The 121896-nt window shown below is 46.9% G+C and overlaps 2 protein-coding genes across 3 annotated transcripts; both read right to left on the bottom strand.

Annotated features, from left to right (window-relative positions):
- Positions 1-532: 532 nt before the first annotated feature.
- On the bottom strand, positions 533-56685 carry DHRS7C (dehydrogenase/reductase 7C). The gene is made up of 7 exons (XM_050919839.1): positions 56559-56685; positions 55896-56055; positions 48397-48509; positions 39310-39520; positions 25390-25482; positions 12901-13056; positions 533-796 (listed from the first exon to the last, which is right to left on the bottom strand). Exons 2-7 carry the CDS (start codon positions 56047-56049, stop codon positions 591-593), a joined length of 933 nt encoding a protein of 310 aa, XP_050775796.1. The 5' UTR covers positions 56050-56055; positions 56559-56685; the 3' UTR covers positions 533-590.
- A 10561-nt stretch (positions 56686-67246) lies between these two features.
- Positions 67247-86313, bottom strand: LOC127032448 (zinc finger protein RFP-like). 2 transcript variants are annotated; one of them, XM_050919719.1, is made up of 9 exons: positions 85835-86313; positions 83705-84152; positions 76869-76964; positions 74636-74827; positions 73997-74035; positions 73643-73665; positions 72798-72913; positions 70023-70082; positions 67247-68840 (listed from the first exon to the last, which is right to left on the bottom strand). In XM_050919719.1, exons 1-9 carry the CDS (start codon positions 85954-85956, stop codon positions 68323-68325), a joined length of 1614 nt encoding a protein of 537 aa, XP_050775676.1. In that variant the 5' UTR covers positions 85957-86313; the 3' UTR covers positions 67247-68322. The 2 variants fall into 2 exon arrangements, with proteins under 2 accessions (XP_050775676.1, XP_050775677.1); XM_050919720.1 differs by having other exon boundaries at positions 67249-68840; positions 83705-85924.
- Between the last annotated feature and the right edge of the window lie 35583 nt (positions 86314-121896).

The raw sequence follows: 121896 nt of genomic DNA, 5'->3' as shown, positions 1-121896 counted from the left end.
AAGTAACCAAGCCAATCCAAAAACATGTCATGCAATGTATAGTAAATGCAATGAGATGTATAATGAATATAAAGTGAAAGGGTTTCTGTGTAACTTTGGAACTGTGATATACCCTGCATCCATCCCTCTGGGTCTGAGTCTGATCAACTCAGCCTAGCATGCTGGATGCCAAATAAAAATACCTGAGTGACAATGCCTGGAGTTGAACTGAGTACTTGGGGAAATGATTGGAAGAGGTCTCGGGGAGCCCCAGCAGGGGTTAGCACTCTTCCCTCCACCCTGTCTGTCTTGTCCAGTTATAGACTGTCCACTCTCTGGAGCAGGGCCTGTCTCTCACTTTGGGTCCATGCATATCCCAGCATAGTGGGGCCTTAGGTGCTACTTTAATATAAATAACAGAACACTTTATCTTAGCCATGGGCTCTGAGAGAGGTGCAATCTTTAAAGGCATTTGTGCTATTCCTTGCTGTAGTCTGGCAGCAACCTGGCTTTACTGGCAGCTTTACTGTTCACTGAAAGGGAAGTTAAATGCTCACTCTTGAAACATGGGCTTTATTCAGGTCACAAACAGAAAAAAGAGCTGAACAAAATCATTTCTCTTCTACCTTCTGCTTTTCCTTAACACCAGACGCAATGATGGCAAAAAACAATTCCGGAAAGAAAGTACGAATGTAAAGAGCTGCCTTGGGGATGGCGTTGGCCATAAACACCTCCTGTTTCTTTCTGCTCACTGTCTGCAGAACTTCCTCAGCAACCTCCACTGGATGCACCCCATATGCCAGCTTTCTGAAAAAGACTGTAAATCAGACCAGAGAGGAGTGAGCAGCAGCCAGATGGTGTGGAGTAGAACAGAAGTGTAGCCACGCTGAAGCAGACGTAGGGAGCGATGGAGCAACAGACAGACCAGCTGTGAATTAGTGCTAAGAAGACCCCAACCTGCTTCCTGAATCCTTAGTTCCTCCCACTCCTACCGTCCATCTGCCCCATCCCCTCCTCTCTCCCTCCATCCCCAGCTCATTTAATCGTTTTACAGCTTTCCTCTAAAAATCTCCTTCTGTTCCCTCTTTCTCCTGGCTTCCTTTTCCCCATACACACAATCCTTGTGTGAGTTGGAAAGTCTACAGGCCTTTCCGACATTGAGCCCATCTTTAATGTTTTTAAAACTGTGAAGAAATTTCCAGACAAGAAGCTTTGTTTAAGAAGAAGGTTAAAAGCATATTTCAATGGAGATCAGGTAGCATTACCAGTTGCCACGACCAGCACCACCACCTAAAAATATTACACTTACAGCTACAGAATTTCTGTAAATTAAGGAAAAACCCCTTAGAAACTGTTAGAAAGTCTGGAAATGCAATTAAGGTATCCAGGTAACTCCTCACTGCCATATAATAATCACTGAGCATTCACTCGCATCTCAGGAGACACGCACACCCTACACAACCCTACACGTTTGTTTTCATTTTTTTGTTAGGAATAAAAGGCTGGTTCTGAATGTCCTTGCACCTTTTGTACAGAGCTCTGTGATGTCAATGGAATTACTTCTGATTCCAAGAGAGAGTGATCAGAATCGGGCCTTTGGTGTTTTATGCATAGTTCTGAATATACATTTTATGTGATATATTGTCAATATCAAAAGAAGCCGGCAATTGGGGGATATTATTGTGGAGGGATACTTGTGGGAGGAGAATATGTTTATGAATTAGGGATGTTAAATGATTTAAAAAAAATCACAGTTAATTGAGAGATTAAAAAAATAATCACAATTAATTGCAGTTTTTATCGCACTGTTAATAATAGAATATCATTTATTTAAATATTTTGGATGTTTTCTACATGTTCAAATATATTGATTTCAATTATAACACAGAATACAAAATATGCAGTGCTTACTTTGTATTATTTTATTACAAAAATTTGCACTGTAAAAAAGATAAACAAAAGAAAAAGTATTTTACAATTCACCTTATCCAAGCACTGTAGTGCAATCTCGTTATCGTAAAAGTGTAACGTACAAATGTTGAATTATTTTTTTTTACATAACTGCATTCAAAAATAAAACAATGTAAAATTTTAGAGCCTACAAGTTCACTCAGTTCTACTTCTTGTTCACCCAGTCACTCAGACAAAAACATTTATTTACATTTATGGGAGATAATGCTGCCGGCTTCTTATTTACAATGTCACTGGAAAATGAGAACAAGTGTTTGCATGGCACTGTTGTAGCTAGCGTTGCAAGGTATTTATGTGTCAGATATGATAAACATTTGTATGCTCATTCATGCTTTGACCACCATTCCAGAGGACATGCTTCCATGCTGAGGGGCGGTGTTCTGCTAAAAAATGATCCAAAGCAGTGCAGACCAATACGCATTCATTTTCATCATCTGAGTCAGATGCCACCAACAGAAGGCTGATTTTCCTTTTTGGTGGTTTGGGTTCTGTAGTTTCTGCATCAAAATGTTGCTCTTTTAAGACTTCTGACGGCATGTTCCACAGATTTTTTGAAGGCACTTCAGATTCAAAAACCTTGGGTTGAGTGCTGTAGCTATCTTTAGAGGGTAAAACACAGAGCAGGAGGCATACATTTCTCCCCCAAGGAGTTCAGTCACAAATGTAATTAACACTTTTTTGTTTTAATGAGCATCATCAGCATGGAAGCATGCCCTCCGGAATGGGAGGCATATGGATGTTTAGCATATGAATGTTTGTCTTGAAGGGCATTTGAATGTTTAGCATATCTGGCACATAAATACCTTGCAATGCTGGCTACAAACTTTATCTCCTGTAAATGTGAACAAACGTGTTTGTCTTAGCGACTGGGTAAACAGTAAGTAGGACTGAGTGGACTTGTAGGTGCTAAAGTTTTCCATTGTTTTGTTTTGGGTTGCAGTTATGTAAAAAAAAAACAGTAATTCAACATTTATAAGTTGCACTTTCATGACAGAGATTGCACTACAGTACTTATATGAGGTGAATTGAAAAATACTATTTATTTTATTTATCTTTTTTACAGTGCAAATATTTGTAATAAAACAATATAAAGTGAGCACTGTACACTTTGTATGGTGTTGTAATGGAAATCAATATCTTTGAACATGTAGAAAAACATCCAAAAATATTTATAATACATTTCATTTGGTACTCTATTATTGTTTAACAGTGGAATTAAAACAGTGATTACCTTTTTAAATCAAGTTAATTTGTTTTCATTATTTGCTTGAGTTAACTGGGATTAATTGACAGCTCTAGTATGCATTGAAATAGAATAACTCCTATGGGCTAGATTCTCACAGGGGATGATCAGACATGCAGGAGCATAAGGTGGAGTACAATCACCTCACCCTACATATATCCGAATCTCCTTGCAGGCACCCTGATATTGATCTGAGCTGTGCAAGCAGGTGCAGTGAGTTCACTGCTTACATCTCTACTCTGGAGTGGGTAGGTGAAGAGTGGGGAGAGCCTTGCACTGTCCAGCTTAGTTAAACTGGTGTGTGTGTGTGTGGGGGGGTTCCTGATTCAATAGGTGTAGGGCAACAGAAATTATTACACCCCTGGGAACAATGGGGAAGCAGGAAAGGAATTGTTCTCTTTGGAGGCAGAACTCCTCTCCTGCACTGCTCCTGCTGCAGCACAGATACCAGCCAGCCCATGCACAGGGCTTGTGGCAAAACCACCATTCAATTCTTTTATTTTTCTGTTTTAGATTAATAGATTTAAGGCCAGAAGGGGGTATTCTGATCATGCTACAGAACACAGGGCAGAGAACCTCACCCAGAGATTCTTGCATCAAGCCTATAACGTCGAGTTGAGCTAGAGCGGATCTCTTACAACAAGATATCCATTCTCAGTTTAAAGACCTTCAGGTGACGAAGAACATGCCACATTCCCAGGCAAGTTATTCCAGTGGTTACATATCCTCATTGTTACATAAATTTGACACACATTTTCAGTCTGAATTTGTTTGGCTGCGGCTTACACACTTGCTTCTTGTTCAGCCTTTGATTGCTAAATTAAGGAGTCCTGTACTATCAGAAATTTCTACCTCTGTAGGTACTTACAGACTGTAACCGTCTCTTGGATAAACTAAATTGACCGTGCTTCCTAAGTCTTTCACTGTAAGTCAGCTTTTCCAAACCTCGACTCACTCTTGTAGCTCCTTTCTGAACTCTTTCCCATTTTTAAACATTTTTTTCAGTGTTGCCCACAGAACTGAACCGAGTATCCAGTAATGATCTCACCAATGTCATATACAGCAGTAATGCCACCTCCCTACTCCTACTAGATATCTCACTGGTTATACATCCAAGGATCACATTAGTGGTCTTAGTCACAGCATGGCCTGGGGAGCTCAGGTTCAGTTGGTTTCTACAACTCTTAAGTCCTTTTCAGTGTAATTGCTTTCCAGGATGCAGTACCACATTCCGTAAGTGTGACTTGCATTCTTGGTTCCTAGTTCCTTATGTTTGCCTGTATCAATGTGTATGCGCATATGTGTGTTATCAACGTATTTCTAACTAGATAATGGCAAGGGCCCCTAAACCATTGCCCTGAGAAACCTGGTCAAAGGGAAAACACAAACACAAAAATTGCTGGGGGAAAGGTGTCTTTTTTTTTTTCTATTCTCTCTCAAATGTGGTTGAACCATTTTTTCTCAAACGTTCAACCAGAAATTATGGGCTGGATGCAAGAACCACTTGGTGGAATTCCCTGGCCTGTGCTAGGCAGGAGGTCAGACTAAATTATCAGAATGGTTCCTTCTGGCTTTGATCTAGTGGTGGTTTAGAAGCCAGCCACAGAAGCAGTGTGTCTGTAACTAGACTTTACATGATGTGTATATTTAGTACATCCGGGTTCCACTGTCCCCATGTGATTTCTTCTACTGTTATTGTGTAAAGGGCAAAAGACACAGCACCACAGAGGAGGGCCTAATACAAGAAATAGCATGTTTAATTTGGAGCTAGCAACAGAGCCCAAGCTCTGCTCTGTCCTATCTTTTGAATGACCATTTGAAACAAAGCTATTGGGGAGGTGCCTGTCTCAAGCAGCAACAAATGGATTTTGTGAATTTTAGATCATGAATTATCTACAGCCAGAGATCACCTTTTATGAATTTCTTTGCTATTAGTAAACTGTTCAATGCATTTTCTGCATGACCAAATTCAAATTCATTGCACATGAACTCCACCCTATACTTGTTCATTTGGGTATTCACCATCTGAGCTGTGACTGGCCGCTTGAGGCCCCCAAACACCGCAGTGGTGGAAACCATCTACACACCTAGAGAAGACCTGTCATATGGCTTTTTTCTTGTTCCCTGCCTGGATGACCCATGTTTTATTAACAGGAGCTGAGACTGAGCACATTGTTGGAACTTCAACTCTCAGGAGCGAATGGTGGAGCACTATAGGGATAAACAGGAGAAGAGAAGCAGGCTTAGGACAGTTAATACTGAGGCAACCCTTGCAGCATGATAGCTTAGGTTGAGCAGAGTCATCTGTTCAGAGTTGATTTTTCGAAGTGCTCTACAATCCACATGAATAGTCTGATTGGCCTGAAGACTGCTGTCAGTTGAAAGCCTGGTGTAGAATTATTGGGGTTTAGCCTGGTTGAAAGCCTGATGTAGAATTATTTACAAATACAGGGATACAGAATCAGGGATACAGCAATATAGCCCCGCCCTGTTTTTTAAATATTGGCTGAGTATATGCTACTAACACACAGAGACCAGGCTGGCAAGCTGAGAATGGGCAGGCTCAGTGCATGGCACAGGCACATGGTGCTGTTATGGGTACATTTGAGGAGTCAGAGTTGTTGCACACCATAAGCACTCAGCGCTGACACCACTGGTGAAGGAGAACACCCCATAGAGTTGAAGGGGTGGGTCACACCGCTGCAAGCTTGCAGGGGTGTACAACTGCCACTGTGAACCTCCTGGAATTGCTGACAGGTGTTTAGGTGCTTTTGAAAATCCCTCTAGGCACCTATTTGCATTTTTAGACATCTAAATACCATTGACAACCCAGCCCAAAGTCACACCATCATCATGGTTTTAATCCAACCCCTCCATCTGCCCTACAGTGGAAGCTGGGGAGTGGGAGCTGCTCTTGAAGAGTATCTTCCCCATGCCTGGGAACCGTTGCACCAATGCAACTCCCTATGGCTTTGATGCTTGCCAGCAGCCACAACAGTTTCCAGCAGGGAAGATCTTACTAGAGCACCAGCCCTGCTTTCTGGGACAGACAGAACATTGACACAAGGGGTGGGTTCGGACAGAGGAAAAGTACCATTGGATTTTGTGCATTCACAGAATCACAACCCTTTGGGGAAGGGCCCCATGCATCAGCCATGCCCAGATCAGGGCAGTCAAATGCCGTGCATCACACTTGATACTTGCATATCTCGCTGCCCCATCACTCTCCAGCACCCAGCAGAATCCATGCAGCCAGCTGGACCATGGGGACGAAGCAGGCATTTGCCTGTAAATGCTGCTTTCTGCCACATGCAGATACTGTGGCACCTGCAGAGAGGGTTTCTGTTCCTATAGTCCTGCCCTTTGTTTATCTATAGGGCAGCATTAGAGAAAGCTTCCCCACACACTGCCCTGGCAGCATGGCTCAGCCCTGAGTTAGGGGAGAACTTCCTCTAGGGCAGCAGTTCTCGACCTTTGCAGACTACTGTACCCTTTCAGGGGCCTGATTTGTCTTGAGTACCCCAAGTTTCACTTCACTTAAATACTGCTTGCTTACAAAATCAGACATAAAAATATAAAAGTGTGAAAAAATTACTTTTTCATTTACCATGTAATTATAAGATAAATGGCAACTTCCCTGCTTGAGAAACACTGGTATAGAATATAGAGCAGTATAAAGACGTCCTTGTCTGTATGAAATTTTTATTTGTACTGACTTCACTAGTGCTTTTCATGTAGTCTATTGCAGTGGTTCTCAAACTGGGGTCGCCGCTTGTTCAGGGAAAGCCCCACGTGGGCAGGATCGGTTTGTTTACCTGTCATGTCTACAGGATCAGCTGATTGCGGTTCCCACTAGCCATGGTTTGCCGCTCCAGGCCAACGGGGGCTTCAGGAAGCGGCACGGGCCGAGGGATGTGCTGGCTGCCTTTCTTGCAGCCCCCATTGGCCTGGAGCGACGAACCACGGCCAGTGGGAGCCGCGATCAGTGAACCTGCAGACACAACAGGTAAACAAACTGGTCCTGCCTGCCAGGGGCTTTCCCTGAACAAGCGGTAGCCCTAGTTTGAAAACCATTGGTCTCGTAAAACTAGGCAATTAGTCTACATAATCCCTAGAAGAGCTCTGTGTACCCCCAGGGGTGCACATACCCAATTGAGAACAACTGTTCTAGGGGCCTGTGGCAGTGTATGTACACTTTGTCCCCCTTTGGAGTGGATCATGGGTGTGGTGACACCATGGTTACAGTCTACCAGACCATCCTGGGCCTCACGATAGTGCGGCCCAATGGCAAGAGTCAATACAGTGGCTGCCCTTGGGTTCAGGGCTGCACGGCCTAATGACCAGAAACAATACAGCGGCTCCCAAGTACAGGGCAGTATGGCCTAGTGGGCAAAGTCAATACAGCAGCCCTCGAGTGCAGGGTAGCATGGCCTACTGGCCAGAGTCAGTACAATGGCCCTAAAGTGCAGGGCAAAGTAGCCTAATGGCCAGACTCAATATAGTGGCCCTCAAGTGCAGGGTAGCATGGCCTAGTGGCCAGAGTCAATACTGCGGCCCTCACATGCAGGGCAGTGTGGTCTAGTGGCCAGATCTGGGAGGCCACCACCAAAGGGCAGTGGGAGCTAGGGTAGGGGGACCTGGGCCCACCCAACTCCACCAGGTCCCAGCCCAGGGCCCTAACAGTGGCAGAGTTATCCACAACTAGGTCAGCAGGGAATCCAACCACAACACACTGAGCTTACATGGGTGAGAGATACCACTCACTCCACCTCCATGGGCTACTTCCTACCATGTATCCTGAAGCTGTAGTCCTGAAGCTGTTGGGGTCTCCGGCCTCCTTGGCACAGGTAACTCCCTGGGACTCCGACTCCTGCCAGTCAGCTATAAGCAACAGGTCTCTAATCTGGGTATCAGGATTTCTGGCTCCTGTAGGCAAGGGCTATAACAGTTCCTGGGCTGGAGCCTACCCAAGCATCCTTCCTCCTTGGCTGTCAGCCCAGACTGAGCTGGGCTGCTCTCCTTTATACTAGAACAGTAGTTGGAGCATGACCAGCAGGTTCTGGGAAGGGGGGACTTCCTCACCCACACTGTGGGATTAACCCTTTCTTGCCTAGTGCAGGGTTTGCACACCCCATACAGGGCCCCAGGGATAGCTCAGTCCCCACAGCCCAGCAGTTCTTGGCATCTCGGCTGAGTTGTCTCATTGGTGCAGTGGGGGATGGTAGCAAATCGTGACTTATTTAGTGGTAACTGGAGTTCATGAGTCTTATGTTGATGCCTATTGGGAAGTCTTAAAGACATTGCAAGTGTTTGGTCTTGATGGTAATTCCCACTCCAGGGATTCTGTGTTTTTTTTTTCCTTTCCAAAAGAAGGTGCAATGCCCAGCTGGTTCTCTAATAATGCCCGTGTCTGCCAATCTAGTTTCACTGAGTGCTACAATCTCAATGACATGTTTTGAAAGGAGAGCTGTTCTTCTTTCAAATTGAGAGGTGTTGTCATTGTCTACCATGGTCTTGATGTTCCTATCCACAATCTTTAGTGCCTTTTTAGTTATCTTTGGTTTTCGACAGCACTGAGGCTGATCCACCACCTGCAGTAAGCTGGCCAGATATGATTTGGACAGGCAAATTTTGAGGCATCTTTTCTAGCCCCTTCCCTTACAAAGGAAGAGCAGTGTAATCCTAAAAAGGACTGCTCAGTTGCCTGGGGAGTTGCTGAGCTTCCCTGCTGCCCATGGGTCAGGGATGGGTGACCAATGTCCCAGGCTGCCTACGTACAGGCTTGTGGCTATGACTGCCAGTAATCAACTTCACCTGTTGCTTTGCAACTCTTCCATCGCCACAGGACTTTTGAAGAGAGATGTGCACGAATGACGTGTGCGTGAGGTTGATTAAAATGGGAGTCGTTGCACTGGAACAATCCCATTCTCTCAACTGCTGAAGCTTGGTCCAGTGGCACAAAGGCTGTTACAACTGGAAGCTTCTTTAGCTGAAGTGGATAGCCAGGACTTCTATAGTGCCCCATCATGCCTTTCACCTTCCACAATGCGTCGCTGCGCTGCTTTTCAAGCCGTTGGAATAGCACATGGTCTCTTTCACCTTGGCTACCAGAACAGTCTTCATATGCTTGGAAGGGCAATCCCTAAATCACCATCAGTTTCCACACTTCCAGTTACCCTCACCTGGTTTAGCCCGTCCGCTGAGTGAGGCAGTTTACTGGGGTGTGGCAACCACAAGTGAGACTGGGTGTTCAGTGTAGACCAGAGAGGAAAAGAACCACCCAGAGTGCAGCAGTTCAAATTGCTCAAAGATATTACTTCTCCCATACACCGCATACATCCTCAATTGAAACAAGTGCTACCAACCAGATACCTCAAAAGCCTATTCAGCACCACCATGACTCACTACTCTCACTTGAAGAAACAGAAAAGGCAATCCATATGTTGAGCTCAGGAAAGTCCACAGGCAGGGATGGAATACTGGCAGAAATATATAAATCTGCTGGTCCAAAGATGGCAACAACACTCCAGAAGATCCTTACTGACAGCTGGGAGAATGAAGAAATGCCACAAGATTTCAAAGATGCCATAATTATTCCTTTATTTAAAAATAAAGGTAGCAAAATAATCTGTGAAAACTACCGCGGCATATCTCTCCTGTCTGTTGCTGAAAAATATCTTTGCTCGTGTCCTCCTGAACAGACAGATCTCATCTGTCTCAGAAGCCAATCTATCTGAGGCTCAGTGCAGATTCAGACCTGGCTGTAGCACCATAGACATGATTTTTAGTATCAGGCAAATATAAGAAAAATATATCGAACAAAACATGGATCTGTTCAGTATCTTCATTGATCTGACAAAAACATTTGATACTGTCAACAGAGGAGGATTATGGATGATCCGTGGCAAATTTGGTTGCCCTCCAAAACTAGTAAAGATCATACATTCATTCCATGAGGGGATGCAAAGTCAGGTACTTTTTAATGGAGATCTGACTGTCTCCTTTCCCATTTCAAATGGAGTCAAACAAGGCTGTGTCCTTGCCCTTGTATTGTTCAATCTCTTCTTCACCCAAGTTCTCAACCATGCTACAAACAGGCTCAACAGATGCATATACATCAGATACAGACATGACGGTTCAATCTTCTAATAAGAGAAGCACTCTTTGGGGATGATTGTGTTCTCCAAGCACACACAAAGGGAGATCTCTAGTGCATCATAGATCGCTTCACTGAAGCATCAAAATTGTTTGGCCTCACAATCAGCCTGGGGAAAACTGTGGTGTTGCATCAGTCATCTTCCTCACTCCATGCCATATCCCACAGCATCTCCAATAGTGGAACCCAACTAAAACAAGTTGACAATCTTACCTATATCAGCAGCAACATCTCCAATGATGGATCTCTTGATAAACAGATCATGAACAGGATACATAAAGTTTCTCAGTCATTAGGAAAGCTATGCAACAAAGTCCTGAAATCCCACAACAGAACCCTCTCAACAAAAATAAAACTTTACAACACTTTTGTGCTCACATCTCTCCTCTACGGCTCTGAGACCTGGACACCATACAAATGTCATATCAAACAGCTAGATGCCTTCCATATGTAGTCTCTGCTCACCATTATGGGGATCTGCTGGCAAGACAAAATTACCAACCAGAGGTTCTCCAAAAATCAAATGCCACAAGCATTGAGGCCATGCTGATAAAAGCCCAACTATACTGGGTTGGACACATCATTAGGATGCCTGAACATCGAATCCCCAGAAAAAATGTCTATGGATAATTGGCACAAAGACTTCAGAATCAAGGCCACCTCAGAAAGTGCTACAAGGATAGCATCAAGAATAGCACACACTTTGGTGCAATAAAATCAGATGATTTTGAGGAGGTTGATCAAATAGATCAGTCTGGTGACACACAACACTCAGAGCTTTCCAAGCTTTTGAAGAAGACAGAAATAATTGACTGTCAGCTGCAAGGAAAAGCTTCATACCACTTCTATAGTCAGGGCTGCCCAGAGGATTCCGGGGGCCTGGGGTTTTCGGCAGCGGAGGGCCCTTCCATTCTGGGACCCGGCGCTGAAGTGCCCCAAAGACTCGCGACGGGAGCCTCTCACCTCCGAATTACCGCCAAAGAGGGATCCACCACCGAAGTGCAGCTGGGTTTTGGTGGTAGTTCGGCAGTGGGGGGCTCCCGCCGCGGGTCTTCGGGGCACTTTCGGCAGCGGGTACCGGAGTGGAAGGACCCCCCGCCGGCGAAGAGCGGGTGCAGAAGAAGCTCCAGGGGCCCGGGCCCCATGAGATTTTTCCAGGGCCCCCGGAGCGAGTGAAGGATCCCTCTTCAGGGGCCCCGAAAAACTCTCATGGGGGCCCCTGTGGGGCCTGGGGCAAATTGCCCCTCTTGTCCCACCCTCTAGGCAGCCCTGTCTATAGCTACCAAGACACTCACCAATGACTTTGTCTGCCCGATCTGCTCACGAGCATGCGCGTCACCCTTTGGACTTCAGAATCCACAAAAAGAAATAGCATGAAAACATCATTCTCAAACCAACAGACTACACAAGACAGTGCATGTGAAGACACACTGTGCGGAGAATGCCATTTTGCTCTTCAAAATGGCATCTTCCTTGCTGTCTGTGGTCTCAGGGGGATAAATCACTAAAATGAGGTCACATTGGCAAAGAGTTTGAGAGCTCCTGCATTAATGCAAAGTACAGTGGGGAGCTTGTGCTATCAGAGCTCAGACGCAGCAAATTCATCTCACACACGAACCACCAAACACCCAGTTTTTAGCCCACCTGGCATGAGGAAAAGCCTGAAAAGGTGAACTAAATGAAAACTAAAGACTGAGACCAGTTAGTAAAGAAACAGACACAATATTTAGTACTTTAAAAAAAAACATGATTTTTAAGTCATTCTTATGATTCCTAGGGGCCTGACACGGTGCTTTGGGTTGACAATACAGGATCAAATCAACTGGCTGCAAAAGCTTTCCCAGTCGAATACTCCTCTGGCAGAATGGTGAGTAAAGTTGCATGGTTTTTTCTCTCACCCAAGCTGAACTCATTTACTGTTTCTTCTCAATACCCCAGTGATACTCCTTCTTCACTGTCCTTCCCTTCCTCACCTGCCCTTTTGCTGGCCTCTCTTCCATACTCCCAGCACACCTTTCCCCATCTCCACTTCCTTTCCTCATCACAGCCCCCTCCCCTGCCTAGTGCCTTTCTTTTCACACACTCCATTACACTTTCCCCTGTTTTCCTCCTCTCCCTACACTGCTCACATGATTATGCAATCTATCTTTTATTCTGCCCGCCATCATCTGTTCTCTCTGGGGGCTCGTCTCAATGAACATTTATGGTTTGTCTAAGGATGGGAGTGGGCTTCAGAGCCCAGACTCCAGCCCAAACTGCAACTTCAAAGAGCTGTCAATACATCTGTTTTTAGAGCTGTCCACCTAGGCTGAGAAGCTCACTTCCACAGGCTGGGTAGACATACCCTTAGTTCACAGCAAGCTGGGATGCAAATCTGCCTGCACTAAGGTGTGGACTCTGCTGCCATGCACTAACATTTCTCTAGAACATTTTGATCAGCTCTGATCCACTTTGAAACATAGTCCTCTTATCTCTCTTCTATCCACCCACCCCCTATCTCACTATCCACTTCTACTGCTCCTTTGGCTCTCATTTGTTCTTTGAACCTTACATTTCCATATGGAGGCCTCCCAGTTGCCAGGATCTGGTTGAACATGGTATGAACGGATGAATGTTGGACTCACGGTGCTGATACAAACATCAAATTCTTCCACTTCAGCTCTAAGACAATCAAAAAATCCTTGTGCAGCGTGCTTAGAAGCAGCATCTAAGAGAAAAGCAACAGGAGAAACAGCCTTATAACATGCAGAAACAGTGACTTACGCATACCTTGACTTTTCTGCTTCATAACTGTGCCTGCACATGGTAACAATTTTCCAGAGAGAGGAGAGGAAACCAAAGTCAATGATTGGATAGATTCATTCTGCAACTGAGGGCAGGTGAAATGGACACCCAGTAGTACATCATACAGACATAGTTATGAAAGCGCTGATCATCACTCCATAGCTAAGTTGAGCATAGCTGAGTTGAATGTAAGGTTTAAACCAGGGATTTAACCACTTTGCTTAAATAGATTGTATCTCCCCAAACTTACAGCGCTTATTCTTTGCATGCAGGATAATTTTTATGAGAATTTACAAGGAAATCTGTTAATTGGTGTCTGAGTTAAAAATAATTGCCAGCTCTGGCCATATCATCGAATAACCCAATTTTGAGCCCTGCTGGAGCCAGGCTAGCATTATTGAGAAACACCAGCCAACACACATTTCCAGTCCAGCCTGTACCTCCGATTGGCTTCTCTGCTCAGGAAGTAGGGGCAGGGGGCAGGCAGAACTCTCCCCTCTGCCATGGGAGCCAGAGAATACTTTTGTATAGGAGACCAGGGAGAAGGAGCAGAAAGATCCCAGCAGTTCAGGGCAGCTCCCTATGTAATGGGTCACTCTGCTCCTTGCTCTTCTGTCCCCGTATCCTGCAAGACCAGGCCTGGGAAAAGGAAGAGGGGGAGTGAAGAGGGGCCAACTGCAGCTGACCCTCCAAGGCCTGCAAACAGGTTGTGGAGATCCCCCAAGAGCTGCAGCAGAAGCAGAAGTGAAGGCTAGAGGGGACACAGGGCTGATATTGGGCCTGGGTGACTGTCAGATATGGGAACAGAATTGATTTGAAGTCTGAGGAGCAAAATTAATTGCTAAGTGGGGTGGGGCCGGGGGTGCAGATATTGGACAAGCATTGACATGCAGTGGAGGAATATAATTAGTGGCAGGGCTGGAGATTAGGTAGGTGTCAGGGTGGGAGAGACAGAATTAATTCATGGGATTTGGGGGACTGAAGAAAAGATGAATATTCTGCACCATCAGACAGCAGCGAGAGCACCTGCTGCTGGGAACAGAATCACCTCCCTCAATAAATCTGGGAGAGCTGGTGTCACTGAATACACCCCTGTATTTACATCCTACACACTATTCTAATAATCTTTATACAAAGCATGCCTTTTATTGAGATTCCCGCTGAGACCTTTTCCACTTGGCTTAACAAGAACCCCTTTTCCAGTTCTAGGAGAACATTTCATCCAGTTCTCTGGGATCCAAAACACTCAGTTCTATTCTGGATTTTATCATTCAAGTTCCTTTATTTGACATAGAGCAAAGCTACTCTGTGTTTATCAGACTTGAAGGTAGGGGTTGGTATAGGGCATACCACACAACCAAAGTTACACAGAAAACCTCTTCCTTTATATCTATTAACACATTGTATTTGCTTTATATTAAATCACACATTTTTTATTGGATTGGCTACTTTGCAGGAACCAATCCCTGCACAGCATGCTCTGTCCATGTGCTGTTCACAGGGCACCTGATCTTTACATTCCAGTTTTATCTCATCCATTGTCTCTAGCACCAGGGTATTACTGCTTATCTTAGTTAGCACTAGCCTGACTCTAGCATACAGTTTGTCAAGCCCCCATTTATAACTTAACCTTCCATTCACCTTCCCAGTCATGCCCACTAAGAATTTAGGCAAGTCACTTATGTTAAGCCAGGCCTACACCTTGTATGGTATCATTTGAAAAATCATAATTTGCTGGTCAGTATTGTCCTGGTAAAATATGTACGGCAACATTGCATGTGAAGTTATAGGATTGCTCTGTCTGGTGTTAGTAACACACGTTCCAAACCTCACAGACCTGCCCAGGCAGAAGTCAGGTCTGTCCTAAAAAAAGGAAGGAATGTGCGCTTGCCTCAATTTGCATTAAGCAGGAAACAGAGGCATCAAGCAGAAAGGAAAACAAAGGAAGTTCAAACAGGTGAAAATAAAACAGTAGAGACTGTCCTTCCACATAGACTCTTTGACTCCTGGTTCTCAGCTGGAAATGTTTTTGTAGAGGGGGACTGAAACTATAAAAAGGAAATGCAAACACCCCAAGGCACCCCTGTCTCTCCCACACTGCCCATCACACTCACTGCACCTGAATAGACAAAGGAAGAGGCGGTTGGACTCTGGGGATGGAAAGGAGTCCTGACCTAATGATTTTGGTCAGTAAGACTGCTGAAAGCATGTAGTGAGAAAACTTTGTTCTGAATCTAACATAGTTTATTAAGTTGGGCACCTGGTATGTGTTTTATCTTTATTTTCCTTGTAGCCACTTCCGACTTGAATGCCTCATTATTTATACTTACTTATAATCTAGCTCTTTGTACTTAATGAGCTTGTTTTACTATTTTATCTAATCCAGTGTGTTCAAGTTGAAGCATCTGGGTACCTTCATTTGGGGTAACAAATTGTGTGTGTATTATTCTGTTAAACGAATAAGGGACTTAACATATTTGTACTGTTCAGTAGAGGGCTGAGCAGTATAGAACATACATTTCTGGAGGAAAACCCAAGACTGGGAGTGTGTTGGGATCACCCTGCAGCATAACGTAGGCTGGGAAGAGTCAAGGTGTGACTGGCTGGCTGCAGCACACACAGATGTAGCTGGGAGTGACTTACATGCTGGAGGCTGTTTGTGAGCAGTCCAGGTTGGAGGCTACAGCAGCAAAGCAGAGTAAAGGGCACCCCAGATTACAGGGTGGGATGACACAGCTACTCATTGATCTGGATTGTACCCTGGTATATCACAGCTGGCAACTCTAATTATCACATACACATACTGGGGGTGGGATGGGGGGAGAAATCAACAAGGAAAAGACAGATCCCAAAATCTGATATTTTTTTAAAGTTTCATGATTTTTTGGGATCTGACCTATAATTTTTTAACCTTTGGATCTCATGATACTTCAGCAATGTGTATTAGTAGGACAGTTGAAGAAAGACAGAAACGGAGCCAAACAGAGCTGTTCAGAGAGGAGGTATCTTCACTGCAGAGTTAGTTGATCAGCACTTGGGCCTGAGCACCCCAATCAGCCTTGTCAGGGTGAGAGCAGCCACACTGCAACCCATACCCAAATTACTGTGTCCTCACTGATGCTGCACTTCTCTGTGTGTTTCTGGAGAGAGAATGGTCTTTAATGCTTAAGTCAGCTGGATCACTTTAAGTGAATTATGGGGAAACTTGTGTGATGTTCTGGGCACACAGGGACTTATGAGAAGACATTGGAAGACTATCAACACTAGAGTAGTAGCCTGCATCCTCACTGCAAGGTGAAAGCGTTACCCAGGCTCTAGCCTATAGCCTGCTCTGAACCAGGTTGGCCCAGATTGAAAACACTACCATACTCATGAGAGAGTTTGTGTGTGAATGGGGGAAACATTCACATAAATTAACTCTGCATAAACTTAATGTGTAAATATGTTAATATGAAAATAGATACCTCTCCAGTCTGACCAACTGATTGCACATCCTGCTTCTTTGTATATTGCTATAAATGAATGTATTGGTTCAGCTGGTACCAAGGAATGGAGACTGTCTCTTCCAAGCCTGGAAAGAGACCACAACTCTTTGTTGAAGAAAGCAAGGTTCTAGGAAGAACACTGCTCCTATATCCAACCCTGCCTGTACTAGAACCCCATCCACTTGTAACGTAATCCCAACCGGCACGTAGGAATTTACTGAGTTCAGAGTGAAGAAGTCAGCGAGGGCTTTCTGCCCCTCTGGTCCACAGGATCTCCTTCCTATGAGGTATCTGGTGCCAAAGGGTGGCTTCTTCCTTTGCCATTGCACGGATCCCTGCTTGTGGAGAATGTCCCTTGGTGAAGCATATTGGAGTATGATGCCTCCATTTTCTAAAGGTCCATTACACAGCTTCCTCCAAATGGCAAGGATCTGATTCCAGTGGTTTGTTACTCCAGAAGCAAATGCCCTCATGTTTTGGTTCCCCACATGATGTCATTCCTTTAGCCATCACAACTCCCTTTACAGTGCCTAAACTCCTTCCTGTCCCCGGCTCTGGGTGAATATAAAAGACCATGATGCCTGTGACTTATGAGGATGCTTGTTAGGATGCTCATCACCATAGATTAATGAAATTTAAGGCCAGATGAGTCCGTTGTGATAAGCTAGTCTGATCTCCTGCATAGCACAGGCCATGGAATCCTGTGACTCCTACACTGAGCCCAATAACTTCTGGTTGGACTACAGTGTATCTTTTAGAAACAAATCCAGGCTTGATGTAAAGACTGTTAGTAAATGGGAATCTGCCACATCTCTTGGGAAGCTGTTTCAATGTTCCAGTTACTGTCACTGTTAACAGGTTTCAGAGTAGCAGCCGTGTTAGTCTGTATCCGCAAAAAGAACAGGAGTACTTGTGGCACCTTAGAGACTAACAAATTTATTTCAGCATGAGCTTTCGTGAGCTACAGCTCACTTCTTCGGATGCATAGAATGGAACACACAGATAGGAGATATTTATACATACAGAGAACATGAAAAGGTGGAAGTATGCATACCAACAGGAAGAGTCTAATCAATAGAGATGAGCTATCATCAGCAGGAGAAAAAAAACTTTTGAAGTGATAAGTAAGATGACCCATAGGAGGTGTGAGGAGAACTTAACATAGGGAAATAGATTGAAATAGTGTAATGACCCAACCATTCCCAGTCTCTGTTTAGGCCTGAGTTAATTGTATCTAATTTGCATATTAATTCGAGTTCAGCAGTCTCTCTTTGGAGTCTGTTTTTGAAATTTTTTTGTTGCAAAATTGCCACCTTCAAGTCTGTCACTGAGTGGCTAGAGAGGTTGAAGTGTTCTCCCACTGGTTTTTTAATGTTATGATTCCTGATGTCAGATTTGTGTCTATTTATTCTTTTGCATAGAGACAGTCCGGTTTGGCCAAGAATAAATGGACACAAATCTGACATCAGGAATCACAACATTCAAAAACCAGTGGGAGAACACTTCAACCTTTCTAACCACTCAGTGACAGACTTGAAGGTGGCAATTTTGCAACAAAAAAATTTCAAAAACAGACTCCAAAGAGAGACTGCTGAACTTGAATTAATATGCAAATTAGATACAATTAATTCAGGCCTAAACAGAGACTGGGAATGGTTGGGTCATTACACTAACTGAATCTATTTCCCTATGTTAAGTTCTCCTCATACTTTCTATGGGTCATCTTACTTATCACTTCAAAAGTTTTTTTTTCTCCTGCTGATGATAGCTCATCTCTATTGATTAGACTCTTCCTGTTGGTATGCATACTTCCACCTTTTCATGTCCTCTGTATGTATAAATATCTCCTGTCTGTGTGTTCCATTCTATGCATCCGAAGAAGTGAGCGGTAGCTCACGAAAGCTCATGCTGAAATAAATTTGTTAGTCTCTAAGGTGCCACAAGTACTCTTGTTCTTCTCACTGTTAACTATTTGTACCTTAATTCCAGCGTGAATTTGTTTAGCTTCAATTCCCAGCTGTTGGCTCTGGTTCTGGTTTTGTTGGGTAGTTTAAAGAATCATAGACTTTAAGGCCAGAAAGGACCTCCAGGTAATCTAATATGGCCTCCTGTATATAACAGTACACCAACCCTTTGCACACTCAACCCAACAACTGAAATTAAACCAAAGTATTATAGCCAACAGGAAACTAAACCATTGTGATCCACGGGGAAAGAATTGGCGGAACCAAGGTACACCAGTGCCCGACCCTCCTGAAACGATAGGGAAATGATTTAGTGAGATATCCAGATGATCCTGGCAAGAGACCAGTGCCCCACACAAGATCACTGTCATCCTGACTTGGAGGAAAAATCCTTCATGATCCACTTGAACCCTTAGAATGTGAGCGAGAATCAGCCAGGCAGAGAGAGAAAATTCTGAGAGAGAAATTCTGAGAGAGAAAATTCTCAGTGCCACTTCAGGGCTCTGGTCTTCTCCATCCAATGTCCCATCTCCAGACATGGCCATCCTGAAGCTTCAGAGCAAGGAGAAAAATAAACAAAAAAGCCCTCCAAAGCCAGAATACACTGAGGGAAAAAAATCCCTTTCTGGTCCCTTCAAGTGACTAGCTTAAGCCCTGAAGCATGAGATTTTAGGACATAAGATGTGAACCAAAAGGGACCCCCAGAGCTGCTGAAAAACTGTCCCCTCTCCCCTCAACATACAGCTGCACTCATAAATTTATCCCATGTAGTGCATTAAACCCTCCTGCCAGATATATTTCTGAGATTCGGGAGGGGGGGGGAAAGGGGGGTAATGCACTACATGGGACACCTGGAAATTCATAAGCACTAAAAATACCTTCTCACTTATGGTTCTAATACTCAAGGCATGTCTATGCTACAGGCACAGCTGCAACTACTCTACTGTTGCACTGTAGAGTGGACACTTGCTACAGTGAAGGCAGGGTTTTTTTCCATTGCTGTAGTAAATCCACCCCTCTAGAGGTGGTAGCTGGGTCAATGAAGAAATTCTTCTGTCAACCAATCAGTGTATATGTGACGAACTGGGAAAGTTCTTAATGTTTTCTCTGAGTACTGTGTTGGTGCCTCAGTGTCCCCATGGCAGTTCTTAAGTATCTGGCAGAGCAAAGGGCCAGTGCACCTAAATGCCTGGCACTCTGTCTCCTGGCAACTGATGGCCTGGGCCCCTCCTCTGCAAAGGTGCCAGCTGAAGGTGTTGGAGACAAAGGGATCAGGTGACCTCCTGGCCCGGGAAAGGGGCTGAGGAGAGAGCAGGGGCTGGGAGAGGTTGTTAGTCTGGGGCTGGCTGGAGTCAAGGGTGGAGGGCAGACCTGGGGGTCTGGCTCACTGCCCCCCAGAATGGACCCAGCCGAGGGGTCCGGTTCGCTGTATCTACAAGCTCTGTTTTAGACCCTGTTCCTGTCATTGAATAAACCTCTTGTTTTACTGGCTGGCTGCGAGTCACGTCTGACTGCAAAGTGAGGGTGCAGAACCCAGTGGCTTCCCCAGGACCCCACTGGGGTGGACTCGCTGTGGGAAGCGCACGGAAGGGCAGAGGATGCTGAATGCTCCAAGGAGAGACCCAGGAGGTGAAGACGTGTGAGCTTCTTGCCCTGAACAAGTCTGCTCCAAGGGAGAGGAGGCTCCCCAAAGTCCTGCCTGGCTTGGTGGGGAGCAGTTCCAGAGCATCGCCTGGTGACTCCGTGACAACTGGTGGCAGCGGTGGGATGTACTGCACCCCGTGAATGGCGCTGCTTGCAGTAAGTGACTGGGGAGCAGTAAAACAAAGGAGGGATAATGAGGACCAGGCATGCCGAAGGCTCAGAGTGGGACGGTTTCAGGGGGCAGTTAACCTCTGGGAGTGTGTGACCAGCGAGAAGGACTGTTGGAGTAACAGGGTCCCCCTGAGGACTGCAGCGAGCAGTCTCAGGGGCGGAGGAGCTTGCCGCTCGACCCTGGGAGAGAGAAGGATTTTTGCAGTAGCAGCGTTCCCCGGGGGATTGCAGGAGCAGTCCCAGGGGCGGAGGAGTCTGCAGCTCGACCCTGGCAAAGAGGTGGTGATCACGAGAAGGGCTGGCACACCAGGGGTTCTTCCTGGAAACCGTGGGGGAGCCAAGAGCACACAGGCCTGTGAGTCCAGAGCCACTTGGGAACGGTGAAGTGATGGCCTATCACCATCTCCTTGAGAAGGACATTGTGATCCTGTGCACAAACAGAGGGTTACGCATGGGGAAATTCACCAAGGCACAGTTAATCGTGCAGTTGGAGGAGAAGGACCGCTCTGAGGAGCAGATTCCTTGCCCAGATGGGGCTACAAGAGGATCTGACAGCAGCTGGAGCATCAGCCAGGCATCCCCGGGAGTCTGGTCCCCAATCAGACGAGGGTCTTCACGATTGGGTTCCCTATCAGGAGATTGGAGACGGATGGGATGGGAGCAGAGCCCGAGAGAGCGAGAGGACCGTGAGAGAGAGCAAGAGCCCGAGGAAAAGCTGCAGGAGAAGCAGCAGCAGCGTGGACTGGTGATGGTGGATCAGAGAGACATAGGGGGCTGCCCAGGGGTTAGTGGGGAAACACGCCTGCGGGGGCGAGACCCTGGGACAGAGAGAACTGTGGTGGTGCAGCCCCAGATGCTGAGGGACTGTGGGACCTGGGTGAAGTTCCCTGGGGTGAAGCCCCTCACCCTGCCTAGGGCCCAGATCCCTGTGCAGACCCAGGAGGGGTTGGGCTGGCTGGTCGTTGGGGTTCTCCAGGATATCGGCTGGGAGGCCCTGTTGGGGGGTGACTGTCTCCCCATGGGACAGGATCCAGGCCCTGCTCCTGTAACGGCCGAGGGTTTGAATTCAAATCCAGGGAACCAATTGGCTAGGATGGAAATGGTCAGTGAAAATGCAAATGACCTGGCTGGCAGGGGGGAGGGGCTGCTGGGCTCAGGATACCTGCCTACCTGTAACCAGCCCCCTGGGGCTGAGTGGGAGGGAGAGATGCTCCCTGCCCCCCTGCACAGCGGAGAGGGGGCTCACACTGGCTCTGATGCTGTGACCAGAGCAGAGAGCTCGCTGCCTGCCCCCACTGGGACAGCAAGAGCAGCGTTGAGCATGGGGGGAGCTGAGACCCCAGCAGAGTGGGGGGACACCCGGGCAGGGCAGGTCGGCTGCCAAACAGGTTTGCCTGGTCCAGACGTGCTGCTGGGAAGTGATTGCACAGCAGAGAGGGAGCTACCAGGGACAGGGCTCAGGGGGGCTGTGACCCCAGGCCCAACAAGCAAGAGGGAACAGGACACACTCCCTGCCCCAGCTGCTGAATCCCAGACCGAGCTGCAGAAGGATCCCTCCTTGGAGAAGCTGAGGGAACTTGCTGGCCACAGCGCTGCAAATCCCCTTGGGGAAGGCTGCAGGGACAGAGTCCTGCAGGAGGAGGGATTCCTGTACCGGGAGTGGGCTCCCCAAGGGGAAGTAGAACTGGGGGGAACCAGGAGGCAGCTGGTGGTGCCCCAGGAATCCACAGGGTTCTTCCCGTTCGAGCTGCTGGATGGGAGGAGAGTGAGGGGACTCCTGGACCTGAAGGGGGAGGATTGGATGGAGAAGGGGGAAGACCCCCTGGGGGATCTCTTCCCTGAGGTGGGAGCCAATCTCCCCATCAGGTGTTCCCCGTTCAGAGTCACTGGGAAAGCAGCCCAGAACCTGGAGAGAGAGGTCAGGGACATGCTGGCTTTAGATGAGATCCAGCCGTTTTACAGCCCATGGGCCTCACCCGTGGGGCTGATCCCCAAGCGAGACAGGATGATCTGGTTTTATGGGGGCTATCAGAAGCTTAAAGCCATCACAGTGTCCGATGCCGACCCCATGCCTAGGCCTGGGGAGATTCTAGACAAGCAGAGGGGGATGGACAACTTGGCCCTGGCAGACACTGATAACATGTGCATCTTTAGCCAGACCTGGGAGAAACAGGTGTCCCAGGTGAAGAGGGGGCTGGGCTGCCTCAAGGAGGTGGGACTGACGGTAAAAGCTGGAAAGTGCAAGGAGGGACGGCAGAGGTGTTGTGTCTGGGCCACAAAGTGGGAAGCGGCTGCCCAAGCCCAGAGCTGGCAAAGGCCAAGATGGGGGCTCTTAACCAAGAGAGCCCGAATCACAGACCAGAGGGCTGGGAAAAGACCCAATCCCAGCTTGAACCCCAGGGGTACTGGGGTGGCAAAGGGTGTGGGCTGCATAAACCTTCCCACATGCGGCCTGCAAGTGCAATCAAGCACACCCGACCTAAGGGAGGGCGTGAGACTGGACTGTCCTGGTGTAACTCACACCAAGGAATGGGAGAGATGCTGGGGCATCCATGGGAACCTTGGTGGGTTCGAACTTCCCCAGGTCACTGGCTGAAGTGACCTCGCTCAGTTCCGTCTCGAAGGGGGGAGAGATGTGACGAACTGGGAAAGTTCTTAATGTTTTCTCTGAGTACTGTGTTGGTGCCTCAGTGTCCCCATGGCAGTTCTTAAGTATCTGGCAGAGCAAAGGGCCAGTGCACCTAAATGCCTGGCACTCTGTCTCCTGGCAACTGATGGCCTGGGCCCCTCCTCTGCAAAGGTGCCAGCTGAAGGTGTTGGAGACAAAGGGATCAGGTGACCTCCTGGCCCGGGAAAGGGGCTGAGGAGAGAGCAGGGGCTGGGAGAGGTTGTTAGTCTGGGGCTGGCTGGAGTCAAGGGTGGAGGGCAGACCTGGGGGTCTGGCTCACTGCCCCCCAGAATGGACCCAGCCGAGGGGTCCGGTTCGCTGTATCTACAAGCTCTGTTTTAGACCCTGTTCCTGTCATTGAATAAACCTCTTGTTTTACTGGCTGGCTGCGAGTCACGTCTGACTGCAAAGTGAGGGTGCAGAACCCAGTGGCTTCCCCAGGACCCCACTGGGGTGGACTCGCTGTGGGAAGCGCACGGAAGGGAAGAGGATGCTGAATGCTCCAAGGAGAAACCCAGGAGGTGAAGACGTGTGAGCTTCTTGCCCTGAACAAGTCTGCTCCAAGGGAGAGGAGGCTCCCCAAAGTCCTGCCTGGCTTGGTGGGGAGCAGTTCCAGAGCATCGCCCGGTGACTCCGTGACAGTATACACTGGGGTTAGATAAGCTTAACTACATCTCTCAGGCGTGTAAGAAATTTAGAGCTCTGAGTGCTGCTGCTAAAGCAATCTACCTTTTAGGTGTAGACCAGGCCTCAGAGTGGCGATGACTGTGTCTACTTTTTGGCAGCTGAAAGGAAGTGCTTATAGAGTGAGGAGGCAGGCTCAGATAAAGGTCATAGAGATCAGACTCCTCAAACAGTATAGCACCTGATACTCCTCCTTAACTACTCAGTATCTATGTAGTAACTTCTCAGCTCCTCTCCTACACAATATCACCATGACCTGGTCTTCCCACATCAAAGACATCCCTTCAATACCATCAACACCCACCTCTCTATCTGCGGCCCCCTCACCAGTTTTAGCCTTCACTTCCAGATTCTTTGAATGCGTCTCTTGGAGTCTCTCTCCTCTAACTCCAGCCAGGATAACACCAGTCTGGCTTCAGCCCTCTCCTCTCCCCTGAAACTGCTCTTGCCAAAGTTTCTGAGAACAGCTTCCTGGGGACCTTTAAGAGCATCTCTTCATTCCTCATCCTCCCTGACCTCTCAGCTGCTTTCCACACTGCTGATCACACTCTCCTTCTTCACACCTTGTTTGCTCTTGCCTTTTGTGACCCTTTCCTTTTCTGGTTCCTGTCCTTCTCTTTCCCAGACACAAGTACTTAGGGCCCAACCCTGGGTATTCAGATTACTAAAGAGTTAACATTATTTTAACCTGATACTTGTCCAGGCTTCCTACCTGCCGCACCATGCTAGGGCAGACAAAAAAGCAGTCACCAAAGGTTTGAGTATCTTAATCTGCCAGTCATACCTGAGCTACAAACATTGCACCCTGCAGGATACTCTTGGATCCACTAGATTCTGAAGAAACATATGGCTAATATAATGTAAGTGATTTTTGTAAAATCTATTTGAGTAGCAAATATGGAGTATAATTATGTATTGGAAGGAAAGAAGAGAATTATGAAAAGCTGATTTAGAAGAAATATAATTAATTTTTGGCAGCAGCCCCAACCCCCCCCCCAACAGTGGGCCAGCTTTTCAGTAGGTGTAAATCAGTGTAGCTTTATTGGCTTCTGTGGAACTACACCAATTTATACCAGCTGGGAATCTGGCCCATTACTTCTGTCCCCTCACTGCCTCTTGAGAATGAATCCTGAAATGTATAGAATAAATATGCAACTAAAATGCGGTTTTGGTAAATGTTGTATTATTATCTCAGATCTATACATTGCTGTTCTTTCCAGAAGCATATAGATTCTGGGGTACTTTTATGTAACCTATCAATAACACTAGTGGGGCCATCAGCCCCTGTCCTGCAATCTGATGCAGGCATGTGCACCCATGGGAAGCCTCATTCATTTCCGTGCACACCCACTGCAGGATCTGGGCCTGATTTGATATTTCCCAGTTGGCCAAGGCCATGGTTGTTGTGAATTAAAAAACTATATTAACAACTGCATAGAACATAATGACAAACTAAAAAAAATAAAATAAAGCCCAATACCACACTAGCCACTTTTTTGCAATTTATTCATCCCAGAAGTCAGAGATGATTTGCTGAACCCTACTCCAAATTAGCATATTTAATGAGCTAATATCATAATTTTCATGTCATAAGTATAGTTCACACTTTACAATGCAAATTTTGTCTTGTAATGACTTACAAGCAGCACGAAATGGGACTCCTAATTTTCCTTGGATATTATTTACTAGGACAACTTGGCCAGTTCTTCTTGAAATCATGCTGGGAAGAAGGGCTGAAAAAACAAACACAACAAGGAAAAAGTGAAAAAAAAATGAATTTGAACTAAGCAGAGATACAGAAAGTCTGTTGTAGCCATGTTGGTCCCAGGATATTAGAGAGACAGGTAATATATTTTATTTGACCAACTTCAGCTGCTGAAGGAGACAAGCTTTCAAGCTTTACAGAACTCTTCAGGCCTGGGAAATGTACTCAGAATGTCACAGCTAAATACAACCTGGAACAGATTGTTTATTACAAATAGTTAACACATATTTCAAAGTACCATTCAAGGGAAAGTGGCAAGTTAACATCCCTCCAGTCATAGGGGGGAGTGATTAAAAAGGCTGGGAGGGGGTTAGTTGGTTATAGATTGTTGTAATAAAAATAAGGCATACATTTAGTATCTCTATTCAGTCCATGATTTTTAGTGTCTATCAAAGTTATGAATTTAGTCTCCCAGGCTCATCTTTTGAAGGTGTTGTGTAGGGTTTTTTTGAGTAGGAGGACGGAGAGGTCAGATATGGAGTTATCGTTTTGTGAAAAGCATTTGCCCATGGGTGGTAGGGTGTTTTAATCTTTTATTATTTTTTTCTGTGAGAGTTCATTTGAGAACATGGTGATTATCTGATTTCACACACATAGTTGTTATTGGGGCATCTAGTGCACTGCATGAGGTACACCACATGTTGTGATACGCATGTGTAAGACCCAAAGATTTTGAAAGGTGTGTTGTGGAGGGTGTTGATCATTGTAGCAATGGAGATATATCTACACATCTTGCATCTGTTGTTCTGGCAAGGTCTGGTGCTACTTTGAGTTGGTATTTCCTGGTCTGTGGGGACTGGCTTCTGATGATGAGCTTGGAGAGGTTGGGCAGTTTTTTGAAGGCCAGAAAAGTGGGTTAAGGAAGGATTAATTCAGGATGTGGTCTCTATCAAGTATGGGTTGTAATTAGGGCTGTCAATTAATCACAGTTAATGCCTGCAATTAACTGAAAACAAAATTAACATGTTAATTTCTAATATGTTAATCACATACCTCTGGGCAGGGAGGGAGGTGTTAGAGGCATGGGGAGGGGGTTGAAACTGCAGCCCACAGCTCCTCAGGCAGTGGGAGAGGCTGAAGCCCCAGCCTTGAGCTCTGGTGGTAGCAGGGTGATAGAAGCCCCAGCCCAGCAGTCCAGAGGTGGTGGCAGGGGGGGCTGAAGCCCCGAGCTCTGCATCCAGCAGCAGGGTTGAAGCCCCCACCCTGAGCCCCCTAACCCCCTCTGGCTGAAAACAGGGGGATCACAATTTTTTTGGAGGGGGTGGGTAATCACAATTTTTTTTGAAGTCCAAATGGGGTCACCAGCACAAAAAAATTAAGAAACACTGCTATAGAGAACAGAGACCTGGCAAGCTCAGCCTCCCTGCACCAGCCTCTCTGCCTCGCCGCCTAAGGTAAAATCCACCCTCCTTTGCAAACAAGGGCTCACTCAGCTGAAGAGAGTTATGTAATAAATAAATAATAATCATAATAATTCTACATTTCTAAGTTCAACTTTAATGATAAAGAGATTGCACTACAGTACTTGTATGATGTGAATTGAAATACTATTTCTTTTGTTTATCTTTTTACAATGCAAATATTTGTAATAAAAATAATTATATAAAGTGAGATCTGTACACTTTATATTCTATGTTGTAATTGAAACAATATATTTGAAAATATAGAAAACAGCCAAAATATTAAAATAACTGGTATTCTATTATTGTTTAACAGTGCATTAAAACTGCAATTAATTGTGATTAATTTTTTTAATCTCACAATTAATTGTGAATACTTTTAAAACATTTGACAGCCCTAGTTGTAACTGTTTAATGATACTCTGTATGAGTTCCAGTGTGGGGTGGCAGGTGACTAATAGGAGTGTGTGATTGAAGGGGGTTTGGTTCCTGTGGGTATTTGGGTGACCCATTCCATGATGAAATCTACTTCTCTGGTGGGGTGTCCTTTTTGGTGAAGGTGATTTTGAATTTGTTAAGGTGACTTTCTCCTCAGTGCATATTTTGTTGTAGCTGAGTGCCTGGCTATAGATAACAGATTGTGACATCTGCTAGTGTGATAGTGTTTGGCTGGGATCTGGAGCTGTCTGGCTTGCTTTGCTCTTTCCTGTGACCTGAATGTGAGTGTTTTAGGTGCTAATCTTGAATCTGGAGCATTTTGTGTTGGGATGATTTCTGCCCTAAGTCTGGGAGTTAGAGTTGTTGAGTCCAGGGAGTGATAATATGCAGAGGGGCACTGTATTCATCTATTTGGATTCAGTTTCTGGAGGGATCGGTGGCATTTCTGGAGTCAGCAGAGGAGGAGACAGACAGATGCAGAGGGAGATGATGGACACACAGCTATGGGATATGGTGACTTTATTATTCTGGCTGCAAAACTGAAACTAATACAAAAGTGAGGCTTTGCACTGGGGAAAGGTGGACAGCACAGGTTTCCCTGAACATTTAAAGGGACAGGACATCACATTCCTTCACTCTACTTTAAAAAACTTTCCAAACACACATACATTATCGTTTACAAGGCTAATAGACAACATTATATAACCTAAGAGTTACAGGTGGACTACCACAGACTCGTAAATTGCAAGGGTTTATTCTGCCCTGGAATAATAGCAACTCACTAACTAAATAATTTATACATTCAGGTGCACAACTGGTTTTCACACTCTGTTGAGATAACATGGTGATGATGGTGAGACAGTGTCCTTGAAATGGGGTGGCACCCACCTCTCATGAGTGCCCTCTGGTCACGTGTGTCCATCTGTAGTTTCTCAATTTATCGACTCCCAGTGCCCCACATCAGCCGCTCCACATGTCAGGCGGGTCTTTGGTGACTCAGCCCTCTGGTTGAGTCACACTCTGTCCATGTGTGAAAACTAAACAAAATAACCCCCTTCTGGAGTACACTGTCCAACTGGGCCTATATCAAAGCCCTCAGTGATGTACTGTAGCCTTCCCTGGGCCAAGTCCCTTCACAGTCCAACTGGGTCCATCATGGTACCCCTCTGTTGCCCTCCACAGGTGCCAGTCCTCAGTCTGACAACAGCACATGTCTCAGTGCCATAGTTTGTCAGCTTACATGCAAAGGTTCCTGCTCTGGGATGGAGCAGCACCCCTCCCCACCCATCCAGGGTTTTGTCTCTCAGTTCTCTTCACCTGCCCTTTGGTCCTCTGACCCTGGATCTCCAGCTGCGTCAGTCTCAGCTCCCCGCTCCCTGCCAAAAGCATGACACCTGACTAGACTTTGGGTGCTGATCTCCTCACTGGAAGCAAGAAGCCCCAGGCAGATTCCCCTCACTCCTGGCTGAGAGCTTGGAGGCAAGAAGCTGCAGGGCTAGCTAGGTTTTTAGTGGGGAGGGGGAGCTGTAGAGAGCTGAGAGCTGAGAGCTGAGAGCTGAGAGCTGAGAGCTGAGAGCTGAGAGCTCTGGCTCTGGCTCTGGCTCTGGCTCTGGCTCTGGCTCTCAATCCCCTACATTGCCCCTCTTCAGTCAGTGGAAGTGCTTCTGGTGAGGACACGTATCACCAACAGAAATAGGGTAGTGTGGACATCAGCCACCACAGTATTTAATGCAGTGGCTGTACGTCAACCTAACATAGGTTGACTTATCTGTGTAGTGTAGACTTTGCCTAAGAGTAGCAAACTAATCTGCAATATGAGATAGTGGCTACTGGTCTGCTCATAAAACTGGATTTGCTGCCACTTCAAAATCTCCACAAATCTGGATTGAGCCATCCTTCTTGATCACTAGCATGATGGGTATAGCCCACTCACTGTGTGAAACCAGTGACAAGATTCCAGTGTTCACTGAACGGTCCAAATCAGCTTCCTCCAAAGGCTTCAGAGCATAAGGCACAACTCTGGGCTTGCAATATTTCATCTGAGTGTCAGACTTAACAATGAGCTTCCGTGATCTTCTGCTCATCTGCCCAGGTTCTTTTTTACAATTTTTGGAATGTCTGTCCAGTATTGCTTGAAGATTTTGAGGTGCTTTTGTGATCATCTTCATCTTGGTCCAATTCACCTTGAGCATCACAAGCCAAGGTCTGCCAGATTATGGGGGACACTTCCCTTCGATCATATACAAGAGTAAATGACTGATTGTCCATCTAGCTGAATTTTTGCCTCAAGTGTTCCTTCTAGGACTAAATTTTCTCCAGTATAAATCCTCAAAACTGAGGAGGTTTCTTCCAGGGGAACTTGTGAAAAAATCTGGTGATAGGTAGATGCTGAAATCAGTGAAACAGCAGCTCCAGTATCAAGCTCCATTCTTGTAGGAACTCCTTCAATCAAGGGTGTAACCTAGACACCATCTCAGAAACCAGCTTCTGATAACACATGCAGTGTTAGGTCTTGGTCAATGTCACTACAGCTCTTGTCTTTTTCCACATTATGAATTTCTGATTTCAATCCTTTCTTAAGTTCAGTCTTCATGAGTGTCTTCTTAGATGTACTCTGTGTCGCTGGTCGCTGAATTGTGTGACAGGTTGCGGTAAGGTGTCCTTTCTTCTAGCACTTTCTGCCAATAACCTAAGGTCCCCAGCAATCCTTCTCAGAGTATGTAGTTTGTGCATAATGGCCCTCACAGAAATTCTTTGTGTTCTTTTGGTTTTCTGTCGCATCAATGCAGGAGGAAAACTTGGTTCACACACCTTCTCTGAGGTCTTCACTGCAACTTCTACCTCAACAGCCTTCTTGAATGTAAACATTGATACAATCAGTACCTTCCTCCAGACCCAGTAATTGCATAATCCAGAGTCTAACTGGTCACACGGGGCATCGCTTAATGTTAGTCCAAACTGACAATGCTCTGATAACTTCCTTGAAGCAGCAACAAACTGTGCTACTCATTCTCCACTTCCCTCATGTTGCTGATGGAACTGATATCATCCTGCTATCATCAACAGGGTAGGACAAAACTGTTCCTGCCATGCTGGAGTAATTGCAGTGCCTGTGGCAGTTCCAGGTACAGCTGGAGATAATAGATCATGCAGCAGTTCATTTGCCTTTGGACTTGTCACTGTCAGCAAGGCTGAAACTCTGTCCTTCCGGAACGGGGTTGCACGTTACAGATTGCTCAAGTTATGCCACCCATCATTTGAGGTTTTCATCAAACTCGCTAACATTGCTGACAAAAGATGCCAGTTCTCTGGTCTCTTGTTGGACGTCACCCCTTTTCCATAGGGATTTTTTTTTCCTGGACTGTGTGAGCTGGATCACCCTCTACTTGGCTGTGTGCTTGCATGCTCCTTTGGCTATACTTGGGCTCCCTCTGCTGGCTACAGACCCTCAGTGCAAGCTAAGCTGTTTGCCTGCTTGCTTCCACTTTACTATCTTGTTTGAACAGCCCCAGCACTAACTGCAGTACTTTTATGTTATGTTCGATCTTGATTTTCCTACTTCCTCCCTCTGACTGGCTGGTTCATGCTGTCCAGGAGCAAAAAAAGCAGTCTGTCACCCTACACCTCTAGGGGAACTTAACCTCATTTTTCATAGCATCAGGTCAGGCAGAGGCAGCACTGAACACAATTGGGATATAAATTCCTTGTTGCTATGGTTGCCAGGTGTCCAGTTTTCAATCAGAACTCCCAGTCGAAAAGGGATCCTGGTGGCTCTGGTTAGCACTGCTGACTGGCCCATTAAAAGTCAAGTGGGCGGTGCAGCGGGGCTAAGGCAGGCTCCCTGACTGCCATGGCTCTGCACAACTCCCAGAAGCAGCGGCGTGTCCCCCATCTGGCTCCTATGTGTGCAGGAAGCTGGGGGCTCCGCACACTGCCCCTACCCCAAGCACCTGCTCTGCAGCTCCCATTGGCTGGGAACCATGGCCAATGGGAGCTGCAGGGCAGCACCTGCTGATGGGGCAGGATGCATAGCTGTCTGGCCACGCCTCTGCGTAGGAGCCCGGAGGTAAGCGCTGCCCAGAGCCTGCAACTCTTACCCCCTCCTGTGCCCCAAGCCAGACATGCCAAACCAGTGGAAAAAATGCAGAAATTGGGCTTGTTTTTGGCTTAATTGGCTTGTGAGTTGCCTGTTGGCTAGTTTTTGGCTTCCAACTTGTTGCTTGTTTGGCCTGTAGCTCGTTGCTTCTTTTTTTTTTTATCAGCTCCCAGCAAGTAGGGGCAAGGGACAAGCAGGGGCTCGAGGAGAGAGTCAGGGGAACACAGGGGGCCCACCACAGTCCCAGACTGCGCACCAGGGGATCTAGTCACATAGAATCTTGGGATTCTTAGAGATTGGCTTGGTTTGGCCTTGATTTGAAATGAGATTAGCTTGATTTTTGGCTTATTATGAAAGTCTGGGTGCTTATTTGCTGCATGAAAGTTGGCAGCTTTGCCCCAACCCCCTGACCCAGGAGCCCCCTTCCATCTTTCGAACCCCTCAATCCTACCCTGGAGCACCCTTCTTCACCCCAAACCTCACATTACCAGCCCAACCGCCCAGCTGGAGTCCTCACCCCACCCCCCCGTGCCCAACTCCCCCTGCGCCAGGCCTGATTCCCCTCCCACCCACCAAACTCCTTGGTCCCAGCTTGGATCACCCTCCTGCACCCCAAACCCCTCATCTCCAACCCCACCCCAGAGTCTGCACCCCTAGCCAGAGCTCTCACACGCACCCCAGCCCCAACTCCCTGCCCCAGCCCACAGCCCCCTCCTGCATCCCAAATCCCTCAACCCTGGCCTCACACCAGAGCCCGCACTCCCAGCTGGAGCCCTCACCACTCCACACCCCAACCCCCTACCCCAGACCAGAGCCCCTTCCTGCACTATGAAGTCCTCATTTCTGGCCCCACTCCAGAACCCACACCCCCAACCCCCTGAGCCCGCGCACTGAAAATGAGCGAGTGAGTGAGAGCAGTGACATAGGGAGGGGGGATGGAGAGAGCGGGCCAGGGCCTCAGAGGATGGGCAGGGCTTCAGAGGAGGGGCAGAGTAGGGGCAGGGCAAGGCTGTTCTGTTTTGTGCAAGTAGAAAGTTGGCAACCCTACTACTTGCCAATGTTATATTTCTAGATCCAGCAGAGAAAGAAATAGACAGTCAGATGCAGGGGGAGCTGATGGACACACAGCTGTGGGCTTTATGGTTCTGGCTGCAAAATTGAAACTAATGCTAAAGTGAGTCTTTGCCCTGTGGAGGAGGGAAGCACAGAGCCCCTGAACATTTAAAGGGACAGGCTATCACAGGATCCCTTGCTGCTTAGGATGAGATAGCACCAGAATTTGTATGTTCTTTTCTGTATGTTGATTAGCATCGATCATTGGTGGAATTCCTGTACACTTGACATATTTGTTTACAGAATTTCAGATGTAGGATTTTTATCTGTCTTAGGTTCTTATCTGGCCTCCACTATCATAGTTACTGAGCACCTCACTGTGACATTCTATACCTTGGGGGACCATCCTGGAACTCCCATATTCCTCATTTTTATATAATTGTGATATTATATATAAAGCATGCCTTGTAACGGATCAGGGGAAAGGTTATGATCTGCTGAAAGTCATTTTTCTATCCATATATGTATATCATTAATGAATATGAAGTTATGAGAATTGTGTTGTATGGTTGTCACTAAAACATGCTGTAAATCCGGGAATCAGCCAGATATTAGCTCCCCAGAGGGAACAGCTAGGAAAGTAACCCACATCTGGGTGGAGTGTGAAACAACACATCAACAGCCATTGTCCAGCAAGGGAGCTACAATTCAATGACTTACCTGCATGAGGCCATATCAGGGGAATTGATCAACCTTGCCTGGAGACTCAGGCCTTGTTTACATTGGCAAGTTTCTGCACAGTAAAGCAGCTTTCTGTGCTGTAACTCCCAAGGTGCACACACTGCCAAGCCACTTAGTGCACAGAAACTGCACAGTTGCAGTGCTGTAAAAAGCCACCCCAACAAGAGGGGTTCAGCTTTCTGCACCAGGTCTTCAGCACTGCAGTGCCAGTATAGACACCCTGGTCGATTACAGCACTGCAATTGGCCTCCGGGCGGTTTCCCACAATTCCTGTTCTTGCCTCTCTGGTCATCGGTTTAATTCTACTGCCCTGCCCTCAGGTGACCAACTGTGAGCCCCACCCCTTAAATTCTTTGGGAGTTTTGGAAGTCCCCTTCCTGTTTGCTTGGTGACGCATTAAGTGGCCTCAGCACATCTTTCCAGGTGACATGCCTGCTCCACGCACCAGGCAATCCCCCATTTGGAGCAATGCCGAGCTACTGGACCTCATCAGCATTTGGGGAGAGGAGGCTGTCCAGTCTCAGCTGCACTCCAGCCATAGGAATTATGATATCTATGGACAGGTTTCACATTGCATGACAGAAAGGGGCCATGACCAGGACACGCTGCAGTGTAGGTTCAAAGTGAAGGAGCTGCAGAATGCCTGCCACAAGGCATGGGAGGCAAACTGCCGCTCCAGTGCTTTGCCCATGAGCTGCTGGTTCCACAAAGAACTAGACACAATAGTTGGTGGTGACCCCACCTCCACTGTGAACGCTCGGTGGCTTGCGTGCCAATCGAGAGTGGACCAAGCCAGGGGGAGAAAATCTTGGATGAGGATGTGGAGAGGGAGGCGGACCCAGAGGCAGAGGATCACGCAGAGGTCAGAGATGCATGCAGCCAGGAGCTCATCTCTATCTCAGAGGAGGCTAGCCAGTCACAGTGCTCGGAGCTTGGTGAAGCGCAAACAAGAGAAGGCGGCCCTGGTAAGTGGCTTTGATTTTGGGAATCACTGAAGTGAGTTGTTGGGAGCAGGAGGGTTGCAGAAAGCAACCTTGTGTCTGTATGATGCGTGTACCTCCACATGCCTTGTCTGAGCGGTGGAACAGGGTATTGTTTGACTCCCTCACTTCACGGGAATCTACCTCATGGAAATTGTCATGGAGATACTGGGCAATCTGCTGCCGCATTAAGGGTAACTTTTTTGTGCCACTCTGCTGTCACTGGAGAGGGACCATTGCACACAGGCGAGCCGCATAAGGGCCAGGGCAGAAGCTGCAGTCTTGGAGAAGACTCTCCCTTGATTCCCTGCTCACCCTCAGCAGCGAGATATCTTCTGCAATGAACACAGCCTGTGGAAAATGTGGGGACACTAATGATTATGAGGCCCCTCTACAGTGCTGGCTCTCCCCTAGAGCCACGTGCCCAGTGTACAGCAGGATCTCGGAAGAGCGATTTCCCCTGCCCCTGAGGTTACTCACCATTTTGGGGGCCGTGTGGCTCATATGTGCTTGCCTGGGGTTAGCCAGTTTGTGACAGGTATGTGAATAGTAGCTGTGTTTTAAATCACTGAATCAGTGGTCTGTGTGTTGCAAACAATAATGCTTCTGTAAACTGTTTCATTTTGACTTCACAGATATGACCTTGGGAGTCCAGCTCCCCTCTTTGTTATCATCAGCTGAATGGCTGCTCAGAATTAAAAAGCAGCTTAGAAAGGAGGACTTTCTAAGTGATGTCATGATGCACTCTGCCGCCAAAAACCAAGAACTGAAGGAGTGGCTGGACAGCTAGAAGACGGACCGAAAGGAGAACACAGTGTGCCAGAATGAAGCCACAAAGTGGCTCTTAAATATTATGGAGCACCAAGCAGACATACTCCAGGTGCTACTAGCTCTGCAAACCGAGCGCCCACCCTCCCCTGCAGCCTCTGTCGCAAAACTCTTTACCATGCACCCCCCAGACACCACCAACACACTCTTGTCAACCTCCTGGCTTCAGTCTGTAACCACTGCATTCCACTCCTGCCCCATCACAGTCCAGCCCTGTGGACTCCCAGTACCCACTGCACTCAGCACGTCCCTCTGCAGTTTAGCCCTGCTGAAGAACAGTACCCACTGCACTGTACTCCAAAGGCAAGGTTGCATATGATACCTGGACATACACAAATCTTTAACTGTCCCAGGCCCCCACCCCTTCCTGGGACCCTCCCTCTCCCCATCCCCCACAGTGCTGATGTGTTTTTTGTTTGTCTCTTTCCTCTGGTTGTTGTTTTTTAATAAAAGAATTGTTTTGGTTTGAAAGCAATCTTCATTCCATTAACTGAAAGCAAACAGAGCCCTGAAAAGCAACAGGCAATTTTATTAAACCATCACAGGGCATCATCCGCCTCAGTCCCAATCACCCCTAGCATTACAAACACAGCGCTTCTGAGCATAGCAAGAAATATTAGTGGCTTTCAGCTTCAAATTGCTGCCTCAAGGCATCCCTGATCCTTATGGCCCCGTGCTGCACCCCTCTAATAGCCCTGGTCTCTGGCTGTTCAAATTCAGCCTCCAGGCACTGAGCCTCAGCGGTCCAGCCCTGAGTGAAGCTTTCACCCTTCCCTTCACAAATGTTATAGAGTGTACAGCACGCAGCTATAAGCATAGGAATATTGTCATCAGCCAGGTCCAGCCTCCCATATAGGCAGTGCCAGTGGGCCTTTAAAAAGCTAAACGCACACTCAACAGTCATTCTGCACTTGCTCAGCCTTTTGAAGTGCTCCTTGCTGCTGTCAAGGTTACCCGTGTATGGTTTCACAAGCCCCAGCATTAAGGGGTAAGCAGGGTCTCCCAGGATCACAGTGGGATTTCGACTTCCCCTACGGTGATCTTCAGGTCCAGGAAGAAAGTCCCTGCTTGCAACTTCCTGAACAGGCCAGTGTTCCGAAAAATGCATGTGTCGTGCACCTTTCTGGACCCATCTGCATTAATGTCTGTGAAACACTGATGTTGATCCACGATTGCCTGGAGAGCCATAGAGAAATACTCCTTCTGATTAATGTACTTGGTGGCTAGGTAGTTTGGCGCCAGAATTGGAATATGTGTACTACCTATCGCCCCTCGGCAGTTAGGGAAGCCCGTTTGTGCAAAGCCATCCACAATGTCACGCACATTGTGCAGAGTCAGTCTTATGGAGCAGGATCTGATTAATGACCCTGCACACCTCCATCAACACGAGTCCAACAGTCAACTTTACCACTCCAAGCTGATTAGCAACTGATCAGTAGCTGTCTGGAGTAGCCAGCTCTCACTGTGCAATTGCTACACACTTCTCCAGTGACAGGGCAGCTCTCATTCTCATGTCCACAGGGCTAGGGTGAGCTCATCACATAGTCCCATGAATGTGGCTTTCCTCATCCGAAAGTTCTGCAGCCATTGCTCGTCACCTGAGATGTGCATTAAGATGTGATCCCATCACTCAGTGCTTGTTGTGTCAATGCCACAAGCAATCTCATGTCATAGTGTGGTGAGATCAATGTCGAACTCCTCTTGCCTTTGTAGTTTAAGGAATAACTCCACTGCCACTCGTGACATGTTGGTCAGACTGAGCAGCATATTGGTCAACAGTGCGGGATCCATTCCTGCAGCCCAAAGACGCAGAGTGTGCAGTACAAAAACTGTTGAAAGATGGCGCCAAATGCGGATGGAAGCACAGGGATTGCTGCAATGTGAAACAATGCATCATGGGGCATTGGGACAGGACCCAGGATGCCCTACAACCCCCTCTGCTTTCCCCCAACTCTTAGCGGCAGAAGAGGAAGAGATGCTTTCTGGGATAGCTGCCCAGAGTGCATTGTTCCGAATATCGATGCAAGTTCCGCAAGTGTGAACACGCTATTGCACAGGCAAATGACAGTGTGAACACACAACGGTGGTTTCCTTTCAGCACTCTCTGAGTGAGATGTAAGCACATAGGACTGAGGGTATAAAACAGAACAGAGCAGGCCCATGCTTCGCTTTTCTCCTGCCCCCACCTATGTTGCAAGCAACAAAGACACTCAGAAGAAGACAAGACTCCAACAGAGGTTTAATGGACAAACTTGTATATTAAGGACTGCAATATCCAGTGGAGTGAGAAAAAACTGCTTAATCTAGATGGTGCCCAGTCTAATAGGGTTGAGAATTTAAGTGTGTGTGATTATATTTTATTTTATTTTGGTAACTAACTCTGACTTTTTGCCTATCACTTAATATCACTTAAAACTATCTTTTGTAGTCAATAAATTGGTTTTCTCTGTGTGATTCATGAGTGGCTCTGGGAGCATTCATGCAATATAGCTGGGTGTGGGGCTCTACATGCTGTTGTGCTGAGTGATAGCAGCTCCTGGAGGGGTTTGCTGCTGGTCACTAGCAAGGCATTGTGAGAGAGAGCCCAGGCTGGAGAGAGTTAAGGGGGCACAGTGGTCCCACAGTCTCAGCGTGCACCTGGGGATCCTGTCACACTTCTAATTTTTAGTATATTTATTCTCACAATGCCCCGCAAGGCAGGAAAGTGGGGAACCAAAGTGCACAGAAGCTAAGGACTAGATTCACAAAGAGGATTTAGGTGTTGCAAAGCCTAAATCCTAGGCACTCTAGTGCCCAGTGGCATTCACAGCCCTGAGTTAGTTGCCCAAGCTCCCTATGCCTTGTATGGAGAGAGTTAGTTGCCTAAGAAAGGGATCCTTAGAACCCAGAAAGCTGAGCAGGGTGCTAGTTAAGCTAGCCCTGAGTGAAATGTAGAAGAAAGAGATATGGATCTGGGCCCTAAACCCTATCTCTCCTGTTTAAGCTGTTCCACTTTGTATAAAATAATTCAATATTCATTGGGTCAGACAGAGAGCAAGGAAGTGAGAGGTTGACTCTATAGCGCCCTTGGGAGGGTCATGTTCAAGTCCCCACTCCAATGGCTCTCTGCCATGGCTGGATTGCCCGAGGGTCTGCCTCTGGCACTGATTCCTGTGGCGTAGCTGGAATCTTCTTGTCCATCTGTCTATTTAGTGTAATTTTGAGACCCAGTACTTTCCTCCCATCTCTTTTTCATGAAGAGATCTGGCAACTGAGAGATCCTTCTGCAGCCTCTGCCAGAGCCTGACTCCAGCTCTCAGCCTTCCCAGGAGCGTATACAACAGCTTAGTGTTTTGGGGAACACACTTTCAAGTATACATTGTCTGATGGCTGGAGCTGAGACTGTTTTTTCCTTAAGAGTGAAAAATGTTAAAAAGTTACAAATGAACATGAGCAAGTGACTAGCAGTTCTAGAGGTGTCCTCCCTGCAACAGAGCTGACAGCAGTCTTGAGATGCTTTGCCTGGGATGATGAGAAAGAGGAACAGAGTAGAACTAAGAGCATCTGAATGATACTTTGGTTGCTCTTGGGATAGCAGACAAAAAACGAGGGAGGGAAGGGGGAGAAAGGTGGGAGAAACAGAAAACACCTCACTTTGAGGTACCGTTACAAAATCCCTCTGCTCTAAGGGCTAGATCCTGTATGGTGCTCTCACCTCAGTCCACTAAAACACTTAAACATGTGCTTAACTTTAACCATATGGGGAGCCCCAATAAAGTCAATGGGACAACTCACATGCTAAAAGTTAAGGATGTGCATAAGTGCTTTGCTGCATCAGGACCAGAGTACTCAGCACCTTGCATGATCGAGCCCTAAGTGCACCCCAAATTTGTACACAATTATGTGCTGGATGCGTCTTGTCATGGCTAAGTTTTAGCCTGGCTGCATGCACTCCTTACTGATTTGTGACAGTTGATGTCTTCACAGCAGAGCAGAAGCACATGCCTACAGGGGTCACTGCAAACATACAACTGGGTGTTTTGAAAATGGGGCCATGATATCACCTATTGTTGATAAACACTCTTCTCTTCACACTCAGGGGGCCTGATTCTGTTCTCACTTGCTCCAATTTCACACCACTGATTTTCAGTAGAGATTCTTCTGATTTACACTGATGGAGTTGAAAGCAAAATTTAACCCAAGCCATGCCACAACATGACACAATGACTTGGCATCCAATCTTTAAATAGCACTTTCAAAAGAAGAAAAAATCAGAATACCTTTTGTTAGTGTTATAGGTCCAAAATAGTTGGCATCCATAATCTTTTTATCGAGTTCCAATGAAATACTCTGCACTGGTCCTTTCACCTTCATACTAGCATTGTTGATCAGTATATCCACACATCCATAGCAATCCAATATTTCTTTAGCTACATCTTGAATGCAGTTTATGTCTGAGAGATCCAGAAGTACGAGCTTTGGTGTAAATGTCTTTAAAAAAAAAGGAAATAACATTTTGTTATTTCATGCATACAAGGTTATACGAAAGGAGACTGTGTCTGCTCTCTGTTTTAAAGTGTATTTACTGTCACATGCGAAGAAAGTGCTCTCACCATCAGTTTGAGAATATTGTTTTTCCTTTTTACCCACACTCAGAGGAATCTGACTCCTTGTTGCCATCTCATGTGATTTTATCATGACTCTAACAATATTTGATGTAGTTCTTAAAAGTCCAGTTCCTTGAGCCCAGAAATTATGGGAGAATCTCAACTTACATTTTTAAAACTAGTCAATTCCTAGCCCTTGTGCTTATGAAAAAAAGCTGGGAAACTGAGCCAAGTGCACTGTAAAGGCTCAGAAGCCAGAATAGTGTGACACTCTAAGGACCTTTCCAAGACCCGAGGAAAAGTTCGGTATAGCTTGAAAGCATGTCTCTCTCACCAACAGAAGTTGGTCCAATCAAGGATATTACCTCACCCACCTTCTCTCTAAAAAGAACTGAAGTTATTATTCTTTAAAATCTCATGGTAGCTGATGGCCCAACTCATGACTTCTGAAAATTTGGCTTTTGCTGAAAGAAACCCCTCTGTTAGGCAATTTGGGAGCTCCACAACTGGGGTAAATCCCACCTACCTTCTTTTCACTAGTGGCTAGTGTTGTGCCCAAAATACAGCAGGCCGGTAATACATTTTAACATTTTTAGAAGGTCTCTTTCTATAAGTCTATAATATATAACTAAACTATTGTTGTATGTAAAGTAAATAAGGTTTTTAAAATGTTTAAGAAGCTTAATTTAAAATTAAATTAAAATGCAGAGCCCCCTGGACTGGTGGCCAGGACCCAGGCAGCGTAAGTGCCACTGAAAATCAGCTCATGTGCCGCCTTCGGCACCCGTGCCATAGGTTGCCTACCCCTGCCCTAACCTATGTCTGAGTTACTGAAGTCCTTAAATTGTGCTTTGAAGACCTCAGGCTGCAGAGAATCCTCCAGCAAGTGACCCGTGCCCCATGCTGCAGAGGAAGGCAAAAAACCTCCAGGGCCTCTGCCAATTTGCCCTGGAGGAAAATTCCTTCCCGACCCCAAATATGGTGATCAGTTAAACTCTGAGCATGTGGGCAAGACTCACCAGCCAGCACCCAGGAAAGAATTGTCTGTAGTAATTCAGATCCCACCCCATCTAATATCCCATCACAGACCACTGGGCATACTTACCTGCTGATAATGGCACACATTAAATGGATTAAAAATTGGCCAAGTGGCAGTTCTCAAAATGTAACTGTAAATGGGGAACCCTCACTGAATGAGTGTTTCTAGCAGGGCCCCACAAGGATCAGTTCTTGGCCCCACACTAGTTGAGATTTTATCAGTGACTTGGAAGAAAACATAAAATCATCATTTTTAAAGTTTTCAGATGACATGAAGATTGGGGGAATAGTAAATAATGGAGAGGACAGGCTACTGATTTGGTAAGCTGAGCACAAGCAAACAATACGCATTTTAACATTGCCAGTTGTACTGTTAAATATCTAGGAACAAAAAATGAAGGTCACACTTATGCAATGGGGAACTGTCTCCTGGGAAGCAGTGACTCTGAAAAAGATTTGGGAGTCATGGGGGTAATCAACTGAACATGAGCTCCAGGTGACACTATGGCCAAAAACCTAATGTGATCCTTGGATGCATAAACAGGGAAATCTTGAGTGGGTGTAGGAAGGTTATATTTCTCTGTATTTGGAACTGGTGCAACCACTTCTGGAATACTGTGTCCAGTTCTAGTGCCCATAATCCAACAGTGGCCAATGCCAGGTGCCCCAGAGGGAATGAACAGAACAGGTAATCATCAAGTATCCATCCCCCGTTGCCCATTCCCAGCTTCTTTTACTTTGTTGTTTAGGCATGGTGGAACTTTTTGGGGGTATACATTTAATTTGAGCCTCTATTATGGTGTTTTTAAAAAGTTTTCATGCAGATTGCAGGTATTTCACTTTTGTGACTATACCTTTTAATTTGCATTTCACTAGCTTCCTCCTCTTTGTGTGGTTCCCCTTTCTGAAGTTAAAGGCTACTTTGGTGGGCTTCTTTGGTATTCCTCCCCATGAAAGATGTTAAATTTAATTACACTATGCTTGCTAATACTGAAAAGTTCAGCTATATTCATCTCTTGGACCAGAGCCCAGGGGTGCTGGGACAATTTTTATAGGGGGGATGCTGAGAGCTATTGAACCAAACTGCAAACTCTTTATATAGTGGAAACTACTTAAAACCAGGAGTTGCAGCAGCATCCCTAGTTCCAGCACCTGTGGCAGAGCCTGTGCTTCACTTATGATTAAATCAATAATTGTCTCATCCCCTACCCCACTGACCCTAATTATTTATCCATAGGGCAACAGCTTTCCCAAAGAGACTAGGTAATTCCAGATCAGAGTATCTCTCAGCCCAATGGCTAGAGCACTCCTTAAGAGGCAGGAGATCCCTTTTCAAATCTATTCCTCCCCTCAGGCAGAAGGGGAAATTGAACTCAGAGTCTTCTGCATCCCAGGTGAGTACCTGACCACAAGACTAAAAGTCATGAGGCAGATCCTTCTTCCCCTGTCCAGCTATTAGGTGTGAACTCACCCGAGGGACCTATGTGGCCAAATGTCTGTCTTGTAAATCAATCCACCTGGACTGATTTACAAGACAGGCATTTGGCCACATAAGTTCCTTTTCAGGCGAGAAGTATCTGGATGCCCACAGGGAAGCAGCAGGGTGCATGCGCAGAGACAGCAGCACAAGCCCCGAGGGAGGTTTTATTGCAAAACTTAGGTGCCAAGCAAGTTTAGGCACTTGCAGGGTTCAGCAGGAGTTCTGCACATTGCAGTGGTCTCAAAACTGGAACTTTAGGCACTTAACTCCTTTTGTGCATTCAGATCTAAATTCATTGGCAACCTGTTACCTGAGACTTGTTCGTCCAGCTCCATCAGACACATTTGGAAGAGTTGCTGCAATGCAGATAATTGTCTAAAAAGTATGTTTTTTCCTTGATGAAACCAGCACAAACCAACATCACCGTGCTGTTGTATTGTTATCTATATAGTGCCAAAGGTGCACAAAGCAATAATTAAAAAAAGGGTAGATGCAGCAATTCCTTATTCACATCAATGCAGGATTTGCCCCTCAAAAGACACAGTCCAGTACCCAGAGGAGCTTATAGTGTAGGAGTGCTGTCCTGCAACCCTTACTCCTGCAAGTAGCTACCTCTTACTCAAGGGATTACTTGTGAGACAACTCAGGTGAGTAAGGGCTGAAGGACTGACACTAAATTTGATAAACTGTGACATAGCCATCAGCACAAGGCAGGATGGGAATGAAAGCAGGAATTGTCCACTGGAGGGCCATGATCTTATAGGTTTGAGATCACAGTCCCTACCATAGGTTTCATCAGGGTCATCCTTAGACATACGCTACATATGCAGCTGCATAGGGCACCCAAAAATTTGGGGTTTCATGGTTTCTGCCAGAAAATTAGATCCTGAATCTGTAAGGATGTCTGAGGGCCAACCTACCCTGGCAAAAATGTCTGTTAGGGCCTGGCACACAGTGTTAGCCCTGGTGTTGCCTAGAGCTACTGCTTCCGGCCATCGGGTAGCAAAGTCCACGAAAGTCAGTACGTACTGCTTTCCTCTGGGTGTCTTTTTTGGGAAAGGACCCAGAATATCCACAGCTACTCGCTGAAATGGGACCTCAATTATGGGGAGTGGCTGGAGAGGGGCCTTGACCTGGTCTTGGGGTTTTCCCACTCTTTGGCACACCTCACAAGACCGGACATACTTGGCAATGTCCTTGCCCATCCCCTCCCAGTGGAAGGACTTCCTCAACCGGTCTTTGGTTCTGTTCACCCCAGCATGGCCACTAGGATGATCATGGGCTGAGCTTAAGAGCTTTTCCCGGTACTTAGCTGGAACCACTAACTGTTTTTGCGGATGCCAGTCTTCCTGGTGTCCACCAGAAAGAGTCTCCTTGTATAAAAGTCCTTGTTCTACAACAAACTGGGATCGATTAGAAGAGCTGAGAGGCGGTGGGGTGCTCCATGCCGCCACCCAAGCTTTCTGAAGGCTGTCCTCTGCTTCCTGCTCAGTCTGGAACTGTTCCCTTGAAGCTGGAGACACCAGTTCTTCCTTAGACTGTGGACTTGGGCTTGGTCCCTCTGGAAGCGATGTAGGTGATGGGGTTGTTTCCGTTGCTGGTGAACCGCTCTCCGCTGGTGCACCAGGGGGTATTTCAGGCTCTGGCTGAGCCTCTTGGGTGTGGTTGTCTGCTGCTTCTGCCAGTTCAGGCTCGCTGGCGCCCTCTGGCGTTGGGGTTGAAGAAGGATTTGCAAGCACTGTCGTCAGTGCTGGCAATGGTTCTCGTGCTGGCTGCTTTTCCAGTTCCTGGTCTGGGACTGGAAGCACTGTGGCTGTTTCCGTTGTTAGCATGGGATCCGGGTCCACTACCTCTGTCTGGGTCTCTTGTAACACAGACGGGGCCTCTGTGGACGGCTCAGGAACAGGAATGGGTCTGGAAGCTTGCCTGGTTTGGCTGCGGGTAACCATTCCCACTCTCTTGGCCCGCTTCACCTGGTTGGCCAAGTCTTCCCCCAGTAGCATGGGGATGGAATAATTGTCATAGACTGCAAAAGTCCACATTCCTGACTGGCCTTTGTACTGGACAGGCAGTTCAGCTGTAGGCAAGTCTACAGCTTGTGACATGAAGGGGTGAATTGTCACTTGGGCCTTTGGGTTGATGAATTTGGGGTCAACGAAGGATTGGTGGATAGCTGACACTTGTGCCCCCGTGTCTCTCCACGCGGTAACCTTCTTTCCACCCACTCTCAAAATTTCCCTTCACTCCAAGGGTATTTGAGAGGCATCTGGGCCTGGGGATCTTTGGTGTGATGGTGGTGTAATGAACTACACTCAGTTGGGGTTCTTTGGGCAGTTGGCCTTCATGTGTCCCAGTTCATTACACTTAAAGCATCTTCCAGGTGACTGGTCACTGGGTTGAGCTGGGTTACTGGAGACTGGTGAGGTGGAAGAATAGGGCGTTTGTGGCTTTCCTTGGGTTGTAGGTGAGGTCTTTGGCTGCCCTCGGTTGTAGGGTTTATTGTCGGTGTGCCCTCTGGGGTATTCGTTCCCCTTGACAGTAGCTTTTTTCTTTTCTGCCACTTCCATCCATTTGGCTCCAATCTCCCTCATCTCGATGACCGTTTTGGGTTTCCCATCTAGGATGTAACTCTCTATTTCCTCAGGAATACCATCTAAGAACTGCTCCATTTGTATCAGGAGATGCAGCTCGTCCATATTGTTAACCTTTGTTCCTGATATTCAGGCTTCATAATTCTTTGCAATGTGGTAGGCGTGTCGGGGGAATGACACATCTGGTTTCCATTTTTGGTTTCTGAACCGCCGACGGGCATGTTCAGGTGTTATCCCCATTCTGTGTCTGGCCTTGGTTTGAAAAAGTTTATAATCGTTCATTTTCTCCTTAGGCATTTCAGCCGCAACCTCTGCTAAGGGTCCACTGAGCAGTGGCCTCAATTCTACCATGTACTGGTCTTCAGAGATGCTGTACTCAAGGCAGGCTCTTTCAAAATTTTCTAAGAAGGCCTCAGTGTCATCACCTGCCTTGTAGGTGGGAAATTTCTTGTGCTGTGGAACAATTATTGGCAAAGGGTTGTTAGGATTGGCTGTGTTCTGTTACCTAGCCTGTTCTAATTCCAGGGCCTGTCGGTGGGCCTCCCTCTGGAGTTCTATCTGTCTTCTGTGGGCAGGATCTTCTTCTTCTTGTTTCCTTCTGTGGGCCACCACTTCTTCTTGTTGTTTTCTTTTGTGGGCTGTCTCTTCCTTGGCTAGTTCTGCATTAATTAGTTCCATCCATCTCCTATGTTCACTTTCTTTGTCTATGGCTTGTTGCCGTGCTCGTTCCTGTCTCAGGCTTTCCTTGGAACTCATGGTTCCTGCTTTCTTGTGCTGAGGCGCCGTCTGGTGTTTACTGCCTGAAATGCTGGTTCTCTGTTGGCTTCCTGGGGTTGCTTAGCAACAGAGTCCTTTTTAACTTACTAGCCTCTCCTGAAAGAGTTAAAAAGCAAAAGAAAACTCTCTTTCATTTACAAATGTATCCTGGCTGGAGTGCGTTGCTGACCACTTAAGGCTGCTTTGTTTAACAAACGACCATCATTAAACCTTAATAGCCCGCCCTATGCCCAGCTAGAATGGAGCAAGGGAAAATAAATTCCTCTGGCTGCAGTTTAAAAAAAATAAACCCCTTCCCTCTGCTTATAACCAGCTAGCAGAGAAGCAAATTAATAATCTTACTGGCTTTTGGATTCTTATCTATCCCACCTCTGCCACCATGTCATAGCATTCCATCTCAGATCTGAACCTTAGAGTTCAGAAAATGAGATACTAGCACCTGAATCTTCTAAGCTTAATTACCAGCTTAGATCTGATAGCACTGCCACCACCCAAAATATAGTGTTTTGGGGCACTCTGACCTCCCCAACTTTCCCTGGGGACCCCAAGAACCCAGATCCCTTGGGTTCTTAAAACAAGGAGAAATAAACCATTTCCCCACCTTTCCCCCTCCCAGAATTTCCCTCCCTGGGCTATCCTGAGAGATACTGATCCAACTTCTTAAATCACCATACAGAGAAGCATCTCCCTTCCCTTCCACAAAGAGGCAAACAGATTCAAGAAAAACAGAGAGAGATTCTCTCTCTCCCCTCTCCCGTCTCCCCCACTCGTCCTGGTGAGTTATCCCAATCCCCTGGAATAAAACAAGGGAAACAAGAAAAAAAATCAATCAGGTTCTCTAAAAAGAAATCTTTTAATAAAAGAAAGGAAAAAGTAAAGAATTATCTCTGTAACTTCAAGATGTAAATATTACAGGGTCCTATAGCTTACAGACACCAGAAAGAGACTTTCCCCCCAGTACCAATACAAATCAAAATATTCCCAGCAACAACACATATAAACGTTAACCAGCCAGATCCATAATTGCAAATAGAGTAAAACAATCAAAAAGCCTAAACCGCCTGTTTTTACTTACTATTTGAAAAGAAACTTAGAGAGCCTGTAGTAATGTCTGGTCTCTCTCAGACCCTCCGAGAGAAGAACACACAACAGACAAAGAACACACACAAAAGCTTCCCTCCACCCAAATTTAAAGGTATCTTGTCTTCTGATTGGTCTTCTGGTCAGGTGTCCAGTTCCCTGCTTGTAACCCTTTACAGGTAGAAGAGACATTAACCCTTAACACTGGGTCTTAGTGTACCCCTTCTGCCTCTTCCTATCCCTGTTCTGACCCTTCCTGCAGGCACCTACCGCAGCTGGCTGCAGCAGCCTGGTGAGTCTTCCTCTGGAGAGGAGCTAGTACTTAAAAGCTTCCTGCCTGCCAGCCCTATTAGCACAACACTGAAACTGTTAAAGAGCCATTCAAGTAGTAATGAAGCCATTTAACAGGCATTTGCCAACCCCCTGGTATATACTGTCAGTTTCTGAATTTACTCACCAAAACTGTTGTGCATGACCCTAATATTTACTCAGAACATGTCAGTCTACAGGACCTTAGTTTAAAATTTGCTTTACAAATATTTCATTAGTGAGTTGATGAAGGTTATAAAATCACATCTCTAAAAAATCCTTGCATAGATTTTTAGATGCACAATCTGAGTATTCATCTTTAGCTTTAAATGCTTGGATCTTCAGACATATCGTTTTTTAAATAAATCCTTCAAAAGCCTTCAAAAGTGATCTAACATACGCATGCGAACCTGGGCTGCCATCGGGCATAAGGGCACCAGTTTAATAATACTGCATGGGGCCCCATCAATCCTTAGGACAGCCCTGGGTTTCATTCCTCATGACAGAACAGGGAGTAATGGTCTCAAGTTGCAGTAGGGGAGGTTTAGGTTGGATATTAGGAAAAACTTTTTCACTTGGAGGGTGGTGAAGCACTGGAATGGGTTACTTAGGAGGTGGTGGAATCTCCTTCCTTAGAGGTTTTTAAGATCAGGCTTGACAAAGCCCTGGCTGGGATGATTTAGTTGGGAATTGGTCCTGCTTTGAGCAGGGGGTTAGACTAAATGACCTCCTGAGATCCCTTTCAACCTTGATATTCTGTGATTCTCCCTGCTGGCACAAAGCTGATGTATAGTGCTTAGGTGCCCACAGCACAAAGGGTGTGCTTGAGTGCCAGCGTGACTCATCTTTCCCCTTTCCAGCCACTCGATACTGGGGGCAGGTGACCCTGAGACTAAAGGGACGTGGCCAGGCTGTCCTTACAACTTGGCATATCCCAAACTCTATGACGCTGTGAGCAGCGGAGAAGTTAGAGCTGCTGTGGCTAAGCTATGCCTTGGCCAGTGCCAGGGTCAGGAAATCTCTGAGTTAGCATAATGCTCAGCATGAGCAGAAAACCTGGGCTAGTCTGTGTAATTGATATACATTTTGATTTTTGTTAAATTGGGGTAGAATTGGGAGTTGACACACTGGGGCCAAGCATTTCAAAACCAGATGCCTAAAACTAGGGCCCATGTGCTATTTTTAGGGACCTAAATAAAAGTAGCCTGAGTGCCCACAGCTCCCTTTGGTCTCAGCAGAGCTTGTGGACTTTTGGCACTTCTGGAAATCAGCCTGTATATATTTAAGTATCTAAATATGACTTTAGCAGCCTACATGTGGGCACTAGGATTGAAAATGGACTTTGTACAAGACATAAATGTTCTAACAACCACTATCCTAGATTAATTTGTATGTAAAAACTGCACCAAGCACCAGATCATTAATATTTTCCCTCCAGATCTGTACACTTTGACAAGGCACAAAGGAAGGAGAGGACATACTTACCACACTGGGGTCTGCCACACTGATTAAAGCATTATACAAGGCTTCTAACTTCTCCCATGTCTTTCCACACAACACTAACCTCGCTCCTCCAGAGTGAAAGACTCGAGAGCATTCTGGAAAATAAATATATTAATAAGGAACAGTAACAAGTCAAGTATCAGAGGGGTAGCCGTGTTAGTCTGGATCTGTAAAAGCAGCAAAGAGTCCTGTGGCACCTTGTAGACTAACAGATGTATTGGAGCATGAGCTTTCCTGGGTGAATACTCACTTCATCAGATGCATATGATCCAATGCATCCGATGAATTGGGTATTCACCCATGAAAGCTCATGTTCCAATACGTCTGTTAGTCTGTAAGGTGGCACAGGACTTTCTGCTGCAGTAACAAGTCAGTTTTCTGCTATTGATGAAATTGAATGTGTTTTTCAAACTTCATTATTTTTGAAAAAAGCAAACAATAAAAAATAACGAAGAAACATAAAACCCCTGCATGGCACAGGAAATGTATACATGAACAGTAAATACAAAACAGATTAACATCTTTTTCAATATTAAAAGCATACAGAATGGTGCACTCTAGCCCCATGATCTAACCAAAGTCTAAATAGCCAAGGAGCTTGCAGGTCACGGCTCTGAGGCTACATTTACACTGCAATGAGGATATAATTTGCAGTTCATGGAGCTGTACCAGCACTATCTTTAAACTAGCTAGCTCAATGTGACACAGAGGCCCACTGGTTGTTCTCTACCCTGTGTCAGCAACTCTTGTCAGGCCTGACTGACGACTGTACCTGACACACTGTTGTCAGAATATGTATGTAAAAGGTGTCATGTAAGGCATCATATGCAAACTGGTAACACGCTAGTCTCAAAACTCATTGTGTGGTGCATGCACAGGGTGTGTACAAAGAGGTATGGCTATGTATTGGAATTATGTCCTTAAGAAGTGTTTAGCAAGCAATGTCTAAGACGAGTCTGCTTTAGACAAAGGAATGTGGATTTCCTTGTCTGACCTGCCTGCCCATCAGGCAGAGACAATGAAAATACATTTACAAACAAGATAAAGAAAGGTATCAAGCTAACATGCAGGGGAGAACACAGCATGACATCTATATTCCAGCAGAAGAGATAAACTTTGTTGGGGCTTACTTTTCAAAGAATAGATTTCAAAGAGTTATTGAACTACTAAAGAGAGGGAGAAAGAACCCCTAGGTTATCATTCATGTAAAGAGTCAAAACCCAAGCATTTTGAGTTATACCTTATATTTGGTATCACGTAACCCTAAGTCCTTTTGTGAATAAACTAAGTTAATAAGCTCCTGTGAACTGTCTTGTTGAAGGCACAACAAATTTGATAAGGTTTGTGGATGCTAAAGTAAGAAGAGCTGAACACTGCAGAGAGAGGCATCAATGAGGAACTTGGGAGTTGAGGTTCACTGACTATTACATGCTAGGCAAGGTTATGAGTGGCAGAGCCCTGAAGAGTTTGCTGGCAAGGCAGACAGGCTAGAGAGCCAGGAACCTGACAATACATAGAGCTTAGCAGCAGCAAAGGTCTCACTTGCTGAAGCAGGGGGAGTAACACAGTTATGGGAACTGACAAATCATCACACTGACTAAAAATTGCAGTGAGATTCCAGTGCCACAGGCTTCAGCCTGGGCTACACAAGCCCACCAGCACCATTGACACCAGTATAGGCCCAACCATTAGGACTGACCATCCCTACCATGGTTTCTGACATTTCCAGAAGTTCAGGTTGCTTGCTAGTGCACTGGAAAAAGACTACAGTCGTGCCCGTCCTTTGCTCTACCTGCATCTGGAGCGTTAACACCTGCTGGGAATTATAACTAAAACAAAATCTGATGACTGAGCAGAGATCTGGTGATAAATAACACACAAACTTTCTTTTGGGTGACAATCCAAATCAATCAGCTGGCCACTTCCTGAAACTGGGTACCTAATTAGTAAGGAAGTGTACATGCTTTAAAGATTGTCACAGATTAAACTCTGTGGCCTTCTTTTGTAACAGGTTCCAATTTTATTGTAAAGTAGCTTTGAAATTGAACAAGTTAATGTTAACTAAAACTGAAACACTGTACACGTGGCTACCATAGTTACTGGTTTCATATTGCCTTCCAAGTTCTAGTATCCAGATATAAAATGAGACCAAGTGTGCAAACTTGTTGAACAGCACTCACTCTATATAGGCTGTCATAAATGCAGGAATTCATCTTAGGTAACTAGGAGTCAGATGCTGGGAAATAGATTAAAAGGTTTCACTGCTATAAATCCATGGGAAGGAGATGGTGGTGAATTAACAAGTAAGTAATTGGCCAAATTGTCTTGTGGTCCAGCTTTGGATTGTTTTTCCTCTGTTGTGTTAGCAACACCAGAGTTAATAAGCGACTGACACAACTAAATCCCTATTTGACTCTTAGTCAAAAATCTAAACAAAGTCACCTTCCCAACACAGTAACTGAATATAGCTGTTATTGTCTAGTGTGATTTGAGTCTGAAAAACCTAAATGGATATATCGACCAATTTTCTACTTTATGTTAGAAAAATCATAGTCCAATACTATTTTTGTCTTCTTATATCCTTTATAAGCTGCCGTTAAGGATATTTAATATAACTCTATAAAGCTGAATTAAATTCTCACGTCCTTAGGTATTAAAATTAAAAGAACCTCAGGAAAAGTGGTATGGGAAATCAGCTAAGCAGTTGCTTAACTAAAGTTTGTTTTATGCCCTGTTTTTCTTGCAACTGGACGGCAGGGTAGCTGAAAGTTAGGTGCTGCAATGCTGAGCACTGAAACACCTAAATCCCTTATAGAGCTGGCCCTATCTTCCTGTACACTTACACACATGTGGCAGCATGATGGCTGAGGACAATATCCATTCATAGACTCATAGACTCTAGGACTGGAAGGGACCTCGAGAGGTCATCGAGTCCAGTCCCCTGCCCTCATGGCAGGACCAAATACTGTCTAGACCATCCCTAATAGACTTTTATCTAACCTACTCTTAAATATCTCCAGAGATGGAGATTCCACAACTTCCCTAGGCAATCTATTCCAGTGTTTAACTACCCTGACAGTTAGGAACTTTTTCCTAATGTCCAACCTAAATCTCCCTTGCTGCAGTTTAAGCCCATTGCTTCTTGTTCTATCATTGGAGGCTAAGGTGAACAAGTTTTCTCCCTCCTCCTGATGAGACCCTTTTAGATACCTGAAAACTGCTATCATGTCCCCTCTCAGTCTTCTCTTTTCCAAACTAAACAAACCCAATTCCTTCAGCCTTCCTTCATAGGTCATGTTCTCAAGACCTTTAATCATTCTCGTTGCTCTTCTCTGGACCCTCTCCAATTTCTCCACATCTTTCTTGAAATGTGGTGCCCAGAACTGGGCACAATACTCCAGCTGAGGCCTAACCGGCGCAGAGTAAAGCGGAAGAATAACTTCTCGTGTCTTGTTTACAACACACCTGTTAATGCATCCCAGAATCATGTTTGCTTTTTTTGCAACAGCATCACGCTGTTGACTCATATTAAGCTTGTGGTCCACTATGACCCCTAGATCTCTTTCTGCCATACTCCTTCCTAGACAGCCTCTTCCCGTTCTGTATGTGTGAAACTGATTGTTTCTTCCTAAGTGGAGCACTTTGCATTTATCTTTATTGAACTTCATCCTGTTTACCTCAGACCATTTCTCCAATTTGTCCAGATCATTTTGAATTTTGACCCTGTCCTCCAAAGCAGTTGCAATCCCTCCCAGTTTGGTATCGTCCACAAACTTAATAAGCGTACTTTCTATGCCAACATCTAAATCGTTGATGAAGATATTGAACAGAACCGGTCCCAAAACAGACCCCTGCGGAACCCCACTTGTTATACCTTTCCAGCAGGATTGGGAGCCATTAACAACTACTCTCTGAGTACGGTTATCCAGCCAGTTATGCACCCACCTTATAGTAGCCCCATCTAAATTGTACTTTCCTAGTTTATCTATAAGAATATCATGCGAGACTGTATCAAATGCCTTACTAAAATCTAGGTATATCACATCCACCGCTTCTCTCTTATCCACAAGGCTCGTTATCCTATCAAAGAACGCTATCAGATTAGTTTGACACGATTTGTTCTTTACAAATCCATGCTGGCTATTCCCTATCACCTTACCACCTTCCAAGTGTTTGCAGATGATTTCTTTGATTACCTGGTCCACTATCTTCCTTGGCACAGAAGTTAAACTAACTGGTCTGTAGTTTCCTGGGTTGTTTTTATTTCCCTTTTTATAGATGGGCACTATATTTGCCCCCTTCCAGTCTTCTGGAATCTCCCCCGTCTCCCATGATTTCCCAAAGATAATAGCTAGAGGCTCAGATACCTCTTCTATTAACTCCTTGAGTATTCTAGGATGCATTTCATCAGGCCCTGGTGACTTGCAGGCATCTAACTTTTCTAAGTGATTTTTTACTTGCTCTTTCCTTATTTTCTCTTCTAAACCTACCCTCTTCCCGTAAGCATTCACTATACTAGACATTCCTTCAGACTTCTCAGTGAAGACCGAAACAAAGAAGTCATTAAGCATCTCTGCCATTTCCAAGTCTCGCGTTACTGTTTCCCCCTCCTCATTGAGCAGTGGGCCTACCCTGTCCTTAGTCTTCCTCTTGCTTCTAATGTATTGATAAAAAGTCTTCTTGTTTCTCTTTATTCCCATAGCTAGTTTGAGTTCATTTTGTGCCTTTGCTTTTCTAATCTTGCCTCTGCATTCCTGTGTTATTTGCCTATATTCATCCTTCGTGATCTGACCTAGTTTCCATTTTTTATATGACGCCTTTTTATTTTGTAGGTCACGCAAGATCTCAAGGGTAAGCCAAGGTGGTCTTTTGCCACATTTTCTATCTTTCCTAACCATCGGAATAACTTGCTTTTGGGCCCTTAATAGCGTCCCTTTGAAAAACTGCCAACTTTCCTCAGTTGTTTTTCCCCTCAGTCTTAATTCCCATGATGAGCTGCATCCCTGGTGCGGGATTCTTGCAATAGCAGTAAATATGGCATAGATTGTCCTATGTTCCTTTTCAACTGAGATTCCATGGAACAGCTATTAATAAACTATTTTGTTTTTCAGGGCAGATGTTGCTGCAAGGTAGTCCCATGCCAAGTGAAGGATTAGAACCAGTGTACTGTACTGCAAGCTCAGCATACTGTCTCATTCAGCTTTCTGCCTCAGACTTGGCTCTGTAAAATGGACTTGTTCCTCCCCTCATATACAGTGACAATTTCAAATACTGTATAGGATAGCGCACTGCTGGAATGACCTGGTGTCATTGGCCTGTAAAGATGCAAGCCACATCAGTAATGCAGAAAGACAGATTTGATATTTGAAACAGGATTCTCTAAGGAAGAGCTCACCACACCTAGTCATAAATAATTGTATTCTTTCTCTCTGGCTTTGCAGGAAAGCCATATTGAATTACAGTTGTGCCTACTAGATTCTGTTTCATAGAGCTGTGTATTTGCAGAGGATGCAGACCTGCTCTCTGTATTACTGCCTTGTGTTAAGAAACCAACTGTATAAATAGCATTAATGGTGGGTCTTCCAGTTTATGTACCATGCAGTGTGAGCAGTGGCTTTGGGATATGGAAACTGCTGAGGGAGCAGGGGTAGCAGTGGAGATGTTGATCTTCCAGCAGACTGGGCACACAGAAGAAAGATGTTTGCAGCTATTTGTCTGAAGGAGTCAGTTGTTCTGCGTATGTGCTTGCTTGGCTGGTTTTGCATGGGATGCTAGCCTAAGTCTATGAAAGGGGTTCTCTGAATGCTTTTCAATGCACGTTCTTATGTTTTGTGTGGCAGGACTGTAGGGTAGTGCAGACACCTGGCTAAGATGCTAGATATCAGAGAGTTCAGGAGGGAGGTAATGTTGCTCCCAACTCCATTCTCTTTCTCATGGCAACTGTATTCCCCGTTTATTTACACATAAAATAGCCTGGTTTCCTTTTCTACCACACAGATAATTCCCTGAAGAAAACTTCTCTGAAAACAAAAATCCATTCCAAACATCTCCCATTTAGTGTAGGAAAAAACTGGAAAGAAAAAACAAAGCGTAAAGGCTGTGGTTCTTTTAAACCAAACCAAACCAAATCACAAAGGCACAATTTTAAATATGAAAACATTCCTTTAGAATGCATGTTCTACATGCAATATGAGAATGTCTGTGCAAAGAGCAGCAGCTGTCCTGTCCCCGGAGAGGATGGAAATGACTCAGCCCTTCTATGCTGAAGGGAGTGGTGAGGCCCCAGAAAACACAACCCGGTGAAGTTGTTTTTTAAAAATGAAATGAAATAAAGATCTAATATAGTACTAATAACCAACAAACCATTAAAAAGGAATATAAATGAATATTTATAGATTTTTCAATTAATAGAGATTAAAATATAAATAAAATAATGCGGAAGGGCAATGCGATACGTCTAGAGCAAGTAACCAAGACAGATATGCATCTCAATGAACCGCTATGCTAGCTTTATGTGACTATATAGCATGAACTGAGATAGCCGCGCCACTTGGTCACTGTGATACTTACTGTCTGCTGCAGCACACACACATGTGCCTGCAGGAGCGGCGCCAAGGTTTTTGGCGCCCTAGGCGCAGGGCCAGCTCGCCGGTCCTGTGGCTCCGGTGGATCTCCCGCAGGCGTTCCTGCGGACAGTCTGCTGCTCCCGTGGCTCCAGTGGACCTGCCGCAGGCGTCCCTGCAGACGGTCCACTGGTCCCGCGGCTCCAGTGGACCTGCCGCAGGCGTGCCTGCAGATGCTCCACCGGAGCCCCGGGACCAGCGGACCGTCCGCAGGCACGCCTGTGGGAGGTCCACCGGAGCAGTCTGGTGCCCTCCCAAATCCTGGTGCCCTAGGTGACTGCCTAGGTCACCTAAACGGAAGCACCGGCCCTGTGTGCCTGTGCCATTGCAAAGCCACTCAGGCCCATATCCCGCAAATCTTACTATTGTATTGAAGCCCATGGGACTCCTCATGCTTAAAGTTAAGCATGCATATAAATATTTGCATGATCAAGGCCTAATGGAGTTGGAGTGGTAAAGACCTTATGGGTTATATTGGTTATATGAATCATCTATTTATAATGATATGCTGCCACCTGATAGTGACTGTACATGTAATTAGATCTGACAGTGACAGAATGCTAAAAATAACTCAATCTTAATTTTACTCTCAAACTTCTTATTCAGCTGAGATAGATATATAAATTAAAAATGTAGTCCGTTTAAATCAGCTGCAGTTCCTCTAAAGGGGAACAAAGAGTGCACATTCCAAAATTGTAGTACGTGTTTCTATTTATATTTGCTTTCTCTCCATTTTGCAGGTGAACATATCCTATATAAGGTAACAGGCATATAAGGTCATCTGACAATGCCCATGCTAGATACAATGATTCTTTCACTTTATGAAACAGTAAAAAATCCCCAAACCTAACAGCTTACCCTTGCCCAGTCCAGAGATGGCATCGGTAATCACTACCACTTTGTTTTGCACAGCTGACTTTGACATTAGCCGACCAACTGCTCGGTAAATATATATAATTCCACTGATTCCAAAAAGGAGCAAAGGAAAAATAAGCACAGCAAGGACACCCATTTTTACCTGAAAGAAAATAGACCAGGTTAGAGTCACAATAGAAATGAGCCATTCTTCATATTTTTCAAGATATCTTTTCAAATGAATCCTTGTCTCCATTCATGGAAAAGATAAGCAGAATGCATGGATTATATTAGACAGCAGCAGCCACAGCATGTCACCAGTTTTTCAGTTTCAAGAGAAAACTTAGCTTGAAAATCAATGGTATAAATTGGCCCTATTTTTATCAGATAGGCTTCATTTTCCTTCTCACTATTACACATTATAGTCACAGCCTTTTGTCATTTTATTCATGACAGTTCTCTTCTAGAAACAGAATTGCACAGTTGCAAGTGTTAATTCAGTTTAACCAAAGGGATGCAAAACTATGTTACATTAATCTCTGATACATTTTCCTATTCGTATTGGAACTACATAGATAAAAGCTTATCATTGTTATCACCAGACAAAGAATAAGAGAACATACACATTTCACATATTACAGAAGTACTGAGAAGAGAATAACTTACTATGAATATGAAGCAGTCAAGGAGCAGATAAGTAACTAATTTATTCTAAGATTTTAATCAAATTTGTTCAGCATTTCTGGAAAGCAGGCTATGTACTGAGGCCACTTGTCTTGAAAGAGAACAGCTATGTATAGTTCTCAGCTGCATAAGAGATTTTTTTAAAAGTAAATATAGTATCTACAGCACGATCCACATGCCTGACCTATTTAGTTTCACAGGGCTCGGAAGTCTTTTTAGAGCTCTTTGCACTGTCCTAATCCAACTGCACAAGGAAGCTTCAATGTTTTTGTGACTTGCCTTTATGATAAAGTGAGAATATGTTCCTTGGATCACCTTGTTGTTTGGTTTAGGCCTTCAACTGATATTATGCACGAAAACAATTTGTACAAGCCCAATAACACTAGAAAGCTTCTGGTGTCTTTTTCTTTTTCAAAAGTTGCAGCGGAAATAGTTTGTGTTTCTTCAGTCTGAATATTCACTTCTCCATCTACGATCTAATCACCCAGCTAGCTGTTAGGAGAGAGTTTGTTCAGAGCCAGGCCCTTGGCTTCAAACAAAAGTTCTCAATGCAACATCCATCTCACCACCAATTGAAGATCTACAGTCAGGGCCGGTGCAACCACTAGGCAAAGTAGGCGGCCGCCTAAGGCGCCAAGATTGGAAGGCACCAAAAAGCGGTGCCCAAAATGTCCTGGATGCTCACCCGGCGCCGGCTAAACCTGTAACCCTCTTCCCGCTGCTGTGAGAGGGGGCGCTGTGACTTTGATCAGCTCCAGCTGGCTGGGAAGTGATGTCATTCCTCCTCCAGCCACCGGGGGTGCTGTACTGCTCCCTGCTGCACCCCAAACCACTCATCCATGACCTGCCCCCAGAGCCCCTGCTCTGGATCTGCCCCAGGGCCCCCCCTCTGCACAGCCCCTCCCCGCCCCTGAGCTCTGCAGCAGGGCCGGGCCTGCACTCACCAGCGGGAGGAAGTGCAGAGACCCAGCCCCAGCTGCGCCACTGGGGAGTGCTGGGGGGTTGTTCCCCCCTGCCCCCCAAGCCAGCCCCCCCCCACAAGCCTGGTGCTCCCATGTAGTCCTGGGGTCCCCTACTCCCCCCCCCGAGGAAGCCTGGAGCACCCCCCCACGGGGGGGGCTGTGTAGGGCCCCAGAATATCTAGGGACCGCCCTGGTACCTGCCACCCTGCCCGCAGCCAGTCCCTGCTGCACTCCGTGCCCTGCCTCCAGACAGCTCCACACCCCCTGCCCAAAGCCAGCCCCACACCCTGTCTCCAGCCAACACCTGCTGCACCCCCTGCTCGAAGCCAGCCATCCCGCCCCACATCCCCCACGCTGCCCACAGCCTGCCCCACAGCTCCTGCCCTGCCTGCAGCCAACCCCACACCCCTTGTCTCCAGCCAACCCCTGCCGCATTCCCCGGCTTGAAGCCAGCAGTCCACCCCACACCCCCTGCCTGCAGCCAGTCCCCACACCTCCTGCCCTACCCGCAGCCAGCCCCAAACCCCCTTGTCTCCAGCCAATCCCTGCTGCACCCCCCTGCCGGAAGTCAGCTAGTCCCACACTCCGTTTCTCCAGCCAGCTAGCCCTGCACTCCCATCTCCAGTCAGCCCCTGCCACATCTCCCTGCCTGAAGCCAGCTAGCCCCACCCCCCTGTCTCCAGCCAACTCCTGCAGCACCCCCTTGCCCAAAGCCAGCCTGCTCCACACCCTGCCAGGTTATTCATTTATTTTCATTAAATATGTAGACTAAATAATGAAATTAATAAAATTTCAAGCCAAATGTGTATTAATTCTAATGAACAATGCCACATTATGCAGTATTCATTTTTGAAAGTTTATAAAGTGGAGGTGGCGGTGCAAGGTGGAAGTTTCTCCTAAGGCACAAAATATCCTTGCACTGGCCCTGTCTACAGTGCAGTGGTTCTAACATCTCTCCTGTATGGATCTGAGATGTGGACTCTTTAAAGATGTCACAAAACAATCCTGAGAAGGGAAAAGCTCAGGGGGCACTGATAGGAGAGGGGATAAATTCAGCAGAGAGAACTGAGCACCTGAGCTGGAATGAGCTGTGACCTGGATTAGAGAAGAGTTAGAGAAACTCAGAGAACTAAACCAATGGAAAACAAGTGATGGGAGCCATGGGAAGCCACCAGGACCCCACACCCCGAACCCCCTCCAGCACCTCAGCTTCCTGCCCCAGCCCAGAATCCGCTCCCACACCCAAACTCTCTCCATGAGCCCACCTCGCAACACCCTGCCCCAGCCCAAACCCCCCTCCTGCACCCCAAACTACTCATCCATGACCTGCCCCCAGAGCCCATACCCCTAGCCAGAGCCCTCACCCTCCTCCCATATCACACCCCCTAGCCCCAGCATGGTGAAAATGAGTGAGGGTTGGGGAAAGTAAGTGACAGAGGGAGGGGGGATGGAGCAAGTGGAGGCTGGGTGAGCAGGGTGGAGCAAGGGTGGGATCTCGGTGAAGGGGCAAGGCAGGGGGGTCCCCAAAATTTTTTAAATCAAAATAGAGGTCCTCAGATTGCTAAAATTTGAGAACTGCTGGCTTAGACTAAAAATATCTGTGAGAAAAATCTTGGAGGGGAGCGAGGGCATCACTGGAGGTGTGTGAGGGGACCACTGTGTGTGGGGGGACACCTGGGGTCAGTGGCACCAGCTGCCAGGGGCCACGGATCATGGCTGATCTGGCAGGCCAGCCGGGGACTGCTGCCCAGGGCCTCAGACCATGGCTGCTCTGGCTGGCTGATTGGGAATTGCTGTTAGAAGGCTGTTAGAAGGCCTTTGGCCCTTAAGTTTTAATGAAGCATCTTGGTTTGTTTTTAAGGAGTTATATGTCTTTTTAAAATAAATAAAATAGTTTGTGAGAATTAGCTTTTGTGTTTTTGTGTGTGTGGTTGGTTAAAGCTGTTCATTTTAACAAACAGGATAGCTCAGTGGTTTGAGTAATGGCTTGGTAAACCCAGGGTTGGGAGTTCAATCCTTGAGGGAGCCACTTAGGGATCAGGGGCAAAAAACAATAGTTGGTCCTGCTGCTAAAGGCAGCTCTATGAGATAAGTATGTCTCCATAATGACTGTATTATACTCTAACATGTTTGAACTATCCTGTTTTTTTTTCTTATTGTAAGCACATTTTTTTTATTTTTTTTTTTAGGATTTTTTCCCCTTCCACAACATGCATTTCAGCTTTTTGCTATAAATGGATCTCTTTTTACACGCACACACACACACACACACACACGCGCGCGCGCGCACACACACACACACACACTAATTCTCACAAACTATTTTATTTATTTTAAAAGGACATACAACTCCTTAAAAACAAACCAAGATGCTTCATTAAAACTTAAGGGTCAAAGGCATTCTAACAAAACACAAATAGTCACAAAAGCCCCTTTTTTTTAAATTTACAGCTACCAAGTTTTATATCGCATGTTTGCACCCCCACCATTCTCTAACTTAATCCTTTTAGATTTCTTACAAATAGTCTTTTTCTTAAGCAGGGCTCTGTAACTTCTTGTGCGAACTAGACGGTCAATATAACGTTGTAAGCAGGCATCTTCCGGCTTAGTCATTTTCTTTAAAACACGGTCAGGGTCTCCACTGAATTGCACAGCATTTATCAAAGTCACCCCTTGTGCTAAATGTCCTTGGGTTAGGCACAGACATTGCATAGCATAACCTATGGCAATGACAGTGTTTAGTAAGCTTTCCAAACACAGCTCAGCACACAGGGCCCAGAGCTTGCAGTTTATATCCACTGAAGTCCAAGTCGCACAGTCATGGCGCCATTGGCCTGGCACATCTATGACACAGCCCTCACAATCTTCAAAAAGCTTTTCCCTAAGGCAGTTTTTAAGGACAGCATAAACAGCAATGCGTACAATAGTCCACATAACTTTTTTATGCTCACGACGTGGTACTGGCTCAGATAGTTCTATGCCAAGCCTCCTCCTAAACTCCTCAAACCCACCATCCTTGGAGCCCTCTTCAACAATTTGTATTGGTGTTGAGCAAAAACATGGTGGGCCCAGTTCATCTTCGCTGCTTGATGCAACGCTGTCCAGGGGCTCTGGGTCCTCTAGAAAGGCATTGTCGAGCTGCTGAAAGATTTTCAGAAAAAGAAACAGTGTAAGTACCCCAGCTGCTGGGAGTTTTTTTAATTTACACAAACCCCCAGTTCCTTGCCTCATTACCCACCCACCCCCACCTCCGTTTCTTAATAGTTCATTTACCTGAGCACCATCTTTTCCTTTTGCCTTGTCCACCGGTGACTCTCCCAAGCGGCGATCTGAGGGAGTGGACAAAGAGAGGCCATCAGGCTCTTTGGGGTGTCTCACGAGAGTTTCGGGGTCGGATTCCAGCGTATCCAACAACGGTTGGGCCAAAGGGCTCCTCGCGGTCACACCCTCCTCCTCCTCCTCAGAACTGTCGCTGATGTAGCGTCTTCTCCGTGGACGGTCAAAGACCCTCAGGGCTAAAACAAAGTCCGAAGTTCTAACAGGGGTGGTAAAGGAGCCCATGTTTCCTCTCAGCAGCCTTTCCACGCTTTCTAAAACACGTGTCCTTGGTAAGAAATGGCCTCCTCTGTTCGGCGCTGGGACTTATGGGGTATTGGTGCTGCACTCTGGTTGGCGGAGGGTCTTGGGAGGAGGGCTTAGAAATGTCACATGACCCACTTCTAGACGGGGTCACCCCGCCCCGGAAGTCACCCTGATTGGTCAAATCTCCTCTCGAGGTGGTCCTTTTGGGAGGAAACCCCTCCTGATTGGTAGAGGGTGGTGGGAGGAGTTCTTAGAGGGTCACATGACCCACTTCTAGATGGGTCACCTGCCCCAGAAGTCACACCTTGATTGGTCAAATCTCCTCTCAGGGTGGTCCTTTTGGGATGAAACTTCTCCTGATTGGTAGAGGGCAGTGGGAGGAGTTCTTAGATGGGTCACATGACCCACTTTGCTTCCGGTCATGTGGCCATCTTGACCCCAGAAGTAATACTCCCATAGGGTGGGACTTCTGGTGACTGGTGGGAGGGACTATAGGGGTCAAGGGGCAGGGTTAGGGTGGGGTTAGGGTTTGATTGATGATAGGGCGCTTATACTACTCACTGTGCCCTAAACTGGGATCCAAGACACAATGGCATCAAATGTCACTTGTACAGGTAGCTGTTTAAAACTCCATGCACGTCACAAACATCTCTACTTATTGACCAGCGAGCATTATGGTCATAACTCTAGCTGGAAGTCAAGTGGATACCTTCTTCCCTCTTTTTACCAATGCAAAACTTTTGATATGGTCTCCCACAGTATCCTTGCTGGCAAGTGAAAGAAGTATGGGTTGGATGAATGGCCTATAAGGTGGATAGAAAGCTGGCTAGGTCATCGGGCTCAATGGGTAGTGACCAATGGCTCTATGTCTAGTTGGCAGCCGGTATCAAGCTGAGTGCCCCAAGAGTCAGTTCTGGAGCTGGTTTTGTTCAATATCTTCATAAATGATCTGGAGGATGGCATGGATTGCACCCTCAGTAAGTTTGCAGATGACGCTAAACTGCGAGGAGTGGTAGATATGCTGGAGGGTAGGGATAGGATACAGAGGCATCTAGACAAATTAGAGGATTGGGCCAAAAGAAATCTGATGAGGTTCAACAAGGACAAGTGCAGAGTCCTGCACTTAGGATGGAAGAATCCCATGCACCGCTACAGACAAGGGACCGAGTGGCTAGGCAGCAGTTCTGCAGAAAAGGACCTAGGGGTTACAGTGGACAAAAAGCTGGATATGAGTCAACAGTGCACCCTTGCTGCCAAGAAAGCTAACAGCATTTTGGGCTGTATAAGTAGGAGCATTGCCAGCAGATCGAGGAACATGATCATTCCCCTCTGTTCGGCATTGGTGAGGCTTCATCCGGAGTACAGTGTCCAGTTTTGGGCATCACATTACAGGAAGGATGTGGAAAAATTGGAAAGAGTCTAGCAGAGGACAACAAAAATGATTAGGGGGCTGGAGCACATGATTTATGAGGAGAGACTGAGGGGAATGGGATTGTTTAGTCTGCAGAAGACAGGGTGGTGAAGCACTGGAATGGGTTACCTAGGGAAGTGGTGGAATCTCCTTCCTTAGAGGTTTTTAAGGTCAGGCTTGACGAAGCCCTGGCTGGGATGATTTAGATGGGGATTGGTCTTGCTTTGAGCAGAGAGTTGCCTGGAATTGGGGCACAGGCCTGGGATAAACTGGAGTGGGCAGTGGTTCAGCCACATGTGAGATAGGCCAGGGAAAACTTAATTTGAGTAGCGTGCTGTGGCTTAGATATGAAATAGGGATCAGTGTGCCTAGCCTGAGGCAGCTGTGATCATGCCCAGTGTCAGATTTTTAGGCACCTGGGGGATTTTAACAGCAGAAATTTAGATGACTAGGATCCTTAGACACCTTTAGTGCTAGGCAACAACTGGGTGGGGGTTTGAGATTCGGTGGCATTTAAATGTCAGATTCAGGAACCTAAAGTGAAAGTAGAAGCTAGGAATCTAAATATTTTTGTGGATCTAGCCCCTGGTGCCCAACCTGCTTTGACAACCCCACTAGCCTCCTATCTGCATCCTCAGGTGCCTAATACTTTTTAAAATCGAACTCTAAGTCATTTTTGAAAAAATGCTTTTGAAAAACTTACCCAAAAGCTAATGGGCTTTAAAAATCAGTTTAATATAATTTGGACCCACAAGCATTAAAATAACTTAACCAGAACAGCATGGGGCTTTGAATGGTATCACTCCACAGCAGGGTCTGACGATGCTAAATGTCTGAACAAACCTATTGTTAATGACTATTGCTAAAGCCAGTAACAGACTCTGGGTATGTCTACATCTACAATTTTGCACTGCTGGTTGTTACAGCTGTATTAGTACAGCTGTATAGGGCCAGCGCTGCAGAGTGGCCACACTTACAGCAACCAGCGCTGCAAGTGGTGTTAGATGTGGCCACACTGCAGCGCTGTTGGGCGGCTTGCAGGGGGGTTCGGGGAACGCGAGAGCAAACCGCGGGTAAGGAGACCTGCTTGCAGGGGTCTTCGGGGAACGCGAGAGCAAACCGCGGGGAGAGCAAACCGCGGGGATCACCAGCGCTGGATCCTCTACACCCGAGGTTCGACCGGGTGTACAGCCAGTGCTGCAAACAGGGAGTTGCAGCGCTGGTAATGCCCTGCAGATGTGTACACCTCCTAAGTTGCAGCGCTGTAACCCCCTCACCAGCACTGCAACTTTGTGATGTAGACAAGGCCTGACTTTTCTCAGAAAATGTTTTCTGCACTCTTGGGGTAAGTGCTGTAATTCTGGGGAAGAACAATCTGTATTTTTCACACATAACAGATGTTTACTACCTGCTTTAGGTGCAGAGCCTCGTTCTCTCAGCTATAGGGAGGTGCTGCTCCCTCCCTGCATCATTCCTCTTGTGGCATCCCTCGTAGCCCTTTACATTTCAGGGTTGCTTCTCACATTTATAAACTCATTATGTTGGCTGTTCTGCATATTGAGATTGTAAACTCTTTCCCTGAGGAGCTGTCTCTCACAATGGGTATATACAGCACCTAGTACAATATGGACTTAGTTTTCCTTGGACCTTCTGGCTACTGCTGTATTACAAATAACCATGGTATTCACCCAAACACAATTATTTTGTAAGCAGAGAAGAATGAATTTGGGGAAAGTTGTGGTATGAGGAACAGGCCGAGTATCAAGAGAGAGATTCCCAAACCTAACAATCTATACTCCCAGTCCTGCAAAACCTTAGTCACGTGTCTAACTGTCAATAGCCTCATTGATTTAAATGGGTCTGAGCTAGAATTAGGAAGGTAGTAAGGTTGAGAGAGTGGGGGTCTTGAGCTGAAACACAGCTCAGAGATCAGAAATGCTTTAGCTCAGCTGTGCACCTGTGTGTCTGTATCTGACCATGTTTGCATTGCTTTTATTATTAACCTGCACTCTGAATTAGGTGGGTATTCAATGAACAACAAAGGACACTGGGAGTGTGAGAAAATAAATGTGACTTTATTATTCCAAAGAACAAAGACAGACTCCTTTCCCCACCCCAGCCCAGCTCATCATGGTACTTTTCATCCCCAGCCCATCACATTTCTGCGCCCAAATCCCTCATGCACCAGCAATAAAGCAAAATTTACGAATTGGTAGAAAATTGCAGAGACTCCAGGAGAGATGCTGGGACCCAGTCACAAAGCAAACACTCCGAAAGCAGGGAATCCAAGGAGTTGAGATCAAAGGGATGCAGTGTGCGGTGAGTGAGGAAGACAACATCTTTGTTGTCACAACACAGGACACTCTAGTAGATGGGGAGGGAGTGACCAACTGGGCTATCAGGCTCTTCTATGATGGGGGTCAGCCTGGCTTCCAGGCTGGCTGAGGTGTTTACTTCCCCAGTTTCCTTCTTGTCTCTGCCCAACGTTGTCCTCTCAGTAACTGGGAGATACTGCCCCCTCCCCTCCTTGGGGCATCATTTGTAACTCTTTAGATTTCAGGGATGGCTTCACCCAGCACTCACAGGGCAATTCCTGTCTCTCTCTGGCATTGGCACAGCAAGTTCACAGTTCTCAGCATCAGCTGTCTGGCTCTCAAGAGAAAAGTCTGCAGTTTCCCAGCTCTGTTCCCCTCACCTCCCACCCTCTCCCTCTCCTGACTGTTTCTCACCTCCCTGTAGGGATCAGGCAGTAACTCCATACCTTCTTCAGTCTTGGCCTCTCGGAGTGTGAATCTAGCTCTCACCCTCAGTGTTCGTGCTGAGAGATATTGATAGTTTTCATTGTTCAAACACACAAAAATCTCATGACAAAGGGTAAAGAAAGGTTAAATAAAATTAAAAAGGACTTGCAGACCCCTGGGAGCAGAGTTGGGGTGAGGAGGGGCCTTTTGTGGAGAGTAACTTTCCTGTCCTGCCCCAGCACTTTCCCCCAGGTCTATCTCCTCACTTGGAGTCTCTGGGTTAGGAGTTGATATGGCAGAGCTCAGGGCAGCCCAGAGTGTAGTTCCAACCACATGAGAAAGTCCTCTCTTGGCTGGGCAAAAGCGGGGGTGGCTTCAGTGAAGGTCTGTTCCAGCACAGACCCCACGGGGCAGCAGCAGCTACTCAGCCTGGGCTCTAAGAACACAGTGGAGGCAGCAGCATCTGCCTCAGGAAGCTCAGGTAACTCTAGGGCTCTGGTATCCTGAGCACAGAAACTGACACCGGCCTCCTCTTCCTTAGCAATTACCAGAGCCCTTTGGTGGGGGCAGTTAATGATCGAGCCTCCCTGTGCTGGAAACTCATTCTAAAATTATCGCACACTTTTTCACAAGTGGCCAACCTCCTGGCTGACATCTCATTTCTGTGCGTGAGTAGGGAAACCAGGGCAAAACTACTGTATGCTTGCGGCTTTCACCCCGGTCCGTATGCAGCTCAGCTATGTGCTGCATTGGTCCCAGCTTCAGTGATTGCTAAATGGCATGGTACAGTTTCCTGCAATGGGGGAACTAACAAGGCTGCAATTCCTTGGAATCTGCGGCAGAGGATTAACAAGTACCTCTTGGAAACTTTCCAGAGCCTCTCTCTGGATGATTCCCTGCAGGTCTCAATGTCCATCGACGCTCCACTTGCCTATGTAGATTAGCTACACAGGGCAATGTACAGCTCACATAAAACACTACCTGCATCCCACTTTTCGATTCCCTACACAAGTCAGAGCAACTTACCCAGTGTCTCATCTGCTTCCTGCTCCCCGTAGAGCACTTCTGTAGTAGAGGAAAGTTCCTGGCTGCCTGCCCCACTGGGCAACCCCACTGAGAGCTCCACATCCTCTTCTAGCTCCAGTTCTTCATCCAGAATTTCAGCCTCCTGGTTACCCCCTCTTCCTGCTGCCTCCAAAGTATCCACGATGCAATCGGTGATGGAAGTGGGGTCACCACTGAGGATAACATTCAGCTCCTTATAGAAGCGGCAGGTCTTAGGTGCACCACCAGAGTGATGGTTTGCCTCCTGCGCCTTAGGGTATGCCTGCCTCAGCTCCTTTATCTTCACTCTGCACTGCTGCATGTCCTGATCATAGCCCTTTTCGCACAAGCCTCGAGAAATTTGCCCATATGTGTCCCGATTCCTATGGGTCAATCGCAGCTGCGACTGAACAGACTTCTCTCCCCATATACTGATCAGATCCAAAAGCTCAGCAGTGGTCCAAGTGGGAGTGTGTTTGGTGTGATAGCCAGCCATGCTCACCTGGGAAGCTAGTAAGCAGGAAATGAGATTTAAAATTCCTGGAGCTTCCAAGGGCAGCGGAGTTCAAACCGCTGACCAGAGCAGCAGCATGGGAATTGTGGGACACTTTCTGGAGGCCAACAAAATAATAATAAATAATAATAATAATAAAAGGCATGGTGTCTACACTGGCTGTTTGTCGACAGAGGAAAAGTTAAAATTCTCTTGCGGGCTGGAAGTTTTTTGTCGCCAAAACTGGGCATTTTTTTTTGACTAAAGTCCCATTGCAGTGTGCATGCTATTGCTGTTTTATTGCCAAAAGGCAGTTTTTGGTGACAAAACTTGCCAATGTAGACAAGTTCATAGACAAGGCCTAAAAAGGAACAAATCAGAATTGTCTTTCATGCTTTATTTATAGTAAATACCCATCAGAGTGAAAAGAAGCTGAGAAGCAGCTTCAATACGCACAATAATGAAAAAGAGACCCTCAGATTTTGGAATCATTTTTTTAATAATACTAAAATGGCAACAAAATCAAGGAAGTAACATATGAAATTAATGAGTTACAGACTCACCTAGCCGGGGGGGGGAGGAGGAGGGACTGAACCAGAAAGAATAGAATAAACAAAAGGAAAAGATAAAGTAAAACAAAATGAACAGTGTGTCCTGGAGAAAGGGTGAAAGGCGAAACAGCCAGAGGCCATGAGAGGGGAAGGGACAAATTCAGGGGAAAGAATGGAGAACAATATGGGGAATGATCTGTGACAGAGACCAGAGGAGAGTGGAAGAGACACACAGAAATCAACAGGTTTGGGAAATGAGTGCTAGACAATGGTGAGTAAAAAATGAACAATATGAAAGGAAAGGGAACACAAAAGGGATGAAGATTTATAAAACATCACTGATCAGTACAAAACCCTCCCTGCTGCTGCGGAGCATCCAGCTTCTCCCCAACTCCCCAAACCCTGATTAATTAATTCTGGATCCCTACCACCCCCACATCTGCCTGTCCCCAGCCCAGCTGTTAATTCTGCTCCGTGTCCAGCCCTCACATCTGTCCCTTGGGGCTCCTCTGCTCCTGCAGCCCCACAGGTTCTTCAGCCCCTCCACCTCCCATCCTTGGTGCTACATAGAGGGAGGGAGGAGGAGCTTCCATGGGTCATAGAGATGAAGAGCCAGGGACTGGGTAGATGGAAGTCCTCGAGGGTCACAGAGACTTGGATGACAGTAGCTAGAGAAGCCCATTTTGTTTTCATTCTTATCCCTCCACCTCCCCATCCCCATTTTCAATGACACTATCTGAGCCCAGATCTACAGAGTCATCCTGGATCACAGGAGAACAGTGACAAACAGGCTGCAAAATCCTTGGGGCAATGAAGTTGGCTTCTCTGCCTCCATCACTCCTTGCTCTCTATGGTTTGACAGATCAGAGACCCCTGCCTCAAGACAGTAGAGGCTACACTGCATGAAGCTAGAGAGGCTGGTTTCAGGGTCCCCAGTAGGATGTTCCCCTTTGCCATGTGTCTCAGGGCCAAAGTCTGAGCTGAGATCCCGGCCACCCCACCCAGAACCAGGGGCGGATTCTCCCCCCAGTGACAGAGGCCGGTGGGAAAGCGAAGATTGGGGCCCCGTCACTAGCATCGAAAAATGTCACCTGCCTCCGTCCACAGTCTAGGTATACTCCAAGCCTGCTGGGGACCTGATCGAGAGGCAGGGGGGTCTCAGGGGAGGTGAGAGCCTGGCAGTGACCCCAGCAGCACTCCACAGCCCAGATCCCTTTCTCAGGGTTACAGCTGATTCGCCCTTTCCTGCTCACAGACTCTTTGACCACCCCCACAGCCCAGTAGAGCCCATCCCCCACTGAAACCTCCCAGTAATGTTTCCCTGAGGTGAAACCCTCAGAGCCCAGCACACAGAGGTTAGTGTCAAATCTCTCAGGATTGTGGGGCAGATCCTGTGCTGTGTCTTCCCATCTCACACTTTTCCGATCCTCAGACAGGACGAGTTGGGGATGAGCCGTGTCTGGATCCAGAGTCACATTCACTGGGGGGAGAGAGAAAATCAGAGTGCGAGGGGCAGAGCTCAGCCCTAGGGGAGGCTGGGACCATTTCTCACACTCCCCAGCAGCCCTGTTCTGGCTGGATCCCAGGGAACTGCCTCGATTCTGGGCACCTGAGGCTGAGCAGAGAAGTCACTGCGGTAGTTCCTCCATGTGCGTAATTGGACCCACTTTATTAGTTTCTCATTTATTTGCAGAGGCTTCAGCTCCCAGCTCCCCCTACTGGAGCTGCTCCATTCCAAGCAACAGAGACAAAGCCAGGAAGGTATCAGAAGTTTTTGTGAGGTGGGAGCAGAAGAGGAAGGTAATAGCTTTAAACCCCAGAGGGAAGCTCCCTTGCCTAATGCAGCCTCCACTCCCAGGCCAGGGAACAGAGAGGATGGTACAGCATTGGGAGACGCTAGAGAGTAGGAGGCAGCATTGTGTGGGTTTGCCCCATTCCCAGCCCAGGGAGAAGGGAGGAGCTGCCAGCATCAGGAGAGCATATCCCCAATCCAGGAAGCAGTGGACAGCTCCAGTGGGAGAGCCCTGCCCACAGGAAAGATAGAATATAGGAGAAGAGTGATGAGACCCCCTGCACTGGGGTAAAGCAGAGGGATTCAGGGCCGGCTCCAGGCACCCGCGAAGGAAGCAGGTGCTTGGAGCGGCCAATGGAAAGGGGTGGCATGTCCAGGTCTTCAGCAGCGGGTCCCTCAGTCCCTCTCTTCCTCTTTGAGCTGCTGCCGAAGTGCCGCCGAAGAGGAAGAGAGGGAGCAAAGGACCTGCGCCAAATTGCCGCAGAAGCATGAAGCGGCACAATTGTGCTGCTGCTGGAGTGCCGCCAATCGACTTCATCTTTTTTTTTTTCCTGCTTTGCTGCTTGGGGCGTCAAAAAAGCTGGAGCTGGCCCTGGAGGGATGTGTCAGCCCTGAGGGCAGAGAACTTTGTTCGGGTGCTGGGCAGTGTTTCTATTCAGCAGTGTGGGCATGAACTCAAAACTAAGGTTGGTGTTAGGAGTGTTTGTCTGACTTCAGCTTGGAATCTTCTCACTGTTTAATGTGTTATTTTTAAGGCTGTGAGTATCATGGCTGGTGTTCGTTTGGTTGATAACTTTAGTTACAATCTCATGCAGATGTTTTCGTTGGAATTTTCTCATAATTTAAAGAAAATCTCCTCTGCAATCTCACCCAGTCTGAGTGATCCCAGGGATTCTCCTCTTTTTGTCTCCAGTATAGATGGCAGAGTAGCTGGAGGGGAAAGGGATTAAAGAGACAAGAATTCAAGCTTTTGTATTTATAATAGCATTCGCACTCTGACCTCATAGAACTCTGTTTTAATTATGGTAAAGAAACAGACAGAGACATGCTCATGTCTTTAATATAAACCAATCTGAAACCTACCTCCATTATCCAGTTCTCCAGAGCACACACAAGATCATTACAAGGGCCAATCAGAGGAGGGGCCAGGAGAGCCATTTGGCCTGGTCCTCAGGCTGAAAGGGAGCCTCAAATTTAGACACTTATTTTTTTGCCATTTGATAAGTTTCAGTTTGTTTTTATGCACATCCCTATTGGACCAAAATGTGACACAATCTCTCAGTTTAGAGCTGCAAATTTAAGCAAATAAGAGATGTGATTTGGTAGAAGACATAATTTTTTTTCTTAACTGATATAGAGTTTTTATTTTTATTATGGTTATGGGCCTCAAAAAGCTGGAAGTGGCCCAGGCTTCTCTGGACCTCTGAGAGGACCTGGTCATTACAGCATTAAAATATAGCCCCCATAACAACTAAAAATAGTATTGCTGTTGTTGCAACTTAAAATGTTCATTTCTGCATTTTTAAAAATGGATTCAGTTTACTAGAAGTAACCGTTCATATATGCTGTAAATAAAGAAGGCAGGAAATTTAATGCTTTTCCTGGAGGGTTTAACTTGTTTAAAAGAAACTCCGCATCTTAAAATAACAGATAGAAAGCTCTTTGCTCATTCTACTGACTATCTGAATTGTTTACTATTCAGTCTGGCCCCAGTCCAATTAGATCAAATAAACAGAGTTCTACTGTATTTCCTTTTCAATCAGGCATTTCCTAGCAATAGAATCAACAACCATGAGAATCCAGTTGCTTTGTTTCATTCACTTACTAACTTTTGTCATCACCTAGACCCAGATCATACAAAGACTTTGGTATAAAAGTAAATTTACCCACTTTGGTCCTTTTGATACTAACGGGATGTTCAGAATTTGCAGAATTCTGGCTTTAACTGTGAGCTGTTGTGTCTGTTTACCCAGCATCTCTACAGAGAGCAGAATGATGGGGCCCTCAGCCTGCACAGGCAAAAATAGGAATAATAATAGAATCATTTTATCAATGTGGAAATGGGAGAAGATTGACTCAATGGGCCAGATTCACTCCAGTGCTGGCAAAAGGGGAGAGGGGAAGCAGTTTGACTGTGCTATTCAGTAGCTGCAGGGGCCAATGCAGACCTTGGCACAGGCTCAGGAAGTTTTGAAGTCCAGCGAGAGTCCCTATTACAGCGGCCCTCATGTTTCTTGGCTAGCAGAAAGAGTAGGCACAGCTTTACATTGCCCATATTCCTCTATCCTTTGTCCATTTCCTCCCTCTTCCACCCGCCCTCAACAACCCCACTCCATTCTCAACCCTCTCAGGAATTCTCCTTGTAGCTGCAGCTGCTGTGGAGGAAACACAAGAGGCTCCTGTGCTGGAGGGATTCCTCATGGTGTGGGAAGGGGTTTTTCCTTCCCTACAGCCCATGTGGCACAGACTAGTTGCCATATGGGACCAGAGCATAGTGATGGACTAGGTCCAGATTTAACAAGTGGCCTATAATTTAGGGTCCAGATTTTGGTCCCAATTTTTAGGCATCTGGGGTCTGGTTCTCAGAGAGGTTGGGCATCTGCAGCTCCCATTGATTCCACCTGCAGCTGTGGATGCTACACAGCTCTGTAGAACATGCCCTGCAGTTCTCTATTTAGAAGAGAAACTCAGGTGGCCAAAATTAGGTCATTTTACTAAATTTGGGCATTAATATTCTGACCTTTGGAAAGTCATGAATTAATGTGAGACATCCTGTTGCCTCAGCCCCTGCTACATCTGCTCAATTTGTCTGCTTTCCACTATATATTATGTTAAGTATTGAGAATAGGTACAAGGGTCATTTCTTATGCATAAATTTGGACAGACTGAGATTATTGTGCATTTATACTGACTATTTGGGCTTTGTCCTGGTTGGCAGTTTGCTTGAAATAAGGGAAATGTTGCCTTAAGTAACCTTGTGATTAAGCGATGTGTTCATAAGTTGTTATGTGGAACAAAGAGATGATTTGACCCCACAATGTGCTTAAAGACAACAGACACCCAAAATATACTGCACGGGAGCAGTTAACAAAGTCCAAAAACCCAGATGCAGAGAAAAGGGACAAAGTGACCTATGCATAATCAGTGGTAATAAACCAATCAGAAAAGAGAATAATAATATGAAAATAACTTGGATAGAAAAAGCCTTACCCATTATAAAGTTCATGCATGTGTATTGTATGAGTTATATAAAATAATTAATATAACACTCAAAAGTGATTGCAAAAGAATAAATATATATTTTAGCCATGTATAATATATCATACTTCATAAGAGCGTCATAGGAAAAATCCATTGTGACCCGCCTATGCCCCAGGAGACAAAAACTGGCCAGTACTTCTTTCTGTATGTCTGTCATTTCTTACTCCAATACTAATTATAATTGCTTTTTCTATAAATAAAGGCTTGCTTTCAATAGAGGTTTGAATTCATAACCCTCAGTGTCTTGGACCCCAAGTGCATGGCATTCTCACCAGCAATTAAATAGAAGCATAATCTAATTATGAACTAATTAGCCAGAGCCTTTCTCCTGCCACAGTCTCAGAGGCTTATCTGATTTCCCTACCCTACATTTCTTCTCAGTACCTTTGAATTTCCTCAGAGTCTTCATTAGAGCAATAGTTTTCTGGAAGAAGTCACTGAGTCTCTTTTCCAGTTCAGGAGAAATCTCCAATGGCTGCTGGAACTTCCCCTTCTCACACCTGGACAGAAACAGTTTAATGTGGTTATATTTCATTTAGTGACTCGTTATTAGTTCTTGCTAGTGAGTTGCTGCTCTAATAATGGGCCTGGAGTTAGAATTCCTCTCCTTCTCCCAATCTCAGAGCAGGTGCAACATAGGCCATGGCAGTGCAACCTCCCCCTCAAAGGTCCCATTAATGTTCTTCAACTCTGGCCTGGAGAGACCAGTTTTGGGGATAAAAGGGGAATTGAGTCTCCATGGCCAATTCACCCCTTGGCCTCCACCCTCTGATGGACAGGAGGTTCCCATGTCAAGTGCTGTAGAAATCTTCCCACTAAAGATTGATTCACCAACTCTCTTCTGCACAGCTCATTCCATCCAGGTCTCCAAACAGTCCTCAGGTGGGAAAAACTTGATCACTGCTGCCATGTGTTGAATGGTAACCAGTGCCCCAGTAGTGAAAGTCCCATATTCCATCTCCCTAATTCTGATGCATCCAGTCCCCCAGAGATATGACTTCTCTAGAATATCATTTAGGTTTATCTTTTCCATTTAATAGGCAATTCCAGAGTCTTCTGTAAAAAGGTGAGAACCTCAGGATTAAGTTGATCAGAGAGATTTATATCCAAAATGCAACCTTCCCCCCACATTTTGCTGTAGAACCCTGGGGAGATATGTTGGTAATATCATCTCCAAATTCCTTTCCAGCATTATGAAGTGTGAGGGGGAGTGAAAGAAAGCCACCTACCTGCTCAAAGTGTTTCTGACATCCTTTTGGGAGGGGGGGGAGAGAGAGAGAGAGAAAGAGAATTTCAGTCCCATCTGAGCCACGCTTAACATTCCAAGGAAGGGATTTTGCAAGTATGGGGAAAAGAGGCCCTGTCCTGACTCCAGGACCATGGATTCCCTGAGCTAATGGGGCGTTTCAATCTCTAATATCTATGGGTCTGTTACTGCAAAGAACAATATTCATTCATAATTCAGCCAAGCACATACTGAGTGAGATACACTGTGGTCTCTAACTGCTGGACTCCTGTGCCCATGTTTTAGGAGCAGTCCTATCCCTGTGTTGGGATCTAGAGTATTTCTAACTCATTCTCACCTGCAGGAATTCAGTTGCTGGTTTCTGACACTTCCTCTCTGTCACGGAGTCACCGGGCTATGCTCTGGAACTGCTCCCCACCAAGCCAGTCAGGACTTTGGGGAGCCTCCTCTTCACCTGGGACACCTGTTCCTCCCAGGTCTGGCTAAAGATGCACATGTTATCAGTGTCTGCCAGGGCCAAGTTCTCCATTGCCCTTTGCTTGTTTAGAATCTCCCCAGGCCTAGGCATGGGGTCGGCATCGGACATTGTGATGGCTTTAAGCTTCCGATAGCCCCCACAAAACCAGATCATCCTGTCTCCCTTGGGGATCAGCCCCACAGGTGAGGCCCATGGGCTGTAAAACGGCTGGATCCCATCTAAAGCCAGCATGTCCCTGACCTCTCTCTCCAGGTTCTGGGCTGCTTTCCCAGTGACTCTGAATGGGAAACACCTGATGGGGAGATTGTCTCCCACCTCAGCTGGCACCTTTGCAGAGGAGGGGCCCAGGCCATCAGTTGCTAGGAGACAGAGTGTCAGGCATTTAGGTGCACTGGCCCTTTGCTCTGCCAGATACTTAAGAACTGCCATGGGGACACTGAGGCACCAACACAGTATTCAGAGCAAACATTAAGAACTTTCCCAGTTCGTCACACTCTCCATCTCACTGATCAGCTCACTGAGACGGGAAATCTCCTCAGAGAGTTTGGTGATATTTTCATTCTGTATCTTCACAATCTCCTTGTCTAGCTTTTCCAGCTGGGCCAGCAGGAGTTGCTCTTGTTCCTCCAGGAACTGCAGCAGTTGCTGAAATTCAGAAACGATCTTCTGCCTCTCCTTTTGTATCTGTTTCTGTAAATCAATAGGGAAAGGGCTGGTGAGGGACATGGAGGCAGCATGGAGTCATGGGTGGTGGGTGAAGCTTCCCCTTGGAAAGGCTAGGTCCTTGCCCTGCCTCTTCCAACCAAGGCTCCACCTCTTCCAGCTGAGGCCATGTCCCTGGTCTCTGCTTTCAGCCCCATGCCTCCCATGGCCCTGGCCAGGGGTAGCAGCTGAGAGCTTGGTTCCTCCTCCTCATGGCCCTGGCTAGAGTAGGAGGGAGGGGGAAGAGGAAAGGGTAGCTGAGAGTCATGGGTGGGGGCTCAGGGCTCTGCCCTGGACAGAGTTCTGAGCCTGTCCCCTGTTTTGCCCCTTCCGCCCGCAGCCCCATACATGGCTCCACCTCATTCTGCCTGTTGTCCCAAGGCCATGCCCCACTCCACCTCTTTCTCCTGAGATCCTGCCCCCTACTCACTCCTTTCTGCCCCCTCCTCCCCCTACGAATCGAGGAATAAGAGCTCTTCCAGGCTTGGCACCATGGCAGGGGGAAACTTTTCTGTGGTTGGCCACAGTCCCTGGGCATTGGCCCTGTGGGCACATACAGTGATCCACCACTGCCCTCCCACCCTCCCCCGGGCGAGTGACATTTGTGAAGGCTTAGCTTCCCCCAACTTTCATTATGTGCTACCCGTGCCTTGGGTCCTTTATTTGACCCTTGCCCTGCTGATTGTTCAGTAAACAGAACTTCTTTGTAAAGCCCTAAGATTTCTGACACTTGATTCTATCCTGTGGTTACTTAGAATCACAGAATCATAGAAAATTAGGGTTGGAAGAGACCTCAGGAGGTCATCTAGTCCAACCCCCTGCTCAAAGCAGGACCAACACCAACCAAATCATCTCAGCCAGGGTTTTGTCAAGCCGGGCCTTAAAAACCTCTAAGGAAGGAGATTCCACCACCTCCCTAAGTAACCCATTCCAGTGCTTCACCACCCTCTTATAGAACTAGTGTTTCCTAATATCTAACCTAGACTTCCCCCACTGCAACTTGAGACCATTGCTCCTTGTTCTGTCATCTGCCATCACTGAGAACAGCCAAGCTCCATCCTCTTTGGAACCCCCCTTCATGTAGTTGAAGGCTGCTATCAAATCCGCCCCCACACACACACTCTTCTTTTCCGCAGATTAAACAAGCCCAGTTACTTCAGCCTCTCCTTGTAACTCATGTGCCCCAGCACCCTGATCGTTTTCCTTGCCTTCCGCTGGACTGTCTCCAATTTGTCCACATCCTTTCTGTAGTAGGGGGGCAAAACTGGACACAATACTCCAGATGTGGCCTCACCAGTGCTGAATAGAGGGGAATAATCTGCTGGCAATGCTCCTACTAATGCAGCCCAATATGCCGTTAGCCTTCCTGGCAACAAGGGCACACTGTTGGCTCACATCCAGCTTTTCATCCACTATATTCCCCAGGTCCTTTTCTGCAGAATTGCTGCTTAGTCAGTCGGTCCCCAGCCTGTAGCGGTGCATGGGATTTTTCCGTCCTAAGTGCAGGACTCTGCACTTGTCCTTGTTGAACCTCAGATTTCTTTTGGCCCAATCCTCCAATTTGTCTAGGTAACTCTGAACCCTATCCCTACCCTCCAGCTTATCTACCTCTCCTCTACTTGGGAGAGGATTCTCTCACACATTTTTATTTTAGTTCCAGTACCTCTGAAAAGGGATGTTTCCATGGTTGACATGATTAGGACATTGTGTTATCAATGACCGGTGAGAATGGAGATCCAGGGCAGCAGGAGGCAGGACTCGGCATTACACTGACAGAGATGTCCGGGTGAAAAAGAATCACATGATCCAACAATGCAAGAAATGACACAGATACACTGAAAGCCACAAGGGCTAGAAATTAACTCAACTGAAATAAAAGCTTAGATTCTGCACATGAACCTAACACAAAAAAATCTAGGATCATGGAGAAATATACCCATGCCCATATTTACCAAGGTCACAGAGGAATCTACGGACAAACAAATCTCTCACCACAAGTCTCCACAGGTTAATAACAACAGGCACCTACCAGATACTCCTGGCTTTTCTCCTCTCCAGTCACTTTAAATCCAAGCAACTTTTCTCTTTCTTTCCTCAGAGTCTTCCAATGCACCTGACATTTTTCCTGTAGGATAAGAAATTATAAAATATCAGGGTTAGATTGGACCTCAGGAAGTCATCTAATCCAACCTCCTGCTCAAAGCAGGACCAATCTCCAGATCCCTAAATGGCTCCCTTCAAGGATTGAGCTTACAACTCTGGATTTAGCAGGCCAATGCTCAAACCACTGAGCTATCATTTTGAACACTGAGAAAGGTGTGTAGGGGTTTGTTCTTCCACCCAAAATACAAGATGACTTGATCCTAATCTGTTCATGACATCAGGGCCACAGAGTAGATGAAACTGGAGACTGGAAGTGTGTCATATTCAGACTTGTTTCCAAATCAGTTTCAGTCTTTTCAGTAATTAGAGAGAGACCTCAATTATCCAAGCTTGACTGGTACTTATTAATAAATTAGTAGTACAGCACGCACCAACTAACTGGAGCCACATGGTGGTGAGTCAATAAATTTACTTTTGAGAAGATTAAACGAACGAAGTGACAGAACAAGGAGCAATGGTCTCAAGTTGCAGTGGGGGAGGTATAGTTTGGATATTAGGAAAAACTTTTTCACTAGGAGGGTGGTGAAGCACTAGAATGGATTACCTAGGGAGGTGATAGAATCTTCTTCCTTAAAGGTTTTTATGGTCAGGCTTGACAAAGCCCTGGCTGGGATGATTTAGTCGGGGATTGGTCCTGCTTTGAGCAGGGAGTTGGACTAGATGACCTCCTGAGGTCCCTTCTGACCCTGGCACAGGTCAGCACTGCCCAGAAGTAGCTTTGCTGCAGACAAGTCTAATCCTAGGTGGTAATTAGCATGGACCTGCACTGTCTAGAGCTCTTTTGTGTGTGGACTTAAGGTGCTAGGGGTCCACGTGGTGTTTAACACAGTGACCACCTCTAGTGTAGGCTGGTATTTGAATGTGAGCCCTCATGGAGCTACACATGAGTACACCATCCCAGTGAGAAATCTCCTCTCCGTGTTGGGCTTGAGACATTTATCACAGAGTCTTTACCTTTTAATGGCCACATTTCATCATTGCTCAGTGCTGCTGGGGATGCAGCAAGGCCTAGTGGTTAGGGCCCTGATCTAGTCCTTGGAAGACCTGGGTTCTATTCCCAACTCTATCACTGACCTGCTGGGTGACACTGGGAATGTAACTGCTCCTCTCAGTGCTTCTGTTCCCCTCCCACCCTTTGTCTGTCTTGTTTAGAATCTAACCCTCATTGGGTTTTGTGCAGGGCCCAGCACAATCATGGTCGGATCTCATTTGGTCTGTTGGGGATACAGAGACGAAACTACTACTAATAAAAAGCATGTTACAAATCAGTAACAACAACAGTTTGTAATTTCCTAGTCTCCACCCTGAAGAACATAAGAATGGCCATATTGGGTCAGACCAAAGGTACATCAAGCCCAGTATCCTGGCCAATGACAGGTGCCCCAAAGAAATGAACAGACAGGTTATCAGCAAGTGGTCTATGCCCTGTCACCCAATCCCAGCTTCTGGCAAACAGAGGCTAGGGACACTATTCCTGCCCATCCTGGCTACACATACCATGGATTTATACAGAGGCAATATGATATTTTCTGTCTTATTATTTATCCCTTTCTTGATGATTCCTAACATTCTGTTTGCTTTTTTGACTGCCACTGCACATTGAGTGGATGATTTCAGAGAACTATCCACAATGACACCAAGATCTCTTTCTTGAGTGATAACAGCTAATTTAGCCTCCATCATTGTATATGTATCGTTAGGATTATGTTTTCCAATGTGCATTCTTTGCACTTGTCAACATTAAATTTCATCTGCCATTTTGTTGCCCAGTCACCCAGTTTTGTGAGATCCTTTTGTAGCTCTTCACAGTCTGCCTGGGACTTAACTATCTTGAGTAGTTTTATATCATCAGCAAATTTTGCCACCTCACCGTTTACCCCTTTTTCCAGATCATTTATGAGTAAGTTAAATAGGACTGGGCCCAGTACAGATCCCTGAGGGACACCACTATTTATCTCTTCCATTCTGGAGAACTGACCATTTATTCCTACCCTTTGTTTCCTTTCTTTTAACCAGTTATCAGTCCATGAGAGAACCTTCCCTCTTATCCCACAACTGCTTATTTTGCTTAAGAACCTTTGCTGAGGGACCTTGTCAAAGGCTTTCTGAAAATCTAAATACTCTATATCTACTGGATCACCTTTGTCCACATATTTGTTGACCCCCTCAAAGAATTTTAGTAGATTGGTGAGGCATGATTTCCCTTTAAAAAAAACATGTTGACTATTTCCCAACAAAGTATGTTCATCTATATGTCTGACAATTTTGTTCTTTACAATAGTTTGAACCAATTTGTCCGATACTGAAGCGAGGCTTACTGGCCTGTAGTTGTCAGGGTGACCTCTGGAGCCCTTTTTAAAAATTGGCATCATATTAGCTATTCTCCTGTCATTTGGTACAGAAGCTGATTTAAATGATAGGTTACAGATGACAGTTAGTAGTCCTGCAATTTCACATTTGAGTTCCTTCAGAACTCTTGGGTGAATATTATCAGGTCCTGGAGACTTATTACTGTTTAGTTTATCAATTTGTTCCAAAACCTCCTCTAATGACACATCAATTTGGGACAGTTCCTCAGATCTGTCACCCAAAAAGAATGGCTCATGTTTGGGAATCTCCCTCGCATCCTCAACAGTGAAGACCAATGCCAATAATTCATTTAGTTTCTCTGCAGTGGCCTTATCGTCTTTGAGTGCTCCTTTTACCATCTCAATCGTCCAGTGGCCTCCCTGGTTGTTTAGCAGGCTTTCTGCTTCTGATGTATTTAAAAAAATGTTTTGCTGTTACTTTTGGAGTCTTTGGCTAGCTGTTGGTAAGGGAACTTTGGCTAGCTGAAGGGAACACTCTCACACAGACTGGCCTGTAACTCATGTGATTTAAACCTCAGTGGTCATTTAACAACTTCTGTTCTGTAGAAAGTTCCCTTATGTCACCATTGGGAGCTAGGTTTGAAAAGGAACCAGCTTCCCAGATAGAAATTCTCTCACATCAGACATCTTTAATTCTTCAGGGCTTTTTGCCTTTCTTGCCACACTGCCATATAATTTACTTGTTATAGCGAAGGCTTTACAAAGCAGAATAATGCAGTTACACTGGGTTTCCTCCACATCTTTTAGATCAAATGACCCGTAGTGGGAAATGGTTTGGAAAATAATTCAACTTCTCAGAGGAAGGTTTCTTTCATTCTACATCGGTAAAGTCCTGATGCTGCATAATTTATTTTTTATAGCATGTTTCATACAATGGAGGCTTTACAGAGCTCAGAGATGCAGTTACACCACTAGCTGTGATAGGCAACTTGCTATAAAATTAATCTGTAAATAAAATCCAAAGTTATTACTCTGATTAATAGCTTAAAAAGATATCCAAAATCTAAAGTTACTCAACTTAACAGCAATTCCTTACATTGTACTCCTAGGCAGTCTCCTCTAAGGGAACCACCATGTGAGCTCACGACAGATAGCAAATCAGTCAGATAAAAGTTTGATCCTCTTCACAGAACAGTTTCAAAGGCTCCTGGTGTTCCCTGCACTCCCTCTCCCCTCCCAAGCCTTTTGCTGCCTCTAAACTTGGCTGTTTCTATGTCTTTCATGAGCTGCCTGTTTGACCTGAGGTTTCTCTGTTGCAGTTTCTCTTTACTGAGGGCCAGTGGCAGATTAACACACTGGCCCATGGGACCTCAACCAACTTGGGGCCCCCAGGAGCACCAGAACCTGTGTAGGAGGGAGGAGGGCCACCAGCACCAGAATTGTGGCCCTGCCCTCTGCCCCTCCTGTTCCCCCACAGGCCATCCCCGCTGGCCAGGCCAGAAGCTGGAGCCAGGCCAAAGTAAGAGCCACCCAGGGAGCCCAGGCTACTGTGGGGAGCCTGAACCCTCTACCTGCTGGGGGGGAGGCAGACCTTTGCCTGTGTCCCCACCCCAGGCACACACTCAGGGCAGGTGGAGGGTCTGGAGCTCCCCACAGCAGCCCTGGCTCCCTGGGTAGCTCTTAGGGATCCTTGGGGAGAGAGGAGGAGCAGGGGGCAGGGCCCCATCATGTGTGTGGGGGGGTCCTAAGGCCCACCTCAGTCCCTCCCATGACCAGGAAGAGGCTGGCACAGTCCCTGCACCGCGCTCCATGCCTGCCCGAGGATAAGGAGGCAATGCATGGTGGAGGCATGAGGGGTCACATGCCCCACAGATTTCTGGGGATTCTTCTGGTGGGGACGGCCAGCAGCGAGGAGGCAGTACTCCGCCTGGCAGCAGTGCTCTCACTGGGTCCCCGCAGCTTGGGGAGGGAGGGAGGAAGCAGCAGGAGATGGCTGCCAGCTGAGCTCCTCCCCTGCCATATGGGGCTGTTTCACCTTCCCTGGTGCTGAAGTCCCAGTGCTGCTACCTGCTTGAAAGACGATCCACTGAGGTGAGTCAGGGCTGGAGGCAGAGGCATAGAGTGGGATGCCAGGAGCAGGGAAGGCAAAGCAGCCCCATGTGGTGTGGGGAGCAGCTCAGTCAGCCAGCGGCTATCACAGTGGGGTCCTGGTCCTTGACGGAGGCGCCCAGGTGCTATGATAATGCAGCCAGCCACCCTGCTGCTTCCTCCCTCCCTCCCCAGGTTGCAGGGACACACTGAGAGAGCCACTGCCAGGGGGTGTGCTGCCTCCTCAATGCTGGATATCCATGCCAGAGTGGTCCCGAGAAATCAGAAATCACGTGACTCCCAAGATCTTTCATTTGTGCCCCCCACTAGCCACAGATATGTGTCACCTCTGAAAGTGGGGGGCTATGGCTGCCCCCCTGGTTCTGGTTCCCTTCAGCCACCAGAGTGTGGTGGGCCCAAATGTTCTTTGTGCCCAGGGCCCCAATGAATCTTAATCTACCTCTGCTGAGGGCAGGAGATGGCTGTATCGGATCCCTCCCAGCACAGGCTGAGCAGGCTTGGCTATAATTGTGCCCACACTCCAGAGTGACAGGTTCTGCGAAATACTCCAGACATATGGGATATGTAACTTCATCCTGGAGACTTTCCACCCAGTTGTCCACAGCCATGGCTCCCTCTGAGCAGTGTAACAGGATAAGGTTCATGTTCCTGAGCTCAGAAATATACCCCACCGGCAACACCACTGGGTGTTTCCCTTTGCTGTTTGCTAGAGGTAAAAACACCAAAGAACTACAATGAGCACGTGGAGAGAGAGAAGTTCAGGGGGTTGAAAGCTAGCTAACAATGACTCACAGACCTGAGAGGATCAAAGGACAAATCTGCAGCCATTGAACCTGAGTAATACACAGACATAGCATTCAAACATGACGCTGGGTAGAAATTTGATTTTTTTAGAAGGGTCATAGTGCTACAATCTGCCTCTGTCAAAGGGAAATTCTTCCTTTTGGGTAAATGCAATCTGAGTACAGTAGAAAATTCAGAAAGTGCTCAGATTATGTTTGAAAAAGAAAATAAATGACACATACAAAAGCTTGTTTGGAGGGAAGGGAAATTTGTATACTCATTTATATACACTGCAAGCTCTTTGGGGCAGGGACCTCAGTTCATGTAAGCTCCCAGCACAGATTTGTGTATCCTGTTTATTTTCTTGGGATAGTAAACTGGGCCTTCTTTCCCGCCTGCTTCACACACAGAACCCCTAGCAGGGGAGAGCGGGATAAGGATCATAGCAGTAGTTGCTGGAGTGAACATCATATTGAGATGTGTAGGGCAGTTTCCCCTTCTCAAAGCTATTAACTCAGGCTCTCTACGGACTCAGTCACACGTCACTATATCAGTTATGCTTGTGACATATTTTCAAACTTTTCTTGTCAATCATATGGACTAGAAAGTTACTTTTTGGTGGCTGATTTTTTTATTCTGAAACCTGAGGATCTGTTTTAATCATGTGACTCCAGAAATGGGTCCCTAGGGAAGAGCCCAGAGTACCTGTGCTTAAACCCACTCATGTATAGACGTTCTACTGGGGCAACAGATTCTTCCTAAAGGTGGAGGGGCAAGGCCCCACCCTGTCCTGCCTCTTCCCCTGAGCCAAGCTGTGGGGCCAGGGCCCCTCCACCTGCCTGGCCCATGTGTCCACCTCTCGGACTCCCCACTCTGCACAAGTGGAGGGTCTGCAGCGCCCCACAGCTGCCTGCATGGCTCTTACCGGCTGCAGCTCTTTGGCCCCCAAGGCTGCACCCACCGGCCAGGCTGGAAGCCAGAGCCAGGTCAGGGGAATAGCCACGCAGGCAGCTACGAGGAGCTGCAGTCCCTCCACCTGCCCTGGGTGGGGGACCTGGGGGCCAGGGACATGGGCTGGAGGCTGCTCTCGGGACCCCTCCATCCAGGCATGTGGAGGGTCCATGGCTCCCCACAGCTCCCCGGGCTGTGTCCATGATTAATAACAACACCCTGATGGCAGTGCCTGGGCTGTCAGGGATGTGGTGGGAGCAGCTCATTCCCTCTATTCCTGGCCTGGCAACAGCATGGACACGTCTTGCTTCAATCCTGAGTTGAGGAAAGTGCCTCATACAGAGCTGTAGTTCCCTTGTCTCCCTAATGAACAGTGCAGGGCTGACAAGCTGAAGCAGCATCAGTGGCCAGGGCTCCCCGCAGAGGAGAGATTTAGGTCAATCCAGAGATCAGGGGAGAAAAGCTGGGAAACTGGGAGATTCTGGGGCTCTGAAAGATTTAGTCTGAAAAGGAAAGGATTGGATTAACCCAGATCCACAATGTTTCCTACCTTATATTTCGGGGCAGCCTCCTCCATGAGAAGCACCGTGTGAGATCTGTGCTTGGGGGATCTCTCACAAACCACACACACGGCTTCCAAGTCCTCTTCACAAAACAGATCCAGGGATTTGTCGTGACTCTCACACAAATTCTCTTTTCCTGGTTTTAAATCTAGTTGTTTGATTTTTTCCACTATATTTGCTAGCTGATAGTTATTCCGGAGACTCACTTCCTGGATTCGGGCTCTGCAGTTGGGGCAGCACACAGGGTCATAGTCCCCCTTTGTCCATGTACCACAGTACTGAGTAATGCAGACTCGGCAGAAATTGTGCCCACAGTGTATGGACACTGGGTCTGTCAGATATTCCAGGCAGATTGGACATTTGGTTTCCTCTTGGATTTCCTGTACAGGAGTCCCTGAGGCCATGGCTGCTGGGATCTCTGGTCTTCTGTTCTCTCTGCATCAGAAATGGTTTTGCTGATAATGGGAGGTGCTTGTTCCACCTCATATCAGGTGCAAAATGAAGTGAAGATAAAGGAGAGGTCAGAAGGAGGAGCAGGAGAAAGATAAGGAAAGAAGGAAGCAGGAACTCTATAGGCAAGGAATGGGAGCAGTGGGGTGTAAAGAAGCAGAAAGGGAGTGAAATGAAAAGGGGGAAAGGACACAACCAAACAAGAACACAAAAGCTTAAACTCAGGGTCTGTCTACACAATACAAGTCCAGGGGATCGGGCTGGATTGTATTCCAGCGGCTAGCACAAGCCGCCATCTTGCTGCTGCAGCCAGATTGCTATTGGTAGTGTGCTCGCTCCAGCAGAATCAAAACATGTACATCTACACAAACTGTGTATCCCACCTCCCAGGTGCTTGTCCTCTATCAAACTAGGAATTCTTAATTCACAACGAGGGCATCCACAGCCAAACACAGACTTGCATTGAAACAACAGCAAGTGGGAACGAAACACCATTGAGTTATTTCAGTGACAGTCAGGGTTCCCCCCCTCACTCTGAACTCTGGGGCACAGATGTGGGAACCCGAATGAAAGATCTCCTAAGCTTATATTTTACCAGCTTAGGTTAAACCTTCTCTAAAGCACTAATTCCTTAGTCTGATATTGCTGCCACCACCAAGTGATTTACACAAAATATTCAGGGAAGGGTTACTGGGAATCCTTATCCCCCTAAAATATTCCCCCAAGCCCCTTCACCCCATTTCCTGGGGAGGCTTGAGAATAAACTATCAACCAGTTGCCTTAGCAATGTAAGCACAGACCAGACCCTTTGTCTTCAGGACACTGAAATCAATCCGGTTATTAAAAGAAGAACTTTATTTATAAAGAAAAAAGTAAAAGAATCACATCTGCAAAACCAGGATGGAAGGTAACTTTACAGGGTAATAAAAAGATTTAAAACACAGAGGATTCCCCTCTGGGCTCAGCTTCACGGTTACAAAAAAAGGAATGAAACTACCCCTGTAGCATAGGAAAATTCACAAGCCAAAACAAAAGACAACCTAATGGATTTCCTTGCCCTACTCACAGTTTCTGTGGTTTTAGATGGATTATTCCAGGTATATTTTCAGGAGATGTTGTACCTGCTTGGCTTCTTCCTCTGTCCGGAGAGGGAACAACCCACAGGACAACAACAAAATCCTTCCCCACTAGATTTGAAAGTATCTTATTTTCTCATTGGGCCTTCTGGTCAGGTGCCAACTAGGTTATTTGAACAGCTTAACAGGTAAGGCAATCCAGTACAGTTGCCAAGGATACATAAAGGTTGCTACCCTTCCCCCTATAGTCATGATAGTGACAATGTGTGGGCAGAGGAGCCTTTGCTTGGCTGTGTCTTGCTGAATATCTAGCCACCTGCCTGGGACCAGCCGGGATACAGGGGCTCCATTGGTTAAGGTCAGTTTGTGTGCACTAGTGATAAGGCATGAAAACAGCAACACCTCATTAATCAGCAGCAACCCTTGAGCTGAAGGGTGATTTTATGGTAAATCTTTTAAGATTTATGACATCTCAGTCTAAAGGTTACAGCCCAGCCCATTCAAAACACCAGCTAAGAGCTAGAAAGAAGATTTTAGTTATAAACTTTGTAAAACTCCATAGACAGAAGGAAAAGTAACAATCCTACCCACCCCCACCCCATTCCAGCTGTTCCAGTCTCTTCCCATAATTTTTTTCTCCTTGGGTCAACACTGAGCTCATAATCACTATGTGTAATGGTTCTCCTGGGGGGAAACACAAGCCAGGGATCCATGTTTTGGTTTGTCTGACTCTGGGGAAAGAAGTGTCAGCTCTGAGAGAAGGAACAATAAGGACTGCTCAGGACACAAAGCTAGATATGTTGAAGTCCACAATGAGCAGCAATCTACTCCCCTGCACAGGCTGTTTGCTGCTGGAGCTCCCCACAGATGTTTCCCAGCAATGCATTTGCTGCCATAGGTCTAGATTCTAACCCGGGTCATATCATTGCTCCTTTGACCTGAGCAGTTAGCCAGTGTTTGGGGCCTCGCTCCTTTCTTCCCTTTGGAGGAGAAATTGATTATAGGAATCACATATTTCTTTTGTGCAGTCATTATTATTTACAAACAATGTCCCACACATTCCTGTGCCCTGAAGAACTGTCCTTACTCAGAAATCTACACCTGCTTTCCCAGGGAACCCTGTGCCTGAAGCAAGCTCTGTCTCCATTTCCTGCCAGGATCAGACTCATGACTGCTTCTCTTGGCTGTCAGCACACAGAAAGCTGCCAGTCAATCCCTCAGACACTGTATTTTCAGCTAGGTCCAGGGAACCGCCCCTTAGGCTTGGCAAACACTTAAAACATAGGCGCTGATTCCGTGGATATTCTGGGGCTGGAACATCTATGGGGAAAAATGATGGGTGCTGAGCACCCACTAGCAGCCCCCCATCAGCTTCCCTCACCCCCTCAGCAGGCCCCGCAGATCAGTGCCTCCCCTCTATCGCCGCACATCTCACCTGCCACGATCAGCTGTTTTGCAGTGTACAGGAGACTGGGAGGGAGGAGGAGGAGCAAGGACACAGTATGATTGGGGAAGGAGTCAGAACAGAGAGGGAAGAGGTGGGGCTGGGGTGGAGCGGGGCTGGGAAGAGATAGGGTGAGGGTGGGGCCTTGGGAGAAGGGGTGGAGTAAGGGCAGGCCCTGGGGCTGAGTCAGGGGTGGAGCACCCCCTGGCACAATGAAAAGTCAGTGCCTGTGATTTAAAATGTAGATTAACCTAGTTAGCTTATTCAGGCCCGTGAAAAATAGTGTGCACTGAGTGCCACAGCTAGATTGACCTAACCCGCAGTGTAGACAATGGAATTCTTCCATTGACCTGGCTACCGCCTCTCAGAAAGGGTGATGGAAAAACCACTTCCATCAATGTAGGAAGCATCTATATTACAGCACTTCAGTAACACAGCTGTAGCGATGTAGCTCTACCGCTGTAGTGTAGACATTCCCTTATTCTTCCTGAGGCCTGGTCTACATCTAAAACTTAACTGTATTACTCACTGCTGTGAAAATGTCCACATCCTGTGTGACAGTTATTTTGATCTAACCCCTCATGTAGCCGCAGCTAGGTAAATGGAAGAATTCTTCTGTTGACCTACCTACCGCCTCTCACAGAGCTGGATTAACTGCTGTATTGATGGAATAACCCCTTCTATTGATGTAGGAAGTGTCTGACTTACAGAGCTACAGTGGCACAGGGCTGCTCTAGTCTAGACACACCCTAAGACTGTGATCCACAAAATCCAGCACTTTGGCTGGGAAGCCACTTAAGCTAGCCAATGAGAGATGCCAATGAAGGGGGCATGTGCTAAAACTTCCCCACAAAGAGTTAAGTGCCTGCTTAGCTGCACATACCATGGATGGAGGAGAAGGGAGAGTGCTTTCACCTCATCTCCCTTATTATAGAGGACCACTGAGATGAGTAGAGTTGAGGCTGAGACCAGCTTTCTGTTTAAAACTTGACTATTTTTAATCAACACAGTTCCTCAGATTGCCTTGATATTTGGAGTGCCTTGTGGAGGAGCAGGTTTGGACTAGTGGTCCAAATTTGAGGCCATTTGATGAAAGGTTCTCAAGATTACTTTTTAGTGAATTCTGTGCCAATGCGCACACACAGAATTCATTGTCCCCAGAAATTTTTTTTTCTCCTCAGAATGTAGATTCTGCTGGAGAGGTGCTGCTGTTACACCTTTTGCCCACCAGAGATTTCTGCAGTGCCAGATGAGAGGGCAGCCAGCTGGGCGGAAAGGCTGCATTCCTCACAGCAGAACCAAGTAAGGAGAGACAGAGTGGGGCACATGGGGCTGCTGGGGGGGAGGGGGTCACACACTGGGGTTCAGAAGGGCTAGTGGGGGGACAGACTGGGGTGTGGGATCAGGAACTAGTGGAGTGATAGCATTGAGCCAGTGGCTGAATGGGAGGGGGCTGCAGGGATACGTGGGGATAGGGGTGGGGGCTGCAGGGATAAACAGGGATGTGGGACAGGGACAAGGGCAGAGGTGCCTGCCTTAATGGGAGAGGCTAGGGGTCAGCCAGGGTCTGCATGGGGGAGACTCCTCAACTCCCTAATAACCTCTCCCCCACCTGCAAAAGAAACCTGTTCCATACTTCTCCCACTCACACCCAACAACCCTCCAGGTTCGCTCCCAGGCTTCTTCGCTCTCCCTCAGCTCTTCTGTTACCCCTGACTCCACAAGTCTTTGTACTGCTTCTGAGGGGTGCAGGAAATATGTATCTGTATTGTAGTTTAAATTAATTATTACTCAAAGTTATGTATTAATATGCCTAGTAAGGAATCTATTTCTCTCTCTCTCTCTCTCTCTAATCTTTTTTCTTGTTGTCTGTATGGTTACAGATGTACTTAGACAGGTATTTTGAAATAAATTAACAAAATAATTGAAAGTGGCATGATTATATTGTATTATTTTGACAAATAAAATATGCAGACTTTTTTCAGAATTTTTATATATTGTTTGTACAATTTTTTGGTGCAGAATTCACCCAGGAGAACAAGCTAAAGCTCCCTGAATAAAACAGCTTTTCCAAAAGTGGATGGCTTCTACCAACATTTTTGTGTCCACTAATAGGGAAAAGCCCAGGGCTGAGCATTTTGCATCTGTGTCTCACTCACTGGAGGCTTACCCCCACGGGACCCACTAGCCTTTTCTGATCACCATTGGCTTCTCCCGATAAGACCAGCTCTCAGATTCCTATGGCTGCCACACAAAAGTGATTATATTGAGCACGTGCAGAGAGATCCCTGCAAGGTTGAAAACTAGCTGCATCTTATAGGCTCTGGGAGCCTCTGAGGGACTGCAATGGCTACTGAATCTGAGCATCACCTAGACATTAAGATCAGAAGGAGAGCAGAGCCATGCCAGATCCAGAGGAGCCAGAGCTGCAGCCACAAAGCCAGAGACACAGCCCAGGGAGAGCATATCTTGTGCTGGGAGCACAGCTGCAGCCAGGTGTGGTGAGCAACTGGGGCCAGCCAAGGGGGGGACCTTGGGCAAAGGGCCCAGTGCAGAAAGACACCCCCAGCCAAGGGTCCTTGCAGGCCAGACTGGGAGGGAGATCTTAACCTGGTGGAATGCTGATGCTGGGAAGAAGGGTCTCACTACCCAAAGCCTGGAGGTGTGTGGCCACCACCATTGCAAGTTTCAGAGTAGCAGCCGTGTTATTCTGCATCCACAAAAAGAACTGGAGTACTTGTGGCACCTTAGAGACTAACAAATTTATTTCAGCATAAGCTTTCGTGGGCTACAGCTCGCTTCTTCGAATGCATAGAATGGAACACACAGACTGGAGATATTTATACATACAGAGAACGTGAAAAGGTGGAAGTATGCATACCAACTGGAAGAGTCCCATCAATTGAGATAAGCTATCATCAGCAGGAGAAAAAAAACCTTTGAAGTGATAATTGAGATGCATTGCAAGTGTCCAATCCGCAGCATCCCTGCAGCACTGCCAGGGCCTGAGAAGAAGACCTGGGACCTACAAGGAACAGACTACAAAGTGCCTTAATGTCCAGAGACACTGTTTGTAATATTCCCTGCCACAGAGCAGGATGATGTGTTTTCCTTTAACCTTTCCCATTTTTTCTTACTCTTTTCTTTAGATTAATTGTTAAGTAAACAACTTGTATTTGCTTTAAATTATATGGAATAATCAGTGGGTCAGGGAGGTGCCCAGTGCAGAGAGGGTACCCCGGAGTGGGGACACCCTGGCCCCTGTCCTAGGTGACCACAGCAGGGTTGGGGGTTGAGTCCTCCAGGAATCCTGGGTCCAGCCTTGTTGGGGTTACAAGGACTCTGTCAGACAGGAGAGTGGAAGGGGAGTCCTCAGGGGCAGGGAGGCCTCTGGGTAAAGGAAGTGGGAGCAAGGACTCAGATCCTTTCACCAGCCCACTTCACCGGGGTAGTACAGAAGCCAGGAAAGTTCCCCACAATAGCGGGACCATTCCCCCACTTACATATGAATCCCTGATGCTTCTCAAACTAATCCCTAGATCTCCTCACATCACATACACACCTCTACCAACATGGTGGTAATTGGGGGAACAATTCCTGATATTCCCAAGGCCCAGAATTATCACTTAGTAGGTCACAGGCAGAAAGGCAGGGGTGCTGACAGAATTTACACATGCCATCTGGATGCCCAAGAGATTCAGAAGGAAACTGACATCCTAACTGATAAGTGCCTGCTGTTGGAGGAGCAGTAGCCAAAGTGGCATGAACATTTCTACTTAAATGCAGATTTTTTCAAAGTGCGTTCAAATCCATGTGCAGGGGCAGATTGCCTAGCAAATGGCTAAGGTATATCAGGGTCAGAGTTACAGTTAGCTGTGAAATTTTGGAGTTATTTCATCATAGGGGTTAGGAGTTAGTTACCCTAAAATTACCTTTATTCTGCAGCTTGGCGCAGATCCACAAAGGGACTTTGGGATATTCTGCTTGGGTCTGTCTCAGTCTCTCCTGTTAAAGCTCTTCCACAGTTTATAAAGAGTTAAATATGCATTGGGACAGAGGGAATGAGAATGATTCTGCAGTCCTGTCTTTAGGGCACTCACCTGAGAAGGGATTTAAACTGGGATCTACCACCTCTCCAGGTCAGGTAGAGAAAAGAATTAGACTGGAGTCTCCCACGTTACTGGGGAATTCCCTAACCACTGGGCAGAAGGTTCTAAAGTAGGTTATGCTGAGTTAGGAGTGCTCTGAGCACACCTGCCAGACCAGCTCTCCACCCCCCACAAGCATCTGGGCTCTAGGTGCCTGAGTCCCTCTGTGGAGCTGGGCATTCCTGCTTTGCCAAGGTCTGTGTGTAGGGAATGAAATGTTCCTGCTCTGAGGGGCACAGGGAGTGCAGGCGGGGGCTAAGTGCCTTCAACTTTAACTTCATGTTAAATTCACAAGCAAAACTTTGCTCTTTTCATGTTATCAGTAGAAAGCATTGCCCAGTTCTTCACTGGTACTTGAGTGTCTAAACCCCATATTTAGGCCCCTAAATTCCAGTATTAAGTTGTACTGATGCCTCATCTGGAAGCCTTTCTCCCATGTAAACGCCAGCATGATCCACAAACCCGGGGAAGACAGGCACACCTCCCCTGCCTATAATCCCTGGAAGCAGGGCCGGTGCATGCATTTAGGCGGCTTAGGCAATTGTCTAGGGCGCTAGCATTATTAGGGGGGTGGCATTTTGCCAAAGGGGGCTGCAGGTGGCTCCATGGAGCTGCCGCCGTTGTACCTCCGGAGGGTCTGCTGGTCCGCGGCTCCGGTGGACCTCCCGCAGTCGTGCCTGTGGCTGCTCGCGTGGCTGCAGTGGACCTCCCGCAGGCATGCCTGCAGCAGCTCCACCAGAGCCACGGGAGCAGCCGACCGTCCGCAGGCAGGACTGCGGAGCCGGGGGACTAGTGTGCGGGGCGGCGAAATGGCCGTGCGCCTAGGGCGCTCAAACCCCTAGCGCCGGTCCTACCTGGAAGGGTTGATTTGGTAGGCTGGCATGCTCCGAGTACCCTTGCTGCACCAGGTGCCATTAACATCAGGGAGAAGATGGTAGTGAAGGTGCTATCGTTATAGTTTTCAGGCCAGTAGTTAGAGCCTTCACCCAGTATGTGGGAGATCTGCATTCAATACCTTCCTCTGCCCTATGGGGCAAAAGGAATTGGACAGGGGCTTCCTGCCTCTGAGAGCATGCCCTAACCACAGGGCTATGGGATATTCTGACGTGGGGGTCCCTCAGTCTCTCCTGTTGAAGCTGTTCCACTTTGGTTAAATGATTGAAGAGTCATTGGGAAGAGAAAGAACGAACGACAATTGCTCTGTCACCTGGTGCTTAGACACACACCTGGAAAATGGGAAACCCCTATAGGAACCCCCTATTCAAATCCTTTCTCCCCTTCAGCAGTGAGAGAAATTGAACCATTGGTCTTCTACTTTCTAGCTGAGGGCTCTGACCACTGGGCTAAATCTTACATGGTGGGAACTGCCACCTCCTCTTCTGACCATTTTGTGTGTATTGAGGCAGGCACGTGTGGTGTTGTGAGGATTCTTGGAGTTCCAAGCTATTGCTTTAAGAGAAGAGGTGGGGAGTGGGTCCCTGGTCGTTTAAAAAGGGGTTCTGTAGCAACCCTGTGAGCAGACACTAAGGCCATGTCTATCCTACAAAATTAAGTTGACATAAGACAGACAGCAGCCGCAGTAATTAAGTCGGTTGTGCATGTCCACGCTGTTTCTTGTGTCTGCAGTGTGCGTCCTCATTAGCAGTGGTTGCATCAATGCAGAGAGCAGTGCACCATGGGTACTTATCCCACTGTGCAACTTGCCACTATCTAGCACAAGGTCTTTTGGGAATAGTTTGCAATTCCTCATGGGGGCAAAACGTTCACGCAAGGATGACTGGGAACATGGCGTGAATGTCCAGTGCAGTTTTCTTCCTCCCCTAATTTTATCTACAACCCATAATATTTCACTCCTCTTTTCAAAAGCTAGCAAACCCACACGTCTGCCATCTCTAGAGAAGCCTGGATCTCACACAGCTCTGCACAATTGTGGTGAGTGTTGTGAACACAATGCACCTGATCTTGCAGTATTTCCAGAGCCACCAGAGGAGCCGCCACATGGAATATGGCAATTTCTTTCAAGTACCCTTGTTGGAAGCCATGGAAAGAAATAAATCAAAGTTACTGCTGGCATTTGTGGAGCAGCTGACTATGGTGGAGCACCAATTCTGGTCCTGCCCCAGAAATAAGCACTGACTGGTGGGATCGCATTGTTATGCAGGTATGTGATGAGGAGCAGTGGTTGCAGAACTGTTGGATGTGCAAGGCCACTTTCCTGGACCCATATGTGGGATCATAGAATATGAAGGTTGGAAGGGACGTCAGGAGGTCATCTAGTCCAACCCCCTGCTCAAAGCAGGACCAATCCTCAACTAAATCATCCCAGCCAGGGCTTTGTCAAACCTGACTTTAAAAACCTCTAAGGAAGGAGATTCCACCACCTCCCTAGGTAACCCATTCCAGTGCTTCACCACCCTCCTAGTGAAAAACCTAAACCTCCCCCACTGCAACTTGAGACCATTACTCCTTGAGAACCCCCCCTAGCCCTGCAGAGCAGTGACGCTAAAATGAGAGCTGCATTTGCAGTGGAGAAGCTAGTGACAATAGCTCTGTGGAAGCTTGGAACCCTGGACTGCTATCAGTCAGTTGGGAATCCATTTGAATTTGGGAAATCCACCGTGGATAAATCCACCCAAGTGTGTAGGGCCATTTATCGCTTTCTGCTAAGAAGGACTGTGACTCTGGGCAACGTGCAGGACATACTGGTTGTTTTTGCCGCAGTATGGTTCCTGAAATGCAGTGGGGGATAGATGGCATGCGTATTCCTAGCTTGGCACCAGATCACCTTGCCTCAGAGTACATCAACAGAAAGGGCTACTTTTCTATGGTGTTGCAAGCACTGGAGGATCACCAGGGACGTTTTATCAATATCAATGTGGAAAGTGCATGACACATGCATCTTTGAAAACACAGGCCTTTTCAGAAAGCTGCAAGCAGGGACTTTCCTTCCAAACAACAAAATCATCCTTGGAGAAGTTAAAATGGCACTAGTGATCCTGGGAGACCCAGTCTACCCTTACCCACATGGTTCATGAAGCTGTATACCAGACACCTGGACAGCAGTAAGGATCACTTCAACAAGAGGCTCAGCACATATAGAGGAACAGCTGAATGTGCCTTTGGCCATCACAAAGGTTGCTGGCAGAGCAGTTTACTCACTAGGTTAGACCTCAGTTTTCTTTTTGTTTTTTTTTTTTTTTGCTCCTCAGTGTAACTTGCTTCAACAAAACTCTGTAGCATAGACAAGGCCTAGGTTAGACCTCAGTGAAAAAATATACCCATGGTTATAGCTGTCTGCTGTGTGCTTCATATCTGTGAAGCAAAGGGGGGGAAGTTTCCACCAGTGTGGAGGGCAGAGGTGGATCAGCAGCTGCTGATTCTGAGCAGCCAGATATCAGGGCTATAAGAAGAGCTCAATGGGGAGCTATATGGCTCAGGGAGGCTTTGAAAGCCTGCTTTAATAACATGCCACAGTAATGTGTGTTGCTTTTCTGTGTGGTGCCTGCCAACGTGTTTTTAGCACCCTGAGCCACATGGTGAGAGCTGTCTCTGTAGTAATGTAACCTTATAGAATCATACAATATTAGGGTTGGAAGGAACCTCAGGAGGTCATTTAGTCCAACCCACTGCTCAAAGCAGGACCAATCCCCAAGAAAATTTTAACCCTAGTTCCCTAAATGGCCCCCTCAAGGACTGAAATTCACAACCCTGGGTTTAGCAGGCTAATGCTCAAACCACTGAGCTATCATTTTGAGCATTAAGAAAGGTGCATAGGGGTTTGTTTTTCCACCCAGGGTGTGAGTTCAGTCCTTGAGGTAACTTTTCTTGTCTGCATAGTAAACACTGGCATTTTTATCTGTTTGAATAATCAAAGTGGTACTTTTCGTGCCTTCTTGGCTGCAAAGAGTATAAATAAGGGACAGTGATGTCATCATTTCACCTGCCTCTCCTCCCCCATCTTTACACAAGGAAGCAAGATCATAAGGAAGACAAAGAACTATGACAAACAGATTATGGGAGGAACTGGTGAGAACAGCTGTTGAGTTTTGGGTGAGAGAAATTCTTTGCATTTAGAATTATTAGCATGGTAAAGGTTAGGAATTAGCTTGTGATTTTATATTTTATTTCCTTTTCTAACCAGCTTTCATCTTCCATACCAATATTATTTAATCACTTAAAAAACTACCTTTCTATAGTTAATAAATCTGCTGCATATATAATTTAAACTAGTATGTTTTTGACTGAAGTGTTTGGAGAATCTACTCAGGTTTCAAAGGCAGATGCATGATCCATTTCATTGTTAAATTGATGGATTTATGAGCTTGTACCACTCTGTGAGTAACTGAATGGTAGAAGACAGCACATTTCTAGAGTGCAAGGCTGGGATTAGAGAAATGCAGGTGCCTCCCTATACGGAATTCAAGAGTGGCTGAGCATAGCACTCAGGTATATGTCTGGAGGTGGCTTGCATTCTAGAGGCTGGGGTGAGTAGCAGAGTGGCAGCTCACATAGCAAAGCATGGCATAGTGACACAATACTGGAGAACTAAATGGAACAGAATGATCTAGCAGTCCAGATTGTACCAAAGCAAGTCACACCCTCTCCTAGCCCTGCCTCAATCTGTTTCAACTTCCTCTGTCTGGACTGTTCTGGTCTCTGCACAAATATTGCACAACCCTCCCCTTTAGCCCCAGTTACAGCAGGAAGCAGATTCTTATGGTCCGTGAAGGCTTCAGCAGATGTCACGGAGCATGTTCACATGGCTCCAGCCTGCTCAGCACTGACCTTCCCAATTCCCAGGGAGTACTCAACTCTTGCTTTACCCAAGGTCCCTGCCTCCACTCCACAAGACCCCACCCTGCCCCTTCCTGCCCAGCACTTCCCCACCTGAGCTTTTCCTGCCCCTGCTCCCAATTCGCCCCATCCCTCCCCTTGCCTCTTCCTGCCCCCACTGCTTCCTTTTCCCCCTCTAGGGCCTCTTGCACGCTGCTGAACAGCTGATCACTGGGAAGTGCTGGGGAAGAACTGATCTGTAGGGACTGCTGGCAGGCAGGAAGGCTGGTGGGGAAGCAGAGGAGCTGATATGCACGGCTGCTGGTGGGTGCTGAGTAGTCACTATTTTTTTATGTGGCTTCTCCAGCCCCAGAGCCCCCATGGAGTTGGCACCTATGACTCAGTAATGAATTCCAAGGGGAACATTTTTTAGAATTGCCCCAGTCAGGCTGTTTGCCCACCAGAGGTTTCAATACCTACCTGGGCTCCAGTGCATAAGCCCTGCCTCCCCACCCCAGTAAAAACCTGCTGTTCCCCTTATGGAGGAATTCTCTGCCCCCTGTATAAAATATGGTGCAATAGTTGGTCTCTGAGTGTTGGGGGGGCAGTTTCCTGCTTTGACTAAGTGTTGCTGGGAAGAAGGTGCCACAACAGGGGCTGCTGTGGGGAAGGGCTAGGGAAAGGGGGCACTAAGCAGTAGAGCATAAAGGCCGATGGTTCTGGGAGGAGGTGGGTATTAGGCCTTGGCTACACTACAGAGTTGCAGCGCTGGTGAGGGGGTTACAGCGCTGCAACTTAGGATGTGTACACACTTGCACAGCACGGCCAGTGCTGCTACTCCCTGGCTGCACCGCTGGCTGTACACCCGGTCGAGCCTCGGGTGTAGAGGATCCAGCGCTGGTGTTCCAGCGCTGGTCAGCAAGTGTAGACACCCACCAGCGTTTTTATTGACCTCCGTGGCATAATTAGGTATCCCAGCATACCTTAGAAGCCTCTCTGGTAATCATGCAAACTCCACTGTCCTGGGCTCACCTGACCCCTCCTTTAAATGCCCCGGGAATTTTAAAAATCCCCTTCCTGTTTGCTCAGCCAGGTGTGGAGTGCAATTAATCAATCAATCAATCAGCGACCATGCCTCCACGCACCAAACGAGCCCCAGCATGGACCAATGCAGAGCTGCAGGACCTCATAAGTGTTTGGGGAGAGGAGGCTGTGCAAGCACAGCTGCGCTCCAGAAGGAGAAATTATGATACCTATGGGCAGATATCACAGTCCTTGATGAGAAGGGGCCATGAACGGGACGCGTTGCAGTGCAGGGTCAAAATAAAAGAGCTGAGGAGTGTTTACTGCAAAGCTCGTGAGGGAAATCGCCGCTCAGGAGCTGCCCCCACGACCTGCCGTTTTTACCAGGAGCTGGATGCCATACTTGGGTGTGACACCACTGCCAATCCGAGGACCACGATGGAGAGTTCAGAGCAGGGAGAAGTGGGGGAGGGTGTAGAGGAAGGCGACAGTGAGGCTACTGGCGTGGAGGGAGACACCCCGGAGTCCCAGTACACATGCAGCCAGGAGCTCTTCTCAAGCCAGGAGGAGGCTAGCCAGTCGCAGCAGCAGGAAGTTGACGGTGAGGAAGAAACTGAGGATCGTGCTTGGGGTAAGTAGATTTTTATGTTTTGGGAGAGAAGGGTTTGAGTTATGGCTGCCTGCATGCATGCCTAAATGTGGAATAGCCCATTGATTTGCTCTATCACATCTCTGTAATCTGCCTCGTTAATCTCTTGAAAAGTTGCAGCCAGAGCGTTTGCAATTTGCTTTCTCAAGTTGATCGGGAGAGCCACCGTGGTTCTTGTCCCGGTCAGGCTAACTCGTCCGATCCACTGTGCAGCGAGGGGTGGGGGGACCATAGCTGCACACAGGCAAGCTGCATAGGGGCCAGGGTGGTATCCACATTGCTGTAGAAGACCCTCCCTCTCTTCCCAGGTAACACGCAGCAGTGATATGTCTGGCAGTAGGAAACCCTGTTGAGAATTTAGGGATACTTGAGTGCAGGGTGCCAGGTTCGTGTTTCCCCAGCCCATTGCGCTCTGTTGTTTACCCTCCCCTCCAAGCACGTAGCCAGCCACGCGGTGCGCTCCGGTGTTATGCACCCCGCTCCCAGCACGTAGCTAGCTCCGCGGTGTGCTCCGGTGTTATGCACCCCCTTCCCAGCAGGCATCCAGTACCGCGGTGCGCTCCGGTGTTCCCCTCTCCCCCCTCCAAGCATGTAGCCAGCCACGCTGTGCGCTCCGGTGTTATGCACCCCCCTCCCAGCACGTAGCTAGCCCCGCGGTGCGCTCCGGTGTTATGCACCCCCCTCCCAGCACGTAGCTAGCCCCGCGGTGTGCTCCGGTGTTATGCACCCCCCTCCCAGCAGGCATCCAACACCGTGGTGCGCTCCGGTGTTCCCCACCCCCCTCCCAGCACGTAGCTAGCCCTGCGGTGTGCTCCGGTGTTATGCACCCCCCTCCCAGCAGGCATCCACCACCGTGGTGTGCTCCGGTGTTCCCCACCCCCCTCCCAGCACGTAACTAGCCCCGCGGTGTGCTCCGGTGTTATGCACCCCCCTCCCAGCAGGCATCCAACACCGTGGTGTGCTCCGGTGTTCCCCACCCCCCTCCCAGCACGTAGCTAGCCCCGCGGTGTGCTCCGGTGTTCCCCACCCCCCTCCCAGCACGTAGCTAGCTCCGCGGTGTGCTCCGGTGTTATGCAGCCCCCTCCAAGCAGGCATCCAGCACCGCGGTGCGTTCCCACCTCCCTCACCAGCAGGACGGCGTAAACGCGTACCAAAGCCCAACCACCCCCCCAGCAGCTCGGCACCTTCCTGTTCACTACTGTCCCCTGTTCAGGACACCAGCTACCTCCTGTACCCATTGCAGATAAACCCCAGTGACCCATCGGTCAATTCCCACTCCCAAGGGGAACTTGGGGGAAAACCACTCACCCCATTGCTCGCCATGACTTTAGCTTCCCTGCCCTCTCTGTGTTATGTGAGGTATGTGAGGATGCCACCAAAAGTCTAAAAAGTCCTTCACTGTGTGATAATAAACAATGTAGCCTCTGTGTATTACATGGTTCTATCTCTCTTTTTTCTAGTGACCTTGACTAATGCAGCCGGATCACCGGCCTCACGTAGATTGCAGAACTTGAGACGAAATCCCAGAAAATCAAAAGAGGAATTGATCAAATCAGTTATGAGTCACTACAACAGAGAAAGTAGGAAGACACAGGAATGGAGAGAGAAAATGTATGAATGGAGACAGAGTGTACATGAATGGAGGCAAACAGAAAGCAGGAGAAAGGAATTGTCTGCCAAAAAAACCACAAAGCAGATGATAAGCCTCCTGGCTCGCCAAACTGAGTCTTTCGAGTCTCTCGTAGCCATGCAGACAAATATGTACCGTTATAACCCACAGCCCTCCCAAAGCCCTCTTTCTTGTTCCCCAGTATTTCCACAAAACAACTTTCTCCAGCAGCCAGTTTCTTATTACCTGTGCTGCCCCCAACACCTGTATGATCACCTACCAGCCCTGATAACTATAATTCTTACCCTGTTCACTCCACCCCCATTACCCTGCAGCATAGTAATCCTGAAGTGCAGCAGACATTGAATAGTGATCAAAATAGGACATATTCAAACCTGTGAATGTACAGTCCACCACCCCAACCCCCTTGCCTTTTATGTACTGTATGTTGAATAAAGGATTTTTTTTCTTTTTCACTACGTTTTATTATTGCAGGAAGTGGTAAATATTGTACCCCAAGGTAGAACATAGCACAGCAATGGCACCAAACATTACTGTTGGCTCTCAGCATCAAATTGCTCCCTTAAAGCATCCCTAATCCTTGAAGCCCTTTCCTGGGCCTCCCTATTAGCCCTGCTCTCTGGCTGAGCAAACTCATCCTCTAGGCGTCGAACCTCGGAGGTCCATTCCTCACTGAATCTTTCACCCTTCCCTTCACAAATATTATGGAGGGTACAGCACGCAGATATAACAGCGGAGATGCTGCTTTCCCCCAAATCTAGCTTCCCATAAAGACACCTCCAGCGGGCTTTCAAACGGCCAAAAGCACACTCCACAGTCATTCTGCACCGGCTCAACCTGTAGTTGAACCGGTCCTTGCTCCTGTCAAGCTTCCCTGTATATGGTTTCATGAGCCATGGCATTAAGGGGTAAGCGGGGTCTCCAAGGATCACAGTGGGCATTTCGACGTCCCCTACTGTGATCTTGCGGTCTGGGAAAAAAGTCCCGGCCCTCAGCCTCCTGAACAGGGAACTGTTCCGAAAAATGCGTGCATCATGCACCTTTCCAGGCCATCCTGAGTAAATGTCAGTGAAATGCCCACGGTGATCCACAAGCGCTTGCAGAACCACGGAGAAATACCCCTTGCGATTAACGTACTCTGATGCCAGGTGGGGTGGTGACAGAATAGGAATATGCGTCCCATCTATTGCCCCTCCACAGTTAGGGAAACCCATTTCTGCAAAGCCATCCACAATGTCCTGCATGTTCCCCAGAGTCACAGTTCTTCTTAGCAGGGTGCGATTAATGGCTGTGCAAACTTGCATCAGCACCATTCCAACGGTAGATTTTCCCACTCCAAACTGGTTCGCCACCGATCGGAAGCAGTCTGGAGTTGCCAGCTTCCAGATTGCAATAGCCACCCGCTTCTCCACTGGCAGGGCAGCTCTCAATCTCGTGTCCCTGCGCCGCAGGGTAGGGGAGAGCTCAGCACACAGTGCCATGAAAGCGGCTTTTCTCATCCGAAAGTTCTGCAGCCACTGCTCGTCATCCCAAGATTGCAGGACGATGTGATCCCACCACTGAGTGCTGGTTTCCCGAGCCCAAACGCGCCGGTCCACGGAGCAGAGCACGTCTGTTACTGCCACAAGCAATTTAGTGTCTTCACCATCAGGCGATTCAATATCATCGTCTGACTCCTCACTGTCACTGTCACTCTCACTTTGCAGCTGAAGGAATAGCTCCACTGCCAAGCGCGATGTGCTGGCAACATTCATCAGCAAGGTCCTCAGCAGCTCGGGCTCCATTTGTAACAAAGCCACAGAAATCGCGCTGCAGAATCACAATGCCGCCAAACTGCTCGGAATGTGTAGCAAAGCACCACGGGGCGTTGGAACAGGAAGCGGAAAGACCCGCACACTTCCTTCCCCTTCCCACAAGCCACAGCGCCAAAATGGGACGAGGTGCTCTGTGGGATAGCTGCCCACAATGCACCACTCCCAACAGCGCTGCAAGTGCTGTACATGTGGCCACACTGCAGCGCTGGTTGCTGTAAGTGTGGCCACTCTGCAGCGCTGGCCCTACACAGCTGTACTAACACAGCTGTAACTACCAGCGCTGCAAAACTGTAAGTGTAGCCATACCCTTAGAGAGTGTTTCTGGTTGGGAATGTGTCTCTGGGATATTTGCTCCCGCTCCTGCTCTTTTTTTCTATTCTGGAAGGAGCTGGGGTTGGGGGGGAGAGGATCATGGGCTTGATCAGAACCTGGCGTGAAAGTAGAATGAATTATATTGTAAAAATAAGAATGGATTAAAGAAATGTTGTATGTACCTTTGTGAAAGTTGAATGAATTATATTGTAAAAATAAGAATGGATTAAAGAAATGTTGTGTGTACCTTTAAGCAGAAATAAGAAATGTTGAAATACAGGTGCTCGGAAAAGAAACTTTAGGCATAAACAAAGGTGCTAATGGCGAAACATTAACAGAAGATCGGTAATAGTTAGTAAGGAAATAAGATATGCATGCCTAGCCCAGGTAAACTTATCAGATTCTGCTTCCTTTGTTATCTTGTTAAGTGCTCGCCCTTTTATCTGTATTAATAAGATAGTTTGTGTCTTGCATGGTGCTCACATTATCTGGGTGTCATTAGCAGAGCACTGTGCTAATAAAACAGAGTGGTCTGACAAACTGTGAGTCCTGAGTCTAACTTTGACAATTTGGAGGTCCCACTGAGATGGCAACCGTCTTCACCGGGGCTGTGTGATTCCTGACCGTTTTCTAGGATGACCGTGGCAGCCAGCACCTGGGCATTTGGCCGAGCGGTCCTCCACCGGAACGGAAAGGCGCACAACCACAGTGAAGTCTACACCATCGAAGCTGTTGGTTCCCACTCTGTTCTGGAAGGGATCCCGGGATCTGACATCAGGAATCTGGTCAGGTAATTATTTCTGTGTTTTGTCCGGACTGAGGACTGTCCTGTCTCTGTGTCTATCCGTCCTCCTGTGGAGTGTTTGAGTCTGGGTGCCGTCTCCGTCCGGGGATCGGCCAACCAAGGGGTTTCTGTCCCCGCAGTCTGAGTGAGTGGAATCTGCACAATCGCAGCCGCACCGCACTTTGGGTAAAACCCTTGGTGTGAAAGCAAGGGCGATTGAGGCAGTAGCCTGTGGGCTCCTTTTGTGTGTTGCACCGGGCATTGCTCTGATGAACCCGAATTTCCTTCTTGTGCAATTGGTGTGTGAAGTCCTCCTGTATGGGTAACCAGATGTCTAAGTCAGGACAGTTCCCTAAACAAATGCCAGCTCATTTTATGTATTTTAGGATGGGTCCGGACTCCTGTAAAAAGGGTCTGGACTCCTGTAAAAATGGTCTAGGCTAACTCAGGGGGATCCCAAAACTCACTGGCCACTGTTAAAATCTTGGAACAAAGACCGAGTGGACATCTTAAAGGACAAACTCGGTGACCCTAAAACTAAATTGGCCAAAGGAGAGGTTTAATTGTTTCATGCAGTGGTGGGAAGAGGCAAATTATAAGTGGACAAAATCAAAACTCGCCTCTCTCAAATATTCAAATAATAAGTTAAAAGCTTTATTAAAAGCCTCCTCTCCCACCACCAGACCGAGTGCTCCCCTTTATCCCGTTCTCCAAACCCCGGATCGATCCCAACCCCCTTCATACTCCCATCTCATTGTAAAAAGGACAAAAAGCCTCTTGTTCTGTTCTCCTTTGTTGCCTGCCTCAGAAACTGATTCTTTAGTGTTCCACTATCAATTTAGCAAGGAGAGTGGGCTCCTCAACTAGCCCCCACCCTTCCTGGTCCCTTTTCTTAAACATTTCTTTCAAAATTGTGAAATGACCACAATATCACTCACAAACGGTTCATTGAAAAAAGCAGGATCGGGGCCCAGACAAGCAGGTAAGCAAGCCCTAAGGACATAGTGTCAGGAGTAAGAAAAGCAGTAAGTGCAGGAATGAATCCCTGGAACAATACTTAAAATAGTTAAATTTGAGTTCATGAAATTGTCATTTTGGGAGATAAACAAGTGATTTAAAGGAAGAGAGTGAAAAGTTAACTCTACAGAGGCTGAGGAGAATTAAGCAGTTAAACTTTGTGAAATGTTAAAAAGGACCATGTTAAAGAGGGAATTCTTGGTTTCTTTGCAGGCATTCTGAAGGAAAATGGGCCCTTTTCCAAAAGTGTCTGTAAATAATCCAAATAAACCGACTATCTGATTGAAATTATTTGACTATTGACAATTTAGTTAAATATGCTAAGAACATAGGGGGGTTCTATTTGAACCTAACTGACCCAAATGTATAAAGGGAAAGTAATCAACCCAAATGTATAAACAGAATGTAATCTATCTATAGCTATGTTAAAAACACTGAACCTTAAAATGGATCTGCGTAATCAGACTATCACTTTGATAAGGTACATGAAAACTCTGTAAGAACAAAAGAAACAAACAGTTACACCTTTTGTAAAAATTGATACGGCTAATGTTTTAAAAGTTATAGTATAGAAGGAATGTGCGTTTTCCCTATGACATGTGCAGTGTATATTGTAGAAAGGGATAAAAGAAATGCAAATGAAACATGCTACTGAATTAAAATCCTATTAGGGCTCCAAAAAGATCTGCCATAGACTGCGTTTTCTTTTTCAGATCTCTGTGTGTTTTGTAAGCAGGAGTTGAAAGTGGAAAGAAATCAAAACTCTGGTGGAAGTTGATTGTGTCCCTTTTAAGACAGAGTCTCTGAGCTCTGCTAATGGCTTTGAATTCAAAAGTCAAGCCTGTGTTGATGCAAATTACCTGACTGATAAAGGAAGACAAGAACTGCCAGCACAAAAGAAATTGCCTAAATAAAAAGGTATAACAAGATACCTTTAGTAGATTTGACGCTAATATTATTGTTAATATTTAACATTGAAATAAATTTAATGTTAGTAAGTTCCCCTGTAACAATGTATAGTGTGTATGATTTTTGGAAAAATCCTTTAGGGTAATACGGTAATGATGCTTCTCAGCTATTACCTGTGAATAAACTTAAAGCTTAACACAGCAGGAAAAACATTACAAACTTGGTCTGCTATATAAGAGGAAAAACTGAGGTACACCACCTCATGGATTTAATGACTAAACAGTGGAATAATTTCCCCATAACCCTTAAAAAGTAGAAGCCACTAAAACCTGGCCTGCCTGTAAAAAAAATAAACAACAACAGGAAAATATGGGGGTAATTCCTCTGTTTTGCCTGCAGTCAGCAGGGTATTTGTAAAAGAAAGGAAACTTTTAAGCAATAATGCCACCCCGAAAGGGGTAGAAAAATGTTATTTTTGTCTTTCAGAAAATCAGAAAAAGCTAATACCAGCTACAGAACAACCTATTACAAAAACAAATGAAAGTAAAAAAACATTCTGCAATAGCTATGGAATGTACTGAAATGCAGATATTTAGAACATAAGATGTTTTGAATAATATCAGAAAATATTAAGGTTTTGATGCATCTGTTAAAGCAAAGGAAAAGATCATTGTTTAGTACCTAACAATATAAACGGATGCAGTATGTCTACAGTACAGTGAGACCAACGTTGTTAAGTGAAGAAATTGTTGTTAAAATCGCACACCAACAGGCTCTGGAAGGAAAGATATGGAAAGTTAGCCCACTCCCCAGATTGCACCTGGGAACTTTCTGGCTGCCCTGGATCTCAAGCCAGGGGGCTGGGAGGAAGGGAAACTATTAGACACCAGAGGTTGTACCAAGTGGACTTCTCCAAAGTGTGTATGCTTATCCATGCCTGTTGCTCCAAAGCCCTGTAGTAAAGACATCTCACTAGGATCCTGTATGTGGGATAAAATTAATAATTAGACCAAAGTTTTGCATAATGGACAATGTTTATGCATTAATTCTTGGAAAGAAGTGTTTTAAAAGAATGAAAGTGTTAGAGCCACTGTCCCACCTCGGTGAAGGGGGAAAGGACAATTCTTTTGCTACTGGTGTGGTCAGGATGGGCACAGTGCTGCTAACTGCCATAAGGAAGAGAACCCCTCCTTAGTGTATGAAAAACTGAGGATCAGTTGGAAGAGATCCAGTAGCTGCCAGAAGGTCTGGGGACGGAGACCACCTAGGCCTACAGGATTTGAAGATTCCCCCAGAAGAGGCTGTCCAGCTGGGATCCCTGCAGGACTGATAGGGCCTCGAGCAGAGGTCATGGTGAGGATCGAAGGGGCGGAGTGTAAAGCCGTGCTTGATACTCGATCTCAAGTGACTATTATATTTCAGTCATTCTACCAACAGATGCTTAGGCACCTGCCTATACAGCAACTGACTGGCATTGGTCTGTGTGGCCTCAGCATGGATGAATACCCCTATCAAGGGTATGTCATAGTGCACCTGGAATCCCAGAGGAGGTTGCTGGCGTAAAGCAAGAGGTAGACACGGCTGCCTTAATATGCCCTGACCTGAAAGGGACCTCTGATGTGTCTGTGCTGATAGGGACAAACTCCAGTCTCTTCAAGGTGCTTGCGGATTACTGCAGACGACAGGCTGGGGACCAGTACCTGAGTACCGTGATGATCCATATGCTTTGTGCTGAAGCCTATAGGAAGATTGAGAGTGCTAAAAAGGAGACATCTGAGCTACCAATTGGGGCACTGAAGTACATGGGTACAACTCCCTTAGTAGTGCCTGCAAGGATGGAGCAAGAAGTACTTGTCATGAGTACCAAGCTGAAAGGCAGTAAAGGGCATTAGCAATGATAGAGCAGCTGGTTGAAGGAGAGCTCCCGGAAAGAGTGGTGGTTCCCAGTGGAGTCATAACCCTACCTGCTGAAGCCCAAGAAAAGGTGACTATATTGATTGCTAATGAAACAAGTAAAGATGTTGTTGTGAGGCAAGGACAAAAGATAGCAGACCTCTTTGAGCCTGAATCAATTGTAAAACCCAAGTGTGAGACTCAAGTGCCAACAATAGACCCAGCAAAGTCTGATTTTGGAGATTCACCATTGTCCGAGGAGTGGAAAGATCGCCTAAGAAGGAAACTTTGTGAAAGATCCAAGGTGTTCTCATTGCATGAGTGGGATGTGCAAAAGGAGTAGAGCACAACATCAGACTACATGACTCTCGACCTTTCAGAGAGAGATCTAGAAGGCTTGCTCTCTCTGAGATGGAAGATGTGCGACAACATCTTCAAGAGCTGGCTGCAAATGGCATCATTACAGAGTCCCGCAGCTCATATGCCTCACCCATTGTGGTGGTCCATAAAAAGAATGGGAAAATCCGGATGTATACTGACTACCGCACCCTAAACCACCGTACTGTGGTTGACCAGTACACAATGCCTCGAGTCCAAGATGCCTTAGACTGTTTGCTGGGAAGCCAGTGGTTCTCTGTGTTGGATCTTCAGAGTGGATACTACCAGATCCCCCTGGGTGAAGAAGATAAGAAGAAGACAGCCTTTATCTGCCCATTAGGGTTTTATCAGTTCGAACGCATGCCCCAAGGGATTTCTGGGGCACCTGCTACATTTCAGCGTCTTATGGAGAAAGTTGTGAGAGACATGAATTTACTGCAAGTGTTAGTTTATTTGGATGACCTGATTGTGTTTGGAAGAACTTTGGAGAAGCATGAAGAAAGACTTCTTAAAGTGCTTGATAGGTTGGAGGATTATGGTTTGAAGCTTTCAATTGACAAATGCCAGTTCTGCAGGACCTCGGTGAAGTATGTGGGTCACATCGTGTCCCAAGAGGGTGTGAGTATTGATCCTGATTAAATAGAAGCACTCACTACATGGCCAAGTCCAAGCAACTAGAGAACTCAAGACTTTCCTTGGGTTTAGTGGCTACTACCGCAGATTTGTGAAAAACTATGCTACAATTGTAAAACCCCTCAATGATCTTACCAGGGGATATCAGTCCAGCAAGAACAAATCTAAGACCAAGAATAAAGGGCCTTCCGTGCAGAGACACTATGGCCCCTTCGAACCCTTTGGGCCACGGTGGGATGAGAGATGTGAAAGGGCTTTTCGAGAAATCATTGCTTGCCTAACTCATGCCCCAGTCCTAGTCCAAGCAAGCCATTTATCCTGCATACTGATGCCAGTTTGGAGGGTCTGGGGGTAGTACTGTACCAGGAGGTGGAAGGCAAGCGTAAACCTGTAGCCTTTGCCAGCCGAGGACTGTCTGATAGTGAAATCCGCTATCCCACCCACAAGCTGGAGTTCTTGGCCTTAAAATGGGCCATCACTGAGAAATTTCGAGACTACTTGTATGGGGCTCAGTTCCAGGTGTGGACAGACAACAACCCACTGACTTATGTGTTAACAAGTGCTAAACTGGATGCTACAGGGCAAAGATGGGTGGCTGCTTTGGCTAGCTATGACTTCAGCATTCAGTACCGATCAGGGAGAAGCAATGTAGATGCAGATTTGTCCAGGCGTCCACAGGCACCAGGAGTTGCTGTGATATCCACGGATGGAGTGAGAGCTATTTGCAGTGTGAGTCGCCTAGAGCCGGAGGCCCATGAGAACCTTCATGGATGTGTTGCTGAAACTCTGGGCCTACCCCCTGAATGCATGCCTTCTGCTTCAGTGAACTATATTGCTTTGGACCAATCTCCCTTGCCCATTCTCAATGCAGCTGACTGGCAGGAAACCCAGCTGCAAGATATTGACATTCGTGATACACTATTTGCCAAAAGGGAGGGGTGAGGTCCAGCTGCGGTTGTCCCACCTACCCCAGAGGGCAAACTACTATTGAGAGAATGGACCAAACTAAAACTGATTCAGGGAGTGCTACACCATATGACCTCAAGACGGGTCAGTGCTCCACCACACGTGGCTGCCCAAAAACCTGCCCCTGGAGGCACCACCGCGGACCCTCGGACCACCCCACGAACACTAGCCACAAGGGGAGCCGACGCAACTCCTCCACCCGCACTACGAGCCATGCCCACTGGGAGAACGGGAACCACCCTGCAGACCGCTCTGCACACTACTACTGTCGCAGGGCCCACTGCCACAACCAGACCGCACCACCAGTCCCCCATCATCAGACAGACCGACACGGCCCCAAAAGACGCCAGGCCGGTCCCCGCCACCAGAAGGTCACGTGCTGCCACAGATACCCGCCAGATGACAACCGCGCACGAAAGACCAGGTGTCACCTCCACACCCACTAACCCGAACCAAGTCCCACCAGCAACCAACAACGGTGCTACCCCACTAGTGACTCTGCCTCAGGAACCAACCAAAAGGCCCCCTGAGCCGCAAGTGAGGCAACCCGTCGATCACACAGCAAATTCACTGCCCACACCGGTTGAAGAACCCAAGCAACAGCGGCCGAAGGATAGGCCAGCCACACCTTGGCAGGCCGCCTGGATTGAGGAGCTCCAAGCGGTAGCTTCCTTCGAGGACTTGCTCATCGACAGGCTCACCCGCGAGCTAACTACAGAGGCTGCCTCAAAGAGGGCACCAAACCAAGCGACCACTCGGCCTGCCTTCAGACGGCCCATCCTGAATCATGGCACTACCTCCAGAGGAGCTAGAAGAAGGAACACCAACTGTCGCTATGACCCGGCAGCAGCCTCCAAGATCCAGAAGCTGTACAGAACGAACCGCCTCAAGGCTGTAAGAGCGGTCCTCGACGGCCCCCCATCCTACTGCACGATCCCGCTCGAGCGCCTCTACAGCTACTTCCTTGGAGTATTTGGTGACAAACCCAGAAACGACGCACAGCGCCCGGAGTGTCTCCGCCCCCTGCCACACATCACCAATACAGGCGACCTAGAGACTGACTTCACGCCTAAAGAGGTGGCAGCCAGGCTTTCCAGAACAAAGAACACGGCACCCGGAAAGGACGGCATCCCTACAGCCTGCTCAAGAAGCGAGACCCTGGCTGCTTCGTGCTCTCTGGCATCTTTAACCTGTGCCGGCGCTTTGGCAGGTCTCCCACCTCCTGGAAGAGGGCCATGACTGTCCTGATTCACAAAAAGGGCGAATGAGATGACCCCAGCAACTGGAGACCCATCTCCCTCTGTTCCACGATGTACAAACTGTACGCCAGCTGCCTGGCAGCCAGGATCACGGAGTGGGCAACGGCCAGGGGAGCCATCAGCCCAGCACAGAAGGGCTTCATGCCGTCAGAGGGGTGCTACGAGCACAACTTCCCGCTCCAGACCATTCTCCAGATGACCAAGAGGGCGCGGAAGCAGTGTGCGATAGCGTGGCTCGACCTGTTCAACGCCTTCGGGTCCATCCCCCAGCACCACATCTTCAGCACGCTACGGGAGTTTGGGATGCCGGATACCTTCCTTGGCCTGATCCGGGAACTCTACGAGGATTGCAGCACCACCATCCGCTCGGTAGAAGGAGAAACCGCCGAGATCCCGATCCACAGCGGTGTGAAGCAAGGCTGCCCCCTCAGCCCAATCATCTTCAACCTTGCCATGGAGCCACTTTTGCGGGCGATCTTGGACTGTGCTGACGGCCTCGACCTGCATGGTGAGAGGGTGAGCATCTTGGCCTATGTGGATGACCTGGTCCTAATCACGGATGACCCCAAGAGGCTCCAGAGCATGCTCAACACTATCGGGGGAGTCGCGGACTGGATGGGACTCCGCTTTAACGCCAAGAAGTGCGCGTCCCTCCATGTCGACGGGAGCAAGAGAGACTCGGTGCAGACAACGGAGTTCCAGATCCAGGGCGAGTCTGTCGTTCCCCTGGCAGAAGGACAGGTGTACCAACACCTCGGCACGCCGACTCGTGTCCGCGTCTGGCACACCCCTGAGGACACCATCCGGGAGATCCTACAGGACGCTGCCAAGATCGACACATCCCTGCTGGCGCCGTGGCAGAAGATCAACGCCCTCAACACTTTCCTGATCCCCCGCATCACCTTCATCTTAAGAGGTTCTGCCGTGGCAAAGGTGCCCCTCAACAAGGCAGACAACACCATCTGGCAGCTGGTTAAGCAGTGGCTGTCCCTGCCCCAGAGAGCCAGCAACGAGCTCATATACATTGCCCACAGGCACGGTGGTGCCAACATCCCCCGCATGGGTGACCTCTGCGACATTGCGGTCGTCACGCACGCCTTCCGCCTCCTGACGTGCCCGGACGCCACGGTAAAGAACGTCGCAGCGGCCGCCCTACGCACTGTCATCGAGAAGCGAATTGGCAGGCCTCCCTCCGGCCCAGATGTAGCCACTTTCCTGAGTGGCTCCCTGGACGGTGAATTCACCCGGGACGGGGGCGACATTACTTCGCTGTGGTCCTGCGCCCGCAACGCCACGCGCCGGCTGGGAAAACGACTGGGCTGCTGCTGGATATGGAGCGAGGAACGACAGGAGCTGGGAGTCTTGGTGCCACGGATCGAGACAGAGGGCAACACCATCGTCAGCCCCGGAGCCAGAGGCTTGCTGGAGAAGTCACTGAAGGCAGCTGTCCACGCGCTCTACGTGGACACCCTGAGGAAAAAACCCGACCAGGGCAAGGCCTTTGAGGTGACCAGCAAGTGGGACTCCAGCAACCACTTTCTCCCCGCAGGCAGTTTCACTCGTTTCACCGACTGGCGGTTCATACACCGCGCCTGCCTGAACTGCGTCCCGCTCAATGGAGCCATCTGCCACGGGAACTGAGACAAGTGCTGCAGGAAGTGTGGGTACACCCTGGAGACCTTGTCCCACGTCCTGTACAGCTGCAAGCCCCACGCCAGAGCCTGGCAGCTGCGCCACAACGCCGTCCAGGACCGGCTGGTGAAGGCCATTGCCCCACACCTGGGTGAGGTCGCAGTCAACCACACCATCCCCAACACCGACAGCCTGCTGCGCCCGGACATCGTCATCACGGACGAGGAGTGGAAAAAGATCATCCTCGTCAACGTGATGATCCCGTTTGAGAACAGGACCCCAGCCTTCCGTGAAGCCCGAGCCCGTAAACTCGAAAAATATGCCCCCTTGGCGGACACCCTGCGGGCAAAGGGCTACGAGGTTTACACCGATGCCCTGATTGTCGGGGCCCTGGGTGCCTGGGATCCCTGTAATGAACGTGTACTTAGGGCCTGTGGGGTGGGCCATGGCTATGCACGGCTCATGAGATGTTTGATGGTCTCTGACACTATCTGGTGGAATAGGGACATTTACATAGAGTACATCACTGGCCACCGCCAATACCAAGAGTGAGCCGGCGTGGCTCTGTGCACCCACGGGGGGAGGAGGCCTATAAACCCCCCCTACCGAACCATATCCCCTAAGCCCTAAAGCCACCGAACTAGATTCCACCATGCGAGGGTCATCCTGTCCCCATTACCCGGCCCGCTTACTTATACCCATGACTGCGTGTAACCCACTGTATGAGCGATGTACCCTCACTGCTTCCTTACTGCTTCTTGATCCCACCCACCATACACCCCACATTGGAGGACCTTGCAGACTGTATATGTTATGTGCTAACCAATTCCCACATACCAGCGTCCCCCTATACTCTGTATGCTGCCCCCAATGACCAACAACTGACGCTTTGAACTCTTTGAATCATTTTTTATTTAAACATTCTCTAATAAACTTTTAATCTTTTTTGTGGTGTTTCTGCAATGGGATGCCACATTGTTTCCTTTCTTTATTAAAAAGATTTTGCTACACTCAGACTCCGTGCTTGCGAGAGGGGAAGTATTGCCCCCTAGAGGTGCCCGGGGGGTGTGGTATGTAAGTGTCCCAGGTCACTGGGTGGGGGCTCTAGCCAGTTATGCATGGTGTTATTGAAACCGAACCCCTGGATACTGAACCTGGCCCTTGTTGCTGCCAATTCAGAGGGGCAGAAGGGTTACATAAATAAAGACCAAAGGTTGTGGCTGCAGCAAGGTAGTCAAAGCCAAAAAATAAGATTTACATTTGTTTTCTGAGTAACAAAATAGCAAATAAAAAGTTTGGTTAAGAAAAAAAAAAAGGACAGTACCTCTTGCTCTGTGTGATTGAGCTGTCACTTTACTAGGGATGCATGAAGATTTTGTAAGCACAAAAGAAAGTTACACCTTGTGTAGAAATTAATGTGACTAGTGTTGTGAAAGTTGTATTATGGAGGAAATGTGCATTTTCCCCAGAACATGTGCAGTGTATATTATAGCAGGGGTAAAAGAAATGCAAACCTACCATGCTATTTAATTAAAATCATATTAGAACTCCAAAGGAGGTGTTTAAAAACAGGAATTAAACATTTATTGTGTCCTTTTGAGACAAAGTCTCCAAGTGGCTAATAACTTAAATGCAAAAGCAAGCCAAAAATGTCTGTTAATGAAATTACCTAAATAATAAAAATAAAAGCCATTGAAACCTGGGCTGCCTATAAAACAAATACAAAAAAAAATATGGGTAATTCATGTGTATTTTAAGCAATAACTGACTGCCCCAAAAGGGGTAGACCTATGTTCTTTTTGTCTTACAAAGAAAACTAATGCCAGCTAAAAAGCAATCAAAATACCATTCATTTACAGGCACAATAAAAATTATGTTCTGTGTTCTACGTCCTGTCTTGTAGTATTTGTTTTGTGGCCAGAGTGGTGTTTAATATTTTCATAGGACAGTCTAGTTCAAAATTAAATAAAAGGGTTAAATCAAAATGCATATAATTGTTTTATTCAATTTGAAATACAAAGTGTTTGAATAATATCCAAAAATGTAATATACATTTGCTTAAGAAAGATTTGGCCAATGAAGTTATTTTTTCTTTTAATTGAAAAATTATTGTTAAAATTTTGCATACGAACAGTCTTTGGAAGCAAGGACACGAAAGGTTAACCCACTCCCCATATTGCACATGGAATCTTTCTGGCTACCTCAGATTTCTAGCCGGAGGGCTGAGAAGGGAGGAAGCTATTGGACACCAGAGGTTGTACCAAGTGAACTCCTCAAAAGTGGGTGTGCTTGTCCTGGCTTTTTGCTCCACAGCTTTTTAAAGTCATTTTCCTGGAAGGGTGTATGTGGCATACATTAAATAATAAAACTAAAGTACTGTATAATTGCAATATGTATGTGTTCATTGTAGAAAAAAGGTATGTAAGTAAAAAGTGGAAGTTTCCTTTGTAAATTAAAAAAGCCCAAACAGAACGTCCAGAGATAAGACGCATGCCCCGTTCAAGGACACTGCTCACAGCTGGGACTTGGCTCGAGGCAACAAAAGAGGTGGGTCTTGAATGTGCCCAAGCAGCTGTAAAATCTGCCAGCGCTGCCAGGCATTAATGAAATGTGTCTTTTCTCACAGGTAAAAAAAAGTGTTACCTAAAGACCTTAGCAGCCTGCCATTTATTAAAACCAGAAGACTAAGTCTACGTAAGATCCATCAAAAAAAGACTGCTCTGGCTCCACACTGAAAAGGCCCTTACCAAATCCTGCTAACTACCAACACCGCTGTAAAGTGTCAAGGACTGACTGCCTGGACCCATGCTTCTCACTGCAAAAAAGCCCCTCCTCCTCGAGATAATTCCACTCCTACTATTGATCAGCCTGTCTTTTTTCTTTTGGTATTTCTTTTCCTCCTTCTGGACAGCAAAAGAAAAGAACAAGATGATGTGCTGGTAACCTCTCCCTTGTCCACTGACAGAGCTAACCTGCATTCAGTATTTTCTACAAAAACCAAAGCACTACAGGGTAATGTGCTAGTAATCGCTTCTCTGTATAATGCTAAGCCACAATTGCTTAAAAAAAAATATTCGTTCCACTGAGATTGCCAAAGTCCAGGAATTCCTAACTATAAAAAACATTAAGAATTAACCCTGGTAAAAAAAATAAATAAAAAAAAATTATACACTAGCAGAAAAAAACTTGTGGAACCCATGCTAAAATGTGGTATTAATTGGATTTTGGGGTTTATTCTACAGGTTGTGCCCTGTGTTTTTAAATAAGTACCTTCAGCATGTATTGCCCTCCCTAACTGAATTTTAAATAACAAATACCAAAGGCACCTTGTTTGCCACTACCCTGCCATTTCCTCCATTACACTATTACCCCGTAACACATCCAAATGCAAACAATGCCATATATCTAACAAAGTCCAATGGCCAAGGCTTTCACACTTTAGTGATTTATTTAAATATTGTTTGAAAAAAATATTTAAGGTTCAGAATATTCCATATAAGCAAACAGTTAAGTAAAAAAAAAAAAAAACATGACATCATTACAATTAAACTTCAAAAATTTAAAATTAAGGTTTTATAATAGAATTAATATAATGGTCATTCCAGGGGTCTATCGTATGTCAGGAAAAAGGGATCCTTATTGTTTTGGTTACCCAAGTAGTAAATAATCAGACTCATACTCAAAAAGTGTTCTGCCACTGGAAATTTTACTTGTACTAAAATAACCCAAAAGCTGTTGGCAAAAATGGTACTGAATATCACTAATGCTGGAAAGGTATTGCAGTGGGATCTAGCATGTTCAGAAATTCAAAATTTCTTGAATGACCAGCTAATGGCCATTCAGAGTAATCTAAAGTACTAGGCTTGGCCCACTGCCCTTACAGACACATCAAGAGTACCATTTGATCTGTGGCCATAAAGACATACTTGGAGATTTTCTGGGTGAAAGTGCAGACGTTCACAGTGCTCCTTCCAAGCATATGGACCAGTTGGGCAGTGAGCTCCCACATACCGAATCCTGCTGGGTCCATGGGGAGGGTTGCATGTGGGATTGGGTAATGTTGGCTGAAAGGGTAGGGGACAAGGAACTACCCTGATAGGGCACCTACTCTTCCAAGCTAATAATAGCTGTGTACATATTACCATGTTACAAAATATTTATTTTAATCTCACCACTACTGCAGGCATTTTATTTACTGGCCTGCAAATAAAAATTTTACAACTAGCCCTTAGGTTTCAAATACCTTTCAACCGGACTAGTTTAGTACTTAATCGGTTTCAAAATTTGCTTTCACTGTTACCAGAGATTCAAAGAATCTCTGAATTACAAGGGCAAAATCATATGCTTCAAAATATATATCAAGTTAAAAAAAAGCCTTTCATTAAGCTTATAGAGTGTCTACTTTATGTACTAAGTATAATGTATTGTCCTTTGTAAAAAAATTGTACAACAACCCCATCATATTATTACCATAAAAATGTTACTGTTTTTATTTTTATTACCATAAAAATGTTGTTGTTGTTGTTGTTTTGTTTAAAATTATTTTGTTGTTGTAAAGGATGTGATAATAGTAATACCTCATGTCCAAGCTAATCAGGCATTGTCATTGCATCCAATCAAAGCCCCTAAATTTAAAGCATTTAATCTAAAATCGAAGGCTTAATGCAAATAGAGGTTTAAGAATGTTAGTTGTGCTAGAAGCACAAAAGGAGGGGAATGTGAAAGTAGAGAAAGAAGTGACAGGCATTTGAAGGGAATTTCAATGCAAACAGTCACCTCTGTGAGCAATTGTCAGGCTAAGCTGTAACCTTAATAATGCGAAATTTGTAAAAGCAAGGATTGTGTGAGGCAAGTGGAGAAAAAAAAATGTAAGAAGTTGTTGCATTTAAGTTGTTAAATAAGTATGGTATGTAAACTACAGTTTAAACTGGTAAAAAAGAAAATCAAAATAACCTATGTATAAACCAATTGCAGCTCTTGCACATTATTGTTTGTAACAAAAAGTATAAATGCTGCTGTAATTGTTTGTCAGGAAAAGACCTGTTCAGCTCTCTCCCTCCACCCAATTGCTAAAAATAAAGTATCTAACTTTGCTGCACCCAGAAAGAAAGTGAAAACTCTGTTTTTTCTCTGACCCCCTCTGCCAGAAGAGTAGGGATTTGACCCAGTCTCAGATAACTGTCCCAGTCTATGGGATATTCTAGTTTAAGTTGTTCCACTTTAATATTAATTGGGCCAGGGGAAAGTGTGATAGTCACTCTATGGTGATTTAGTGCATGCCCTGAGAGACAGCAGAGCCACATTCAATCCCTGCTCTTCCTCCAGCAGAGAGGGGGATGTAAACCAGGAATTTCCCACATTCCAGGTGAGTCTCCCTAGCTCCTGGGCTAATGATCGTTTTGTGTGGCACTAGGCAGTCTCTGAGTCCAGATTGGGCCCCACACCCAAGTTAGGCAGAGAAGCGCTTATCTTCCCTCAGCTGAGAATCACTAGCAGGGTAAGAAGGACCCTCTGAGAGATGTTATCTTGAAGAATTGTTAGTCCCCTCTGATGTAAATAATCAGGCTTTCACACATAAATCAGATAAAATGAAAATGTATAGAAATGACATTACAACATATTTTTCTGGGACTCTTGCCAAAGATGGTTTCTTTGTCTGAAACCCAATAGAATGATACAGGAGTGATGAAGTGGGATTCTCTTAATGTTTTGTTTGAATACTCTGTGTGTGCCTCAGTTTCTTCTATGTGTTGCACAAGTACCTAGGTGGTAGAATAAGTGTGTGTGATCATTGCAGAGAATGTAGAGGGCAGGTGTGGCTTCTCTCTTGCTCCCTGGGCCCAGGCAATAGCCAGACACTCTGTATCCCGGCAGCTGATGGCCAGGCCCCATATTTTGCAAGGAGCCGGCCGAAGGAGTTGGAAAACAAAGCGAGAGGTGAAGGCTAGGTGACCAGTTTGTCCAGGAAAGAGACAAAGGATAGAGGAGGGGCAACAGGGCATGACTGAGGGTGGGCTGCTGGAAGCTGGACAGTCTCTTGGTTTGGGACTCAGGGAAAGAGTTCAGGGCTCTGAGCTCTGGATCCCCTAAAGATGGACTTCGCTGAATCTTCCTATTTTCTGTGCTAACAAGAACTGTTCTATGCTGTGTTCTTGACAACTAACAAACCTTCTGTTTTACAACACTGGCTCAGAGTTACTGCTGACTGCAGAATTGGGATGCAGGGCCCCTTCGGTGGGAATGTAAGGCTTCCCCAGGCGGACTCACTATGGAAAGCTCACAGCATGAAACAGGGGTGCTACTACATACATTTCACCATTATATTATTGACCAGTGAGTTGTTTTCAAATGATACTTCACAAAGCATATTTTGTACAAAGATCATTACAGTAGTGTGTAGGCTGTGAACACAGGGTGCATTGCCTCACAACCACAGGGTAGACCTCAGCAGTGGGAGTCCAGGGATGTGAGTTTACGTCTCATCTCTGTCTGGCACGTAGTACACTTGCCAGACAAACAAATGGGGGAGCACTAGGAAACAAAACAATATTGACCGGCATGCACCTTGACACAAGATGGAGGCACCACATGTAAAGAACTCAGGGCCCATTGGTCCTAGTTTGAGTCACTGAGCCCCCGAAGCAGGAGGAATCAGGGGAGTCCCAGGAGAGGTCTACATTTTTTCCTACAATGTAGGTAAAAAAAAGCATTCAAAGACTTGTGAGTTGTTGAAATCAGCTCACTTGTAAAATGCCCTAGTTTAAATAACTCCAGATTTTCCTACAAACTCAATCCACTTCCCTCCTTCCTTCCCCCCCCACCCCCCCAATCAGGCTGAGCTGACTTATCTTTTGGAATTTAGAGAGGATGCAAAAGTTGGCTTTAATCAAAAACTGCCTATGGCTTCAGCTCTCCTCCAGGACTCATGCTGATTTATGCCAGCTGATATCCTATTAAGGGCTTCTGATGGTGGAGGGTTTACCAGGAATCCAGGTTACAGTGGCACTTCTTGTGTTCACAGCACACACACAGAAGTTAAATAAACTTAACTTTTTTTCTTAGAATTCAGAACACACGAGAACCCAACACTAAGAAAAGAAACAAAGCAGTCTGCTCCCTAAAACTGAGAGCTACAATTCTCCCCACCTTACATTAAGCTGGCTGTCTCCAAAGTGACTGCCAGCACAGTCACATGCTTTGCTGCAGAGCCCTCTAGCCTGCAAGTGGGACTATGGAATTCCTCCCACCCCTCCTCCACAGCCCTTAAAGCAATAGCTGGAAATTCCAACACAGTTGGACCTCAGAACTGAGGATCTCTAACTTCTCCCATGCTCAGGCAGCCACTGAGGGTCAGTGCAGCCCAGGGAAGTGGGTACGACCAGGACTGCCAGGGAATGCACTGGCTCAGCCCCTGCACTCAGTGATTCCTGCTGATGGGGCAAGTGGTAAAGCTGAACCCTCTCCTGGGAGAGCCCTTAGGACAGCAGCAGAAGTAACATTATCAGCCTTCTCTTTGGGTAACGCCCTCCTCTCCCTGGCATAGAAACATCCTCATGGCCCATCATGCTCAAATTAACCCCTCTCTATAGCAGCCTTATTTAATCTGGCGTATGCCATTTCTCTTTTTCTAATCTCTTAGAGCAGAACTTCAGCAGCAAGAGCTGATGACAAAACTCCATTGACTGTGTATGGAGAATGGGAGAGCGCAAACTCCTCTGATGACAGGTTTCAGGGAAGTCACCAGAGCAGAAGTGCTGGAGTGTAAATTTAATTCCATGATATCATGCAGAAGACTGAATAAACAGATGCTATTTCAGCCTGTGTTACAGGGTAATTGAAAAGGGCTGCAGATCTCTGAGCATTTAAGACATTTCTCAGCAATATTTAAAGTAGGAAAGTGAGAGTCTTGGACAGACTCCCTGCCATAGGAATAGTTCCAGAGAAGAATAATAGAGCCTCACCCGGAGCAACTGAGGGCTGACACTCATCGGCCTGCCGGATCTTACAGGGAAGTGCTCAGGCTAGTGGCAGAGGAAGGGCTCCCAGTTTCAGAACTGCCAGGTCTGCATTACAGATCAATTTCTCTGTACTTACCGTGGCATTGCCCACTACACAGGCACACACTCGTCTATTCATAGAGCTATTGCTGGTTAACTTACTGAAATTTTATCCGAAACATTCTCCATGCGTCCAGCAGCTTCCAAATGAAAGTGAAACCAAAGTTACAGGAATCCCATTTATGGTACGCAGAGATAAAAGACTTAAAGAAACACACACACACACACACAGTCTCAAGAAGGTGACAATTGCAGGGAGAGCAGATGCAAATTTTCCCTGGTTTGAAAAGTGACGGTTTTAATTCTTAAGGCTTTTCCCTGCTCCCTCAGAGAGTCATTGTCATAACAATCAATTGTATTTCTGTCAGACACACGTGCCAAGGCTTTCTGCCCCCACAAGCACTACACTTTTATTCTGACTGAAGCAGTGCGCCAGGGTGGAGAGCAAATAATCAGACCTCAGTAGTAGTCCTTGGCCAAGACAGGAAAGGCCTCCCTGGGGTTCCAAGTAATTCAGAAGTTTTCTGGCACAAATAAAAAACTCTCTGAGAAATAGGCCACATATTTTCACAGTGGAACAATAAACACCAAGAGCCATATTCTGCCTGGCCTTCATGCAGGTGTTTAGTGTGAGCTCAGAGGACACAGTGAGGCTTTCCCTCCCTCCTTGCATGACCAACATAAAGTCACCACACCCTGTGCTGGTAAGACTAGGGCAAGGAAGCCCTGCAAAGGGGTGCAGAAGCTGGCATGCTCCCACTGAATGTGCTGTAACCCAACCAATTCTAAGCAGAAAAGCCCTATCTCCAGGGTACATGAGAAGGGACCAGCCTCTTCAGCTGAGCCTAACAAGCCCTTCTTTATTTGATAGACTTATGAGGGAAGGCTGAGGGTTGTTCCTGGGGGACTAATAAGGCTCCTCTGAATTATTGGCTGGCTGAGTTCATTCATCATTTGTGTGGGATAATGTTTTCCTGCTGGGTTGGCATCATGAGCTGTTGTGACCCTTATGAATTGTTCAGGCACCCAGAGCATTATGGAGAAGTATTTTATTGGTATATTACTCCAAAGAAAGGTTAATAGTAAATAACAGAACTGATCTTGCATGTTTTCCTCTAGGGAAGGTATCAGAATTGCCAGTTATTTTAACAGCTGCCTCATCTCCCCCCAGCCAGAAGTGTCCCATTACTCAGCCAGCCTGCCCAGGAGATTGAACTCCCCCAAGGAGGCTCTTGTTGCAGGCACAGAGGCTGCCCAAGGCAAGCAACAGTGATTTGTGCCCGGAGTGCTTAGCGCCAATAGACACACCAGGGTGGAGAAGCAAGCAAAGTTTTATTTGAGATCTCAAAGCAGTGCTGGGAGACTTGACACACCTCAGATCCAGCACACCTAATACAAGCAGTTTACCTTTTTTACACCCTATTCTAGCTAAGTTATTTCCTTCTTCCCTCCTTCCCCTTTGCCCCCCCTCCCTTTGTAGTTACATCAAGCAGTACATCAAGCAGTTACACTAAATAGTTAATTAGAGTTGGTGACTACAAGTCTAGCTCGTTAGGCCCATTCCTTTGAATTATGATCTTGTTCTTTCTTCTTGTGAACCGTTATCTTACTCCCTTAGCCAAAGGCATGCAGGCCTCATTAGTTCTGCAACTGATAACGGATGTTACACCTGGCCCTTCTTATCTACTGGCCTTTTAGGTCGATTAGAGTTCAAACATGGAGGGACTCTTGCCTGCCTGAGGCCTAAAACAGGGAGACTCCATATCCTTGTTGCCTTCCACCTTTCCAAGTTACTTAGGGTTATGCTTAGTGACACCAACACTCTCTTGCTCCCCTCTCAAAAGTGTGGGGGGGGGGAAAATGGCTCTTTGTCTCCTCCTCAATGCCTATGGAAGAAACCAATTTCAGTGGCTCCTTGGGAAGGAGATGAGTCAAGGGGCCAGCTAGACCCTGGCAGAGGACCCAGGGCTGGAACTATATGGACAGATCCCCCAGAGTCCCTCCTGTTACAGCAAGCAGGGATCATTGCATAGAGCTGCCCTAATGTCCCCTCACATACTCTTATGGATCCTTAGGATTGGTGCCATGCTCCACCTTTGGAACAGTCTCTCGGAGGAATCCCTTTGACGTGCCAGACTCCTAGAGATCTCACTCTTCCCCCAGGGTAAGACATGTGGCTTCACTGCCTCCTGAGACTGGAACTATGGACCTTCAGCACTTCTGCTTCACACCAGAAGCCCTGTTTAGCAATTCTAGTTGAGATAGACTTCTGATGGAGACTTGTCCACTCTTCAGGGATTAAGGCATCTCAGCCAGCGTTTGCAGTAACATTCAAAGAACGTTGACTAATAAAGTAGGGTGACCACCCATCTGAAACTGGATAGGATAGTCCTGACTTACAGAGTTCAAGTCCCAGTCTCGAGCTGAATGACTCCTGGACATTAATTGTACTGGATTCCCTATGGCACTGCTGTGTGCCTACCCGAGGCTCAGGGGTGGCACCAGCCTCTTCCCAGGGGTGAGTGGGCTGAGGTAGGCCCCACTACAAGGACCTGCCCCATGCTCCTCCTCTCACCCTGAGGTCCCCTCCCCAGGCCAGGTCAGAAGCTGGGCTACTGTAGGGCAGCGTACCATGCGGGGCAGGGACATGGACCAGGATATAGGCCTGGGATCTGATCAACCCCCCTCCCATAGTAAACCAGCCTTGGGTGAAACTCAGAGAGTTCACCACTAAAATTGAAAAAAAATAATATTCTGCTGTTGATAAAGCACTCCCACCTCAGGAATGGTGATTATTGCTGAGATGTAACGTGTGTGCCTATAACACAGCTGGCACGTTCTATAGGAACAAGGCAGAGCAGAGTCCGGGGGAGGAGGTGGGAGGCAGCTGGAGTGGGTGGCATTTTCTCTGGGACCTTTCTAGAAAGGGGCTAGGCAAAGGCAGCAGGCCCAGTGGTTAGAGCAGGAGATCTCTGCCCTATTTACAACTGAGCTAATGGCTCCCTGCCTCTCCTGTTCCCCACAATATGCTGAGCTGGATGCTTCTGTCCCTGAAAGCTCAGTAAATCCCTCCAATACCTTCCCTCTGCCCAACCCAGCTCCCCTGTCCACATCTGTGCCGGTGGCCCCGGGGGCCCCTTTTTGGCTAAAAGACCAGGTGCAGAAATTGGAAAGGATCAGAGCTAAAAAGGAAAGTGAAGTGATTAATCTGAAAGCAGAATCTGATGCTCTCAAAGCTACATCTCTGACACAAGCAGCACAGATTGTAGGAATGCAGAAGCAGATATGTGACAGGGTCAGTGGCAAGTTGCGGGAGGAAGTGTCTGACTTGA

This window comes from Gopherus flavomarginatus, chromosome 12, assembly GCF_025201925.1.
Source record: "Gopherus flavomarginatus isolate rGopFla2 chromosome 12, rGopFla2.mat.asm, whole genome shotgun sequence".
Lineage (NCBI taxonomy): Eukaryota > Metazoa > Chordata > Testudines > Testudinidae > Gopherus > Gopherus flavomarginatus.
Note: the sequence above shows the minus strand (reverse complement) of the source record. Positions and strands in the feature narration are given on the sequence as shown.

Excerpts from the sequence above, each read along its gene's own strand:
- DHRS7C (XM_050919839.1), bottom strand. The coding sequence starts at position 56,049 with ATGGGTGTCCTTGCTGTGCTTATTTTTCCTTTGCTCCTTTTTGGAATC. Across the intron at positions 48,510-55,895 it reads CATCTCTGGACTGGGCAAGG|AATGCTCTCGAGTCTTTCAC; the intron begins GTAAGCTGTTAG and ends TTTATTTTCCAG. Across the intron at positions 39,521-48,396 it reads GTGTGGCAGACCCCAGTGTG|ACATTTACACCAAAGCTCGT; the intron begins GTAAGTATGTCC and ends TTTTTTTTAAAG.
- LOC127032448 (XM_050919719.1), bottom strand. The coding sequence starts at position 85,956 with ATGGATCCCTGGCTTGTGTTTCCCCCCAGGAGAACCATTACACATAGT. Across the intron at positions 74,036-74,635 it reads GTGAGCTGATCAGTGAGATG|GAGAGGAAGTGTCAGAAACC; the intron begins GAGAGTGTGACG and ends GACTCCGTGACA. Across the intron at positions 68,841-70,022 it reads CCTGGGATCACTCAGACTGG|TGAATGTGACTCTGGATCCA; the intron begins GTGAGATTGCAG and ends CTCTCCCCCCAG.